At 52.0% G+C, this 141579-nt stretch overlaps 7 protein-coding genes across 7 annotated transcripts; 4 read left to right on the top strand and 3 right to left on the bottom strand.

The window, feature by feature from the left end:
- The first annotated feature begins 46881 nt into the window (after positions 1–46881).
- On the top strand, positions 46882–51445 carry Sema5c (Semaphorin 5c). Its single transcript, XM_003745688.1, has 4 exons — positions 46882–46963; positions 48244–49054; positions 49216–50011; positions 50195–51445. The coding sequence occupies exons 1-4, from the start codon at positions 46882–46884 to the stop codon at positions 51443–51445; spliced, it is 2940 nt and encodes a 979-aa protein (XP_003745736.1).
- Positions 51446–57397: 5952 nt separating this feature from the next.
- LOC100904625 (elongation of very long chain fatty acids protein 5-like) lies at positions 57398–58198 on the top strand. The gene has a single exon (XM_003745687.1). The coding sequence runs from the start codon at positions 57398–57400 to the stop codon at positions 58196–58198; it is 801 nt and encodes a 266-aa protein (XP_003745735.1).
- A 1305-nt stretch (positions 58199–59503) lies between these two features.
- Positions 59504–60187, bottom strand: LOC114828345 (protein C8orf37 homolog). The gene is made up of 2 exons (XM_029112120.1): positions 59959–60187; positions 59504–59715 (listed from the first exon to the last, which is right to left on the bottom strand). The coding sequence occupies exons 1-2, from the start codon at positions 60185–60187 to the stop codon at positions 59504–59506; spliced, it is 441 nt and encodes a 146-aa protein (XP_028967953.1).
- Positions 60188–60705: 518 nt separating this feature from the next.
- On the top strand, positions 60706–63601 carry LOC100898215 (A-kinase anchor protein 17A). Its single transcript, XM_003745561.2, has 10 exons — positions 60706–61237; positions 61326–61485; positions 61597–61756; positions 61900–62022; positions 62128–62228; positions 62309–62408; positions 62490–62588; positions 62813–62924; positions 63067–63231; positions 63370–63601. Exons 1-10 carry the CDS (start codon positions 61079–61081, stop codon positions 63397–63399), a joined length of 1209 nt encoding a protein of 402 aa, XP_003745609.1. The 5' UTR covers positions 60706–61078; the 3' UTR covers positions 63400–63601.
- Positions 63602–64420: 819 nt separating this feature from the next.
- Positions 64421–66366, bottom strand: LOC114828344 (uncharacterized). Its single transcript, XM_029112119.1, has 6 exons — positions 65935–66366; positions 65516–65750; positions 65176–65412; positions 64899–65089; positions 64678–64784; positions 64421–64550 (listed from the first exon to the last, which is right to left on the bottom strand). Exons 1-6 carry the CDS (start codon positions 66364–66366, stop codon positions 64421–64423), a joined length of 1332 nt encoding a protein of 443 aa, XP_028967952.1.
- Positions 66367–86691: 20325 nt separating this feature from the next.
- On the top strand, positions 86692–98281 carry LOC100904479 (uncharacterized). The gene is made up of 8 exons (XM_003745686.2): positions 86692–86989; positions 92599–92717; positions 92814–92918; positions 93018–93150; positions 97023–97156; positions 97442–97644; positions 97768–97954; positions 98084–98281. Exons 1-8 carry the CDS (start codon positions 86929–86931, stop codon positions 98279–98281), a joined length of 1140 nt encoding a protein of 379 aa, XP_003745734.2. The 5' UTR covers positions 86692–86928.
- A 37372-nt stretch (positions 98282–135653) lies between these two features.
- On the bottom strand, positions 135654–139887 carry LOC108864538 (uncharacterized). Its single transcript, XM_029112118.1, has 8 exons — positions 139845–139887; positions 139494–139702; positions 138887–139019; positions 136769–136905; positions 136416–136635; positions 136164–136300; positions 135833–136037; positions 135654–135739 (listed from the first exon to the last, which is right to left on the bottom strand). Exons 1-8 carry the CDS (start codon positions 139885–139887, stop codon positions 135654–135656), a joined length of 1170 nt encoding a protein of 389 aa, XP_028967951.1.
- Between the last annotated feature and the right edge of the window lie 1692 nt (positions 139888–141579).

Below are 141579 nucleotides of genomic sequence, written 5' to 3'. Positions count from 1 at the left end.
GGTAGTCTTTGAGGGAATCGTTGACCGCCAGATCGAGACTTATCGTAAGCAGATACCTGGTCATGCCCACGGTACTCATGATTTTATCAAATACGCATGTATGGTATGTATGGTGTACATATGTGCATCGACGAAGCTCGCGTTTCATCGATGTTTACGCTTCCTAAGCGGCACGATACCGGGAATGCTTCCATCGGAACCCCGTATCGAGCACGTTCCTTCGGCACAAGAGCTGATTTTCAGGCAAAGTCTTATTCTAAGCAAAACCGAATATCTAGGTAGGGTTTATTACCGAGGGGAGCTTCATATTCGAAGAAACACGGTAAATCCGTAGCATCTGAGTACAACATGATCCAGGAACGATTGGCTTCCGTTCTGGTCACGGTTCCTCTTGATATCATGCGCGCTCATTAGCATCATTATCACTTATTTTAGGCCCGCGATACGATATCGCGTCAGAAGCCGAGTCCACGACGTGACCTCCTATTCGGAATTTCGGGGCGTTCCCCGAGATTCTCATGAAGGAAGAGCTGTGTCACATTACTGTCGAGTACACTTCTGTGATCTAGAGTGACGTTCTCTAATGGTGGGAGGGGGCTTTTCGCAGGTCAACGATTCTGCACCGATCATAGGGTCGCCCGTCCAGCGAAGGACGGCAATTATGAGTAACGACATCCATGAATCGAGCATGTACCGGACAGGCGATGTTTACCCTCCAATCAGTTGGAAATCGATAGAGCCCCAAATCGATGGGGTCCTATCACTACGGCAGACGTCCTTCACACCAATGAGAAACCACCATGAGCTAATTACTAGGCTCTAGAGAGGGAGTAGGTTGAATCTAGATAAAGCTCCGCGATGATTGCTTGCTCTGCTCCTTTGTTCCGAAATTCCGCATGCTCGATTTTCGGTGTATGACCACTTTTCTGTATAGCTGCTCAGCGACTGAACATGCACGTCAAGGCGGAATTCCGGCAAAATGAAAATTATCTCCATCATCTAAACGGAACACCGATTGATCGCGAATCCCCGCTCGGCAATACCGCTGTATAGAGCAATAAGGTTCTGCTGGAAACTGCAGCGATTGGTGGGCGTTGGTTAGCGGTCATAGGGAACTGCTGTGTTTTTCTTGTTCGTTTTTTTCCGCGGCGTTTCTGAGTCTTCCTGTGCCTCTACTGCGGCGGCTATTGTTTATAACGACTATAGCAGTGCTTTACACATTACGAGACAGCCAGCGCGCCCGTTTTCTACCCGGTGAATTTTGTGGCTCCGGAGGAACGACCGCAGACACCGCAGTGAGCGAAGCTCGATAATTTCACCAGATATAGGCGATCGAAGCTCAATCGAGCAAGGCCGAAGAATGTGGCTACCGCCAAGGGGCGGCGTTGATGAATTCGATACAGGGAGCGTGGTGTTCTCAATGAAGAATGGGTCGTTCCGTCGTTCGAGCTCAGAGCTCGGACTTCAGCGTTTGATCTGTTTACGGGCCGCTGCGCTTCTGGGCGAGATGAATACTTATTCCGTGCCGCGATTGAATGCTCATTGGAAGGATACGAAGAGAGCGAATACCACTGAGGAGACAATATCGAATCTTCTGGGTTGGGGGGGGGCACACGATGACTGCGGCCCCGAAAACTTGGGTTCCAGAAGGCGACAGAGGTAGTATGATACAAACATTTTTGGGACGGGCATTGGCCCCCGATGCCCCCCCTCTGAATGCGCGCCTGGTGCTGCACTTCCAGAAGGTGCGCGGGAGACGCGTGGATCATTTTGAGACTCCGACTTGTAGAAGGCAGGAAATTCATTCGGGAAGGATTTCCGGCGCTTCCGTTGCGAGCTCCGTCGCTAAGCTAGAGGATATAATCAGATTGCAGAATCTTGCGGGAACGAGAGAATAGCGGGTGGACAGCACCGTTTGACATTCGGCATCGAAGTCAGTTCGAAGTGATCATTACCTGAACTAGTCCCTAGGTCAACAGCGACAAACGATCCAAGTACGAGTCGCCTCTCGGCGACTTCCTACTGATTCCCTCTGTTCCTGGGCGGCTAGCTTCTCTCGGAATTCTCATCTTCTAGCGATCTAATTCTCTATTAATGAAACCAAGATTAGTCCCTGGGTCATCCGAGAGAGTCGCGCTCTCAGCGTTCGGTCCAGGTGTCCGACCAGCCTCGTGTTGTATTCATGGTCAGCTCTACCCTCGAGACATGTGTCTACCTCTCCCTCCCTCCCTACGAGTTCTAGACGTGTGGGACGCTCCGCTTGGACGTTTCTCCAAACCCTGATGAGCAAGTCAGCTAAATCTGCGGACAAATATTTAGCAAGGGGACCTCTTTGACAACTGATCTTGTCTGAAACTTATTCTGAGCGATGCTTAGTGCCTATGATGATTGTTATTTTCGTGCTCCTGGAAAAGATCGCCACGTGTTGTCGAACCCCCTCCCGGGAGTATCGGGCTTGTCGTGTGGAGCACATGCTTGTATCACCCTCTCGAGTGCCTCAAGACAAGCCGATCGCTCCTCGAAGGACTTCTTGGGACCGACTGATTGTCTGCCTGTCTACCCGCCTGCCTGACGGACCGACCTGGACACCCAGAACCTTGTTCCAGTGTCCGAGTGTGTTCCGGCACGTGCAGACGTGATGGGGTAAATATTCAGATCCAATTGTCTGACTTGAGGTGGGAGCGCTACGTAATCACGGGGGCAGGAAGGGGCGACTCTGCTCGTACCCCACGGCAAAGCGGATCTGCATAATATTTTTGAGTTCGACCCGAAGCTCCGAATTCCGGCGTAGAGTTCGAGACCGCCCGACGCAACCTTGAACTCTTTTCACGACAGGCGCAACGTAGGGAACTGCTCTTGGGGCTTGATCCCCTTGAATGAATTCCTCACATACCCGCCCGAATTAGTTGTAGCCTTCCGGGCATCTTCTAGTCGGGAGGCTCGTCGTTCGAGTACTAAATAAACCGCCTGGAAATCGTCAATCTGCTTTCTGCTCGAAGTGGGTCTCACGAGCGGTCGGTCGAAGCTCTCCGCTTCCGCTCCGAGGAAAATGACCTCCCCGACATGCTTCCTGATACATCAACCTTTCCGACTATGGGCATCGAGGGAAAATGGAACGACTCTCTGAGCTCGATGCTCTTCTCTGGTCCGGAGAAGCCGCAAATGTAAACTAACGTCGACTTGATATTAACTAGCAGCAGCGGGGAAATCGAATCCTCATAACACTCTCGGCGGCTTTCCTCAAGCTCGTTCCATGCTCTTCCTGTGGGTCAGAGCCACAGACCATGCGTCGAATAGAACAGCATCACAAATGATCTCCGAGCTCGACGACTGTGGTCCGAAGTGATCGACGGCGACGGGTATGAGAGAGCAATCACCGGGGTCAAGCGGATATGAATATTTCCCGAGGGATTCGAGGGATAGCTCGTTCTGAGCATTGATTCGAGAACTCGGTGGGAGAACTCTGACAAACATCCCTTCAACACTTTACACGTAGTCTCAAGAACGTCAGGGCTCCCAAATAATGATGAACACTGAGCACAGCGACCCAGAAAAAATCGTAGGGGATACGGTGCGGTGTGAGGGAGGATGATGTCTTCTCAGGAGTCTGTGGCTCTCGTTCGGCACTGTGATGATCACGGAGCGCGATCGGGATTTCATCTCTCATCGAAACGCCCACGATCCCCGGAAAATCAGAGCCTGCTCAAAACTGGATGAATATTTCTCGAGACAGGCTTAGCACTCATAGTAGAGTGATCCTGGCTTACAGGCCGGTCGACTGCGCGCCCCAGACAGTCTCGGAAGAGATTCAACGAGCTGATCCGAAACAAAGAAAAATTCAAGTCGCTCTGAAAATAACAACAACACCTTCTCTAGGAGCCTGCTCTCGCTCCTCTGACTGTTTATATTAGAGCGGTTAGAAACAGCGATGGAGTCGAAGATCCACGAAGATGGAGTATCGACGAGCAAGAACCTACCAAGCAGACACGAGAATTGCATGATGTTCAGAAAGATGAGGGTTAGTATTCGATCCAGCGGAAGAGTTCTCGACTCTCTCTGACTGTCGACCCAATCTGCGATTTGCTTCTTACAAAGTGGCTCGCGCTCCGCCCAGTCTATCGGATGGAATAATCCCAATGAATCCGATGAATAATGAAACACATGCTGCGTAATTATCTCCCGCGTAAGAACGCATGACAGCCATGGATTTCGAGATTTGTTTCGTGTCAAAGGAGACCACCCATGAAGAGCTCTAGCTGTCCTTGAAAAGTCGGTCTTCTGAAGAAATCCCCTCTTTCCAGCTCGTGCATGCGTGTACACAAGAGCTTGTGTAATTTACGTTCTGAAAGCCAGGTGTCCGTCATTGCAGCGAATCCTAACCAACCGCAACAGAATTTCTTTTGACAATTCACACCGATCATGCATCGCATCCGTGAGTGTACGCGTCGCGATATGCCTGCTGCCGTGAGTTCTTCGAGCAAAACCTCGCGGTGCGAAAGTCGAACTCGACAGGGTCAGGATTAGCGGGATTCAGGCTGATTGGAGGAGCCGTCGCTCCTCACAATCTCCGATGGACGTTCGCGGGGGCGAACTCCCCGTGTGCGTCTGACGCGCGGTGGACCAGGGTGGATTTCACTCGAAAGCTCCACGCCAGTGCACGGGAAAGTCGAGGACCGTTCCAACGAGCCAGAGTCGTTCGATGTACGTGTGTCAAACATTCAAAAGCGAGAAAAGTCGAAGTTGGATACGGAGCGAGCATCGAAAAGCGGCCGTGTGACCGAGTTGTGGCTTAGCAGGCCCGTCGACGGTTAAAGTGCATACTGTGTTTGAGTCGGCTCGCCTCCGCATCTGTTGTTGCTTGCTTGCCCGGTCGATCGTAGCGGGGCACGGACGGCTCGAGAACTATCCCCGACCGACGCACGTTTCATTCGAATAAGGAAAACTTTACAACGGACAGTACCGGCGGCGGTGGCGTCGTCGATGACGATCCGGGATGCGTCGTAAGCACAAGCTAGACGAGAACTGTCGAGAGCGGCGCGAGCGTCGAGAGCGGCGCGAGCGTCGAGACTTCGACGCTGTGAGTCGCATGACAAGCTCTTGCGTGTCGTTCGATTGGCCACAGCAAGCTTTACTTCATCTGGATCAAGATTTACGCAGTCAATGTGATGAACAGTCGCGGATATATTTCGACTGCTCATCGTCGTGCTTGCAGCTGCTCCATGGGATCGGGTGAGATTTCCATTCTTCCGACATTATCCGCACAGTACGACCGGAGGAATCGGAGAGGAAATTCGTGGACGAAATTCTTGGCGTAGTACTCTTGGGGTTCGGAGTTCTTAGGGTCTGTACCGTGCCCAAGACGGTCTTAGACTCGGCCCGCTCAGTCGTTCCTTTATGGTACTGTACAACTTGTTCCGGATGTGACAGAACGGCGCTGCATGGGACATGCGTTCGAATATCAGAAGGAGTGTTCATGTCAATCCTTTATACCGGAGCTGTCGTAATGCTCCACTCGGACATTTATTTACAATGCGCAAATGGCTCGTGCTGATCACCACGGGCTACGCCGACGACAATGAACTGGAAAGTGAAGACTCGCTCAGGGTCTTTTTCTAATGCACGTTCCGGATCCGACAGCTAAACAAATTAGATAGCTTTGTTGCCATCGGTTGCTTCCTGATGTTTCCGCTGTTTGATTGATTTCTTCCTCGATTCAGAGAACAAACCCATCCGTTCGGGTCCGGAGCGATGCCCATTTCGATGTTTGTTTTGAAGGGAGAGCTATAATTTGCATGATTCCGAATTTCGATAGACTGTGATAGTTTTTGGAAAGTGGCTAGGGGACGCCATCTATTGTGTATACATACATACAAACATTCATTCCTACGCTCTGCGAAACTGGAATTCGGTTTCTACTTGTATAGTAGCGCTAGCCGTGAACGCGATCAGAAGCAGACTTCGCTGTCATTATGCCGTCGTGCGGACCCGAACTATGGAACAATACGGAACCCCTGGGAATCGGAGTGAGAAGTATCTTCACGGGGAAAGCGTACTATTCTCGTCTGAGGAAGGAATTGGCGAGCAGGCAGGGCTTCAGAAGATGCCGATTCGGACCATCTTCATTTTATTCATTCAAATACCCTCGTTGTGAAGACAAGATTGAGGCGACCGGGGAATATATTGAATCATTCTCCGGGGCTCCGGCTAGGATTTCGTTCACGAAATTACACTCAAAATTTTCCAAGTAATCGTTCATCACATCGTACAAATATACCTCTTATCACTGGGCGGACTCGGGACTCCGAAATTATTCTGTTCATTCACCGACACGCTTCGTCGCGAGCCCTTATCGTTCAGCCTCGAAGATGTTTGGGCTCTGATGATTCATGACCGAGGATTTGGACAAATGCGCGTTCGATCCGAAGTCTCGATTTTTCGGACGACGTTCATCCCTAATTGATTATTTCCCAGTTTCGAAGTGATCCGACGGGACGGCGTCGCAACATATCTACAAACCGAATCTATACCGACTAGTGACTACGAGCTCCTCCGAATTGAGGATTGAGGAAGCTTCGTGGATGACGTGCGCGATTCGGGCACGATTGCCGCACAATCTGTCACATCATTGTTATACGGCGATAGTAAACAAGCTCCTTTGACGCAGCATTCCGCCACCTTGCAGTACTGTCCAAGCGCGAGACGCGGCCGCAGACCGACGTCTTGATAAGGTCACTCCCTGAGAGAAAGAAGTTTCGAATCCGAGTCTCCGGCGAGATTTTCCTAGATACCGTTGTCTCTTGTTTATGATACATTTGGGTTCGGGATTCTCTCTGTCGGACTTTCTGAGGTTTAGACGCTTATAAACCGATTCGGGAGCGGAAGTTCCGGAATTTCGTGAGGTCAGACTCGCCTCACACCGGCGGCAGAAGTCCGAGGTTTTTGGGACCAAGCGCCGTGTCTTTGAGCCCAGAGTGGAGACCAGAAATTCCAATTCGTCGACTCGTTTTGGCTGCTCCGGCTAGTTTCCGGGATCGCGGTTTCCACTGACTGTCTGCAAAGATCTGTCGCGGTCTACGATCGATATCCGCGTAGACGAGGAGAGAACAGTCGATCAATTGAGTTGGAGAATGGATCGAACAATTCACCGCTTAGGAATTTTTCTGCAATCATCACGTCGCATTCGACTCTCCCTCAACGGTAGGGGCTCCACAGAGGATTTCTATCACGTCGAGGATGTGGATTCTCGCGGGAACCTAGACTTGAGTCAAATCGTCTGCGGGGAATGTGTCATCAGTCATCAGATAAGCCGTTCGCATGTTCTCGGAATTCCGGGCACGTATACGAATAAACCGACGATGGACCCGTCCCAGAGACCAATATTCACATTCTGCGTTGGGTCTCTTGAGCTGAACGGCTCGTTCGGAAAAAATATCCGTTCCCTTAGAAATTCAAGAGTCTCCACATCCGAGGTTTTGAGCCTCAATAACAACAGCTAACGATAAGAGAAGAGTATTCGGAAAAGATTCCTCAGAACTTCCTTTCTCGCCTTGACGGAGGCGGTTCATGGTTTCATAGCAATCAAATAATCAGCTCCGAAATCTTCGATCTACACCGAGCGACTTCCTCATGAGGTTCCGAGATATGCACTCCGAGCTCGAAATCGAGAAGAGTGTTCGGGAGGTTGGATCGTCATCCTGTGATTCAATACTATTGTGAGCTAAGGCCATTGGGAAAGCGCCAAATGAATCTGAAAGACTACCATGAACTCCGAGGAGTTGAGCACGTCGTTCGATTAGTTTTCGTCTGAACGAAGCGACTTCATCGCTGAGTTCCGTAATCAATCCGTGAAGCGGATTCAGAACTACCAGATCTCTCGCTTGTGGTCGACATCCAAGTCGGGAACCCAAGCGCTTTTCCACCGCCCCCCCTCCCAGATATTCCCCATCAGCCGTAGCGCGCTACGATAATCGTTCGGTATGGTAGCGCTAGACGGATTTTCGTAGCTAAAACGCAAGAATAGTTCAAGGAGTTCAAACGAATGAACGAGTTAGCCTTATGTAAGCCTCGCGTTGCGCGAAAATGTTGACATCTTCCCACCGGTCAGCGTAACGGAATCCGTCGTTTCTGCGAGCGTCGCGTAGTTTGGGCGGATACATCGTGACATAGGAGTCACGTCAGAAAACGAGTCGGGTTCAGAAAGGTCAGAGCTGGAAGAAAATCCCTTGTACTCCCGATGAAACCATTTTCGGAGCGCCGACACGTGAAAAGACGATCTTTGCAGACGAGGCTGTCCATAGTGAGTGTTGTATTGAGACTTCGGTGGACACTGACCCGGATGACGCACTGCAAGGTGCAATGCGTCTCAGAATGCGTCTTTCCCGATGCCGTCATGGCTTTCGATGGAGGAACGTCCGATTCCTCATGATCATTTCCGTAGCACGGCGAATATTTCGGTGTAGCCGGTTGCGTCGTCCTCAACAGCATGCGCTGTTTCATTGACCAGGATACTTATCGAGCAGCGATTCCCGCAGCGGAGTTCCTCGAAGCGGAGTAGGTCTCATGGGCAGGAGACTCCACGGAAGCGCCGGTGCTGATCTGTATTCACTCGCTGGGGCACGGAACGAGCTGTCTCTTGGACAGGGTAGACGACGGAGCGGATAGCCGGGAATCATCAGCGAACCCTCCCGGCGGGCGAAGATTGTGAGCTCTTCGGGCTTTATCAGCTGGTATCAGACCGGCAGGTCGTTTCTCGCGTCGTCGACAATAAACTTCTCTGAGGTTTCTCTCTGCTGCGAGCCCCCTTCCATTGATAAATCCTAACGGATAGGCGAATCTCGGGATCAGTAATGCTCTCCGAGCGAGCATCTGACTTCGATTCGCGGTAAGCCTGCGCGGTCAGAAAAAGCAGCCGATCGGATCCGGCTCAATCATTGAATTGTTCGACGACGGCCTCAGCCGCTTGTCCACTATTTGTTGCCGTTCGGAGACTAGATTACGAATCCCCATAATGGAAGAGGAAATTTTCTCGAATCTCGATAATCTACGAGTCGGTTTGCCGCGACGGAGAGAGATTGATATCGATACTCGGAAGTTCCAATCCACGGAGGAGGAATCTCGACGTCGAAGCCTCTCGATATTTTCTCCAGGAGCTCCATCCCGATCAGTTTCTTCCCGACGGTCCCCGATATCCATCGAGAGGCAAGCATCGAATCAAACTTCCAAGAGATCAAAGGCGTTTTGGGATCTGATTCTATCCTCGATAGTCCGCTCCCGAGCTTCCCTGCGTTATCGCTGCTCAGGTTCAACGTTGTACGCTCTGAGCGAATTTGTCAAGGAGCCCCGGAGTCTCTCGACGATGAACTGAGTGAGACTTTCCGGCAGGGCTCTAGTCCGCGATAAAGCTCTACGAGCTCGACTGGGAAGTTTTGGGGAAGTTACAGGGGTCGACTTCGGAACCATCGACCTGTAGGAGGGGAGTACTCCGGGAAGTGATCCCTGATCATCTCAAGATCTCCGGGAAGCCCAATCGGGGCTCAGAACTTACGGAGGAATTTCTTCTCCTTGGGGAGGCTGCACTTATTAGCGGGATTCTTGCATGAACTGGCTGAGCTTTGGCATTTCCGTCCGGAGAGGAGAGACATCCAATGGTGCTTAATTTAGAAATTCGGCTCGCCGTCTGTTTTCGTCTGTCGGGATTGTCCGCGAAGGAATCAATTTTGCTCAGAGTACCGGACTTCCATCCATTTTCCCTTCGTTGATGTCGTGGAGATGTCCTTGATTTTCCGGAGGATGAGAATCACGTGACAAGAACAAAAGCGTCATCGCTGAAGTTAGCCCATTTCAGAAGTTCTCTCGACCGTATTCACCGCATCTTCAGTACCAAATGATAGCGTGAGCTGCGAAACGACGTCTCGTAACTTCAAAGACCGCGGTCGATCAGTCTCCATTTTTCATGGCTCTATCAGGAGCCGCAGCAAGGAGCGATTATTATTGCCCGCTCGTAAGAATGATTTGCCGCTGTGCCGATAGTAAAGCACGTCACACGTGTCTCGAGTGGTTCCCGGTGGTTTTCGCTGAGTTAGTTCAAGCTGGCGACGGCGATAGAGCAGCGACGCCAAGCAGTCTGGTCGAGTCTTAGTGAGTAGCGGGCCGCCACCTTTTTCTTTCTTTTCTGGTGACACGGCATTTACGAACGCTCGCTCGCAGCGGTCTAGCCAACTACTGCTGCCCGTGCATCGGACCAGTGACGTTACTTGGAGTAAAGAGCGCGGGCACACCCTGAGGAGACTTCGACAACGGACGCTGCACGCGCACCGTCGAAAACGTCCAAGAGCCTCAACGACGAGTCGGCGACTCTACGCCGTCCATCGACGGTCTTAGCCGACGTCTGCGCGTATAGGACGGAGGGCTGGTCGCTCGCCTGAGAGAGTCTTCCGCTCGGTTTCTGTAATCTGTTTTTCTGTGCCGATCAGGACCCATACTGTTGGCTGGCTGGCTGGTTGGTTGGTGGGTAGTCCGGTCGTCTCTTTGCCAAGTGCCAAAATCTTCGTCCAGCTACCACTAGACGGCGCTCTGAGAGAGAAGTGGACGACAACACCAACGACGAGCTGTTGCTGGTGGTTCGCCGGCAGCGGCCACGACGACGAGGATAGGGAAAGGAGGTCTCGCGGGGGCCCACACAACAAGACAGTCGCTGCAGCAGCAACCAAACCGAGCAACGCTAAAGGACTGCTGACTACCAGCGACGCGGAGTCGGCGCAGCTCTGAGCGCTTATCGTCGTGTTTTTCTCCGGTTCAAAACACTTCTTGAAGAACTGTTCGAGAGAAGCCTGCTTCGGAGAATCTTCTCTCAACTCGGGTCTGGAACTTCTCCATAGACCAGCCCAAGGGAGAGTCTAGGATCACGGAGGGGATTCTCAGTGGAGTGAAAGTTTAGAGGAGCCGGTGAGCCTCGCGGATTTCCTCCAAGTGTGAGACGTTCAGTCGGTGTAAACAATCGAACGAGATCGTTCAGGTGCGCGAAAGAGGGCTGAAGAAAAGGATTGACTCTCTCGGTGACAGCCCCAATACCCCAATTCACCGAACGGATTACGTCGTGGTTTTTCTTGAAGCTCAGCACATCCCTCACCTGTTCTCGACACGGAGGTGAGTTCGGAGTATTCGGTCTTGGGCCGAGGCTCTAGGAAGGAGGGTCGAGCCGTGCCATCACTATCCAGATGAGAGCAGAACTTTTCGTCCGTGTGGGAATCTCTCGATTCCGAGGTTCGTCTCCAGAAGATTAGATCCAGTCGGATGGTAGAGGCGTCTTCCCTAGGTGGGATGGGTGGACAGCCGTGGAGGAGCAACGGAAAAACGCCGTGGCAGAAATCGAAGACAGATGTACAACTTCGTTCACTTTCGCCCGGAGGAAAATCGGCACGGTCGAATGCGCATTAGATGTGCGACCGCAGAAACGGTGATCGAAGATTCGATCGAGGATATCTTTCGAACGAAGAGAGATGAAACCGCTCCGAGTTTGGGGCAGAAATCGAGGTCTGCCAGGATTCGGGGCGATCCGGGACCACATAAATGCTTATTCTGTGTGAGCGAACGTGGATTTTAGACAGAAGATGTTGCTGGTAGGCTGCGGGAAGGAAGAGGTTCTAATGACTTTTTCTTGAAAAAGACAGGTGCTGATCACTTTGAAAAGTGCGTTCACATTGATAAGAGTCAGCGAAGGGTCCGTGCGAGTGATACTTTCATTTCTGTAGTTGCTACTACGAGATGCTACGTCGCGTTACGGGTCGCTGATTCTTTTTTCCTTTGGTTTTTTTTCATTGTTTTGGGCGTTCCGTGTCATTCTCAGCGTGCACGCCGACGAGAAAGCACATTAGCTGTCGAAGCTGATGGTGGTGGTTTGTGCCGCTGAGCTAGAAAGTGCCTCTTCCGCACGTATACGCAAAACGCGGTAGATGTTCCTTACCGTCGTTGTTCTCTATTTTTTCGTGTTCCTTCAGTCTCCGAGCCTCCTCCTCGCGTGTGTGTTGGTAGCCCTGCTCTTTGTTTATGTGATTTGACGTACTTCGACTGCGATCGCCGTGATCTTGCTCGGTGGGACGGACGATCGATCGATTAAGTATGCCCGGCGCGGGAGGAACCGTTGCCATCACCAACCCGCTCCATTGTATGAGCTTGGCATTCGGGTCCTCTGTGAGCGAGCGAATCCTCATGTCACTGGCAGTGCTGTGGTTTTCTTCTTCTTCTCTTCTTTTTAGTGGGTGATTGAACGGCATCAGGCCAGCAGACGTTGCTCGGATTGTGTAGAAGGCCTCTTCGCTCGCTCGCTCGCTCTGAGCGGGAAGCAACAGCCAGAGCTCGATCCTCTGCCCGATACTAGCCCCCAGCAGCATTTAGTCTGACTGCGATAACGGTCGCCGTCCGATCGACGGGGCACCGCTGCTGAGTGTATATATGAGTCTTACTCCAGCAATCTTCCCATTGAGTCACGCAGCCACCTAATCATAACGATGAAGATTGAACATTGGAAGGCAACGCTTGCCATCGCTCGCTCTCTCGCTCAGGCGAACGGAGGGGTGAGCTGACTCGTTGTTGTAGTACGGTGACATCTAACATCCCGTCTCGACCAATTTGTTCGGCGAGCAGTAATCGATTTGAATGAGTGCAGAGAGCGACTCTCGTGAGATTGCCATCATGATTTACGGGTTCCTTCCTTCGGTTAGGGACCGAGGGACCAGGCACGGCCCTGGGGATTCTTCATCTGAAAATATTGACCTAGCATCGGTGCTTCTCAGCGATGTCAATAGTTCCTCGAGAGCGGCGGCAACGACGACGACCGCTCCTCCGACCACAGCCCCTCCCTCGGCGTTAATGGTTCTTGTCGTTTTCAAGCTTCTCTAGAGTGAGCTCTTTGCTGGCGGGACTGGAAAACACGGTTTGGAAGGAGCACGAGACTAAAGACGGGAGGAAAAATGCCAACAGATGTCATAAAGTGAAGATGAAATGATGGCGGTCATAAGAAACGCGGCCCGGTCATGCTCCGGTGTTCCTCGGGGCCTCTCCCTCGGAACGAGCTAGAGAACGGCAGACTTGAACGGAGTCGTCATCAACATCATGCCTTGAGCCTTGTTGTCTGCTCTGAATTTACTTTCGTACCTCGTCAGTATCTCATTCAGAACTAGTGTCGGGCTTGTGGAAATTTAATTTTCTTGACACGATGCAATCAACTCGTGAGCGACAAGCGACTCGATCAGAGCCTGAAGCGTCTGGACTCCCTCGAGCGAAGTACGTACTGCGTGAAATAGTGACCTTGCGGGCTAGATACTGCTCGAATCGCTCCCGCCGCTCCCCTCGAGCACCGGAGGTTCTCGTGAGGTCATGAGTGGTTAACACCGAGCTGATCTCGTAATATCCCATTGACAGAAGTCTCGGATAGGACACTCTGATCTATCGATCGATCGGTCGCTCGTTCGTTCGATCGATTGACTGATGACTGACCAAGCGGCCGGCCGGTCTCCCGACCCACTAGGCGACCGATCCGTCGGTCGGCCGACGGTGCGGACGAAGATGCAAGCGATGCTAACGATCGTCCTTTCGGAATTGGACGCTCCTCGTTCGGAACGACTTCTACGTCGGCTCGGCGACACGCGCTAAACTGTATCACGAAATCATTTCGAATTCTGCGAGCGCGTAGCAGGCAATTAAACTCTTCCAGCTTTCATGAGACCAAATAAAATGTTATTCCCATGCATAGACGGCCACCGAAAGACTTCGAATGATGCGTGAAATATTCGCGTCTGCATTTTGTTATTCGGGGTTTCGAAATTAGCGCGTCGTAGCGAAGACGCTGTGTTGAACTTACACTTTTTTCTCGTCTTGCTAACTGCATCAATACCATGAGGTCACGAAATCTCGTTCGGAAATGTTCGCTTCCCGTTAATCACAATGGTTACTTATGGTCATTATCGGGAACCTTAATCCCTTTCTCATTTCTCGGTTCATTTTATCGGCAGAATTATATCTATTATTATTGTTATCAAGGTCCCCTATGCGAAATCAAAACGGTTTCGTTAGATGTCTCAATTTCGGTGAGAACTGCTTTCTCGTTGAGTTTTTCCCCTCCCTCAGCTCATTGTGCTTCTGTTCCCATCAGCTCCGCCGTCGGCATCGAAGATTTCTGTGCGTGAGAGATTCTCCCACGGGGTTACCGCACCATCGACGTCTCAAGCGTATAGAGAAAAAAAACGGTCTAGTTGAAACCGAGAGAATTCTTTCCCCGGCGACCGCTATTCCGAATTCGAATCTCACTTAGTGTCGATGCAGACGCGTGAGGGAATCGCGAACTCGTCGGGAACTCGTATTGCGCAGTCGACACGCGGGATGGCTTCAGATTCCAGCTGGCGGAAGGCAGTGTGTTTATTTGTTCTCATCGACAAAGATCATCATTGTCGATAAATTGGCATAGGCTGAGCTTGCGAGTTCTGTCGAGTCATATTAATCGACACTGAGCACGTTCTCGGCGAGCGAGATTCGGTTATCTTCTCGTCTATCCTTCTGACGATCTCGAATCGTTTAGTCGAGCTTCACATTCTAGAATCGAACCTGATCACGAATCATCATCATGGAAGAGGTGGATCAGATCTTCTCCGATTATCCTCACGACGGAACTCGCGGCAGCCGCGAAATTCATCAAGCAATAGCGATCATCATGCTCCTGGTTTTGGGCGTTCTGACATCTTTGTCCTCTTGGCTTGCCGGTGCACGATGGTGGGCGTCCCAAGGAAGATATATTCGCTAATTACCAAGGAAGATAATTCTTTTAGCGCGAACATTCCTTTGAAACACGTCGATTCTTATCGGAGCGATGAAACGATTCTCGGCTGCGCGGCCGACAGCTCGAAACATCGGAATCTCGTCGGTCTCAGTGTCCTTCGGAAGCAAAAAAGTAAGGTCCCGTGTCCCAAAATGAGACGGTCTCCTGCAAGCAGACCGTCTCCATGTGCGAGTCCAAGACAATGGTGGCAATGAGAGGGTCTATCACTTCTCGAGCCGAACACACTGTCCACTCAAACGTTCGAGTAAGAGTCCTCGAGTAAAGTGGGTTAGCAAGCAATCACGGTTTTGTTGTCATATTTATTTCTCCTCCTCGAGCCGGAGCAAGCTAGGCGGGAAGAGAACGCAGCCCAATCGAGCATCGTAATTCAGGCTGGTAAAGTCTTCCTAGACAGAATGCAACAGCCTGAATGGAATCGAGACATTGGATGGAACACTAAATGAGGATGAATATATCTTTCGTGATACTATCAATTCGCACCAATCAGTGACTTTTCGCTCGAGGGATTTCCTGATCGCGAGCAGGGGAGCCAGCGAGCGGGCAGAAAGCGTCCGTCTGAGCGTCATTTGCTCGTTCGGTCGGGCCGCGTACGTGTGTTCGGCTGTGGTGGTCTTATCACCGACGTTATCGTCATGATCCTCATCATCATCATCATGACTGCAATCATCATCAACGCGATCACCAGTGTTGGTTTCAGTGATGGAATATAATTGCTGCCGCCGCTGCTGCTGCCGTGACGTCTAGCGATCATATGATATTCAGAGGTTTTTTGTTTCGATTCTCCGTGTACGTCGTCGCTCGCGTATCGGTTACGCTCTACCGTTCCCATTCGGTTCATCATTCAAGGCTGCGCCGTGGACCATCGATCATGTTCTTTTTTTCAAATCGTTTTCCGAATCCTCGAAACCCACGCTAGGATCCGGTCGAACGCTTTTCAGTTCTATCTGGTCGCCGATCGTTCTGATTCTACCCGAGTATTCTATCAATCATCGATAATAATTGATTTCGACTGCCATCATCCAAGTTTTATCCATCATCCGTTTATCGTTGATTCCTTGATGAGATTATCTGCCAGTCGAAACTAGCGATTGTTTCGGCATGGCCATGCGAAACTTGAACGATTTATCTGGTCGCTCTCCGCGCAGCTGCTTCCTCTCGAGGTCGCATTTAGAGAGTCCGAACGCTTAACTGGGGTCTTTCTCTCGCTCCCCGTCGCTCTCGAGATCAGAGGTCACAGAGAAAGATTATCAGACATCTTCTGGCCCGTAGACAACGGCCCTCTTGTAACCGGGCGAATACTAAACAAAAAAACAGCTCTCGTCAGAGATCGCTCTTACGCGCCATGCGTTTCTCGGCGGCAGCCACGAGGGGGATGTGTTCGCTATTTCCTCTGTGAGAGTGTTCAAGAAAGATTAGAGTCAGCGTAGGAAGAGCTCAGACTTGGAACCGGAGGGTTTCAAGTGTCGAGCATCATTCCTGCGTGATAGGAAGTCTGGGTATACATTAATTCCCAATTTTCGGTTGAGAAATCTTCAGTCGTGTGCATCCCGTTTCCCTGAGACGAAAAAACCAAAATCCTTCCGAAGGTATCACGAACGACGCGTAAGGAAGAAAATCATGTTCGACTGTAGCACTCGCTTACAGTCAGTCCGAAACGCTAGAAGCAATGAGTTCATTTGTCAATCGAAGCTCCTGCTCCTGCACAATAGGATTGATAGATTAGCTGAAAAAGAATAGGAAAAAGACAATACAGAACAGAATCAATAAATCTAACCGCGTGGAGCCCTTAGCGGAGAAATCCGAGCGAGTGTACATGGGGGAGCGAATTTCTTTCTTTTTTGTTTCGTTCCTTTCTTCGGACCAGTCTATTCTTAGCTGGACGAGCCTCGCTGGCCTTAAGCAGTCGCGGGTTCGCGTCTCGAGCTGACAGAGGCACAGCTGGCTGTCTTCCCCGGACAGCCCTCTCTCGAAACCGTTTGCACACCCCACAGGTCACAGTCACCTCGAGAGAATGCGCGCGATCGACCTGCTGCTTCCTTGAGCAACACATGGCTCTCTACTGACAGAGCGTCATATACCTGGCGGAGCAGTGACGAAACTGGCGTCGGCTCTGAGCTCCGACCCTGCATCTGATCTCAACAATAGAATCGATCACTAGGGCATGAAGCAAAATCCCGGAGTCATGGAACACTGTAATCGACGATCTCGGGCTTCAGCTTGAATTTCGGCGGAAAAGAACGACGCTCCACTTTTTCGCTTCCCATGGCTGAATTTCTGACATTGATTCTGTTCTCTGATGATTCGATTCTGAACCTCCGATTCAATAGATACGCCGACCTATTGAACGTCGTTACGTGATGCTTTACCCTCGTGGTCATGTGGAGTGGTGCTCGTCGAGCCCCGGGTAGGAACTTCGGGTCGGTAAACCCTGAATCATCTGTTTTTTTCCCTCTCAATGGCATTTCCTGTTGATGAGTTGGCGAATGAGTTGAGCGACGGGACTTGAGTGATGTGGAGCAGGCGTCCGACTCTTCGATCCTGCGTGCTCGAGAATCGATGAAGTTCGGCATAGTACCTACTTTCCCCTGGTTCTCCAAGCGAGGGACGCGTCGAATTTCCTTTTGTTTGTGATTCGATACTGCCGTCCGATTCTCCGTTTGTTTTCACACCGGAACGCTTGTGTATGCATTGTAGCTGTGGACTGGCGTCGGAACTTCCCCCATTCATTTTGGAGGGAATTGATCTCAATCAATGTCCGTCGATCGGTCCTGTAGTGCGGCGGCTCGTCGGCGTCCGGTGGACGGGAGGCTTTAGCGGTGTCGCCGGGCGGCGTTTTTTTCACGCGGTCGTCAACGAACGCGCCGCATCGTCGCCAAAACCTGTTCGTCTGCGGTTCTGAGCAGACGATGTCCGCTGTACAAACGTAGCGGCTCCGCTCCGTGGCGCGGGCCCGACGGGCAACCGACAAGAACTTCATTGGAGCCGCCCAAGCGCTGCTGCTGCTGTACGAACCGCGATGACGGAGCGAAGAAGCTGTTTTCGACTCTAGTTCTGTTCCCTGTATATCTTCTGTTTTCTTCTTTTCTCCGTTTTCTCGCTTCGCTTGAGAATCCCTGAGTTTTCTGGCTTGGAAGCGACGGGAAAATTTTATTTCTCTTCTGATTCGTCGGCTGACCGTTCAGTTCGCTAACCATAGCGGTGAGTAAGTTGGCGCCCAGTTCTCGAAAAAGGTTCTTCCCAAGAGTGAATCCCATCCATCGTAAATGGTACAAGGGAAATCTCGAGTCATTGAACGCTTGGAAAACGAGGTAATATGTCGGAAAACTCGCCGAACTTTAGCATTTTCAATGGGAACCACGAGAAAGAACAGCTGGACCTTCGCCGTGTTCCAGACCGAACGTTCCGGCTCAATGTAGCTCCACATCTCCCTTCTGTTCGTGTTATCGTGTCGCCGGTGACAAACTTGGAGTCGTCTGTGGTGGACTTGAGATGCTCGATCGGGCGTTTCAGTCGCAAAGTGTTTCCCACGTAGCATCACTGCAGTCTGTCACGCAAAGCACTAAGTGAGCAGCGACCAACTAAACGAAGAAAATATCAGATGACGACAGACGAAACCGCAAAGGAAGACGTCCTCCGCCCAGTCGAAAGCTCGCTCGCTTCCATCAAGCGAAGCCCGCCAGGAACCTCGCCGACCCCGCAGGGCAGCCAACGCAGACGGTTTCGCAAACTGTCAGTGTTGTACAATGATGATAATTTCAACCTTTTAGCGAGAACACCCGACGCACCGACCAACAGAAAAATAAGCACCGAAGCAACGCACAGATCTTCACAATGTCGGACCTCGTTGAACTCGCGACTAAACTAGAAGCGACTACCCGCGGATGGACGGAGCTTCTAACGACCGTATTCGGACTCGGTCGGAACCGACGAGCGGCGTCGGTCGTTACGAGTAGTGTGTCACTTCGTCGAAGTTCGTCTCTGGTCGGGGTTATCGCAAAGCCACCACATGGGATGAGCCGCCGCAGGAAAAGAAAGTCGTTCTTCCTCTTCTTCTAAATGGCACTAAGCCGTCTCGATGCCATCTGTCCCATAAACCGCAGAAGACAACATCCAGTCCGGCAGCGGCGACCGCGGCGACGACGTTCGAACGACGTCATGCGCCGTCAACAGAGTTGCCAATGGGTTCTCTGACTGAGTTTCGTCTTCCCTTTCCGATCGTAGGTAACGGAACATTCGAATTGGACGCGGTCACCGACGCTGTTGTGGCGTAGTCTTTCTCCTCGACGTGACCTTTCTCTCTCGTGTCATCGTCTCCTCGAAAGGACACCGGCGCGTCGTCCGGAATCGATCCGACGAAATGATTCCATTCGTGTCGATCGGCACTCGGTCTTGTGGAAGATGAACCCAGTGCCATGATTGTGGAGCACTACGTCCGATTATTATCGCCAGATCCCGCGGCATTCAGTCCCGCTTGACATTGTTCTTCGCCCGAGCAACGGGAGCTCGCTCGCAAAGGAGAGCACTACTGTGCCTGCTCGAAATAACTAATTGATTCTGCATAAAAAAGAAAAAGAGTGCATGATAAGTAGTCTTCACGGATGCGGCTCGACAGCTCCGAGAATAAAAAGGTTTGACATTCGACTGCAGATGACTGCTTCGAGCAAAAATCGATACCCGATCCGTGTTCCGGCTCCGTCCCAGACCGGCTCAGCAGGAGCTGCACTGCTCGATATCGAAACATTTCCCCTCTTCCTCTTGTCTGCTCTCGCAATCGGACTGAACGGGAGGTTCCTGGGGAGGAATTAGTTTTGATGTTATTGCGTCCGCTAAGAATTTGAGAAACCTCCGATTTCCAGCCGAGTCGCGTCGTCGTCGGGGTCATTCCGAAAGCGGCCCGGCGGATCGACAGCGAAGAAAACATACGAATCGACTGCAATCGGCTGGAATATCGAAATTCATTCTCAAAGCAAGAAATGCATTGTGGAAGCAGATACGCCAGAATCTAGCCGCCAGATGTCCGTTTCTGTCCCATCAGATATAATCACGTAGGAGACTGATTGAAAATTGTTTCGGACGTCGCACCGTCGAGACCAGGGAGAGACCCTCGCTCCGCCAACAGGGTCGTCTCCGGAGACGTTCTCAGGCGTTCCGTCGCTCGCCGCCGAAACAATCTGCATGGGCTACTTTATCATGCTCCCTCCGCGGCTTCGATCGCTGGTGCGCTGGCTAGCTAGATGGATGCTGGTCAACTTGTCAATGTTTGAGATAACGGCCAACGGTAGACGCTCTTTCCTTTTGCTCGGAGGCTGCTGAGAAAACAAAACGTTGTTTATTGAACACCCTCCGGGCGTAATCAGCTGAGTCTATCGTCGACGGTCCCGATGGACGGGCCCGGAGTTGACGGAGCGCTGGATAGGAGGAAGATCCCTCGCGTCGACCGATAGGATTCGTTGCGCTGGCTTCCCTTCGTGTAATAGTCGAGCTCAATCGTCACCCTAACCCGTCGGGCAGCGATTCATAAGATCTGTTGATGAAGAAGATGAGTTCGCTAATACCATCTTCGAGTGTATCGAGGGACGTGTGTTTCGAGTTGTGGAGTATCTTTCCTTTCTGCTCGTCCGATATCTTCGTTGCCGTTCCCATCCTCCTGTCCCGCTTCGCTTCGGACGTCCGGAGTTCCTCTTCGATTAGTCTCGATAGGTAATTCGAATCGCATAAGTCAATCGACGGCTAGGGATTTGGCGGAACACCGTAGCCAACTTTTGGGAGAGATTCGACGCGAGAGCTGAAGGTTGCTCGGGGTGAGGAAGACCAGTTTTGGCTTCGACAGCTGTGGATATGCATGTAGATGTTGGAGTTTCTCCGACTTCGGTCGGCTTTTCCGAACTTCGTCATGCCCTAGACATCGATACACCCCGATACGTTCACCGCCGCCGCTGCTGCTGCTACCCGAGCGGGTAATTGCAGCTAAGTGCAGTCCACTCCCTTTTGTTGTTTCTGTTCGAGAGAAACTCAAGTGCTCACAGAAGGAAGAAATCAGCGAGTCACACCTGTAGCGTGGTCTGATGGCCGGCCGTTAGAACCAGATGTCCGCCGTTACGGAACACGGTCGAACTTCAAGATCGTGCGGGAAATATTGGACACATCATACAGTTAGTAGCAGAAACTCCGTATCGACTCGGTACGTGATTTCACAAAAAAACTGTGATGAAACCCTCGCTGGGCCCGGTTTTCAGGGGGGTAGGTAGATCATTCCTTGCGGTTCACGGAGTGCCGTCACGTCAGCGCGTGAACGTCAGGAATCAAGAGAGGATTCGTCGAAAATTGTCATTATCCAGCTCGTTTGCCGTAGGTGACTTGAGACAGCTGACTGAGCAATTAGGGTTTTCGTTCGCGCTGTCCATGTCAACGCTGTCAACTGGATGACGGATCATGTCGAGCGGCGTAGCTTAACGGCAATTATTCAGAAGAAACACCTAGAGCTCGAGGCTACAAATCTTCGTCGATCCCCTCCAATTAATTTGTGGTTTCGCTACCTCCACGATGTCGATGATGACGACGATGGAAGAGACGGAATGTCGGGCGCACGTATCCGTACACCTTCGCGGGTTTCCCGAAAAACATCATCGTCATCATCATCATGATAATAATGATTGGTTGCCCAATATTTGGCTATCGACTTCCGAACAGAGCCGGCTCGATTCCCTAAATTGATCGGTCGGTCGACAACAATGAACAATCGAATCGAGCACGATCCCAGCGAATTATCGATTCTGTCCTGCTACTGACGCGCGAGGCAACTTTTCATTCGAGCATCGAGATTGGCATCTCCGGAAATACGCCAGACCGGACTCGTCCATCGGAATCCACCGAATATCGAATGTCTTCATTCTTCCTTCAAGGGAGAAGAAATTCTCATGGGGCTCGATTCGGCGATTCGCTCACTGATTGAAGGCCACGGCGATCCATTCTGATGATGACCCCGTGTCTCATTCGACTCCAGTCTCTTCGTTTTTTCAAACATTAGCATTCTCCCTCGCACCGTCGGCCCTTGCTGATTTTCCCGCCGAGGTTCCCGCACAGTGTGCGAATGTCCATCGGCCGGAAGAGGATTTCATTTCCGTACGTTGTTCCTACTCCGACGGAGACGCAGGGAGCGAAACCTGTCGCGATACCAGAGGCTCCGAGCGTCGTCCCCGTCCGAAGAACAAGACGACAATTTTTTTCCCTCGCCGGATCGATTACGTCCGGTCCCAAAATCAACGTTACGTTGCGTTTGTTTCGGTCCGCTGGCTTCGTTACCGATATCCGCCGAAACCTACCCGAAAAGCCTTATCAAAAACCATTCGTATAAACTGTACGTCCGAGAACTGGTCTTTGAGCATCGATCCAGTCGAAAGTCAGGTGGGAAGGGGTTTCGCGGTTGTATTGCGGAGAAAATATATCTATCCCGCGCAGCGAGATATCCCACATGGCCTACGCGGCCGAGAAAGCGGTGGTGAAGAAACACCTGAATTCCGCTAGCAGAGCGGTGCCGCGCCGATCACCGAGCCGATGTTACCATGGTCATTTAGGAAAGTTCATTTCGCGTCGTGTCGAGTCCCCAAAAGAAAGTAATTGTCAGCTCTTGCGGTTCTCTTTTCCGAAACCCGTGGGATGGAAAAATGAATTTTCCCATTGCATGTGTGGAAATTTTGAGAGTCTCCCCTAAACCTGGCCATCGGACGTAACGTCCAAAATCCGTCAGATTCGATATTGCGAGTAATTCATCTCCAGTGAACCGCGCGTGAGAACAACGATATCATGCAGCCCGTCCCGCTGAAGAAACTTCGGAATCCGGCGTGTATGCCGAGACAATATGTACATTTCAAAAGTCAGAGTGCCGAAAGCAGATTAGGAATTCTAGAAGCGGCCCCCCTCAGATTTCTGGCTCTTCTCTCCCGCTTGAGTGAGTCGGAAAATACTGAAGCGATAACATCTCCTTGGTGTGGGCCTTCATAATAATCAACAGAGGTTGTCGTCGACGAGCCATTCGAAATAACCCAGATTTGATGATACTCTGGCGATTTGTTCGACATCATTAGCCTCGGCTCGATTCTAATGAAAATCAACGACTCCAGAATGATGGTGTTTCGCTTGGTCGGTCGGTCAGTAAGTCACTCACTCGGTTGGTCGTGGCGGTAACATTTGAGACATCGCAGTCAGACCAGTGGTGATGGATGCTGCAGCTGATTTTTCGGTGGAGTCCCTCGGGTACGTGTGAGGGTCAGAACTCTTTCCAGCTACCGGATTCGGGATATCAGAGCCTTTCTGGGACCGAGAACGAAATTCCGAAAAGAAACACAGATCCAACGACACATCAGCCCAGGAACCATGCATTGTCAACAGAAAAGAATACCTCCGGGTACAAGGACGTCTCAAACCAGTTGTTGAACTTATCCTAGCGCCGAAAGCTTATCAAATCGAGCTGAACGCGCATGATCGAATTATCCGAAAGTCCTCAGCATGAAGGGGAATAAAGTCGGATTCAGAACCGAAAAAGCTGGCCGCGACCGTAGATAAAGTCGACGCGGCGTTTGAAGTTATCAATGACAAATGTCATTACAAAGGTTTCTGTTCTCGGCATTCTTTGAATGCACGCTTGTTTATGCTCGCAGTCCAGCATCCAGCTTTCAGCACTCTGAATTTTTCGGTCTTTTGTCTCACTTTCGAGCCCCCTTCTGCTCAGCTGAGATTGATTCCGATGTCTATGCAACGGTCCCTCCGCCAAAGGCGGCGTGTGTCAGCAAAAATCCTTTGAAAAAATCCCCGGGGTGCCCGAGTCAGGGACTCAGGCGGTATGTGGGCGTAGAACTACGTGAACACGGAACACGTAGTTCCGTGAGTTCGAAGATCTACGAAAGATTTTCAATACTACCCTCCGGTCGACGAAGGGTATCACGAGATTTCCTCTGGCCGTTGTTCAAAAGGCGCTTTTTTAGTTTGAGGAAAACGAGATCAAAGAACTCAACTGCGGGAACGGGATTCGGTCGGTAGCAACCTTCGAAGACTTCGGCAAATTCTCTTAACTCAGAAATGTTGACGAATGACATCAAAATCTACTTATTACTCAACCGACAAACTTCAATCGGATATACATACGTTCCGATATCTGCTCCGAGTGCGGCGTCGTTTTCCGCTTGGCAACCTGCAATTCGGACGGCAACCGGTACGTGACCGAGTGCCACACTTCCTCGTGGAGGATATAAGGATTAAAGAACATCGCGACTATGCGCATGAAAGGTACATTAGATTCCATGGCCATGTCCGCCTAGGAGAAACTCTGCTACATGATCTGCTCTCTCGATGAGATCTCATATTGCCGATCTCAAGGAACAATCATTGCATGTCCGATGGAGGATTTTTCGAGTATCGCGAGGCCGCGCATCCGCATCTAGACCAGAGGTTCCCAACCGGGGTTCCACGGAACCCTTGGGTTCCGTGGCGGATTGCGCGGAACCCCAAAGTCTACCTGCGGAACCCCTGCGGAACCCCTGGAGGTACCGTGGAAGAAAAAGGTTGGGAACCACTGATCTAGACGATGATGTGGATGAATTAGTTGAAGACTAATAAAATGAGGTTCTTAATGGAATGTCGAAACCTTAGAATGATCATGATTCGGCATTGTAAGGATGGCTTCCCTTATCCTCCTTTTCGATTCCATCACTGGGCGGCGGCACTCAGAAAAGAGAGCTCTTCATTCTGGAATGATTTGTCCCAACGCGATAGACACACGTTCATTCATTCAAAATGCTGCGACAGGGCGACAGCACCGTCTAAAAAGTTTATCGTTGGGTGAACCTTTCCCTCCCAATCGTCCGCTAAGCCGTACGGCCCGCCGTGGCTAGATTCTCTTAGCACCACGTTGCGTCCTGCCTGATAGGTGATTTCCCGAGGACCACTTCGGTTGAACTGAACTACGACTTCTCGCCCTTGTTTGTTACGGGAATCTGCTTCGTATCGCTTGTCTGAACACTGTTCGTTTTCTTATGTCGGGATTATGGCCGACGGTGTATTAGGCGCAACTCGTTCTTTTTTCTTCACGGAGTCCGGCATCCTTATCTTGCTGGTCAGAAGGTTCTCCGCCGGTGTCCTTCCACGGCCATTGACATCGACCAATGAGGAAAGGAAACGCATGAATTTAGTAGCCAAGGCTAGAATGAACGACGAGAGTCCATATGAAATGGAGAACGCGCGCACATCGTTTTCCGCAGTCATTATACAACCTCAACCGTAGGTTTTATCTGTCTTCAACATCGTCGCAGGGTGGAGGGAGAAATTGAGGAAAGTTTCAACGATTAATTTAGCAAAAACTGAGGCGATCCTGAAGAAATAGATCCATCCCTAGCGGAGGAGAGATTCTCCGCCAAATATATGTTTAAAATTAGAAAGAGGGAATTTCTGGGTCCATCAATCGACATAGCGTTTCCAGGACAGTTGATTAGGACTAATCAAGGTATGCTGAGGGTTTCTTGCCCTCAGTTTTTTTAGCCTCCGAGTCTTCGTTACGACGTTCTGCGAGAACGAGCCTACTTCTTGGCCTGTATTTTATGAAATAATCAAGATAAGGGGCAAATTTAGTAGCATGAACGGTGCCTCATTCTCAGCCGGACATATTCAGCCATCACCATTTTCATTGTCAAACGCTCTGTTTCAGAGAAATAAGCTCGACAAGTTTGTTACACAGATGACTCGCATAGAAAAAGTGCGTAAGCCTCTGGCAGACGACGCCAGCACATACGCATGCTATCTCCGAGATTCGAATTTTTTCGAGCTTTGGCCCCCCAATACTCCCCATTGAAGTTGGTGCCCGTTACCGGGGGCTATAGCGTAGTTCTACGCTAAAATGATCCAGACACATGGAAGGCGAAGAATTTGCCAGTCTGTCACCGAGCTGGCGAGCCTAGCATCTTACGGACGACCGATCGACCGGCAGGTTGCTAGGCGGTCGACTTTCAGGCGAAGGAAGCGCCACGCGCTCAGCCCAGATCCTGGATGATACGCTACGTCTGAAGATTCGCGAGTCGATGTCGCCGCCGTGTTAGAATCCCGACTCGAGCTCATCGAAATCTGATGATGACTTATCGGAGCTCGTTCTGAGCTCGGCAGGATCACTCCGTTATTGGCAAGCTGAGAACAGTCTACCTTCCGGCCAGCGGTAGTCGATTATGTGGGTGGAGAGGAAAACGTCTTCCTGCGCTTCTCCGCTCATACGACGATGGGGCCGAAATCCGGCTGTAGAACTATATTTAGCAGATGAAATCCTCATCTGCGCCTGTCCGCACCCCTTGTTGCTGCTAATGCCAAGATTGGAGGCCCATGCCTAACACCACCCCCACAACATCCGTGACCGCCGCCGCCGCTGCTGCTGCTTGAACCGACCGACGCCACCACAGCGTCGACGGCGGACAGTCTAGCTTTAGGTATTCTCAGAAGGAGGACGCTCGAGCGAACGCTTCATCAACATGATCATCTCTCGGTTATAAACAAGAGCTCGAGAGATCGCGACTAGAAACTACAATCCGCTGCCTGATAAAACGACAAAGTGAAAGCGTTTCTTTCTGTCGTATCTATTTGTGAAGACGGTCGATCCGGCAAGCACGTCCCTTGAAAGGTTGCTGAGAGTGCCTAAAAACATGAGCTGCGTTCGAACGTCTCCGAACGAGCCATCCGTCAGGGCTCTCTCAGGCGTTTTTCGCGTAGCGTAGGATGGGGAAAAAGGAAATGAGCAAGGATCTATGGAGAAGCCTACCAGGACATCGCCGGATATCTTAGTGCGTCCTTCCCATCCAGATCCAGACATTTAATATCATGCGTTTTGATAGTGAGGCGACGTCTGTTTTTCCTTTTTTTTTTCTCTGAATGTGAATGTCCCCTCGATAGCAAAGCGGGCCGTCGTCATAATCGTGGTGAAAAGAGACGCAAACGGAGCGGAAACATAAGGAAGTCACAGAATTCGAGCCGTTCGCTCGTACTTCGAGATATTTCCGTCTATGCCCCGCTCATGCGGACAGAGGCTGCTCGCGATAAGTCCACTTTTCCGATCGCCATTACTCCAGGCTCTTGATCTTCATAACCCCGGACTCTTGATATTCAGACCGTGGATATACCCGTGAATAGGCGTCCACTCTCCGGCGGCGTTAATGTCCATCCGGTGACGTCTGGAACGGTGGCGGGTAAGTGGGTGGGTCGGTCGGTCTTCTCATCGCTCGGTCGGTCGAGCGAGTGATCGGTCGGTAGCGCTGACACTTCCAGATCCCCTATTATCTCTGGAAAAAAAACTCGACGATGGCGGGGTGTTGGGGTTCCGACGAATCGAACTGTTGTGTACGAAATGAGTCCGACAACAAGCTACTTCTTCCATCAACGGCAACTACAGGAGTTCCTCGTACGGACAACGGGAAAACCGACCCGGGGCGACGTCGAGTGTTCGCGTACATTGAAGTGTTCAGTGCCGACGAACTGCCGGAAGCGAACTCCTTCCCGAGTTGCGATCGGCTAATTGAATCAGGACGCTATTCGCGTGCGCCCACGTCAACGACGTCGGACGTTCCGCTTGACAGAAAACGGGTTTTGTCAAATCATAGGTGTGACTTCCGATGTATCCGTTTTCGACTGCCCGATCCTTCAACGCGAGCTGCTTGATTGGGCGCAGTCCCCCCATGGTGCGGATCCCGTTTTTCCTTCTCCTGTTGGGAGTCGACCAAGATCCGATATCTTGTCTTTATGGTCTCTCGTAGATCGGTATTCAAATACCCAGCGAAGCTCAGCGTGTGATCATGATTCCTGTCCGATTCAGGGATCAGGATTCACCCCGACTTCAGTGATTTCCAATCTTCCGGACCCCACTGCCAATCTGTCCCCCAATCGATATTGTCCTGGGCAGCGGTCCTTCCTCCCAGATCTGTCTGCCCAGAAGATAATCTTCCACAGCAGACGCTGCGAAATTATTGTCGTATCGCATCTTAGCATCGGTTGTAGCTCTTCCTGCGAGAGTTGTGGTGTTAGTGGCTCCTCACGTGGGTTCTGTTTGTCTCGTTTTCTGTGATCGCGGAAAAAGCGTTCAGGCGACCGACACCTCTCCCACTCTCACGCTCGTTCATACCGCGCGGCTAGCGAAAATTATTCCATGGTGCGAAATGTATTCAAAGCTCCACGAAATTGAAGCGGGACGCACCAGGCGTCTCGGGAGGCCGTGGTTCCTGATGGAGCGTCTTCGCTCACTCGCTGGCTTGTTCGCCTCGCTGTTTTCCCTCGTGTGTACAGAAAGAAGAATGAAGACGCCGACGGCTTCCGCTAGCGAGCGCGACCGTGCAAGTTCCCCCGTGTTGACCCTACCAGCTTTTCTTTGCTCGCCTTCGATCGATCGCCGAGTGCCTCTGTCAGTTTCACAGAGAGCCCAACCCATGAACCAGGATTTGTTTGTGACTTCTTGATCATGATACAAGATGACGATTAGTCGCGTCTTTCGGAGATCACCTTCACGAGACGTTTCGCAATCCACATAAGAATGGAATGATTCATAAATCCGTCTGGAATGCCTGTTGACTCTCCGCATACGAGCCTAGAGTTTCCGAAATCAAACTATGATGTCATCGATGGGGACTGACAATGAGTATTGTCACGGCGATCCCCCCGTCTCGAGCTTGTTCGCTCAGTCGGAAGCGACAGCGATTGCCATATCCCATCCATCGTGCGTTCTCGATCGGCAGAGACTGTCGTTCGCTGAAAGCTCTCTGAGATTTTCGAACTTCTTCTCTCAAAGCTACGTTTTTCCCGTATTCGTCGCCGTCAATAATTCTCTCTCAAGAGCTCACTCCTGTCAGAAAGCATGTGTCTTGCGCTCGGAGCGATCTCTGCTGTCTGAGACTGTATCCACCACCGCGGAAGTCTCTTGCTGGGTGTGGTGCCGACGTGCTCTGCCATGCGAATTTCGCTCTCGGTGTCTGACTCGAATTAATACTCGGGGCTGAGTCGAGAGGAAACCGCGTCGCTTTTCCCCAATGGAGCGGTTTCTCGATCTGATCCGGCAGTTCAGGAGAATCAGATATGTTGATCTGATTACATTCGTACTCCGCTCATCGATAGCTAATAGCGGAATGGGAGCTCGATGCCGTGTCTTGAAATCTCGTTCGGATCGTACATTCCAATCGTGTGAGAGATTCTGAATCGATCTCCGCCGCAGGCCGACTCGCTTCTGCTTTGGATTCGCTCGGTTCGAAAGGTACTTCACGCCGGGATCCCTCCATGCGATTCGGGATCTCGACTGGACCTCGACGACTCCGTCTCAGATAAACCAGAACGGTATCCGAAACTGCGCTCCCTTTCTCCATCGGGATCCAACGCTCCCCTCTTCTCGCCAGGGAGGGGTGGTCAACGGCATTTGTAATTCGAAGCAAGCAATCATCGAAGGGTGGAGTTTCGGGTGTTTCTTCTGCTGACAAATCAAAGGAGTCTTCGCTTCAAAACTCAGTTCCACGACTGATCGGTTTTTCTATCGGTCGCTTGCTTAGACAGACTGTCGTTCCCCCGAGTCGAACCTGTGGCATGGATGCTTCCTTGATAGACTTGCGGCGAAAAGAACGGCGGCCGCTACGATTAAGGCGACGGCGCGCTCCACGACGAGGGAGAAGCATCGACTGTAAATCTGGTTAAGATTATTTCCTTGGGTTTTCGGAAGAAGAACGTCATCTAACGGCTCCGTAGACTTTTTGCACGTCGAAGTCCCCGACAAATCCGAGCCTCAGGGTGGGAATCGGGCGACGTCAGCTACTATCGTCGAATAGCGCCGGATTGGCATTGTTCCTCCGCCAACACTTCTGGGGTCGTCGTAGCTCGCGAACAGAGATTCGGAGCTCAAAAACGCTCGGATGCGTTACGCCGTGTCTGGGTAAGCCGTTACATCAAGCGTTCTGTCGGACCGCTGCGTCGACAAAATCGCGTCGATCCAGGGAAAATACCGCGAAGGGGGTTATCGATCCTCGGAGCGTCGTTCGACGAAGTTCGGCCCGCAGAGACGGACCGACGTTACTGGGAGAGCGTCTCGACGCAGAGAAACCGTGCGTGTCCATTGACATAACTGTAAACGCTGCAGAAGATACGCGACCGCCGCGCCGACGCTAAGTTCGATTTACGTTCGATTTTCGGTGCCCTGTGTAAGGGTATTGTGACCGGCTCGGAGATGCTTGAAATCGAAGGTACCGAGCTCAGCGGCGGTTTTCCACTGAAGTGTTCTATCCGTTGGTCCATTCGTCCGTCCGTTCGTCCGTACGGAAGATCATGCAGACTTACTTTCTGAATGCGGCGGACATTGAAGCGAGGGACCGGGCGACCGCATGAGCTTAAGGGGCCCTGCCTTCATAAGAACAGATCGCTATCTGACCGCCCTCTCGCGACACAAAATATATTTTGAGTCTTTGCTGCGACTGCTGAATGTACTTCTGTATCTGTGAGCGAGTGAGGAGGTCATTCGGCTCTTGACTCAATGTAGGACGACATAAAGCGGATTTCTGTTTCCATTTCCTTGGCTCTGCGGGTGTTCGACCGAGATCAGAGCCCCTGTGGACTTTGCCGACGCCCCCGTGATTCGGGTATTCAAATTCCCCCGAATCACATGCACACGTCTGAATTCTGAACACGTTTCGGGTCCCTTGGATCCTCCCCGATTTTGAGACGTCCAGCTTACGATTGGTGAGTCTGAGTTCGGACCGAAGAAAGCGGATCGAGATCGCCTATGCATTTTCCCCGAAGATTTCTTGCTCGCATTACTCGAGAACGACTAGAAGAGAACGCATGAGAGAAACGGCAAACTCCTCCTCGGGGAGACACGACGACCGTGTATCGTTATTTCCGTCAATCAATCATACGTGCTCGCTCCGGAGGAGGCGAGCAGAGTCGATCAGAAGAAAAATATGAGGCTCATTCAAAATTTCGCTCGGCGCCGTCGGAATCGTTCGAATGAAAAAGTACATACTCGACTCCGCATCGAGAGGTTTTGAGAAAGCGCCGTACTCCTTCGACGGTTCAGAAGTGCGTTCAATTCATCCGTTCGCTCGTGAGTTCCATTGACGATCGGCCGCTCGGTAGCGTCTTTTCTTCGATTGATCAATTGCAGGATCTTCGTGGACGATGTCTACTAGGAGAGTATTATTTCGAATCAATGATGGAGGAAACGCCGGGAAAACTCGTCTATCGTCCATTTTCCCTCGTCGGTGAATTCCTCACGATGGGCCTTACGATATTGCGACGACAACAGAATCTCTGTCAGATTCTCGATAGACACCGCCAGAAGTGAATAGAGGATTCGCCGGAATCGGAAGTGCTCCTCGAGCGATGGAGATCGGAAACCGCTGAGTAATCACTCCGCTTCGGGTGCATCCGAGAAATTACTCATCAGCGGAAAGAATTTCATGTACATGCGAGAAATCCGAAAGCGTATGAATCACCCATTGAGAAGCGAGCTAGGAGATATTCGTCATCACCGCGATACGAAGATTTCTCTCACACAGAAAACACGATTTCAAGTTTTCTGTGCTCTGCTCAATTTCCATGTCCGCTAGTGGATTCCTTCTTACTCCGCAAACGCCCTGCTCGTCCGGGCTATTGTCATTTCCATCACGCTGTTTACCTGAACAGAGCACTATGGGCACCAGTAAACTAAACGTCTGTCAGAAAAGGCACTGTAAACATAACAGAAACGCCGAGTGCTTGTCTGTCGGTAAACAGAAACTCCGAAAAGGCAAGGAAACGAAGTCACTGAAAAGCCTGTTCTAAGATGATTGAGATCGCCCATGCGGCCGAATTCGAGAAAGGTCGACTGAGTGAGTCTCACTCGAGACTCTGTGTTATCGCTGACCGGAGGAATCGGGGACGAACATCTGTCCGTCCCCGGACGAATAGCTGGAGGGAATTGATCCTCATTCCGGAGTCTTCCTCTCGTCGGCCACCGACTAGGCGACGCGTCCTGCGAGCACGGGGCCTGACTTCATTTTATCGCGAGATTTTTGCTTGTGGAGCTAATGAGCGGTTTTTAGATGATAGTAATCGTTGCGGTTCGCGTTTTTCTTAGTCACTCATTTTCTCGCCGCGGAAAATGTCGGAAGTCAGACAAAAACGAGCGATGATAAAGATAGTCAGCCATTTGACGACACCAGCGAGACGACAGCTCCTCCCTTATTGTGTCTTCTAGTGTTGCTAGTTGTTATTTAGTTCCAGATTGTGACAGATTAGGAGCAACACCTCGCCGTTTGTCCATTCAACGGTGCTACAGTGGCGCGTCCGAAAGCGTACGTTTGACAAAACGTCCTTCCGGCAATATGCTCGCGTTTGCGTATAATAATCGTGTAGACGCATGCAGATCCTCGTCATTTACGCGCTCTGAACGCACGGCCTGGCGGTTGTTTCCAACCAGTCACTGACCTTTGAAATGATCACGTTCTGGCAGCGTGTTGGCGGATGGCTCAAATGATTTTCGCCCCTTCGATCAAAATGACCTCGACAAGAACAAAAACAACGGTGACAACAATAACTCCGAACGCGAGTTTAATCAAACCACGACTTGAACTAAAACATCGGGGGCAACGAATACAGAGGCGGCGTTGTGGGCGCGTTGTTGTGGAATCGTTTCCCCCGCTTAAGATCCGTCAGGGGGGCTCGCGTCTCGAAAGCAGAGTGTATCGGCGTCTGCGGCGGCGCCTTCGACGTCGTCAGAACAGAAAGAAGAAGCAACTTGGGTAATCTGTGCCTGTCGTAGAGAAAGTAACACAATCGAACGTACAGCCGCCGCTCGGATGAATATATCATTTTCGATCGGCAGCTCCCCTTCAAAGAAACACGACCGATGAAACGAGTGCTGACACCGCCGAACGGCACCAATGACCAACCCACATCACCCGATTACATCTGATAAGGTTCGGATTGTTCCCGTCTCGTCCCATTTTATGTTTTCTCTGCCTCTCCTGGTATCTGCTGCTGCTGCTTCTGCGATTCCGACGATCGATGTGAAGAACATCTCCGAGAAAAACGGCGGAACGACTCTTTTCCTGGCATGGGAGTCCATCATATTCCATGCGGAGCTCGGAGTTTCTGCGCCGGACGAATGTCAGGGGAGCGTCCGCATAATCGCTAGAGACGCCGCCTGACTGATTTGCTCTCGTCGGCGGGCGACGAGCGAAAAGTTTATTTCTCTGTGGAGAATCGCTTATGCGTCGAATTGTGACCCGTATCGTTGCGTTTAAAAAAGAGAAGGAAAAATATAACGTTTTGGAAAGACGTTCAGTTCGGGCCGAACTACGCCGTCAGAAAGCCCAAAACGGTCCTCGAGCATTTCGCGTGTCCCGATACATCCACTGACGTCGTAGACGGTCAACCACGACAGGGATGTCGACGACCGATGGACAGTTCTGACTCTGAATGTTGAAACCGTAATTATCCGTTTGTTGAAGACTAGTCGGAGCCGATATTCGTAAAGTTTTTCTGGGTTTTCAAGGAGTTCGAATTCTTAGAGAGTTTTCGTTGATTTGCGCTCTTTCGTGTCTCGCAATACCGAAAGCTCGAACATGTCACGCTGTGAAAGTCCGGATCACGATTCCTGCATCGGCCAGTCGGTCGGCTCTATACGCCAATGAGCACGAGAAGGGTATCGAGTCGAAACAAAGCTGACACACCCCTTGCCCGGCGCGTTGGAAGTTCGTCGGGCGTTCGTCAACGATGAAGACAGAGGGATCATCGGACCGTCAGTCGTCAGGAGCGTCGACGACCACTGTAGGGGACAAATACCGCTCAGAAGCTCATTGGAATCGTGGAGGCATTATTTAGCAGTATGTAGGACAGTCACACTTTTTCATTGACTGAAAAGGGAGACATGGAAACCGAGCTAGGCCTCGGACATGGAAAGCGACCGCCGTCGTCGGCGTCCGTACCACGTGAGGGTGTCACCGTTCGCGTGGACAATGCTGACTCTGACCCTTCTTCAATCAACAGAAAGGAGCAACGCTCGAGCAAACTACTCGACTGACCCACTCTCGCCGAATAATTTGCTAATGCCCAAACAAACGGTCGGTCGGCCGGCCGGCCTGCCGGACTGAGCTTCGTCCCTCCGGTTTCCCGTCATCGCGACAACGGAACGTGAAACTTTTTTCTTCCGGTAGCCGTCGACGAGAGCCGCCGCTGCAGGTGATCTGAGAGTGGATTTGTTTTCCGAGACGATCCGCGCGACGACGCTATGCTCTTGATGGAGTCCCCTGGAATTTATTCTCTTGCCCGACGTCTTCTGCCGATTACCTAAGATCGTATCCGGTGCTTAGAACGCGACTAAAAATATACACGTAAGCATTCGACTCACGGCGGATGATCCGGATTCGGTTTCCTTGGTTGAGCCAATCGATCCGTTATCGGCCGGAAATCGATGGGATTATTCAGAAATTGAGCCTATGTGGATTTGTTCGCTAACTCGGAACCAAAAAAGTGGTTCTGATTTCTTGACTAGAGCTCTCTCTCGACGTTCCCTCGTGTCGTCTCACAGTCTCAAGTCCCGAGATTTGGGGAAGACCTGAATCCGATAGTTATCTGTAGACACAAGGTCCTATGTATAACCACAAGGTGCTCGACGTGTTCCCTCCAATTTTCCTGCATTACCGGAGCTGTGTGTATGTTCTGAGTGAAATTGTCCGTCTGGGCGTGCGTTTCGAGCCTCCCAAGCCCTGCTTCTCCAGCGAAGGCAAAGCGTGATTCGTATGTTGGACACGTATTCTAGGCGGAGGTCTGCGGCAACGGCAGCAACGCCGTCGTCGATAGGTCAACTTGGGATTCTGGGGCGAGGAGATCTACGTGACGTCTATTTTCTCCGAAGTTGTGGACATGAGAAATTGCCGAGAAGGGCCCAGCTACGGGTCTGAACCCGCTATCGCGGAAATGTGCGCGCGCGCATTACAGGCGCGACTCAGTACGGCTCGCCGTTCCGCTCCGGGTTCGGAACAAGTCGTCAATGCCGAGTCGAAGATACTGGCTCCGGGACGAAATCGAATAAAGGTTATCGTCGAGGGATCGATCGCAGCCCTTACTCAAGGCACGCGCGATACCTTTCCGTGCCGAACACTGGACGCTTGATCTATCGGAACGGGATTTTCTGTCAGGACCGATGTCAAAGTCCCTGACGAATCTCCGGGAACTTCTCGGATCTACAATCTAGATACTCGTTGCGATCGCGATCTCTAGAAGAAGTTTGATCGATATCGCAGAGGGGAAAAAATTCGGTACCGAGGCTTGAGTGCCTGTCCGTTGGGATCGAAGTGACCTATGGCCTCGCGGTGCTTCCCGTCGTGGTTGTTGCTCTCCTTCCCATATGAATTACCATACCAACGGCGCTGTGCTCCATAAATTTCACATCGGGAGCGATGGTGTGCTCGCTCCGGAGCTTCAGTTGTGTGTGCGCTGAGTTTCAGATACCCATCGGCAGAAAGATGACCAGATGCCGCATGAACTGCCCGACTATTCGAATCGCTACTCGCGACCATTGTCTCTCGAACAAATGCGGTCGAATACCTTCCTTGCTTGCTTCTGTCGAAGAGCCCGGACAAATATTTTCCGTGTCCCGGCCTCGCGGTGCTCCCTCACCAATTTCTCCGACGGGCGCTACCGAATGAAGAATGGCCGGCCGGCTGGCTGGCTTGCTGGCTCGCTAGCTCTCTCTCTCCAAAGATGGTGGAAGAGATTCTTAACTCGGCATCAAGCGTCCATATGCATCTTCCGTCTCGAGAAGCATCGAGCGAATTATCGAGACAGTCCTGACACTTATTTTCGAGATAGCTCGGTTTCTGTCGGGAGGGAATGTTCTTCTGCTAAATGATAGTTTTTCTGCTTTCAGACGGAATCATAGTCCCTTATCCGAGGCAAAACGAAGACGACTTCAGATGACTTTGTGAACTTCGATTCTTATCGATCTCAACAAATCGTTCCTTCTGCCACAATCGCCACGGTCAGGAATGCTGGTAAGACTTCGGAGTTCTCCCAGTGTCAAATGTCTCGTCGCTCCCCCCCCTCAGCTTGGAAGTCCCGAGCGTGGCGACGAGTGAGATCTTCGACATTTCAAGGGGAATTCCGCTGAAAAACATCGGAACAAAGTATCTGATTCGGTTGAAAAAAAAGCGTTTGTATATGCGTTGCGTGTCGATCGACGGCTTGCTGGGTTGGCTGGTCTGCCCGTCTGTCAGTCCAACCTCCGTCTGTCTGTCTATCGGATGTCTCGATCGTGTCTGTGAAAGATGTTTCCACTCGTGGGTCAGTCACGTTTTCCGAAATCCAGCGCAGCTGCGAAGGCAATCTCTTTTTGTGGAGTCTTCACTTGTGTGGACCACGAAGCTACGTCCACGGCAAGACTGTGGACGTGCTTCGAGACTGCCCGCGCTAACGAACGGACAGACGGACGGACGGACGGATATATCTGTCTCGAGCACAACCTCCGCCGAAAATCGCTTGATCTCTTATTCATGGTCGGGGGAATTCGGTCTGCGATGGGAGCTCCGCGGATTTTTCGGAGCCCCGCAGGAAGGTCCCCCACCCCTCCCAATCATGATGTACGCTCCTCATGACTAAATGGAACGGAAAGGGACGTGAGCTGGTCTTCACATCGTCTCTCTCTTTTTATACCAGTTGGAACCATTAGTTTTTTCTTTCCTCGTGTTGGGGAAACAAACAAACAAGCGAGCGGGCGAGCGCGGAAACAATGAAGCACGGATGTGTCTTCGAAGCAAAGGCCGCTATAGTGTTTTGACAGCGTTGCACGTCCGTCGACCGCGATTTGAGTGCAAGCTGGAAGTTTTGCTCAACTTTCACGTCCGAATAATCCTCAGCTGCCAGATGGTGTTTGCATGTCGCTCAGTCTACGACCGAAGCCGTGGCGAGTGGCGAGGTTAACTTCGGATGAGAGCAGGAATTGTTTCAGATTACAGTTTTGAAACCCCAAAATCTGCGGGAGGAATCGGTGTGAATCTTCGCGACAAACTTGCAGCCGCGACAACGAAATGCCGCCATCAAGGTGTGGCGCTCAGCCAACACATCAGTCACCAGAAGCTACCGCTGCGCACGTTCCTCGGTTTGACCGAGAGAGCAGGTTAGCAAGCAGCAGGTTAAGTCGTGAGCCAACACGGCCGCGGACCAGCTGAGACAATAACGCCGCCGTTCGACCGACTGAAGATTCGGGCATTCAGATCGGCCGCTGCACCTTTGAACGAATGCATCGTTGGTGGATGGCCCATCGCCGTTGTCTTTGACTTCGACGCGAGCCGTCGCGCGGTCGCAGTCGTCGTCTAGAGATGTACGGAGGAGCGATAGAGGGAGGGAGGGAGTGAGTTAGGGACGCAGGAGGATCGTTCTTTTCAGCCGAAGACGTCGACGACGACAAATCCGATCCGCTCTGGCCACTGTCTTTGGCGCGCCAAAGAAGAACGAAGACTCTTTTTCTTCAGCGTCGCATTGCCTCACAAAAAGCTCCGGCTTCGGTCTCTGCAGCCACGGAGACCACGGCGACCGATAGCTTTGACCAAACCCAGCATCTGGTTTCAGTCGTCCATGACACCTTCTATTCTCCCGTTTGTCTGAGGAGTCCGTTTCTCAAACAGAAGCTCCCTCGCTTTGAATACGTGGGGAATCGACCTTTGTTGAAATCTTGTTTTCTCCGAATGCAAACATCGAATGATTCAATCGGTCGTTGTTGCCACTGTCATTGTTACTTCTACTGCTGCTGGCATGTAGGAAATTCGCTCAATTGCCAGTCAATTCGTCCGTTTGACTGTCGAGCGGACGATCTTCCCATCCATCCGTCGTCGTCGTCATCATCGACGTTAGATGTCCGTAGACTGAAATTTTGTTCATGGTGTTTTATGAACTTTCTTCACCGTTTCCCGCTGCGAACACGAATCGCTCATTTACCCGATAAATTGGATCACCGTTGCGGAATGTCTGTCGCCGAAGCGTTGGCATCAGCCACAGAGAGGGCTCTGTGTGAAGGGCAATAATTAGCACGAATCTCTCATATTCCTTTCCGTAGCCCGCATGTACCATATAGTATACGAATCCTGATGAAGAGCTTCCGGGGGTGCTTGCGCCGACTCGATAGAAAATGCGTTCTTCTCCCCCGGGGAGTCCCAATGAATACGATGATTTCTGCTTGACTGATTTTCAGTCGGGTTCGAAGTAAATTAGCGGACGTTCCTCGATGAAGATCTGGCTCCTGTTCGGAGAAGATTCGCCCAATCAGTGAAGTCGTCGTCGACATATGTATTGCGATCGTTCTGTACTGATCGGCGGCATATCTCTCATATCTATTTTTGTTGTCATCATCCGACAGAAAGAGATGAGGGTTTCGCCGTCAGTTCACGGCGACAAACCGAAGACCGTCCGACCAAGCGACCGAACGGCCGACCCACCGATCGTGGTAATAGCGGTCATGATGATTATGGTGATGAAAATGGAGACGAGCTGGAAGTTGTCGCGGAACGGTGACAATCCCGAGCCGCCGCTATTCCTTCCTGTATGGGAACGACGGTGACGTGGACGGTAGCGGATGGATGCCATGGGCTTTTTCTGTATGTACTAGGATCCGTCGGTGTATTAATGAGGACATTTGGAGTGATCGTTGCAGCTGTAGGCAGTAGCGATATCGGTCCGACGTCTGCGACGCGTCTGCCGGCCGCCGATCGATGCTGTTCATCAACTTCAGTAGACCGAGATGATGATGAAGATGATGGTGGTCATGATCTAGTGCCGGAGCTTGCATCCGACGCCTCCGGCTGGCGGACGCACTTCGAAAGGAGACAGACCGGTAGCGAGACGGCACGTGCAATGCGACACTGTGTCTGAAGACCAGCTAGCGATGCTTCGGACTTCTGTTACGATCTGCTATGCCTTCGGAGTTTTCTTATTTTCTCCACTTCGGATCTGACTTTGCGTTTTCTTCCCTTCGTTGGCTCGTCCTGTCCCGTCAGCTGTCGATAGAATTCAGGGTTTGGCTCTGCACGTGTGTGGACGTCGCGATTTCGAATCAGTTGGCGTAACGATGACTTTTTGCTGCGTCTGAATTTATTCTTTGCTGTGACAAGTGCGTGGCAGTGAAAGAAGCTTCTGCACGCAGTATCAATGGAAAAATAGCGCGCGCTCAACAGCTCCTGTCGAAGATCTCCGCTACGGCGGAACCACGCTGACAGCTGGTGATCCTTGGGGTGTAGTTAGCATCGGCTTCTCTTCTTCCCGATTTCTCTCTGCCTCGTTCTGCATCTGACCGCTACGGCTGTGATTGAGATTTTTGTCGCGCTCCATTCTTCGAACTCCACGGAGATAGCGGGAAGGAACGGCCGATGGTTCTGAACGGCCACGAAAAGCGTGACCCGAGATCAACGAACGGACGGGCTTTGGAGAATCGGAGCAGGGACCGTAGGCGATCCGAAAGGTCCTCGATCGAGCCGAAAAGTCCAAATCGCGTATCGTTCCACCGGAAGAAAAAGAGACTAATGAGATTAGCTCACACCACTTCTTTGATTACGATTCTTCCCCGCTTGGAACCGCGGTCTCCGCTCAGGAAAGCAGAGCGGAAGGCAACCGTTGCGTCGCGGTCTTACTTATCGACTTCGGCTTCTTAGCTCTTCCACGGTCGCTTCGATTGATCCGAGCTGGCAGACGAGTGACCGATCCGGCGCGACCCGACGCCGCTCCTGTGTCAGCTTAGGGAGAAGCATTGCTCAAGTTGCTGAGCTTTTAATGAACTGACGAAATATCCAATGGCGACGAGCCTTTCTCATCGACAGGTCTAGCGGATGTGGACGCTCGGTCGATCTATTCACCAGGTTCGGCTCGAGGCTGATTTTGCCTTCAGCAGAGCGACAGCTTGGCAAAGACCTGCGAAATTTCCACGAGCGACGAGACGTTCGACCAAAAGAACAAGTTTACGATCCGAAGGACGAACAGAAAAACACTCGCGGTGGGAACGGTGCTCTGCACAAATTCTCAATCTGATTGTCGGCGCAATGTTGAACACCGCGTAGTAAAAGTATCAGATGAATCAGTGACTGCTTCAAGTCGGGTACGAGAACAGAGAGACGATATTGTCACCGGGCATTGTCTTTGGAAGCGTCTTCTGCGTTTCTTTTTTCTTCTCACCGCAAGACCCCGAGCTGGAACACTACCAATCGTTCGGATCTGTGAGTGCCGTGATCAGGGGCGTAGGTAACCATCGACGAAGCTGAATCCCCTTGGGAGGGCATTTCCTGTATCATTGGAAAAATTATATTCCTCACACAGGTGGCTCAAACGACTCGAATCACTCGGCGACTTTTCCGCATCGACCCCATGGCGGCACAACGCGCAGTGGGGTCCCACACAAAAAAAAAATCTGTTTGGACTCGATTCTAATCCCCGAATTTAGTTTCTGGATCAAAATGTCCGATCAAGTATTTAATGCTTGTTTCGCGCTGCCAGGGGCCAGAAGAGTGAGTTTGACGCGCACGTCGACGACTCTTGTGATTGGCAGTATTTTCTGACGATTTCTGTCGATCTTGTGGTCGAAGCTTGAGCCCATTATAAAATTGACTGTTGGGCTTGATGCCAATATAGCGGCCGCACTGGTAGGAACTCCACACCCTTACGCGCCACTGAACGTGTCGGGACATTTCGCGCCTTTCCTGAACAGAAATTCGGCTCCGTTTTCATTGCTCTGCTCAGACAAAATCCGTCTCAATAGATAGTGTCACCGCTTTCGGTATTGTAGATTGTACACAAGCTGGATATGGCTTGGCGGATCCATCTCACGTCGTACGCTTGGTACGCCGCGTACGTGAGACGTGAAATTTCCCCAGAGAAGGAAAAAGCTGGGTGAAACACGTCGCTTCGTCATGGCGGATTCGGTCGGTGTGTTCGAGAAGCGAGTGAAGTTTTGGAATTGAGAGGAAGAAACACGAAAAATACGGCGACCGTGTCTCACTCAAACCACGTGGGAGTCTGGCGCTTGTTTGGCTGGCTCGGGCTTAGGGACGACAATTTATTTCGACGGCCGAGGCTCAATTCTGGAGTCTTTTCGTTCATGAGCTCGGAATTTCTCCGAACGACTTCACTAAAGAAGGAGACTTTCCGCGGAAAACCTCTGTCGGAAAGCAGTGTTCTCGAAGAAGATTCTGATTTATATACGGGAGAAAGGAATGAAGGCGATGAGCATCGTCGCGTTGTTCGCTTGCGACATGATAGGATTCGATCGGATCCAGGGGAATTTATATGATGTTCCGAATCGAGAATGTCTATTTCGGCACCCGAAAGGCTTCGTGAAAGGGGTGACGTGCTACAGTTTTTTGGAACAATTGTGGCAGATCTAAGTCCCCTGCTGGGTCCCAGAGCAGAATCGAGAAGCCCTCTGCGTTCCGGGTGCCTGTGAGATCCGCGTGATCAGCCATCAACTCAGAATCCCCCCTCGAAGTACAAAATCTTAAGGGGGTTTGGAATAATTGTTCGTCAGAGAGGAGGTATCGACGTTAGCCGCGGTCGACGCGTGTTATGGGAATCGAATCACGGCTCGAGGGTATCGGCGCTTCGTGAGCGTCGAATGGAAAACGAGGTGGACGCTGCTGTTGAATAGCGATTCGAGGAGACCGTGATCCGAATCTCGGGTGAAAACTCGCGGCTCTCTTGAAAAATCCGTTCGCAGTCGATTCTTTATTCCTCCCATGGCTTTCTGCGCCGGAACGAAGCAAGTTCGCAGTCGAGAGCTGTCCCGGCCGCCACCCTTGGAGCACCTTTTCTCAGGGCAACATCTTTCACGGACCGTGTGCTACCACAGCCTAATGTTATATTCATGATTTTCTCTTCGACCATGTTAAACAAATTCAAAATGCGCTGTTTTGGCGCAATTTCGCTCGATCCTGAAGAGCGTAAAAGTACACGGACGCATTTATATATCTCTCGTCCACGGCGAGCAGGTTGTCGGAGGCAGACGACGCTGCGACGCGACGCGCCCAGTGGGCCGGCTGGCTCCAGCGTAGAAAAAACGTTTCGCGTTCCGGAAAACTGGACACGTTCCTTCCCGTCCACAGGATTTTTTGCGCTTCATCCGATTTGATGTCCAACCTAGTTCATGCTTGTCGAAAAAAAAGGAGAACGGTGGCGGAGCAGAAGCCACATCGGCTCGATCAATCAGATAGCTTCTTACTTAGACACTTCTGACGAAATTTGTCAAAGCGCCTGGAATCTTTCATGGCTCGTCGAATGCATCCGGACGGTATAGACGGATCGACCAGTCGATCTGAACCGCTACCATTTCGGGTGTTGACTATCCACAGGGGCTCTGAACACTTCATTTCTGAGTGTTCAAAAGCCACTTCCAGCTTTCCTCACTGGATGAGCCTAACCGTTGTTTCTTCGAAATTCCGAAGATTCGAGCTGCGATTAAATCTCTTCGAAAAATCAATGATCGGCTCGAAGCGCGGATGGAGCGGATTCCGAGAGTCGCGCGTCTCAGTTGGCCGGTGATCCATCGCAGCCACAATAACAGAGGCTCGGGTCGTATTTTTTGCTGACAGCGAACACGCGACTCATCGACTGGGTGGCCTATTTTTGCGGTCAAATAGATATTTGTTAACAGAACCTCGTGGGGGGAGCGCTGTTGACTCAGTCCGGCTCTCGTTCCGGGAATTCGCGCTTGGGGTTGATTTTCGATCCCTGATGCCCCATTTTGGAGTCTTCGATTGCTGGTGCGTCACAACATCCAAGCATTGTCTATTAATAAGGACCGATGACGGCGATCGACCCTTACAGTCCCCGATGGTGCGCTCGCCAGAGCATCGGTGTCCCCCGAGGGGCAAGCCTTTCCTAAAATCCAAATATTTGATTCGAACCGCCATGATATTTCCAACGAGTACCCTGTCGTGTCCCGAGAAACATTCACGCCCGCTGTCGACAAAGTCTTCGCTGCTTATCGCGCTCGGGGAATGGACTGTCTTCTCTGCCGGGCGTGTCTCGTTATCGACGGTGTTCCTTCTTCGACCCGGCGAGGAACACCTTTGAAATATAGTCATAATCGAAATGTTGTAAAACACTCACGAATGGGAAAAGTTCGTCGTGCCGAAATGAAATAGAAAGGGTCTTCCCGATGATGAATTCAATTTCATTTGGATACCGTGTACGTTGATAGCGACGGTGCACTTGTGCGTTACCCCATCGTGTCGAGCTGGAAACATTTGTGTGTGCACCCACAGTCGCCGTTGGGAATGTTTCTTCCCCTGTCGGGTCACTCCGCATCCGCTGCTGTTGAGCCGAGCCTTGGCTCGGAGCAAAAGGTTCCATGGTTGGGGTCGCCGGTACTGATAAGCGACGGCGAAGACCCACTGCATTTGACTCGGAGGAGATAAGAGCGTTCGAATTTATATCGGTCGCTACAGAGGATACCCTATCGCGACCAGGAAGGTTAATCGTCCCGTTGGTCTTCAATCTCCTACCTTGCCCCCGAATGCCCGAAACCGAACCTCTGAAATCAGAAGCGAAACCACCGAGAAACGACAACGCGTATTTAATGCTCATCTCAATCTGTTGATGCATTCCTTGTGGTCTGCCCCGGAGGTTGTGACCTGGAATTGCGTCGCACGCGGTCCAATTAGATATCTGCTCTGCATTGGAGGCTATCCCCAATTTCGCCGCCAGGCTCGGTTTTGGGTCGCCGTTCTAGCCGGGGCGGCCATCCCATAATCGAAGCTGGTCGGTGCTGCGGTCTGCTGCTGATTTGCTGTTTGTGAGAGATCTCCGACAGCATTGCATCAAAGACAATTTCCCGAACTCGCGGTTGTCGGACAGACTACTGAGCTCGATTGAATACTCGGCGAAAATGTCGTGAACGCAAATGTTCCGAACAGGGAGCGCCGCGCGGAGCTCTGACGTTGGCCGGCTTGAGCCTCGAGAGGTATCTTTGGGGAGTTATTTTTTTACTGGGGGTCTGAATTTATGATCGCTCAATGCCACTCGATGTTTGGACCCTAGACCTTTCGTCGGTCACCGATGCCGCCTCTTCCTCAGCGCTCGATACACGTTGCGAGATAGGAAGGAAAAATATTTCATCTCATATTTGAAGATGGGTCTATTCCGAAGATTCTGTGGCTGTGCCTCGTTGAAACGTGGGCGGAGCCGATAAGTCAAGTGTTATCGAACGTCGATAAAAAAATAAATAAAGAACCGGGACGACGCTCAAAATGAGGAACTATAAATGATGACCGTCTGCCGGTCTACGTCGTCTACGACGAGCCAGCGGAAGATGCTCCCGTCTTGAGAGCTGCCGTTCTGCGGATGAGTTGAGATCGAAGACCGTCCGAGTTTCCACGTAACGCCGCGAACAGGTGGCTCTTCGGATGAACGAGGCTTTTTATTTCTCTGCTTCCCACAGTGGATCGAGGACTTCGGTCGGTCCGGTCTCGGGCTCTGAGCTCCGACGTTGGAGCTCACTCAGCTCGGTGACCATTGTGAGCCCCGCATTGTGTTCCTGTGGACCGACGAGTTGGTCCGACGCTACAGGACGGTCGTTCAATCGACCGACCGAACGGAGACACGAGTCTGGAGTTGGTTTATTCTCTTCGGCAGTCAGTCGTGAATCTTGAGGAGATTGATATCTGCTTAGGAGAGGAATCGCCTGGAGTCACTCGCGACCCACCGTCCGATCGAGAGCCCTCGAACTGACGCCAAGACTCCAGCCGTGACGAAGAATGATGATGATCAGCATCATCATCATTCCCGGCACAACGCTCTTCGAAAATCGCGACATTGTAGAGCAGGAGCTCTTCGTCTTAAGAGACAGACGACCGACTATGTATGTCCGCCGTAGTCGTGCAGATCGCCCTCCCTATCCGTACGGTCTGCTCGTAAGCCATGTTGTAGTAAGTCCCCGGCACTGAGACAGCCGTGAAGCAGGCATACGAACCGGAAACAATAGAGGTCCGAACCTGCCGACGGAAGTGGTCATCGCAGCGGCGCTAAGGTCCACTTCGAACGAGACGCTAGACGCCTACAACGGATGTGTGGTGCGGGTGGTCTGCGACGTGACTTTTTCATTCACGCATCTCTCATTTTCCTCTCGTCTCGTTGAAAACTATTGGTACAGGCTGCGATGTTTTTTTTTATTATTTGGTGTAGCTTTCTATGAGGTTTATGGACCTGGCGGCTTCGAATACGGTACGGACAGACCTCCGCTGAGATGAGCTTCGTCGAGAGAACTTGGCATGTGTGCGAAGTTCTCACGAGAAGACAAAAACCTTTGCTGTCTCCTGTTACTTCGGTTCATCTCACGAATCTGCGCTTCCCACCAAGCCAGGAAAAATCAGGACTCCGAGAAAAGAAGGTGATCGACGATAATTTTTGAGATACGGTCCTTTCTCGGGATATCGCGCTCAAAATGACTCTGTCGTTTTCTCTCACTCCGCTGATTTCGTCCTCTCGTCCGTGCCCGCTTGGCCCATGGAGAACAATGTGCCGTATGTTGGAGCGATGTACAATTGCTAAAGCACAAAGCTCGGAGGTAACAGTGCAAGAGCAGCCATCGAGTTCGCAATGCGTATCCAATCTGTCAGCAGCGTGCGGCACATTGTCTGTTTGGCCCCAACTGATGCATGCCTGTTAGCTTTCTTGGCGGTTTCTTCCCTCTGGCTCCTTCTCGACTGGCTCGCTCGACGATGCCGACGGGCCGCTGGGCTTCTGCCCGGTTTTCTTCTCGGCTTGTGGGAGGACGAACGGGCGGCGTCCTGGCGCTCGCTGGTGCACAAGCCAGTCCCGGAGCGAGCGTTGGTTCGATGCCTCGTCGGCTCGCTCGCTCGCTTGCTGAGTGCCCCATAGGGTGACCCCCAAAATCCCCCAGAGCCTACTTCCCCAGCAGCCCCGACCCCGTGGTACAATCAGCCCGGCATGGAGTGCCCTCACCATTCGGCGGCCGCCGAAGCAGCCAGTCGGAGAGCCAGCTCCGATCCGCTCAACCGAACCTTAAACGAACGCTCGAAGCGCGTCTGTATTCAGTTCTCATCTGGCCTCTAGCGGACTACCTTAGTGGTCGGTAGAACGGACTGCTTCCCAAAACGTCTGTGGGACTGTTAATGGTGTTTGTGTTGTTCAGAGCAGCTGTTATTGTTGTTTTCGTTTGTGTTGTCATCAATGCTCAAGCAGCGTTTCTCGTCCGACAGTGAGATGTGTTTATATTATTGAGTGGTAGGTGTCAAACGCTCGAGGATCTTACCTTCAGGGAGCTTGGATTTATAGTGAATCGTCGAGTTCAGTTTCCTCCATGGCCCGTGCAGGACCGGATCGAGACCAAGAGTATTGAAGAGACTTTCCCCGCGCTTTCCCCTTTTGTGGTTTTCTCGGTGTCGAAGCTCGACGAGTCGTGAGGGATAAAATTCAACGAAGCAAAGAGCTCCGCTCACTTCCCGATCGATCCGAATCCAGATTCTGTACACTTCGATGGAGAGATTGCTCACTTGCGGCCTGGCGAGCGAATTCGTCACGATAGGGAAAATCTCTCGTTTTCGCGGGAACGACATCGAATTTGCGCAAACCTAGACGGTTATCGAGTGCGATTTCGCGCAGGGTCTTTTCTTGGAGTTGAGCTAACGACCGTTCGCGCCAACGGTTCGCTCAGTCGCTTCTTCTTCTTCTCTCTCTCCCTCTTTCTATGTCCTATCTTCCTTATGTTTCTTGTTCTATCGACGACGTGCATCCAAGCCGGCTGTTCAGCCGGCCGGCCTACAAGCCAGCTAGCTTGTTGACTATTCCACTGACCAGGCTCGCGTTTCATGCGGGCGCTTCACGGAGTCGTTTCTTCGCGACTCGTCGGTCCTATGAAGCTCCTGATAACTCGAGTACATGTACCCCGTACCCCGGCGTTCGGTGATGCCGACTCCGATTCCAGGGGGGAAGCTTCCGCCTCACAGGGTTGAGACTTAAACGCGCTTTCTTCCAACTTTCAGGTGTGAAGAGGGTCATCTACCGGGAGAAAACCCTCCTCCGTCGGAATGTCGTGCTTATTAGGAGTCGTTGCGGGCCTTGCGTTTCTTCAAACCCTGGCAGGGGCTAGTCATCTCGTTAATCAAGATTGTGAGTTTCTGCGTATACGTGTCACGAGGCAGCGCTGTTTTTAAAGTAGAGATAAGACCAGGCTACGAGCTCGAAGTAACAAATCGAAATGGATCCGCTGTCAATCACGACGGATAATATTTTTCTGTCACCGACCTCCCACATGACAGCGATCGCTGCGGTTCGGAGGTGTTTTCCGACAAAAAAAATGGCATTCTTTTCTGCTCGCGAACCTTATGCAAATTCATTGGACCGGTACATGAACCGTCGTTCAGAACGTCATTGTCGGACCAGTCGGACCATTTCGCGATTGGACAAGGTGAAAGACAGATTCTTCTTCTCGCTTCGAATCGTTCTCGCGTGAGTTCCGGCGAGAACCTTGAGTTGAAATTCAATTTCTCGACCAGATTGATGGGAACTTGATTCGCGTCTCCATTTTTTTCGCTCGATTTTTTTTTTCTCTTTCCGTTGTTGGCGTCTCCCGGCGTCAATTATTGGCGACAGAAGATTTTTCGCCGTTCACACCAATCGTGTGGGCCAAAACGTAATAATTCTCTGCATGCATAGAAAATATAACGCTTCACGTCGTAAAATCAAAACTGTGGCGGGGTGTGGGCGACTGACGACTGTATCGTTTCCAGAATCGTATTCTTGCCTATGTCGTTCGAAGACGGCGCAGCGTCGTCGCAGAGAATTTATTAGAGCTGTATTCGATGGCGACTCCAGCGTCTGTCGATTACACGAGTAGTCCGACGACGTGCCAATAACGAGTTCACCGGAGAATTCGTATCGTTTCGCAATTTTCGGTACCAACCAGATCACACGGAGTCGCTGAAGGACTGATTGGCGCTTCCAATATTTCTCTGATCGGCGTGGAATCTTCTACGAAATTGAAATGAAGCTGCTCGAGATCTCCCTTGTCCTGATCAGACTTTCCGTCACTGATGCCTCGTGTCTAGATCGGCGCTTGAAGATTCTTGCACATGAAGCTTTCCCGTCGCTCAGAGATTTTGCATTCCGAACATTGGCTCCGAATCCGGAGACACTGCAACAGAAATCCAACCGGAAGACATGTCCGCAGGAAATTTCCTGCTTTGAGACGATCCTTAACACGGCCATAAACATCGCTTATAATCCTCGCCGACCGAAAGAATCAAGACGATCTGACCCAATTGCGTTTCTCCGCCGCTATGATCGTCGTTCGGTGGACATTTCCTGTCTGCCCCTCCTCCCGCGTAGTACGGACGAGAGTCATCTTGATTAACGTGCTGCTCGAAGTGACATTCTCGCTCGCTTTTCAGATGTCGACAAACAGCAACTTCGGTTCTCTCAACGCGATGTGGAGAATTTCACCCAGCTGTTGGTGGATTCCGATCGAGGGCAGCTTATAGTCGGAGCTAGAGACCACATCTTCCGATTGGATCTCGAAACTCTTGCTCTGAGAGACTTCACCGAATGGTCTCCGTCCGAGGCCGATATCACGTCATGCCTTCGGAAAGGTCAAGCCGCTGAAGACTGCCGGAACTACATCACGGTGCTGCACGAGAACAACGGCACCATTTACATCTGCGGTACGAATGCGTTCGCTCCTGTCTGCCGAAAATATTCAAGCGACAACATTAATGAAATTCTGGACGAAGAAAACGGGAGGCTCAAGTCCCCGTTCTCGCCTCGAATGAACGTGACGTCGCTCATGACGTCGCAGGGTGAGCTCTTCGTGGGTTCGCGAATCGATTTCGGTGGAGCCGATCCGGCTTTCATCCGGAGCGGCGTTCGGAGCCACAGCGTTCTGAGGACACCGCAATACAACCCAGAGTACTTGAGCAACCCGCAATTCGTAAATTCGTTCGAGGTCGGCGATTTCGTCTATTTCTTCTTCCGCGAGAACGCAATCGAATACAGCAGCTGCGGCAAGAACATATTCTCTCGTATCGGTCGTGTGTGCAAGAACGATCAGGGCAGTCCGTACAATTCAAAAAGCTGGACCACGTTCCTCAAAGGAAGACTGAATTGCTCTTTGCCCGGCGCGATTCCTTTCTACTTCAACGAGATGCAGAGCGTTGACTACATCAAGCGCCAAGAAATGTTCTACATCACTTTCACCACCGGAGAGTGAGTACCGATGATCCGCTATGATCATCAGTTCTTCCGTTCTAAATTATTCTGTATCATCGTACATTCGAGATATGAGTTTCCAATCCGGAGTTCTCATGATTCCGTGATATTTCGTTGCGATGCATCAACAATGACTCATGACTCTTTCTTACTTCCAGGAATAGCATCTACGGTTCGGCCGTGTGCTCCTACTCGCTCGACGAGATCAATCGGGCATTCAACGGTCCGCTGACCGGGAAACTGCACAACTTCGCGAAAGGAAAAATCTCGACGGACCGATTCCAGTGCCGAAAGTCACACGACATGATGACGCATGAGGAGGATCTAGACGTTAAGATGTACCAGCAGACCTTTGAAGCTGTCCAGTCACACTCGAAGCCCTTATACAATTCGGAGCTGGAACGTCTGACTCACATACAAGTGGACACTGTGCTCATGGATCAGACGCAAAGCGTCGAAGTGATGTTCGTGGCGTCGCTTGAGGGTGTCCTCAAGAAGATCGTTCATCGACCTAACACCAATACGCGTTGCGTCGTCGATGAAGTGAAACCGTTCCGTGACGGCGAGGTCCTGACCAAACTCACGTTGATTAAAGAGAAACAAGTGCTGATCGCGCTCACGACGATGGGCGTCGTACAGCTTCCTCTGAGCTACTGCGAACAATACCGGACCAAGAAGACGTGTCTCAGCGCTGGTGACCCTTACTGTGGTTGGAACCTCGCGCAAGGCAAGTGCACAAGCGCGCCGGGCGGGAACGTTCTCGAGCCGCAGTGGGAACAAGGTGCTCCGTGTGTAGTGGATGAGTCGATCGTCGACGGTGGATGGGGCCGTTGGTCCGAGTGGAACCTGTGTGGACTTTACGAAGGCCTCGAAGGCGACGGCTGCATGTGTCGACAGAGACGTTGCGACTCCCCGGTCCCGCAGAACGGGGGAAGTGCTTGCTACGGTGCTGACGTGAGTATTTCCCAGAAATGTCGACGAATAATAATTTCCTTCATCGATCACGGCAATCAAAATTCAATTATTATCGACACTCGATTCCGTACGATGCAGAACCCACCGACGTCCGTAATTCTGGGACCCAGTCGTCCTCGTTATCAGATGGAATAATTCTAATCGATGTCGCTTTCTGATCAGGTTCAAGTTGCCAACTGCACCAAACACGGCGGCTGGACAGACTGGAGCGAATGGTCCGCGTGTAGCTCACCTTGTGGACCGGGATACCAGCATCGATCACGCTCGTGCACCAACCCCAGACCGGCTTTCGGGGGTCAGACCTGTATCGGAAACGAGCGCGAGGAACGAGGTTGTCCCAACACCCCGAGCTGTCTCCCGACGGCTCCCGTCGTCAACACCAAGACCATCTGGGGCCATTGGGGCGAATGGTCGCTGTGCAGCGCACCGTGCGGCGGAGGCTTCCAAGTCCGTCAACGCGAATGCACCCTGCTCGACAAGAAGGACTGCGAGCTCGGCTGCTCGAAGGAATACCGCGAGTGTAACACTTGGGAATGTCCCGAAGTCAAGGGCCGATCCGAGTGGACCAAGTGGCTGATCGTCAATCAAACCAACGACGGCTACTACGAGCAGAGATACCGTTACCAGTGCGTGGCCAGAGTGCCCCACGTCAAAATGGATCTCATAACCAAAGTGGACGAGCGTTTCTGTCGTGACAAAAGTGACTGTCACGACTCGGCATCGAACGTGATCCAGCAGAACGCCACATGGTCACCGTGGTCGGAGTGGGGTCCGTGCAGCGCCACCTGTGGGGGTGGCTTCCGTCGACGACAACGGATGTGCGAAAGCTCACGGCCCGAGATCGACTGCCACGGCTTGTCGATAGAGGAGAGCCAATGCAACACTCAGATGTGCCCCGCCGAAGGCTGGTCGGAATGGACTCAATGGTCGGATTGCGATTCGAACGGTGAACAGCATCGCAAGCGACACTGCATCGCCAAAGACGATTATCAGCGACGCTGTCTGGCCGGCGTGCACACGAAAGAATCTCGCATCTGCTTGCACCTCGGAGCCAAGCTCGCCGGCACCGGCCTGCAGTGCGCCGGCGCGGGAGGACTCGCCGTAACGATGGCTGTTGTGATCTCGTACATTTTCGGCCTCGCCACGATGATATTCGTCGTCCGTCTGTACAACAAGAGAAACCGGGCGAACGCAATGTTGAGCGCGTCTTCTATCTCAACCAGTCTCCAGACGATTCCCATTCCGAAGAGACTCGGATCGTTGCCTCTGGTTCCGGTGGAGAGCAACACCTACGTGCCGACGTCTCAGTTCAAAGGACAGTTCAACACATTGCAGTCGACGCCGGTGAAAGCTGCCACGATAAAACGGAGCAATACGTTCCGCGCACAGTTAGGCGACGATCAGAATTTCTGAGGCCGCGGCCCACTCTCCGAGGCGGATCGTAAGATGAAAGCTCAGCCCTATCGAAAGCGGTACGGACAGTTCCCTGCCAAACCAAAACACAACGAGTTTCCCATCCGATTAGCCATACATCATTGTAAATATTCCCATCGATGAGCTCGCAATTCGAGGGAGCTCTCAGGCATCTCCCGATTCACCCGATTGCTGGCTGTAGATAGGGGTCCAACCGTTGATCTGTAGACGTAGTATATTTAGATACAATATACTGTCGCAATATTAGTATGAGTTGTGATTCTGGCTCGTGGACGATCTCCAAGGGTGAAGCGACTCGTCCAGAGTGAGCTGCTGAATGCGGAAAGTCGGGTCGTTTCTAGAACGAGAGTGTGAAACACAACGAAGCAACGAACGAACGAACACATCACGGGCGTCGGGAGCCAACTCAGCTGCTATAGGATGACGAGGTATGACATTGGAAGCAGCGCGCACAAAACTATATCGAAACTCGCTAGATTATGCGACCGATTAGATTGCGAGATTCATATTTTGATTGGATTTTAAAATACTGCTCCGAAGGACATCAAACGCCATCTACTCCCTCGCTGCTGGAAAGCCGGCGGCGGAACTCTCAAGCTCAAAGCCGACGAGGACAGCCGATGTCGAGGGCCGCTCATGAGGTGGTTGTTAGGACGAACCTTCGCTCTCTAAATGGGGGACTTTGTCCATGGTTGACTCGTTGTAATTTTGTGGATTACAAAGATGAAATCGTTCGGCGTGCATTTCGCTGCATGGAGAATGCTTTTAAAAGAACTCTGTAAATAAGACTATTTTTATGGAATTACGCAGCTCTCCGAGAGAGCGAGAACGATGTAGAGAAAGCCACTCTGTTTGAGAATGATTGGATAGGATGACAGAATAAATGGGTGGATGTATGGATGGATGAACGTACTGCTCAGCCGGACACCGCATGCGAAACGAGAGGAACAGGTGATCTTGGTGTCCGGTCATTGCAGAGATCTTCGACCCGAGTCGGATGAAAACAGGCTTAGGAAGTGTATATACAGTATCAATGTTCAAATCGTTCAGTATTTATCGCGAAAAGAAAAAGCTCGTTTCCGGAACAAAAATCGTCAATTGTGTAAAGGAATGCTGAAAGCGAGTGAGCGAGGGTGTTTCGTGGCGGGAATCCATTGTTTGGAAGGAATTACTAGGCCGTCGCGTCGTTGCGAAAATGATTTCAAGCAGAGCATACATGCTCAAGATCATCATTGAGAAAAAATCAGTGGAAGACATCATGTATTTTCGTACTTCGACAGACTCGAGTCTACAATAAAAGTATACTCCGAAGAATGCACTGACTATTCTTCCCTGAACCTGCCTTCTTATGGTCGGATGGAAATCGATGGTCGAGTCCGTAAGGGAGAGATCTTGTCGCTTTCTTTGAGCATCGACGGCAACGAAGCTAACGTGGTGTCTCTTGAGTCGCGCGCGGTAATAGACTCGGATCGAGCTCGAGATGAAAAAAAAGAGCGCCCGATAAAGGTTCAGAGCTCGGCTCGGATCGATGACACGTACAGTGAGAACCCGGACTTGGCATCCGTGGATGAAAGAGTACTTTCCGAATGGCGCAGGTATTTCCGGAGTAGAGCTCAGGCCGCACAGATCGATCGGCTCCACAAAAAATCATCTCAAACTGAGAAAGTTCTGCCGACGTGGTTCTCCCTAGTGCTCTCTCTGTTAATATTTTGTGGTCTCATTTTGTATACCTACATGTTGAATGAATGGGCCGAGAAGATCATCCGCTACCAAGCTATATGGTGATTATTCAACATCAGAGCATCCTTTCACGAGGCGTCTCCGGAGTTAGGTGAAGTTCTCGAGAAGACTGGCTGATGGAATCGGAATACATTATATGCTAACTTCCCGCAAGATATGGAGTTTTTATCTCTGTAGAATCACCAAGGAATCCGAGTTCGAACCGATTCAACGCGCGAGACAGAATGTGACAGGGGCATTTCGACACGCGACCGAGCTATCGTCGCGGCGAACGGGGTGATTGCTTGGAGGATTGCCGAATGGCCTTGCGTATTCTAATTCATCGAAACAAAATCAGAAAATTTGGGTAGAGCACCGAGAAGGCACGTCATGCGATCATCGAGGAAAAATGCGTCCAATAAGTACCCTCCCTCGGCATGTTGGAGGAAGTAGTCTACCGTCAGGAATGATGCCTAACAATGCGCCTTAGACTTTCCCGGAAAGGAAAACCTTCTTAACAGAGGGACAAAGTGGCAGTCATTTGGAACGCTCTATCGATTCGTCTCCACGGTTTGAAATCACTCGCTCAAAGTTCGGAAGGCAAAGTTCTGACTTTATTCCAACAAGACAAATTCATGAGTGAGCTTTATGCCCTGTCGCTGGTATCGGGCTCATCCTCATATGTGTGTCATACCTTGCTGAGCTACCCTCTGACATTTAATCGGCTGATCGGAGCTTATCACGGAACTACTCGACAGATCGCGCCTCTAATTCACGTGATTCAGTAGGACATTCCCAAAATGATGTCATCTCGGACAAGGTGACGTCCCGCTCGCTCGGTCAACGTACCCTAGAGTTTCTGGCTCGAACATCCGCCGGATCCGTAGGAGCAGTATTTCCTCCTGAATTATGTCGTCATGCGTGGAAAGGCTCGGAGAGAGCCCGACATCATAGTCGAGACAGTTCAAGCTGGGACAGAGCACTTAAATTTGATTCCGCGTCCGCCACGCTGAAAGGGTTTTCCGCGAGGCTTCCGTGAGGGAGGTTTCACCCGTCTGCCGGCGGAAACGTTTCCGTCTTAATCCATCAGAGATGACTTCGCTTCCAAACAACTCCATGTGATAGAAACTCCTTCCTGAGTCTTCCACGTAGCTCAGTAGCTCTTTTCGTATCTTCCCAGGTGGATATTTCGCCCTTAGGTTTCGGGCTTCGGAATCGAATCGCCATGCGGGAAGACCAGATCATCCGGGGATCCGAGCTCACGAAGTGCATCAGAGGAGTCCCCGCTTTTCCGGGAGATCTAGGCTATAGCCGATGGTGATGCTCGCGCTCGGCAGGTGGACGAGGATTCCGCCTAGGATTCGGCGTGGTGAAATCTCTTCAGAGAGGCGTTCCTCCGGAACGAATTCACTTCTCCGAACACCTCCCATGTCCATCGCCGAAGCGACCCGCGGCTTGATTTTCGCAGCTTCTGCGGCCAACCAGAGAAGTTGCAGCGGGAGCTTCGATGCGTGGGCGCGACCCGAGCCTTCGCATCGCCATCGACGTTACTCCCACTGACCTGTGCTCTTACTAGTCAGATCTAGAAGGATTTATGCGACAGCTCACAATAAGTCGTATCAGCTGATCGCTGTGAATTATCGTGCGAGGTTATTGCTCGGATCGCGGTCGAAGCTGAGGGCCAGGCTACTTACTTTCAAGCTACGCGTTTATTCAGTCGAATTCTGATCAAATTCAATTCAAGCTCAAGATCGCTTTTACGGGGGGATCCCCTACGAATCGGTTGAGCATGACGGGTCTGAACGGCTTTCGAGATGGAAGCCCCACACGCCTCATCTGTTCGCGATCGAGGCATGGTGTGATGCTTCTTCCGCATCGAATCTCGGGCTCCATAGCCGAAGAAGAAGCGACATTTCTCCGCCGTATCGATGAGCTAATAATTACACCTGCATAACGCAACACGCGTCTTCTCGGCACAGAAGGGTCTCAGACTTGACGAAGAGAGAATCGAGCGAGAAAGCTGCCGCTAGAGGAGGCCGAGCAAATTTATTGCTGCTCACAGCATCTCCTCGGGAAAAAATCGCCGAGATTTTTTTCTGGAAAATTTCCCCCGGTCGGCATGCCGTCCTTAATTACCTTCAATGAAATGCAGGTTAGTTTTCAACGATACCAAGAGCGGAGAGAAGCTCCGCGAGGCGCAGACAGATGCTTCCTTGCCCTCCTCCCGCGGAGGGATCGGCGAGAAACCTCAACTGCTCGCTGACGAGACAAAGCAACGGTTGTGGTCTCGAATCATTGAAATTTCAAAATGAGATCGTTCGACTTTTTTGTTTCGCGGACCAGATAGATCCGCATTACCGATAATTCCACGGGAAATACACTCGTTTAGGGCAAGGATTCGTGCTAAGCAATCGAATGCACCTTGGGCGTCCGACCGCTGTCGCCATCGATGCAGCGAGCCGACTGACCATGACTCGCTCGAGCACATCCGAGCGATAAGAAAGGATAGAGAAGCCCCCTCCCGCCCACCTGCTTGAAAGTGGACTGAGAGATCCTATGGCTCGAATCCCGCATCCTCGATCTCGCGTAGTCAGCGATGCGCGTGCGATGTCGTTGCTCTCTTCAAGTCTGATAGCATCGACTCTCATCAGTCCGCTAACGATTGTCGTGATACTTGAACCTCCCGGAAGGGGCCGAAAAGGTGTCGGAGCTTCCACCAGTGAAGTCGCCGCTGCTAACGGCTAGCTGCAGACTGCATAGTTCGTCGCGTCCGACGACGTGTCATCGAAAGAAAGGACGTAGGTGCATAGGATACGTAATCTGGAGTTGAATTCTTCGGTTACGTCAATGATAATGTCGGAGTATGAGACAGAGGAGAATTACGCGACTCGATGTCTGCGGCGGAGTTTCCTGATGCGCGGGTCGAACCCCCGATTCGGCTTCTTTCTCATGCGCGCCCGCAACTTCCGAAAGGAGCTTTGATTTTGCTCCGGAGTCACCCACGAAACAGATGCTTCAGCTTTCCCATAGGGATCTTCGATCCGTCTCTCTGCGACCCGCTGAGTGATTTCAGCCAGGAGTTCCCTGAGCTCCGTCTCTCCGGCATGGGTTCCGTAATGCTAGTCGCAACGTTACGATTCACGGTTCACGGCTCGAAATCGCTGGCAGTACGCGTAATCCTTGAAGGGAATCAATGCCCACCCGATTCGGGGAGCCCACGTGCAAGCGCGGGGACAGCCGTCGGATGCTCATGATCTCATCCGTTCCCATCGCACCATGATGCTCAGGCTCGGGTATTCGGAGGCTCGGAATCGACAATAATTAATGTCTCAAACGGGTTAATTGATTCTCGGAATTCTCACAAAGTAATTTAGCGAGCAGACCTCCGAGAGAGTTTTTTGGGTAGTTCTCACCGTCTCAGCCGTCGGAGGGGGCTCTGGAATCCCGCCGAGCGAAGACTTCGGCTCCGAGAGTGTTTCTTCCGCCCACCCGTGGGTGAACGCAAGAGACCGGCGGTGGACCTGAATGCTATGCGAGTCGCTCATGGGGTGCGGAGCTTTGGTGTCGACCGAAAAAGGATTTGATCGAAGTCTGTGATAAGAATCATGGAAAACGTTTCCAAGTGGAAGAGGAAAATCTTCGACGGTGGATTGGCCCACAGACAGACGTGTCCGTCGTGCTCCTGTCCGCTTCGGGTTCGTCCATGCTGAAGATCCCCGAGCATAAAAGTGCTAGGACCTAGGACCCTGAGAAGCGTTGAGCGTAGGGCTCAAAGCACGATCAATTCAGCTCAGATCGATCGCCGCTGTGCTTGAGAAGTTCCAATGTTCCTCTGTGATCCGACGACCATTGGTCCCACAGCACCCTCGGAGCGGGACTGGCCCCTCTCGTCTAATTTCAGCATCCGAAAAGAACAAACTCAACGCTCCAAGGTCGGGCTTCACGGAGGCTCTTCTGCGATTTCTTCGGTGGAGGCGAGACTCTCATGTGCCTTCAAGAAGACTGTGAGGGATGCGGCGCGAGCCCTCTCTCAAGTCTTCTAGTATATTTAGCTATGGTCCTGGTAGGAGTTTCCGCCTACGACTTTCGCACTTTCTTAGCTTAAGAACCCTTCAGCAGAAAATTTCAATCGAGTCAGAAGTCTTTCTACACACATCGAGCGCTCAGGACTTTCTGCCACCGTCGACTAGTGAAAGTTTTCGTGAACCAAACATGCAGCTGCTTCCCATGCGTGATCCCCGAACCATGAGCTGGTTCGGTGCTGGGGATTGGATTCTACTCATCTACATCCTCGGTCTTTACGTGGGCATAGTGAAAGTAATCCTGCCCAAGTATATGGCCAAGCGGAAAGAGTTCGATCTGCTCGGCTACATACGATGCTATAATCTGCTCCTCGTCGCCATCAACGCTGTTTTCGCCTACAAGATCGCGAGACGGTCCTATTTCGGCGGAGGGTACAGCTGGTTTTGCCAAGGTTTGGATCTTGGAGGAAAGGACACCACCCTGCTTCAACTGAACTATCTCTACATGTTCGTTCGAATTTTCGAGTTCTCGGATACGGTTTTCTTCGTGCTCCGAAAGAAGTTCAACCAAGCCACTTTCCTGAACATTTCCCACCATTGCATCGCTGTCGGTCTGCCGTGGTATGGAGTTGCGTACGGGATCGACGGTCAGATCTGCCTGATGGTTCTGTTCAACATGGTCGTGCACGTGATTATGTACTCGTATTATTTTCTGGCCTCGTTCCAATCCATGGTCCCCTACCTTGGCTGGAAGAAACACTTGACGAAGTTGCAGATCCTGCAGTTCGCCGTGGTTCTCGTGCACATGTCGATTCCGATATACCACGACTGCGGATATCCGCCGCAGAACTCTATTCTTGTCATCTCGATGTACGCCTATTTTCTCGTCATGTTCACTAAGTTCTACGGAAGTACGTACAGCGACGCCAAGAAAAGCCTTCCCGAGACTAACGGTAGCATAGCCCGGGCAAATACGCACAAAATCAAGTAGACGTAGAGTGACCGCCGCTGGAAACTTGGCTGACCTGTAGATGAACTGCTATCGATGAAAATGAAAATCGCACCTCCAGGTCCGAAGCTAAACTAGAGTCTCACTGTTTGTAAATTACCGATTTATCCCTCGTAGATTATTACATTGTTGATCGACTTCGGTCGTTGATGGGCAATAAAACAAGCTCGCACTGAAGTGAACAAAGCCAGTATCCTGCTCATTCCCTCCGAATCGAATTCTACATGTCTGAAATCAACTCAGAACCCTCTGGATTATTGCACGACAATTGGTGCAGTGCGACCATTGCGCTTTGAGGTGCTTCACGACCGTTGCGGGAAGCTTTGCGGCGATAATAATCGAAGAGTCATTCGGAGTCCATGACCGTGACCGGAGTTCATTACTTCTCGACTTCATCCGAGACGGCTGAGCTTATCCTACTACGTGAAACTGACCCATCTTCTGGCAGATGAGCTCTGAAGTGGCAATCGGCGAGAAAGCCCGAATAGACTCGACGATAGACAACATTTAGTGAATTGAAGAGCTGTGCTCGTGCCGTTACGTCATCTCTGTGCAGACGGGTCACTCAGGATATATGACGTCGGCGAGGTGTCGTGAACCAGCTACCATTGTCATTCTGAAGGAGGAAACATTTCGTTCCTCTGCAATTATTAGACCAGAGAGCCCATAATCCGAAGAGGTCGCTCTGCTTTCGCGATTCTTAGCTGAGAGCTACCCAGAAAATGGATTTCCGAGCGAGAACATCCCGCCCTGAAAAAGATAGTCGGGAGAGTCTCACAGCCTGACGGCCCCCGGAAGAAGTCGTTCCAAATCAAGAGACCCTTGTGCGGAGTGGCGTGAGCAGGAATAGGCGGGAGCGGGCACGTGGCTCGGGCGCACTTGCCGGGTTACGCGATTTCCGACGACGACATTGAAAACACGGGAATCCTTCGACGATTGCAGGGAGTCAAATCTTTTCAGCGAGGACGGTCAATGCTTCAGAAAGGGATGCTTTCATGAGGTCTCTTCGGGTACGGACAGGGTATGGACAGTTTTAAAACGCGAGAAGGGAACTATCGCCCCCGCCCCTCGAACCCTCCTTCGCTGCGACTCAGAACGCTAGAAGCTCGATTATGAGCACCTTCGACCTTTAATGTAGGGATTTCCATGTTTCGATGATATTCACATTCGCATATTCATCGTATCGTAACTCACAGGCTCCTCTTTGTCCAATCGACGGAGGAAGTACGTATGAGAGGACCCACGAGCGGCTCGGAGCCATCGTCACATAGATTTCACGCAAATACGTCAGAGAGGTCTGCTGTGGTCGCCCCCGATACAGAACCATCGGAGACCCAGAGCAGACACAGTTTTGGACTCGTTTCTTCGCACAGATACGCAACGACATTGACAAGCGAAAGCTCTGCCTCCGGCTTCCGACGCCAATTGAGACTTCAAGTTTCCATCCGGGACGTGATTGCGGAGGAAAAGATGATCCGTGTTAGCCAGCCAGCGTTTACCTTGAAATTGAGGATTTATTGATGGTAGAAATATATACCTTGCCATACTAGTCGCTGAGGATAGCAGAAGCGGATCTCCCTATCAGCACATTAATTGAATAAGTCCGCTGGGAAATTGCTCAGTCAGCAATTTAAGCTTAAGGGATCATTTAAGCTTCGATCCGTGATGACGCCCTGAGTGTCCAGGGAAGCATTGATTCGCTCTCCGTATCGATCCAAAATCCAACCATATCATTGCCTCACCATGAAAGACGACGACACCGAAGTCACAAGATGCGCACCGCAGTCTCGTACAGCACCTGGGGCTCTTTGGAGTTGAAACTCCGCACGCGAGAGACATTCCCGCCAATAGGACTGGCGCACATCTTCCGCGATCAGCATGTGTCGGTTCTATTTGAGTAGATTTCTGATTGCTCTGATTCTCCTGCTCTAAGAGATCGTTCACAAGGTCCTCGATTTCATCCTCAAGCATGACTAGGAATCTCGGAACGAAGCGAAACTAGGTGGTAGTATTTCTGTCTCCATGACGACGGGCCTCCTCGGATTCTATCTTCACTTCCGGAATCCTTTCTCGTTACATCGAATCTCGCGCGATGAAGACCGTTTGAAGAGGGAAAAATTCGAGATACTCCGATGGAGATATCCACTCATCATTGCGTGATACGGCATCTGTCTGATCAGAACGGGGATCTTACGATGTCACGACGTTCGGGATAGCATCCTCGCATAAGGAAAGACGCCGCATCAGGACCCTCGGAAGCCTTGTTCCGGGATGAGCGATAGTGATAAGCGGGACGCTCATCAGCTACGGTACGTTCCCAGGATAGATCGAATCCTATCGAGTCCGCGCCCCCCGCATCGAAATCTCATTCCTTCGGCGGCTTTCGCGCCATAATTCAAAACAAGTAAACACGGTTAGGACGACCGACGACAACGCTCCCCGACATCGATACGGAATGAACTACGGCTGCACAGCAGGCACACACCGTGTGTCGGATGATTCCCTCATTACAGTGCCGACTTTCTTAGATAGTTTCGCGGGAAGTTGTGAGATGCTCGTGTTGCCGTTCTTCGCGTTTATCTCAGATTAGATAGCTATCGCCCTTCCTTGGTCGAGGAGTTGCCACGATAGCGCCAAGCAGGGATCGAGGCGATTTTTTTTGGTTCATAACGGAATAGGCTTTCTCTAGGAATAGTTCGTGGTAGTTTGGGGAGGACGCACACGCATTTCCAGTCTGCATCGTCCTCCTGGAATTGGGAGTCTCTCATTGGTTGCGCAAGTCTGCTCTCGATCCTGGTCGGCATACCCACCGCGTGAGAGCAAAGAAAGAATCAAAAATTACCGTCCACTGCCAACGGCGAAATGTCATCGATAAGTCCTTGCTCGGATGTGTCTGACATGACAGAGCTCAACAAAAGCTTTGGGCTCTACCTGAAACCGATTTGCAGATCCAGCATAACTCTCCTGCTGCCGGCGTCTTTAGCAAAACAGAGCATCTCGATTTCCAATTGGGATGTCCAGGTCGGTTCGAACTCGAGTCAGAATCCGAACGAGCCGTCTGATCGAATAATTGAGGGCGAAACTCAAGCAGGAAACTATATTTCTCTAGGAGAAATTACATCAAGTCGCCAAACCGGTGGAGTTCGACTCGATTAAAGCTGTGAAGACGACGCTCGATACGCTGAAATTCGAAGTCGAATTGACGAACAGAAAAGATCTCAAACGACTCATCAAACAAATGACATCTGTCGGTTCCATCAAAATCCAAGGTATGGGATACCGCCGATCGATGCCAATGAAGGGAGGCGTATTCGGTCCGTTTCCCCTTCGCCGTTTCCGGAGAAAATTCTATCCCTAACTGAGGCACTCGCTGATTCCAGGATGGCCGGAGCCCGCTCGATTACAGTGCTGCGAGGCTAAAATTCCGCATCCCGTCAAGCACGACTGGCAATCCTTTTTCAGGGATGCCAAGGGCTTAGACGAAATGAAGCCGGGTCAGAGACCGGATACTCTATACGTCAAGGGGCTCCCCATCAGATGGTAAGACCACCGCTCATATTCGAATCGAGATGAGTTCGAGGATTCTTCGGTCCGGAGAGTAGCCGAAACTTGATCTCTCAGCGAGGAAGGAAATCGAGGTCTCACGATCTCGGAGGAACTCAATTTTCTCTCGTCCAACTCAGGTTCAGAGATGAGGAGACTCCGACCGAGAACCCGCAGCCCAGTCTCACGAAGGTCCATCAAGTTTTCAAAGCGTTCGGCGATGTACGAATCGTGAACATACCCATGCTCGATGAGCTCAATATGTGAGTCGATGCTTACGTCTGGGTACTTCATTAGTTGAGAACTCTTCGTTTTCGAAAGCTGAATTCGTTCTGAGCCATGGCTTAGATAATGTTTCATGTTTTCAGGGAGTCTCATGAGGGCGGATCAGCTTTCGGCAAAATGTCGGCTTCGGAGTTGGTATTCGACGCTTACATCCAATACAGAGAATATGTCGGTTTCGTGAAAGGTACCAAAGCTGATCTCTCTCGATACTAGAGATACAACGACCGGTAATCGATGTAGATTAATTTTACCCCATATCTCCAGCCATGGATTCTTTGAGAGCTCAGAAACTCGTCTACAAGCCAGGAGATGCTTCATCCAAGGACTCTATGTACAGCGCGAACATCGTCGTGGACTTCGACAGGTAGGATGCCGATTGAGTCGAATATATCCACGTAATATATTTCGAGTGCCTTCCGGAGCTCAGACATATTCCGATTCACAGAACTCAACATCTTTCCGAAGCAAAAATCCAGAGGCGTGCGCTGGAACTTCGGAGGGCTAGAGAGATAGCTTCGAGGAAGAAACGAGAGAATCTCAAGAGGTTCGTAGTGATCATTCCAGCCAGTTTGATTGTTCTCCCGGATGCTGACGATGGATAAACAGGGAAGATTCTCAGCGCGGGCTTCTCGGTATCCGGAAAAAGCGAGAGCTGTTATCTATCTGACCTTGCCCCGATGTTGATGTCGCTAGGATTCTCGCGGTTCTCGAGTCTCGATCGCCCAGAAAGAGTTCCGCCGTCCATGACACCGAGCGTGTTCTTTCCAGAAAAATGCAGGAAGAGAGGGAAGCTCTGAAAGCCGCACATCGAGAATCCAACAAGAGGAACGTGCAGGACGAAGCTCGTCGACTCTGCCGAAATCTGATAGATCTCGTTGCTGTAAGCATCATCAAAACCGGAGCAACATCTGCCCCCTAAAAGACGCGGCGTCCCCCTGACCCCTCGGTCACGGCGCGGCTAAGTCTGAAAGCTACCGAGCGAGAACCCAGAGTGCGAGTCACTAACTTGCTATGGATTCCAGAAAGATGTGGAGGGAGAGCGGAAAAGAAAAGACAAGAAGAAAACGGAACCTCCGGAGAAGCCCCATGATTTACTCAAAATTCAGGCTGAGCATAGGAAGGAATTACTTCTGGTTCAAGAGCAGCTGTTACGAGAACGTCTGCTAAGAAGATTACAGGAAAAGAAGGTAGTGTAATCAGACGCGATCCTACTGATGGGAACGACGAATTCACGATTCCCTGCAAATCTCTGCACCGCTCCAAACCTTTCGTAATGAATACGCGGCTTCCCACTACATTCTCTTGACTGACGACTTTCATTTCAGTTGCGATCATCATCGTCGAATAATCGCTGACCTCACGGAGCATATGCTTTTTACGTGGCGCACAAATGTACGAGTCGATTCAGGTCTCGGTTCCCGCAGCTGCTTGGGTTCTGAGATCTCTGAAGTTGCGAGTCCCTAAGGTCGACCCGTGAGAAACCAATTGAGAAACCAAGGAAGAGAGAGGCGATACCCGAACGTCTGCCATCGTCATGGCTTGAAAAGTTGAATGAATAAAGGTGAAGAAGGATAGTAAATCATCGAATATCATTCATTCTTCCTTGTTGCATCGCTCGTACGCGTTGTGAAAACCGGACGTATAGATGAACATGCTTTAGGGCATTAAATCGAGTACCAGAAACTTCGCTCGTCGCTGATGCGAATCCGGCTAGATGGATGCTGGTACTTTATTTTGGTTTCATTCTCCCGACTTTTCAACAAAACATTATACAGCAGTGTGCGTCTGGCTGTCCGACGGATGGAAACTGTAATAATCGGAAACCACATCATCGTTTCCGTGAAAAAGTCCGCATCATTTCTTTCTCCTCATGGGTTAATTTATCCGCTCTTTCTTAACATTCATAGGTTTCATTAGAGTTGATTTCCCCGATCGGGAACGAGCTATCCGGATCCCACATCATATCTCTAGCGTTGTCGAATCGTGTTCGACGATAAGTTGGCCGAGCCGCTAGAAATGCATAGCGAGATCGCGTGAGCTCTTCACCATCAGAAATAACAAGCACGTTCAATGCCGCGGTAGGGAACGGAATCGAGTGAATCCTCACAGCTTTCAGTCCCTCGTGAAATGCGGCAAGAATAATTTAAACAGTAACATTCCGAGTATAGAGACGGAAGTTGCTCGCAGAATCACAATGGAGTCGGTGCTGTACGCACAAAATTGAGTTGAGGTCCTCCAAAGGTATATGAATGAATATTTCAAGGTTTGATGAACTTAAGGTCGACGTTCCGCCGCCTCTAACTAGAATCTCTCAAAGCCAAGCCAGCTGACTTCTTCCTCAGTAGCACTCCTGGAATGCTGGTCCTTTGTAATCTTCTATATAGAATTCGACTCGGCGGGCCGCTCGTCATTCTTCGGTGAGCATCTGAACATATCGCAGTTCTTCGTGGCGATCGCTTTCACCAGAGGTTTGAGCCCTAGCGGTTCCGCCCATGCTGTATCATAGCTGAGGGAAAGGGAAAAGCCTGTCAGAAAGCCTTCCAAGGAACTACGCCTCGAACCTCGTTTAGATTTCAACCTTCGAACGCAGGACCGTTTTCCGGGCGGTCCATCCCCGACGGACCAATAATTACCTTCTGGCGAGCATCTGCATCCAGGTCTGCGCCGAAAAAGTTTCACAAGTGAGTTTCTGGACGCAAGAAGGGTTCTCTAGTCCTTGGAATCCGTACTGATGAAAGGCCTATCATCAGAGTGGTAGGAGAGAGATTGAGTTGAGAGAATAAGGATACGCGAGTGCCGAGTCGATCGAGGAGCATCGAGTTGAAATGAAAATCCTTCGGAGGAAAAAACCTACTTTGATGACGGGGTTCGTTTCAAGGACATTCGCAAAGGCGTTCAAAGTATTCAATCCAGACGTCAGAGGATCGACGGGGTTCGCGAACTTCGGTTTATCGGGAGCATCCTGGATGGTGACGTCACGGCGGCGTCGACCGACTACTTGGGGCGGGGCGATGTTTTGCACCGGGATTCCGCCTTGAGGAAACGCTGAATTCAGATCAAAATCACACTTAGGGAAGAGGAAAAATTTCTTACTTCTGACCTGCTCCTCGAATCGAGCGAGGGTCTCTCACCTGCGAAAGGTATGCTGTACAGGGAGGGGACTATGCTCGCGAACAATAGTCCGAGCGGCAGAAGTCCTAGAAGCAGCGCCAGGGGACCCTTACTGCTTCTGTGATGATGACGATAAGGAGGTGAATGATGATAGCCCCCGTGATAACCACCTCCTCCGTAGAAATCATCGTATCCCGCCACCCCTCCGTAAGATGCTCCCCCGCCGTATCCTCCGTAGTACTCGGACGCAGATGCTTCTACAAAGTTTTCCTCTAGATTATCAATCCATTCAGCTGGCCATCGAGTGAATATTTTGAGAGAATCTTCGGTCGAAAGAAACTAAATCATAATTACGCTCACTAATGTGCTCCCCGTTTACGATTTTCCCCTTATGGATGGGTCTAGCGGAAACTTTTGGGGGAGGGCCGGAAGCCTGGGTGTCCGGCGGAGGCGCGGTTTGTTGTTGGGTGCTGCTGGCTTCGGCCTGATAGTATCCATGAGGATCCTCGTAATCTTGCTCGTAATAGGCTTCGTAAGGTCTCCTGTTCCTCGATGGTGAGGACCCTGCCGTCGCATGGTAGTCTTGACCATAATCCTGCGAATCAAGAAAAATGAAACGAACTCCCCAAAGTAGAGAACCGTGGCCAGCGGTGGGAGAGTCTACTAATCTTCCGGGAGCGGTATCCATGCGAGAACTTCACTTATTCGAGAGCAACGCTCGGAAGTTCCCGGGACTGCCGCTCGAGTCCCCAGTTATCGGAGCGGACTTCAACTCTCACCTTATGGTCGGTATAGGCATATTTGTGTTTGACGGGCTGGGCATAGTAACTTTTGGCAGGTGGACTTTCATCTTCGTCGGCGTATCCATAGTCGGCGTACATCGACGGGCTCGCGGTACTCGTCGGCTTTGGTTTCTTGTGTTTCTTCTTCGGCACTGGCGTCGGCATGCCGTATTGGCCATCGAATTTAGGAATCGACGCCGTCGATGGGCCCCCGGGAATATCCTTGTCCTTCTTGGCTTGCTGCGACGTCAATTGGGCCAAATAGTCCTGATAGGCGGATTCCTGTGTACGTGAGCCCAGATAAACCGGTGCGGGAGCCCCGTCCGGGGCATGGTTTTGCAGAAGATCACTCGCGTTATTCGGTGAAGCTCCGAGACAGGCTGTGATTGTCACCGCTAAAACGACGAAGGGTAACGATATCCAATGCATGCTCCCCTAGGAACGTGGGATTGTTCGAAGGGCGATTTGGGGCGATCTTTCCTGCGATTTCACTGAACGGCAGCGACAAGCAACACTCAGAACGGTCTAAGAGCTTGGCTGAGGATGTTTGCTTTAAATGCTCAGAGGGAAAACGGTTTCGGAGAGAGGTCCGACCGGAGGCAAACCTTCGGCAAGAGGGGGGAATATCTGTCGCTCCTCCCCATGAGAATGGATGATGACAACTAGCAGCTACGAATTACAGGGGCGAACACGGCTGGCGAAATAGGCCAGGCACGCGAGATGATTCGGTCCACTATGAAGAACAGAATGAAGACCTAGCGGTGTGTGAAGATCCCGTCACTACGAAGAGCACTGGAGCAGTGCTCACCAGCAGGATATAGAACTGTGCTATTGAATTAATTTATTGTAATATAGGCACACTTCACTGTTGTTAGCTTCGTCGCTGGCTGTTCGCAGCGCCGGCGGCTGTCGCAGTTGAACATAATTTGTGGCCTCAGTTGGAAGAGCTATTAATGATTCACTTCCCCGATTTTGCTCATCGCGTCAGATATTGGCGGCCGGCTCGAACGCCTTTCTAGTCGACACAAGAGCTACTGGCGGAGCGACCGAGCAGATACTCAGAGCAGAGGCTTTTCACTTGAAGCGCTGGAGAACAAACCAGCCAACCAACGAGTCAGCCAGCCCGAAAACCCGATCCGCAAAGTGAAGGACTCGCGTTTCCGCTTCCGAATGACGATCTCTGAACCCGTTCCAATGTGCTTGGAGCACCATTGACTTCAAAAATCTTCAGAAGAAGACCAGCCGGGGATGATCTGCTCAATAGAAGCGGAGAACACAAAAGCTACTCTCATAATGTGATCTGTAAACGGTGTGGTCCCAGCAATGATATCACTGATATGTCCGATATGAGCGACTCGTTGGCTCGACTACCCTGGCTAAGATGTTTGCTCGAGTGCGCAGATTGAATCGGTTGCGAGTCGTCATCGGCGATTTTCATAGCTGGCCACGTTCGTTTATTGCTCATCGGAGCTTCCGACGGAAGCGGCCTATCATAGACGCTGTCTCTCGACGCGCTCCGGCGTCTACAGCGTGAGTGAATAGCTCCTTGCTTGAGCGAGGAGATCAGGGAGCACCGAATACTCGATCATGTCAAAGCTGGCTCGAGTCCTCAGGATACCAATCTTTCCCCGTGCGGCAAACGAGTCCATCAAGAGAAGGATCGAGTCGGACATGGTCTCCTCTAACACAACTCTCATTAACCTCACATGATTCACATGCTGAACTCCCGATGAGCTCGAGCTCGAAATCCGAAATCAGGGAAGTTCACCCTCCGATTGGATATTTTTCCCGCGAGGAGAAGTCTTCCCTGACGCCGTTCGGCAGGTTGGTTGTCATTCCGGACTGTCCGTGTTCCTCGGAGATGGCGAAATTCCGAATTTTCACCAATCGTCCGGTGTAACTCCAAGCTCTCCACCAATTCGACCTGAAGAACTGAAGTTCTAGAGCGAGGCGAAAAAATTATTATCGAGAAGCTAATAGTTAACTTTACTCTCTGAATTGTGCAAATCAAGGGATACCGGCAGTGAGCTCGATCGATACTCGCGATTGTCAATTAATCATCCTCCTCACGTGAATCCCATAGTTCTAGGATTCGTTTTTCAGTGAGCCGTTTTTTTCCAAAGTCGTCCCTCGCACGGAGTCGGGGCTCTGGAATGCTGGCTATTGGCGAGAGAAAAACTGTCAAGCGACTAATGTCTCGAAACTCGCATGTTCATGCATTGGCTCCGTTGTTTGAGAATCTTGGACGAAAAAGACGGTCATATTGTCTCCTGAATAGCGGCTGCTGCGGCGAGACACAGCCGCAGGGAGATCCCGTTTCGAACACTATGAAATATGACACCGTAAAGCGGTTTCCTAATGGTCTGCTAACGTTCGGCGACGGCGACAACGACGACGACTTCGACTCCGGAGACGACGACAACTACGACAAGGAGCAGCGAGTGCAGCACCCTTAGTTCCGAAACGGCTCCGAAAGAAGAGTGTCACGGCCAAGCGACGAAATGCGAGGAGATTTCAACTCAAGAATAGAAGACGACGTCATTGCAAGCCAGCGAGAAGGAGGTACTTGATGCGTGAAGCCGGCTGACCGCACCCTTTGGGCGAACATCCGTTTCTTACGTCATTCCGTCGGGAAGCTCGTCCGGCCGACGCCACTACCACCATTTACCTGCCCGATCTCCCAGTGATTCACTAACTTTCTCGGTCATTCACTTACCTCCATCTCATTTGCTTACTGGCCAGCCAGCAGCGAAGCAACTCGAATCACTTACAAGTAGGTGTATCCATGCGAGAAAATCGCAACACAACAGTCACTATCACACACACTATGCTCCTCACCCTTTCGTAAGAAAGGCGCCGAAAAAATATCAGGATGTGTGATTTCGGAGAACGATACGAAATGAGAATATGCAGACTCCGCGGTGTCGTCGAGGCGACCACGGGCGAAATCTTCCCTGATCCGAACACTTAACGCGGGGAAGAGAAATAAATGTCGACCCATTGAAAATATTATGAATGTAAATCTCCCTGAAGGTTCTCATCAACCAGTTCATCTCCCGGAAAATAATAATCGGAAATTTTGACACAGAAACTTCCGATTTCTCTCCGCGGCCTGCCGGAAGCTCAATCACACACGGGATCGATTCCTGATGATCGGATAGAATTGGGATACCCGTTCCTCATTTATTCCGCGTTATGTCAAGGAATGCCAAGTTGCATGAGCCGCAGTCTGATTGGCAAAGGACGAAGCTCCGAACCTCGTCTTGTTTGTGGACGACCGATATGAGTCTCAAGAAAACTCGCTGGAAAGCTCATCTCAAAACTCGACGAGAAGGACGAAGTAGCGAGCGCACGGCACACTTCGAGGCGGGGGACGAGTGATTGGAAGTTGGCTCTATCAGTCTCGTTGCGTTTTTTTCTCGGCCTAGCGTATTCTCACCCGGAAATGATTTTCCTCTCGGCGTTCCGAACATGTCGGGCTCCTACGGGGCTCCAGCCTCAATCCGAGAGGGTCAGGCTAAACGCGAATGATGGCGGGCTGTCGGAAGGTCGATAGCTTTACGCGTCTCGAAGCTTGCGTCGTGAGCGCGGATAGGGATTTCCACCTCAGTTTTTGGAATTTCGCTCATAAAAGGACGCTACTAACTGCCGACGAACGCCCTGATTCGCGGCTACGATCTTTCTCAGAATCACTCGCATTCCGAATGCTTCAAAATGCTTGAATCAGACGCTAGATCTCAAAGAACCTATGGGCGTCCTTGCCCTCCATCCCAGGGTGTCGAAGGACAACGGGAATCTGGCTGAAAAGACCCTGCTATTAGAAGTAGCACAAAAGAAATTTGGAGAAAGCTGTGGAAGTCTCTACTCCCCGCAGCAGAGCTCCGCAGGTGGATGAGTGTACGATCGGGAATCTCTAGGTGATCGCAAAAGTTCGTCGAGGAAACGCCGAAGTCGAGTCAAAAGCGTCCAGAGTCTCGATAGAGCGCAGATCGAACCTCCCGTCGATCCTTCTCGCTGCCGTGAGGCATGTTCCAGCGCAAATATCCGGACGAGATGAGTTTTCCCGGAATGAGAACGAACTGGAGCACAAGGTGTTGACAGAGGGCTTGTTTTTACCCCTAGAATAAAATAAGGCAAAAAAAGAGCGAAAAGGATCCGGAAAACAGTAATTGGGACATGCAAACGTCGCTAAACACTGGACAGTGAGAGACAGTCTTCCGTGAAATAAGTCAACGCGTCGTCGACTGATCCCCAGTGAGACAGATTTCGCTCGAAGCTGGAACGGCCCACCGTTCGTTACCGTTTCAGATGCTGAATCACGGGGATCGTGCGATGAATTCTTTCTTCCCACCCGGTGGATTTCCTCAATTCCTCCGAGCTCGGGACATTAAGATCAGCATTGTTACAAGATCGGATTTCCCTTGCGTGGTGTCGTCTTGAGAAGAATGCTCTGTGAGATCAATAACTGACCGAATGCTCCCTCACCTGCTCTCTCCGTTGATATTTTTCGAAGGCTCTATGCCTCCCTGAAAATTGTTTCCCCGTAGATATGATGGAGAGAATTTTTGGTGCTCCGGTGCGATCGGATGCATTGGAGTGATGAGGGGCTCTTGCACGAGATTTTTTTTTCCAGCGGACGGCACGCATACAGCCGACCCATTAGGTAGAGGAATTTCGTGGATCACACTCGGATCGAATCACCGATCTATGATCACCGATATCGGAGTTCCTCAATCGAAAACCCTCGTGAGAAAATAAGGGCTGTTGTAATTGAGGAGCACCAAATAACTTCTCTGTAGTGTGAGCGCAACCACGAAAATGCTCAATGATCGACGAAAACACTAAAGATTCATGGAGGCGTCTATTCTCACTGTATGAATATGCACAATGACGGTATCTGAACCGTGAGCTCCGGGTTGCGGTGCCACACGTGATGTTCACGTCGTATTCATATGTCACATGCGAACCTTTGACAATAATCTCCGTCGTGCTTGTTCTTCCGCCGCGCGGAGGAAAACAGAACGGACGGTCGTACGTCCCCCCGCTCAGTTGCCTGCCTGCTCGCTCGTTGCCGCCACCGCCGCCATTGTGGAGCCCGCCAGGACGCGGTGCGCTTGCTGTGTCCTTATCACCGTCGTCCGGAACAAAGCAGAGAACGCGAAGCATCAGCATGAATCCCCCGTCCCTACACCACCCCATCATATCTGCCTGTCATGTCCTTGATGCTGGCCCCCTCACTGTCCATCTTGGAGACAATGGCTACGAATCGTCGGGACAGTGCTCGGAGCGGGCCGGGGGCGAGAGCGTAGCGGGAGCAGAGCGCAAACGGCATATAAATAGATGAGTGTTCTGTACTCTTTGTCTGTGCTTTTGTAAGTTCGACTGAATAACGTTTTTAGCGTCGCCGTCGCGAACTTTGTGCAGGCGACGCTTGGCAACGTTTCGGGAGGGTACCCCCGAAACTGAGCGAGTCTCTGACGTCACGAGCGTACCGCAACCTCTACGGCGCAGATTTCCCGTCTCAGAGCTCGGGCCTGACCATTTTTCTTCTGGCACAAGTTCCTCTTGAAGAGGGACCGTGACATCGACATACGATACCTCCTCTCCGATCTGCCCACAGAAAGTTCGACTCAGCCTGCGTGGGTGTGAGTTGGGGTGATCAAGAAAAAGCTCGTTCCTTTTTCTTGCCTCTGCTTGGCGAGCCAAAACGAGGGTAATGGCGCAGAAGGCACCGCACGACCTCGCCGTTGGTATCTCTATTAAATTTGTCAAGCGTTGCCCTCGTTAGCGACTCGGGAAATGGAGAGGAGTCGCTCGGCATGGATGTGACCGTCGCGGTCGACCGTATGTTTGTTATTCCCGACGATGTCCATAACGGACCGACCGCCATAGATGCTCTACCAGCTCCCCGTGTACGTACATTGCAATCAGGGGCTCTGAGCAACAGAGTTATTGCTGCGGGAACGTCTCATCTGCTGCGCGAAGTAACGATCTCTGAGTGTTCGGCTTCTCGGAATTATTGCCGCTGTATCAGATATCGTGGCGGAACGGAGTTCTGGTATAACTTTTGAATTGAGTTCTCGGAGTATCTCGGGTAGAACACCGAAGGAGGATCCAATGAGCTCGAGCCATCATTGTCGAACCGCGGGACCTGGATTGGAAACGTTGGAAAAATTGTTTGACGCTTCGAGGGATATTCTCAACGCGTAGAACATTCTATCGATGCGTTCCCATAATGTTCGAATGCGACGCAGACGCAGACTTTGACGGAGGGGCCTGGCTAAATAATTTCAATGCCGGAGGGAAATATAGGAGCCTTCCGATTTTTGAGCTCACCGTTATCGTTGAGCGCTGACTGAGCGTCACTTCCACGAGGTGTTAACTTTGCTCCGGGTGTTCGTCTGATCCCCATTCATTTTCTCACACGACTAAGTCGTAGCCCCCAAGCGGCCGGACCGTCGGACGGCCCGCCGGCGGCATGGGGAGCCTCCTCGGGGACCCGATGAGTGACACCGAGGACCCATTGTCCATTGCGAGCCGATGGGCCGTGACGCCCTCTTGACGTCGACGCTCCTGTTCTTGCCTGCTGCTGAGACAACACATTACCCCTCTCGGTCACCTCGATGGCCCCGGAAGACTCTGTCGACCTAGTGAGCCATCCTCCCGTGCACCTTGCTGCTCTCATGAGCAGACGTTGCTTCCCCTCTTCACCACGGAACACATTCGTCCGTTCCAAGCGCCGTGAGGCCACGAGCGGTACACTGCCACTGACTGAGATATCGATCCTAGCTGGTTGAATATGCAGAATCATATGACGAATTGATCTGCTTGGATTCATTAGTGTGGCGGGTCCCACTTCACACAGTCAGACACCCTCAGCGGGTCTTTTTTGCAGCATTTGGCAAATCTCCTTGATACGTCCGGTACAAATTCGTATGATTGGTAAATAGTGCCAATAAAACAATTTCAAATGCCGGAACGGAGCATATCGTAGACTTCGCGACGGGAAGGACCAACCCTCAATCGGGTTTGAAGTCGGGACATCTTCCCGTGAATATTAAGCTCGGGAATGGCATTGCCGCACAATTCTCGGTGCCGTTGTCTTCATTCACCTGTTTCGTGCGCCATTTGCTGAAATTCTCAATAATTGAACGTACTCGCCGCATCGAGCAAAAACACGCTCAGTCTCGTCGGCAGGGGGAGTTTGCTCCGGGAATACCATATATTTCCTCGCACATTACCAGGCACAGAACGTTTCCGGATGTCCAATCGACTTCCGGAGCGACTTACGAAGCGAACACGGGTGGGACGGACGGATTATTGCTTCAAGCACACTTCTTCATCGTTCGAATCGCGCCGTTCAAGTGCAGCCGAACCTGGACTCACAGCCGAAGTGCTTCTCGGGTTTTTAGTCGTTGCAGCCGACAGCGGTCATGCCATGGAGCACATTCCTTATCGCAAATATCAGACCGAGGAAAACTGCAGACGCGAGCTGTCTCCGGACTCTTCCATAATAAATAGCGTAAAGTCGCCGCAAAACAACGAGCTACCCGGGCTCTTCTCTGTTAGCTTTCGCAGAAGCTCTGCTAATCCGAGAAGCAACCTTGGAAACATCGAAGTCATGATCGTTAGTGTCGGAAATACATCCAGCATTCCATCATTGAATTCATAATTATTATGTAAACGAGTCGCTGATCATTTATAGAAATTAGCGCAAATGCTTATCGAATACAATATCCCGAGAAAGAACAATGGAGCAATGAATTGAATCAAGTAGAATTGAACGTAAATAAATTCTGCCAACATTCGAGCGTTTCGCTTGAAGGGAAGAAGTATCGGATGGCTCGACGGATCGGATGGAGGGACGATGGCGCGAGCTAATCGCATTACAGCCGCAGATGTATCGCTGTTTTCCGACTCCGAATGTCTGCCTAGGCTTGTGTTGCAAATTATAATTGAATGTCCAGTTACGACAGGTTCTGTTGTCACGTATGTTGCTAATGTTGTCGCGCGCCATTCGGAGTTGAGGTCGGGTGAAAAGTGAGTCCAGAGGGGGGGTATAGAGGTGGAGAGCAGAAACGAGCGAAGCTATGACATGGCGGAGTCAGAGTCGTCACGTGTAGCTCCGACTAGGACAGCGGAGAGACGTCACAGCGGTGTCACAATGAGTGGCGCTCCGCTTCCAAACGTTGACATTAGCGTAACTATCGACTTTCATCGGCCTTGAGTCGGGTTTGTGCGCAATGGGAGAGACGCTCGTCTTCTTTTATGGACTCTGAGGAGCTATGTATACGAACGGAGTGAGCTGCTTCGGCATTTGACAACCATTACGTTTAGGAAGCGAACCGTGAGCAGTGACGTCTCCTACTAATTAGCGAGACGCAACGCAGCCGCAATCTCACCGACACGGAGGCAATATTTCCTTTTGAAGCAATTTCATTTGTACACGGGTTCGGAACCCCTCTCGCTCCGCCAAACAAGCCATTCTGCCATTTTCGTCGTGCACAACTTCTCCTTCGATAAAATCCGGAGCAGGTTCCGTCGATGAGCAGCGTTCCCGGGGCTTCCACAGGCATGAGAGCCCCGCCGAAAAAATGTTCCCGTGAAGTCAAGTTACGGTGAGCGCCAGGTGTGGATCGTTCTCGACTGCGCGAGTTGTAGGCGATGTGAATTGTAGTGGAGTGCTCCCTATACGGCCGTCAATGAACGGGGCGTTATGAGGGGAATGTAGGGGTGCACGCGTACGGGAATCAGTGATAATTTTGTAGCTAACTGCTCCCGGTGGGTCGATGGACAACGCGCCCCGGGCGGATTCCGGCCGGCCGAACTGTGGCCCCTTTGACTTCGACTGTGGCCCCCGACGACTGAAACCCCATTTGGTGCCTTTCTCATCCGCAGTAAATAGTAATCATTACAGTCATCACCCTGAGCATCACCGCCGCCGCGCGGTGCACCGGCGGCACCATCTCTCTAATAAATAACCTCGACGTGCCCCTCCCGTTCGGCCATCAATCTCGCTGGAGCCCCGCACGCCTACGGAGAGATCTGCAAATCGCACTACGACGATTCACATAAATGCAGAGGTGTCCGATTGTTTCGAAATCCCGGTGATTCGACAGGGATTAGGTATCCATAATATTAATCAACCCATGCCCGCTAATAATGAACTAATTATTATTGTTATCGATAGACGCGAACAATTGGTTCGTCAGCGAAGAATAATGTCGATCATGATACCATGGAGGCCAGGTCTACGACAGCGACTTCCTCGATGGAGCATTGTACGTGGAGTGCACTCGCTGATTCACGGTTAAACACGAATGCACTGGAATGCGTGAATAATATTCTTGGATTTCCGTCGAGCGGAAAACGACTTGGTTCGCTCCGCCGGTCGCGTCCATTTCAATCAGGTCTCGTCATGGAGTCTGCCATGGGACTCCTCGGTGTATTCGCCCGCTTCCTTAAACATTGCGGATTTAGAGTCCCGCTCTTTTGTTCTCCGAAGGCCGATCGCTGCTGAATAATGCCTGAACGAAAAAGAATGACAAACGTTCTCAGCCGGCGAGCCCGCCGACTTTCCCCATCAGTACAAGTCGTAGCCGGAGGGCTCTGTTCGGGACCGCGACGATCGACGGTCAGTAAAGAAAGCAGGACCGCCGTCGGAACCCCGAGCGTTTATCAAGCTTCCGAAGTCTCTACTATTTATTGCGAGAGCATGTGCGAGAAAATCAGTATCGATGCCGCGACAGAAATCATCAGCAACCACGGCGTTCTTATCAGGGCTCTGGACACCCGGGGATTTCGGACTCGCCGCGGAGACTCGGACCGTCGTCGGCAAGGAACGGAGGAAGTAGGAGCTATGTCAGGTGATGTAATCGACAGAAAGGAACGATTTTCTCACGCTGATTTTCGCGGAATCTTCAAACCTTGGTTGCAGCGGATAACGGATCTCTCGCTGCCGGAGTCCGCTGTCACCACGAGCGAATTATTATTGGAGTCGCTCTCGAGAGCAGACCCCCTGAATCTTCGGATTCCAAATCCACGTGCGAGACTCGGGGCTAGCGCACAGCGCTCCAGACGAAAACGCCCGGGTCTGCTATAGAGCCTCGTTCTCTCTTGTGTCCTTCATCGTAGTCGTTGGCGATGTCGCTGTATTATTCGCCCAGGCCCAGACCGTTGTTTCGGAGAGCACGCTCGAGCTCATGGAACCCTACCATTAAGCATTAATTGGTTGCTTCTTCCTCTGCCTCTCCGCTGAATATGATAGCCGTTATCCCCTATGCTTACTGTTTAAGCCCTATGCGAGTACGGAGACGTATGATCGGAAACAAAGAGGAGCTCATTCGCGGGAAACAAATTTCGCTAAGCGATCCGAATAGCCGGCCACATTGAGCTCGACTCTCCTTCCAGGAGGTGAGCACTTATGCTCCAGCAACAACTGACCGTCGGAGTGACCTGCCTCGCAAGCTGGGAGAAATGGATTGCACTCCCAGTCCGACTTACCGCGAGATGTTCCCTTCAGTGATGGTGCACGTAGAAACGATTCTCAAGGGCGTTGTTGCATTAAGCTGCTTTGTTGCTCTGGGCTATTTGTTAGCACAGACGGGTCAGAGAGTTGAGGTAGTAGACTCCGAAAGCAGTCTTCCACGTTATTCAATTCACGGCGGAAATCGGTGTCCCGAGGGTCCGCGCGAGAAGGAGCCGAAGCGGTGCGAATAGTACACGCCTGTGGTCCTGGGGCTGTCGGCCCGAACCGTGGTTTGCTGCCCTCGCGTCTACATAGATACTATATTTGACTCCTGCTTGCTTGCTCGCCCGCTTGTTTGTTGGTTCGTTTGTTTGTTCGTCTGTCCGTATGCTCGGTCGTTATACGTGTGTTAGCCATGTATTGTTTAGCTCGCCCCATCCGTCAGGAGTAAGAAACACTAGAGCAATGATTATGTGAAGGACCCCCATGCCGAAGACACGCCTATAGGTACTTTCGACGAAACGACATGACGGTGCTAGACAATCTGACTCGTTCTTGAGCACACAAACTTTTGAATATACGTAGGCGGTACCCGCTCAGCTCCGACGAGCATCCGACAATCAATCGGCAGTCCGCCGGAAACTGGAGTCCATGTGGGCCTGTACAACGGCGCGAGGAGACTTGCAGAGCTCTGCTCTTCCGACTTCCGGCGTGTCGATGCTCAGATTTTCACCGTTCCAGGTGTAACTTCCAACCGAGACTGGAGCATGATCCCTATTGGAGCTTCCAGACTACGACGAGTGGCGTGTATTCGATTCCCAACCCCATTTGATGGTCGCCGAGACGCCATGATGGTAACTTTGCATAGCCGTGGCTCACAGAGGCGTGCAGGATCGATGGTTCAATTATTCCTTATCGGATTCTGGGGACGCCGAATGCATGTACGCTCATGGTCAAGGGAAGGACCTCCCTCCCGTCGGTCCGTCGCCTTTGCCTCACGGAATCGCTTCTGAAGGCAGCGATACCTGCGAGCATTCGCGAGTCGGCTTGCTCTTGAGTAAAACGGAGACCACAGCGAATCATCCGTTTACTGGCGGGGGCGCCCGAACCTCAGTCGAAATAGAATCGATCAACAAGCAGCGGGGCGACGCGAGTTTGTCCGGGATAATTCATCAATGGCCGTGTGCGGATCGAGTTCCTCCGTAATCATGAAAATGATTTTCTTTCAATGGGGTCCCTGGAAAGACACGAAACTTCCACTTGAGATTCGCGGAATCGTCCCGGGAATGGCCCTGCGGCTTTCGAAAATTCTCGATTTTCGGGTGTTCGCGAATTGCCAGACTTCGCGCGATTCCCCTCTAGAATATATTCGCTGGATGAATCCATTTAGAGTATGTTATCTATACCCCAAAACGGATCCTCTTGCAGCCATAATAAGAACCCAAGGGTCTCCAAAAAGAATGATTCGTTTAGGATCGAGTCAACTCACGTTCTGAAGCCTCTCAAAAGCACACATGCATCTTCCCCTGTATCAAATATTCTCCGCGTCGCGATCCGGCACCGAGAAGGCGTAGACGAGCATTCGCATAAATCCTCGGGATATGAATCCTATCAATCCTTTTTTAGCCTCACCCGTTTCCGTCTGCCTATATTGGGTCTCTCGCAAGATATCTCATTTCGATGACATTGGCACTCGCAACAACGGATGCACTGAGGCGTTACGTTGCGCGGGCTCCGCGAAAAACCCACTCTTGGGTGCCATGCCCATTAGAATCGCCGCATCCTTTCTTCTCTCGAACACGAGACACTACGCGATTTCGGAGAGTTCGCTGATCAAATTGATCAGGTCGGAGCCTATTGACGCGGTCCATCTAACCACCTGAGTAAGTCAAACGTAGGGCTAGGCTTCAGCGTATGTACCAATTTCTCCCCGCAGCTGTAGTCCCGGCTCAGATTCAGACCGGTCCTTCTTGCTCAGCTCCTTGTTTCTCAGCAGCTCTCTGCGGGACGCGCAAGCTTGCCTTCGAAGTCCTACGAACGAGTGAGCAAGCTCCGTTGCATACCTAATTCAGAACCGGCGGCGGCGATTGGAAAGCACGTACACAGCCTCCCATAAATAAAGGCCTGAGAATTTCTCGAAAATTGAACGGAAAATACATAGATCTGGCTCGCTCTGTGCGCCTGACCAGAGATTACGATTTCCGTTCCCTGCGGGGGAACCATTCGCCGGAGGGACCCGCTCTGTCGACATTCAAAAAAGAATCAGAAAGAATAGCGGAGCCAGTGTACATTCTTCGAGGTAAAGTAATTCTGCATCTGCTTTCATTTAATCGATGCTTTCAAGAAAGTAAGCGACAATCAGATTCTGTGCGCTGAACTTCCCTCTTGAAGTGAATGGCCGGCCTCATCCACTACAAATCGAGAAGGGAAACAACTCCCGCGACCCACAGGGTCGGGAACGGAGCCGTTCCGGAATTATTCCCTTCCGGAGGACTCCCCGTATGCCAAATCGGGCAGCCGGACGCGTAAACTACTCTTCGTAGAGTACTGGGGAAACAACACGAGAGTACATGCACTCCCTAGCTGTCTACCTGGATGAATTTTGAAGGTTGGCGCCTCGGAAAATTGCCGTGGGAAATTGTGCACTCGTTCCGGTCGGAGACGTCGTCATCTCCTCTTTCAATTATTTCTCCCATCAGGCGAATAGCGTAATGCAGGTCGAGTGCGGGAGTTCGTACGCTCCGAGTAAGGAAGAGGAGACACAGTTGCCGACGTGGGGGAAGCCGGCAGAGTCTCTTCGGCTCGCCGCAGAATCCCCAAGTTCTGATCGAGGATTGAGTTCATTCATCGGATAAGAAGAACCCGACATGCATTGATCCCGAAAATACTGCCAAGCTCAGCGAGGAGGTCTCGATGTTCTATGCTGCTCAAAGTTCACGGCCGCGAAAAAAAATTTCCGCGAGGAAACCCGCTGTGTATATGTTTTTTGTTACGAAGAGACGAGAAACAAGAGGCGCAGAGTTCTGGTCGCTTTACTCGAGGTTCAAGTGTGTGCACGAATCGCCCCCGTCAGAAAACCTCTCCGACCCCACAAATCAATACGAGAGGTTCTTTGAAATCGCACTGCAGAGTGAGCCGGGCGGAACGAGGGATGCGCGAGAAGTCGAATCGACGCCACGGGGGAAGCCCCGCGACGAACAACCTTCCCCACCCGGAATATGGTGGTTTTAGTACGGCCTCCAAAACGCGGCCTGTTGAAGGCTGATGCCAAAACAGATATGTTCGATGACGAGAAGCTAAGACGGACGACTTGTATTATAGCTCTGGTTGTCTGGTGTCCCGCAAGACGCGGAAAAGCGACGAGGGGAGAGCGACTTCTCTCTTGGTGTTGATGGCGAGTCTGTCAGCGTCCGAGTCCTGATCAAGGATTGAGCCTTAGCGGAACAGCCGCTATGGGAGCGCTCGCCTCCAAACTGCGGGATTCCCAACAGAAGAGAATCTTTACACTTTCTCCGCTGCCGCTTGTCATATTAGGATCGCATGAGCATCACGAACGGGGATAAGCGGGAAGAGGGATAGCGATCTGTTGATTCGGGAAATTCGTATACGGCGAAGCAGCAGAACGAATAACGAAGCACAACGTACGAACGGCAGCGGTTTCAACTAGGTGGAACATGCGATTCGCAACGGAAGGTCGGTTTGTCGACGTTTGGCCGTGAGATTTCCCTCCCATCAGCTTTTCTTCCCGCGATGTTCACTCGTATCGCTCACTGGCTTGCAAGAAGGAATTGAAAGAAATATTGTTACAGGAAGAAAAGAGAGAGGCTTTCAAATGGCCGCGGATTTGTCGCAAAGGGTTGTCTTCTGCGGACCTCCCGCAGCGACTCCTGAATGCCCCCGGCGGCCGCCGCAGTGAACATGGGATATTGCTGACATACGATGTTCGTTGTACGTATGTAGTCATTGAGAGGCCCAGAATCCTCCGTCGCGCTTTTGTGAGGACAAGAAAGCTGACTGCGTCGTCGACGCCGTTCGGTGCAGGAGCTTCTCCCTCGCTCGCTAAGGAAAGTCGCGATGCGGTTAGAATCGCTCGGGCACTCATCGAATCAATCAAAGTTGTTCTTGCTGTCGCTCCCGTTCTCTACTCCTTCGCAGCCGGATCCGAAGAACTGAGTGTGGTTTGCGGAATACGTTCAGTATAACGCCAAGAACCTTGACGTTGAGCACAATGTGGATCCGCGGTTTGGGACGGTCCTATTATTCAAAACGATCTTTTAATACAAGCGAGTTGTCTTTCCGTTTCTTCGTAGGCGAAGAAAAGAACGACGAATAATTTCGGGCAAGGGAACAAACTCGCTCCAAACGAGACCAGTCGGATATCGTTGGGAGAAGCTTCTCAGAGTTTCTCATTCGATGAAAGAATCCCATGAGCGAGAGCTATTTTGAGGGTTGTACCACAATGGCCAGGATGGTTGCCTCTCATTCCTCTGGCATTTTTATTTTTATGAGAAACTAGGTTTCGAGTTGCTGCAATTACACACGCCGGAGTCCTGAGACGAGATAATGAAGAATGTTTTATAACGGTTGTGACGAGTCCGGGGACGATATCTCGGTCTCAGTATGATTGGTGTACGGTTGGGGGAGATGGTAGGGCGAGTGAGCGGACGCTGGACGGAACCTCTGTACGGAAGATTGGACCTGAGGGCTCCCGACAGGCGGGAAACGGTCGGGTGCTAAGAAGTCGATATCCAGTTTGTTCGCCGCGGCGTTCGAACCATCTGCGTACGCTCAATCTAAAAGTGACCCTCATCCTGGCGGTGAGGAATACGACGTCACTAATGTGTTTGTTCTCGAACGGCTCCGTTTCTGTCGTTCGGGTTCGATTTTCTCGCTTTTGTAGCCGAGCTCTCGGTTCAGATGAAGCGGAACACGCGAACCCCAACCCCCCCACCGGTGGCCCATGAAGACTTATCCGAACTTCGATGCGTGGGAAGAGCCCCGATGCATATGCGTTGCTTCGGAATTTAGACTATTTTCGGGATCTCCGTCGAGACAAAATTCATCCTTGGTGTAGAGATGCTCTAAGTCTGAGAAAGTTGCGGGTAGGGATCGTCTCCGATCCGGAAGGACGGGATTCGCAGCCGATTTCTCTGGCTGGCAGGAGGACTTTCTATGCGGGCGATTTCTTATCCACGGTGATTGGCAACCAGCGATTTCCTCTTTCGTTAGGATGCAATAATCGCTGATAGATTCTGCAGCGGCGGCAGGATTCCCTCAGCGTTGGAAAAACTAGATAAAAATATTTCGCAGTATTCTCCCGTCTGCTTGGCATAAGCGCGAAGCACCGGTGAATTCAAAAATAAGTGTAAACATGAGCCGGTAGTCTGCCGTCGCGACGCCTAACAAAGCACCTCGGGGATTTCGGAACGGAGTCATTAAATCAATACCAACACCCACCAAGTTGGGAAGGCCCGCAAACTTCATGGTAAATTATGAATCTCCTGTTTGGCGGTAAGGCACTCCTGCCCGACAGGGCGGCTGGCTGGTTGGCTGGATTGCTGGCCAGGAAGTGCGTTCTTGCCACCGAACGCTCATACACACCCGGACATACACCTCATACGAGGCGATACATCTAAGCGTCTGAGCTATCGGCTCCCAATAGTGAAATATTCATGCTGGAAGAGTTTTGTTATTACAACGATTCGCAGCTCTTGCGCCTTCGCTCGGACCCTCACTCACTCATTCGCGCGAGCTCACTTAAGACATGGCATGTTTCTTCTCCTTTGCATCCTATTGACTCGCCTCTACCGCTGCCGATGCTCCAGCTCGCGAAATGTCGTAATGCGTTGAGCATCGAGTTCCCTCTTGTTCCGGAGATTCTGGAATCGCTCGTTCGCGAACACCAACTCAAGGGTTCTCGATTCGAGAGCGTTGTAGACGATCGCTTCATTGGTTATCGCAAAGCTCATTTTCCGAGAATTCCGCCTGTGCTGCCGGTCGACTCGAGCGAATCTCCGATTACAGTACAGCTGCAATCAAAACAGGAGTATCTGACGTCCCGAACAGTTGCCCGGCATCCTCGCACAAGAATGCTTTAGTATTAAGATGTTCCGCTGCCGGTGCTGTTGCCGCTGTGAGCTCGCTCCCGTGTGTTGCATTTGCTATTAATATTTAGATGAGAGGAACACGGGCAAGTTCCTCCAGGGAGCGCTCTAAAAGAATCCGAGATTACCCATCCACTGATCGAGATGTAAGAGAGAACGCCTGAGCCCACGCAGAACTTCTCCAGTCGTCCAGAGAAGCGATACCGACGAATTACTCGCACTAGGAATAACACGGAGCGCCGAATCGGCGCGAGACACGCACAGCTCCAACGACTTCTTTCAAAATCAGCTCTGATTTTTCCGACGTGAGCGAGTCTCAAACATTCGGTTCTCGGGCTCCCCGACCGAAAGCGTGGACGAAATACCATGGAAATTTTCCACGTCGAGCCGAACGGAAGGAAAACGTGTGTGGATCGGTTCGACGCACGGGTTGCACATACTTAAGCCTGCCTGACAACTTCTCACGAGTTGGAGAGTCTTCAAGAGCTTGAGCGCGATCGAGATAATTTCGCACTGGTGATTCAGGGAAACCGCGGGAAACTCTTTCCATTCGGCGGTGGAGCCGTGTGTTCGGCGGAGCGCTACCACTCTGTGCTACTGAAGTCTCTCGGATACCTCGAATCAGGTAATTTCTTTCTCTTAGGCTCAGGAATTAGAGTTTGAGACCTCTTTCCAACCCCTCAAAAGGTCCTCGACGATTGTGCATGATTTGAACAGGCAATAACATTGGATAATTTCATAATTCCATTTGAGGACTTCTGCGAAAAATGATCTTCCGGGCGCTGCTGCTCGTTTGTGCGTTTGGTCTGGTTCACGGCGGTCTCCAGGAGAAATGCTGCGATCTAACAACATCGGTGAAACAATTTGCGTCCGAGCCAAGCTGCGCGCTTGTGCTGGGAATAAGTGGAACAACGACTGTGATTGCTTCTCCGTGGCTTCTCGGCCCGGCAGTGTTCGGTTTCGGATTCCTTATCGGGAGTTGGAAATGCGGAGGATTCCAAAATGCCGAAACGATCGTGCGAACTCTCTGCTGCACAACTATTTCATGCGGCAATTCGGCGTCACCCAGCCCGGCGCGATGGATTTCCTAGGAATTCCGCTTCATCTTGAGTCTGGAGCGACGAAGCAAACTTAGAATGATTTTAATCAGAACGGAAATAGAATAAATATCAATATTTTCATCGTCGGTAGCCGCGTAGCTCAACTTTGTTCGGAAATTCTCGGCTCCCTAAATATTCTGAATATGTGTCTACATTGACGGTAGGGTCAATCATCCCTCTCCCCGAAGTCGAGAAGCCTCAACTCGGGCCAGACCGTTGTAAAATCTGAGAACAGCGACAAGGTCCTCTCCATGGCTGTTTCCTTATCTTTGGAGACGTTTACCATCTCACGCTCGGTTAACGCTAGAAAGACGTCGGAGGTACAATCTTTGATAAGTGCTTATGCTCCTCCTCTGAGAATCAGCCTGATACACGGCTGACCTCTCAGGACACAGGCCCAACGCGACCACGACTTATTTAAAACCGGAGCTAGAAAAAAAGACCCGCTGCAGATTGATTGAGCATTGAGCAGACCAAATAACTGATATCTGTCGAGTTCGACGAAGCTCCGACTTACCAACAGCGATACGAAGATTCTATCAATATTTGATCCCCATTCGCGGCTTGCCGAACTTCCTCTGCTAGAATCGAAATTTCCGAGGCACCTGGTAGAGCGACGAGACAGTTTAGCGCTGGAGACGTCAAGCTGTCTGAGCAGCGAAAAAACTGAAATCAGAGGCCTTCGGAAGAGTTCGGGCTGATCAGGAGGCCCCTGGGATCGCCAATACACTGTACCCCAGGATGTCAACACTTTCGGGAAAGCGGGAAGAGCATGAACCGGTGGGGCTTTACTATTACTCTCACTGGACGCTATTTCAAGCACCCGAAACCCATCACTCGGTATGTAGGGGGATCGGTACAAGCTCGTCGTCTCCTCTCCAGGAGAAGAAATTGAAGCTCCTCGTGTTAATTTGCAATTTAAATGTTTTTGCCTGTCTGCCAACTGAAAATTTTCCGCATGCGTCTCCCCGAAAGAATCAGCGACTCCCGTCGCCCCGAACCAGGAAAAGTTGTCGAGCACCATTCGCTGCCTCACTCCTCGGTGTCCAGCGACGACGGACTTTCGTAATCGTGATTTAGCTGTCATCTTGTCTCCGACGACCTCTCCACGCTTTCGACACTCGAAACATTGCCCGATTCGTAATAAGGTGCCTGAGTGAGTGTTCTGAAAGAAACGGACGAAAGAAGAGCAGGAGAGACGGAGGTTGACTACGCGGGAACCCGAGAGCGCCGCACTAGCAGAGTCCGAGGAGAAAAAGCTCCGAAATAAGACGCAGCTGTTTTCGGATTCCTACGCATCGGAATCTGGTTCTCTCCTTCGTTCTCCCTCTTGGAATGCTCCGTCGTCGCACACCTCTCGATGCGCCGTGACACTGGTCCCGGCAGACTCGGGATCCGAAGCCTGTTTGTGTGACGGAATGCGAACGACGGCAAGGGGCAGGCGGTGGCAATGCGCACAGCAAATAAGTTCCTAATTGTACCTAGCGTCCGTCGGTCGCCTTAATGTGCGATAATGAAAAGCATCATACGGGCAAGCAGACTCACCAGCGGAGGGACCTTCGCATCCCAGGCTCGTCGTCATACGCCAGGAGCCGGTGGGCCCAGTTAGATACGAACGGCACAAAGTATCCACAGTCAGATAATCACCAATCACGGAAATTAGTCGCCATCGGCCCTTTCGGTGCTCAGGGAGCATCTTGAGACAGGAGCGGGCATTTATCAGACTTCGCTGTGTCCCGCCTTGCTCCCGCGATAGACGCATCCCAGTTAAGCATTGATACGTTTCGTAGGATGGATGCCGATTCCGGGATTGCCGAACGCTTGTCTAAGACTTCTGCGGGAAACGTCATCTCGGAACTCGCTTTCGACGTTCACGGCAACTTTCGTACCGCCCTCGCCCGGTTGTGAGACCTTGACTCGAGAGGCATCGATTGTTTGTGCTGCCTCTAAACTTCATGAAATGGAAGCGGATGCATCCTAGGATGGAAGACGGGCAATGCAAAGATCGAACCCAGAATCGGAGGCAACGAAACACCGAGACCCCCCTAATTCATTGAGTTCGAGGACACGGTTCATCGGATGGAGTAGCGGAGGGAGTCCCGCAGCAGGGGAAGCGTACCGATTTTGGGCCATGTACCTATCTGTTAGGGACCTAGGGCGCCTATGGTTATAAGATAGTGGTCCATAAGTTGTCATAGGGGTGGCCCCGTCGACTTTTATGGATGGCGCATACCTGGTCTCCTCAAGATCAGGCAGTCCCCCCATGTTATTCCCCTCGAGTGGTCCGAAACCAGTACGCTTCCCCTATCCAAGGGGAAACAAGGCAAGTGGAGAAATGTTCCTCCACTCTGGAAAAGGAGCGATTTTCGAACTGTGGTATCATATCCTGTTCGATTTTGCTTTCGCTTCAATAACTGCAGCGCAATCAGAAGTGATTACACATGAGACCGGAGATCAGGGAGTGCAGAATCCAGACCGTCTCTTGGTTTGGCCTCCTTTTCCACTTTCCAAACGGCAAAGGAGACGACTTTTCCGTCGACGGCGCGGCGGCGCGAATCGATGACAATGGCAATTCACCGATGTACATATGAAGTCGGGGTGACAACATGAGGGAACGGATAATTCATAGGATTCGGGTTTCCCGTTGCTCGGGGAAAATTCTGTCGGTGTCGAGACTGAAATCTACAGGCACTGATGGCACCTCTGGTAAGCTCCTCCAGGAAGTGAATTGAGGGTTGAGACTAACCCGGACAATCCAGCCCAGTCCACCCGCTTCCTCATAGAAACGGCCTCATAGAATCGGCAAATCGGGGGCATCGCATCACCGATGCGCATCTCCCGCTGATCTTTCCAGTACGGATCTCTCCCATGAGAGCCCTCCCGTCTCCTTCAATTTCGATGACGACAAACCTCCAGGAATCGAATTTCCAGTGCATTTCTCAGCCAGCAAGAAAGTTGTACGGTGTGCTGTGGGCTCAAAATGCCGTTCTTTTTACGCAGAGTCCATCCTTTATATTTGGGAGCCGGAAGCCCCGCCCACAGCAGTGAGGAAGGGAACCGCGCCGAGTCCGGGGCCAACTTCAGTTCGGTCCTCAAGCTCGAGGGAGAGGTAGATTTCGTCAGAGAAGGATGCGGTGATTTTTCATTGGGAAAAAAAATCGTTGTCCCCTTCGTAGTTCGGTCGAAACGGACACTTAAACAGTGCTATAAGCCTCGTGCGTGGACGTCATTCGTCAAGGATCTTTTGACACCGAGAAGCCGGACATCGCCGATCCGCTCCAGAGTTTAGAGCGGAAGCTTCGGAGCAAGGACTGTGAGGATGCGAATGGAACTCTCAAGGACACTCGTCGTCCTCGCGAGCTGTCTCCAGGCTGTCGTCGGTGAGTCAACAATTTAGCACTTCTACAAATCGTGATCGATGGAGGAGTTCCCTACACGTGACGTCTTGCGGGGAGACACGTGTGAGCGCGAACTCGTCGGTCCATCGTCTCGTTCAATCGTGTCGCACCCGCGCCGAGACGATAGGTTTCACTCGCGCTATCCCAAGCTGTGTCTGAATTCCCCCATCGATCCGATGACTTCCGGGGGTCGATCGGGAGCTATACCGCTGCAAGGTTCCCATTTCCCGGACCGGTCGGCTCGGGGCCGGGCTCCACGATTCTTCCCGGTAGCGGGAAGTCGATCAGCTCACGAAAATGAGTCGAATCCTTCGAGGAGATTCGGGCAGCCTCGTCGAAGGGCTGGAGCTCAAGTACCAGGTGTGGGGAGAGAGGGGGGGGAATTATTATGGCCCAATCATAAACCAAACTATACCACAGAGAAAACTGCCAGCCCTTCACCGCCGTTTCCAGAACCCATGGATGTATCTGTAGACCCTCACTGCAGAGCTGGCGAATTCGGACCTTTCATCAATCCTTGGTTCGCCTATCCGCTATCTGATTCCTTCCGAGAATCTCGCCTGCTCGACCCGGGAAGGAGTTATTGATTCGATCTCGACAAGCAATTATTTTCTCTGCGGGGTGCGATGGTCACCCGCGCTCGGGGCTTCAGATGCAAGAACTGTGAGAGGAGCAAGCCTGCCCACCAGCGGAGATGGAACGTGATAGTTTTAATATGTGCATAGTAAATCCGCAGTCACCATTAACAAGCTCCGGTGAACCTTGAGTCTCTACGTAGACGAATCTCAAGCGCCCAACCGGTCATCATGGCTGACCAGCTGGTGGTCAGTCCGCCGATCCAGCCTGGAGACTCGACGTCGCCGACCCGAGCCCAGTCAGCGGATAAGATCAGAGTCGATCTTGAAAGCCGATGAAGATTAAGCTTTTATGTGCTTTCAGAATTTAAGACTCCTTGCCGAGATAATTCTAATCTGCTTTACCAGCTGCGGACTCAGATCACGCCGTGACAAGACGTTCGTCGGTCGGTCGAGACAAATCTCTAACTGCGAAGTCCTAGGAATACCGTTGTATCCACCGGGCCGCGGGTCGATGAACACTCGGGAGACTCGACTCGGAAGGATGGAAGACTGTTTTCTGGGTGGCTTCCGATTTTCTCACGCTGCCCTTGGTGTGATATTTTTTTCTATCTATCTATATTGTGTCGTCGCCCTCGCGGCGGAGACGTTCGATGTTTATGTAGTGCAGCGGGCTGAAACGTGCTCGCACGTGTCCAGGTAACTTTCCCTCAACCACACCCTGCGACGTGAGCAAGTCCTCAATGAAGCCGCAAACATCTCCACTCTCCAAGCTAGTCGATCGGTGGCCCTGTTGACTTCAGCGAAGCCTCGATCCAAAGAAGTAGGTATTCGGGGAATTCCTAGAGAGCCATCCGAAACATCGTTTCTCGACTTTCCTAACCGCCGCCGGACAATTTATCCGCTCTTGGTCGAGATGAATATTTCATCAGTTTGGATTCTTTTGTTGTCACGGCACAATGGAGACGTGTTTGTGAAATGAGCTGTACAATCGACTCCGTCGATTAGTTCGAGATAATTGAATACGGCTCGACTGCTTAATTGATTCGATCATTGGGTTTCAACGTCGTTATGTTAATCGGCCGGACACGGCACGGGGAAACCCACCGCTGCGAGACAGTAAAGTGTGAGCTTGCGTCTTCCCAGCGATCGTCAAGGGGAACTCCCAGAGAAACCACCTCCGACCTCTGCAATGCGAGAGGATTCTTGCTTAGCGCTCGGATGAATGGAGGAAGAGGAAAAAATACATGCGAAAGTCAAATGTGTTCGCCCGCCGCGGAATGGCGCCGTCGATATGAATACCGAACCCCTGAATACGATCTGCTTTGAGGCGTGCGCGCGCGAAAGCTCGACTCGATCATTGATTTTTGGAAAGGAATTCGACGCGGGGCTCTGTTGTTGTCCCGGTCATGGTTGTTGTTGTTGTTGTCGTATGCACGACAGAGCCGTCTCGTCGTTCGTTGGTTCTTTCGTATGTGTGGGCTGAGATGAATGGTGAAGGGCTGTCAGGACCAGCTGGTTCTTTATTGCGACCGGGCGCGGCTCTGGATACGAGACTACTCGCGCGACCAAGATCGGCTGCCGCCACCACCGCCACCCACGGGCCGCGTTCCTCCGGAAGATCGGGAGGGGGGCGGGGAGCTAGAGGGGAGGGGGGAGGGAAATCCCCATCTCTCTACATTTATGATCCGTGAACAGAGATCTGAGAACCGCAAACCGAGCGCGCGGGAGAGCGAGGGAGAAAGAGCGGCAAAACGACCTACCTTGCCCCTAGTCGGTCGCTAAGCCGTGACATAGAATTCACTCGACGAAGTGCTACTCATGGCTCAGAGGCTCACCTTGATGTTGAGGTGATGTTGCGTTCAACAAGAACAATGACCGAGAAGCCTTGGAACCATTTACAATCTTTCTGACGTTCCTCGAGGAGCCTTCATCATGCTTAAACCTCTCGAGTTTTTATTCGACACGCTCGGTTCGCGCCGAGACTTTCAAGGAGTCAAAGCAGAGTCTGAAGTCTGGCGCAACATGAACACAAGGTCGATGGGGAACCTCCTCGGATTCAGCGTTTGTCCCGTACGGGAGAGAAGGGGGAAAGGGGGAAGCCAAGCCGTGAGTCCCGTACAGCTTTCAGGAAAAGGTGCTGGGAGCGGGTAATCCGCTCTCCGCGGGTACTAAGCGGCCCACCACAAACAAACCAACTTAGAGATGCTCGCAAATAAATTCAGAGCTCACACAAGCGAATGAGATAATTTCGTATCGGATGAGCTTAATGACTGCCGCCGCTCGGGGCCCCCAGCCATAGGTACTTACTAATTGAACGCGGGAAGGACCGGGATCCGACGGGACCGCTTCGGATGAACAGGTAGTCTGACTCACAGTCATCATCGTCGTCGGAGTTGACGAATGACCGCCAGACGAAGCATCAGCCAGATGGACGGACCAAACGAACGGGCATGGCCAGACAGATCGAGGAGGCACTCGGGAGCGAATACAGAGGACAAGCATTTATTCGAGTAAAACTACCGCAGTCGGACCGACGATTGGATGGCTCACCTCATCCGGTCAACAGGCTAACTTTCATTCCGACTCCAATCAACTTGTGTCGGCACGTTCGCTCAGCTGAAGACGACGTATTTCCCTCACCTCGCAAAACTCCGCCATGCTTCTGCATACGCTACTGCAATCGCATACGTTGCCCCATGCGTCGTCGTGGACGGCAGATACGCAAAACTCGTAGCCCAGCGATATGGCAGCGGGCAGTTCTAGCTCAGACCATCTCTCTGTCTGTCCTTCGGCCTGTCTGCATGTACATGCCGCGTACCTGAACAAATAAATGGAGACAGCTGGACAGCTAGCTTTATTCGTGTAGCCAATGTATGCAGCCAAAGAGAGGTTCCGGCATCCCATCATCGTGGATCTTGTCCCAGCTTTCCTCCCATTAAGCCGAGCTACCGGTCGGACAGTAGCTCGTCTCTTTTCAACGGCATCTACGTCTACACGTCGGTCGCCGTATTCCGATGTTCAGTACTGCGACTCTCCCGGAGTTTCCCACCAGGCTCCCCTGATATTCCTCACGGACGCGAACCCAGATTCCGAGGCGTTCCGCTTCCCGTCCAGGATTTGGACTCTTCACCGCTCTTTCCCCGGAAAAATCTGGAGCCTCGTGATTCCTTCGGAATTACTTCCCTTATGATCGGAACGATAGATTTCTACCGACGAAATATCTAGTCAAGAAGTTCCTAGAAGGCTCCGCTCACTTTCCCCGTAGATATGCTGCTGACGTGTCGCATGGGAACTTGCGAACGAGGATGTCGAGCGGATCATATTGGTTCCCGGCCCGTGGACTTAACGACGATCAGCTCGAAACTCGATCGCGCGCCAAGTTCATGGATGGTCGAAGAGAACCAGTGATTTTTCTTCTGATGATTCGAAAGGATTTTCTTCCTTCCCATCATCGGGTTTCATTAGCCTTCAGTCAACAAGCAACCGACGAGAAACGGACACCAATTATTACTCGATAATATCTCTGCGTGTAACCCCCCCATGAGCGAGGAAAACGCGCCCGCACGAGTTGCGTCTCCGGAGGACGTCTCGCCACCGTCAAGAAGAAAAAAATTGATGGACGCCGGCTGCTGACGGCAGAGTTCCCGCCGTCGTCTCCTGTGCGAAGCGTTTAAGATTGCTTCGATTCAACCAGGAAGTCAGCTCGCCCTAATTCTGCGCGACCGCAATTGAAGGCTTGGCGCGAACGTGGCCGAGATAGAGAGCCTTTCAAGGCTTTTCTATCATTCCAATGGCCCTGGGGCGATGGGGAGCTCGTTCGAGATTCGGAGTCAGCCACCACCTCGCTCGTGGGTGGTGGTAGTTGCGCCCTGGGGAACGACGCACGGTGACGACGTCAACAGAGTTAGCTGTTGTCAGTGAAGGGGTGAATACGAACGCCGGAGAAGAACACGGAACTACAACATGTTGGGCTCTGGCAGCAACGACGCGACGTCGAAGGCGGAGGTGGCAGCTTGAATTATTGATGAACGAGCACTCGCGTAAATTACCGAGGGGTTTCGTTGATCGCAACCTGAGAATCGTCATATCGAGAGAGCGTGGGATTAGGGATACGAGCAAGATGTGTAAGTCTGCCACGATCTCCTTCCTGAGAGTGTCGGCAACTCTCAATCAGTTGACCGTGGGCACGACATTCGGTTGTGGCGTGAAACGACGGCACTCCTCCTCCCTCACGCACGAGGCGATCGCATTGCTCATCTGATTGCGTTCGTGCAAGGGACGCATCGTGGGAAGTGGTCAAACTCTCGACGGACCTCTCTCGCTCTATTGTCTTTTGAGGATTATTTGGTCTCAGACAATGAGCAGAATCCTTATTCGATCGCTCTCTGGTTGCGAGTAATGCTCGGTCCGCTCATGCCGGGGAACCGCTCTGCGTTCGAGCCGATGATGTGACTTCTACACTCGAGGGGAACAGGTCAGAGGTTGAGCTTCGAGAACCAAAGGCAATTCTACGGAAGGGCGAAATCATGTAGAGTAGAAGGCTTTTGAGGTTCATCAGGAAGCATCAGTCGAAGGAGCCCTCCTTGCGGCTGTTGGCTCCCCCGAGAGTTCCCTCGTTTAGCGCCGTGTCAGCGAGGGCCGGTAAACAAGTCGAGGGCGAGCGAATTGATCTCGCTCTTGACAGTGTCTATGCGTTCGTCTTGTTTCTCCTTGATCAGGAGCCGTCGCATGATTGGGGCACTTCGATTAATTTTGATTTGGATCAATTTTGAATGACTTCGAAGGATTCCTGGGCTGGAGATCCCTGCCGTATTCTGAAATTCGGGGGCGGATGCTCTCGAGTAACGCTATAGGAAGTAATAGACGGAGCCATTTTGGGCTCTAGACAGAACGATGCACCCTGAGCAATAATGTACGGAAGCCTTCTGCGGGGCGCATGGATCGAGTTGACTTATTAGTTCTAGAATCATACGTCTGGTGCGAATTCTAAAATGATTTTGCTCTCCGCCGCAGGACTCCGGATCACAACGCTGGACGTTCCGTCACTGTTGAGACTCGGTCAACCTACCCAACTGAATTGCTCATACAGCCTCGAAAAGAATGAACGTGTCTACTCGATCAAGTGGTACAAGGTCAGAGTTCATCCGAAGGGGGGGAGGCTCCGTGAAGTCTTCTGACCTCACGAATCATCGAAGCGTCGAATTTCCCTCAAAGCCGATTTCTTCTAGGGAAAGACGGAAATCTACGCATACCTGCCCGACGCTTCGCCTCCGGTCAAGGTCTTCCGTGAGAATGGAGTAGACATAGACGAAGACGCCGCTCTCAACGGGAAGGTGAGGAGAGTTTCTCTCGACGATGCCTCGCATCCGGAAAACGTCGTAGGGCGCGATGGAAACGGCAACTCATCTATATTTCTCCGATGATTTTTTCAGCCGCTACAAACGTATCGGAGCAATCTGGTTCTTCGTTCGACCAATGCCGATTCCGAAGGCCGGTATCGGTGCGAAGTTTCTCTCGAAGGTTCATTCACCACAGAGAAAGCGGAGAAGGTCATGATTGTCTACGGTAGGTCGTTTCCACCTTCGAGCTTTCTCGAGAACTCTCCCTCTGCCTCAGAACTCTCGCAAACGCCACCTTCAGGTCCAGTTCGCCTGGGTGGGAGAAAATTCGTCTGAGGGGACGGGATTCCATCCACGTGCATTAGGTCCCATCTCTACAAGAACTCATCTGAAGCCCCCGCTCTCGAGGGCCGGCAGCTGCCGTTGTCGTCGGCGGCATGTCTGTCTCCCCCTTATTCCTCTCGACCTCCTCTCCGATGATTGTCTGTCTGACTCACTTTGGAGGCGAACAGGGAGAAGTACGTAGGAAAAGGCAAAAGCGCGGGAAAATCGCGTCGAGTAGCGCGCCCCTCCGGACGGTCGCTTGGTCGGTTCTCCAGGCTGCTTCTCCATAAACACAGCGGTCGTAAACTTCATCTTGACGCTGGCTCGCTCACTCCGTCCCTCCGTCCGTTCGTCTCCCTCCCTCCCTCCCTTCTTTTCTCCTGTTCTATCTCCGACTTTCGCCCCTCTTCTCCTTCTTGTGCTTGAAGCAGCTTTTGCTTCTTGCGATTCCATTCAGTATTCCCCAGTCGTGTTCTACTTGTTTAGTACACAGTTGCTCGTCCACAGCCCCTTCTTGCCTCAACGCTACTTCTGCGTTCAGTCGCCGTCGTCGACGTTCTCAACAACAAAAAGTGTTTTAGCCCGGAGGGTAGTCCTGGACGAAAAACGCCTCTGTCGAAAAACGTGCCCTCCGTCACAAGCCACGGATCGGAGCTCCGAGGGCTCGCTCCGAATAGGACCACAGCGCGAACGAACTACCGGCAAATTTTCGACCCACTACGCGCGCGGTTTTCATTCTTCGAGAGTTCGCTCTGTCGTCCCCCTCATGGGCTCCCTATTCTGGTCGTAGACTTGGTTTGATCTTCGGATCGACGGGAGAGCAAACCACTCCCGACTGCCGTAGATCGGGAGCCCACAATTTCTTCACGGTCTCATTAAACGGTCGACCACGGTCCGTTCCGAACGTCGCGTCGGCGTGATCTGCTGAAGGGGCTGTGGAAGGGAAATCGCTTCCCATCTCCATAGTGACTCAATAAATAGTTGCGATGGATCAGTTCTGCGTCAATACTGCGGAACAATGATTCGTAAACGATACTGCCAGCAATGAGCCTCCATGTCGATCGACGGAGTGGGAAAGGTCCTGACGAGGACACTTAGATGACCCTAATTGGCGAAATAAGAGTTGTGCGGCCTCGAACGAGGGGAGCAATTTCAATATCTCGATGGAGTTTTCGAGGGAGTCGATATGGCCCGCTCGACAGCGACTATGTCGACGACCACGACGAATGTAGTGGGGAACTTTATGGCGAAATATAAGTTGGACTCTTCTCTTTATTCCGCCCCCGCCCCCTCCCCCCGCGTTTTCTCCCCGCTCGTCCCCAATCTTGACACTTCATCTCCTCCGTGTCTTCGAGAGATGAGCTGCGGACGACCGCGAAGTCGGCGACAACGACGGAATTCACCGGACGGATTCGACTGTTCGGCTCTTGATCCAATAGCAATTGGGGTGTAACGTGATGACCCTCAGATAGCGGGATGCACTCGATCGACTCCCGAAAAGAACTGTGAACCGATTTGATGATTCGATTTCTTTTTCGTTGTGCAAATATATGCCTTCGTGTCGGGCTCTCGTTCCACAGATGGCGCGAGCCTCGAGCGAAGCGTTTCGCGTAATGTCGATCCCTCGTCCCCCTCCCACCGAGCGTGTTCCATCAATCTTCCGATCGATGGGATGCCCAGACCGGTCGTCCCGAACGCTGGAGTCTATTTCGCGAAACAATGTGTCCGAAACGTACATAGCCGGTCCGCGCGGATTTTCGAAATTCTGTGTCCGAACAGAAGAGACAGTTTCGGAGAAGCGGACGCTGCAAACTCGATGCATGTTCCGAATACCTGCTCCGAGTACGTTGCCGGGTCTCCAAGGCGAGGCTGAAACCGGAGGCGCCGCGGCCCTCGTCGAGGGCGACGGGACGATTGTTTTCCGACTTCCCGAGAGATAAATCTCGTCGGTGGACGAGGGGCCGATGTCTGGGAGTTCGCGCTCGGGACTCGAACGCTGATTGAGATAGAAGCGTCTTTAGCGACTGAGATAGTGGATAGAGGCAACTTCTTCTGGGTCCTCCGCATCTACATCGAAAAGCCCCTTTGAAGAAACGAAACTTCTTGTCCAGATCGTAGCCCTCTGAATTGACAGGCAGACGAAGCGATGAGTGAAAAAAAGCTCGACAGTCGAGTGCCGGCGATGAGGAACGGCCACGAAAATAAGGAAAGCAGTCGTGAAGGAGTCGTTCTTCAGAAGTCAGCGGTGACGGAAGTTTATCTCCGCTTCATGAGACATCGCTGAAGAAACGTCTTCACCAATAGAATCTCTCCCGAATCTTTCCCGACTTTATTCCCGAGCTCCGTTCTCTGGTTTTCTTCTGCGAAAATCGACCATCCTATCGGTACACCTGAGAATCCAGAATCCTACGGTTCCTCCAGTTTAGACTCATCTGCTTTCAATCTGCACATTTGACTTCTAACGATTCCCATATCCCACCGCCACGACATGGGGACCGACAAGAGCGAAGAACGCTGGTCGACGGACGGTCAGTCTCCCGGTCCGAGAACGATTGACAGCGTGAGACGCGGGAGACAGCCAGGAAGATAGCGTGAGAGTGAAAGATAGCACACCCTAAAAACGGAAAAGACACTTTTTGATAAATGAACATCCACCGACGTCGCTCCACTGTTGTTTTTCGTCTTTGTTCACCGACTGCACGGTGGAAGAAGGGGGACGGAAGGACAGAGGAGACAACTCAACGGTCAGGGAACAGCACTTACATCAGATGGGGCTTGGTGGTAGTTCCGAGGATGAGATGAGAGAAAAAACCCGCAGTTCACTCCACTCTCATCCCTCAGCCCCTTTTCCTCCCCTTCCCCCTGGGGAGCACCTTGTTTCTGATCTCATCCTCCGTGTCAGATCAAGCATCTGTGTCATTCAATGGTCTTTGTGTGCCTGCCGTCGTCGACAGCGCAGCCCTCATTGTCGTTCAAGTGCAGCGAAAGTTTTATACTCGAGAGTCTAACGTCGAAAAAGAGATACTCCGTCCCATTAGATTAGGTGGCGGTGTCGGGAAACGAAAACGCACACTGGGTCCACCATCTATCAGAAATGGCCGCAGCGAGGAGGAGCCAAACGAGGCAATGCTTATGGGCTTCGGAGGGCCGAGAGGAAGAACGAGACTCTACCTCGGAGCTTTGAACGATGGACTGTTCGCTCCTTGAGACCGTCTGTTTCACATCGAACGCTCGCGCCCATCTTATCCCGCTTCTGATCGGATGTATTTGACTGAAGCACCTCACGAAATTTATACCGAGGCTCCAAAAAATATGATTGTCTTCCGAGAGTCGCTGCGAGACAAGATCTTCCCGGCTTCCGTCTGGAACTCCCTCCTTTTCCCGGAGCATCCGAGCATTGCTGTCGAGGGGAGCTACATGTAGGAGTCCAAGAACCGTCGAAGCGCATATCGCGATCCTGCGCTCGAAAATGGATCTCGATTTCCGATTTTAAAATATTAGAAATTATATCCCCCCTCCCCCCTGGGATGACTTTCGCATCCAAGACTCGAGCTGTGGAGTGAAATCCGTGGAGGACCTTCGGAGCGTGTTCCGCAGATGGAGGACGATCAGAGTCGAACCAAAGCAGCGTGATAACGTTCGACGTACAGAGGGGCTAGTCAGGCGAAGCGAGCTGCGATGTTTGAAATGTCCCGATAAATAGGTAGATACATACACGGCGCTCGAGAGGTGTTACGTGTTGTGTTCTAAACCCACCGTTGCATGCCTGCCCAGATGTTCCTGCCGATGGACCGACCATATCGAACTTGAAGTCCGGCTACGGATCTCGAGACCTTGTGCGCGCAACCTGTTCGTATGGACCCTCCCGGCCCGACGCCACCCTTGAGTGGCACATCAACCATATGGCGGTAAGTCACGCAGCGAAGGCTCTCAAGTAACTCTCGGGCGGCATTTCGCTTCCCTTTCTTGATTTCGGCAGGAGCAGCATCTCTATTCCGCTCAATTGTTGTACGGTGGGTGGGGATCCTTACCTCGACTTGGGTCATTTTCACCCAATCTCCCATTTGATTGACGTTTCCCGGAGCTTGAATGAAGCCAATTCACCTCAGAGGAAAATTTGGGGAATCGCAGATGGTGCTGTCGAGAGGTGGCGCTGTCGCAATAAATTCACTAGTCCACTCGACTACATTCAGGTGATTCCCGGCCAGAAGGGACGTCGGCTCGAGGAGAACACCGAAATGTTTTCCGATGGTCGCTCGAGAGTTCAGACCGAGCTGAGCTTCAATACTTCGCAAACGGATTTTATCGGAACAAACAACTCTCTCAAGCTGTCGTGCACCTCCCGCCTGAATATCGCGTACAACATCTCGAGCGAAGAAATCGTCGTCCGGAGAAGGTATGTGGGTGGCAAGAGAGCTCTCTCTCCAGTCCGAACCGAGGTCGAGTCAGACTCGCGACCGGGAATGCCTCTCGGTCTTTCAATCCCTCGGATTATTTGAAACTCGGGAGTCGGTTACAGTTTCAACCGGAGCTTCTCATTCGGCGTTCATCGAGCCGGTCCTCGGAAAGCATCGTCGTCAATTGGCCCGAAGGTGGAGTCGAAACCTAACAAGGGAAATCTGAACGAAAACAACAAGCTCACACTCACCTGCTGGTCGGAGGGTGGCGCAGTGCAGAGTCTCAAGTGGTATCGCAACGACAAAGAGGTTCGTGTTCCCTTTTCTCAGCAGAGGCTCGCGATTGCATCGATACAGACAAAAGCTTGCAGTACGGCTCATGATGACAGCCTTGCTCCTCGCGTCCGCTCATTCGATTGCTTGAATCCATGCTCTCAGGTGGATCCCAAGTACATTTTGGATTTGAGTAATGCTGAGAAACCCCACGCGGAAACCGTTATGAACATCCGGATGACAGAAGAGATCATTCAAACGAAAACGGAGACCCGTTTCAAGTGCGTCGCCACTTACCTGTCACAGCAAGAGAACACGACCACGGTCGAGCTGCCTCTGATAGCCAGTCTATACTGTGAGTAGATTCCTGTCTCCTCCCGCACCTCCGTCTGATCCTCTCCTCTGTTGTGGAGGGCCGAACACGGCATGTGGATGCGTGTGATTCTCGAGCGAAGAATCGCTCGGCCCAAACCGAAGTCTTCTGCTCGGAGTCGGATACGGTCGGAAGCGACTTCGAGCTGTCGCGTCGATTTTCTAACCCGATAAAAACTTCCAGCACGAGGATTCCACGTGTTTTCTTCGTCGCTAAGCACCCAAATATCATCGCTGACGGTTGCTCACTACGGATTCCAGCTGCTTCTCATTCGATCCTTATGGCAGATCTTCTCGAATTGATATCTCACTGCCGATCATAGATTTTGATCGGAGGGCTGCTTTCTGTCAAATCTATCGTCTTCGATTCGCGTTGGCGCCGAAGAACGATCCTGTGACGAGGAAATTATTATTTTTCCCGTATCAGCCCATGGCCGGCTGAGCGAGCGTCAGTAAGAGCGAGGAACGTGAACAACGCGGGTGTGTTATCGAAGGAGGGGCGAAGAAGCACATTCGATATTCGAACAAAAGTGTCAAAGATTTCGTCGCAAAAGATCTTGGAGAATCTCGTACCGGAAACAACACCGACTACCGACCTGCTGGTCCGCGCTCGGAGAGTCCTCCGGAGTTCATCGGCAGCAGCGAAGAGCAGCAGGAGAGAATTGCCATCGACTGTTAAGTGCGGTTCCAGTTGCGAGCTACGAAGCGCACAGGTTTACACGGTGGTCGATCAGACAAAGTTATCGGAAATATTTTCCCTTGTTTTTTCTTTCGATGTCCTACGACGTTCCGGCCTCGGAGTGCCGAGTGCGAAGCTGCACTTGAGCGCTGGGGAAAATTCCGGGGAAGCATAGGAGAAAGCAGAATCGAGAGGAACTCCTGCTAAGGTTCAGTGAGAACTGCCTCCGAATCAAGTGGAAGTCGGAAAGCTGTTTCGGTGAATCAAAGCTTCTTTTCCTATGACCAGCATCGAATGGTAGGTATTTGGCTGCATTCGTAATGAGCCCTGTTTCCGAACAAAGTCAAGCTTAATCAGACGTCATCGGGTGCGGATCCGAAATTTCGCATCGGGGGTAGAGGTGGAACGGGTCTCGGGAACGATTCCACAGGAAGAAACGTACCATTCCGGGGTCTTTACCTACTAATGAGATGATCGAGGTTCGCTAGAAGAGGAGTATCTCCCGAGAGCTGGATTCGCCGCTGAAATCTATATCCCCTCGGAGGGGAACGGAGTCGGGGAAAAGTCAGGAATCAGACCTTCGGAGGGAATGGCCCTTCCATGGATAGAATGAAAATTAATGAAAAGTTACCACATTCTCAGCGATATACTTCCTGAGTTTTGTTCGCATTCATAGCCAGTGAGCTGTCCGCTCGAGAGCGCGTATCATGTAAATACGGTGTATTATACCTTTGAATGTTTTATCGCAAGCCGGTCGTGTAGCGCTTTTGAATATTGAGCCGTGTTTCTGCAAGGACTTCTGAGCCGATCGGTCGCTCCTTGCGGAGGTCGTTCGGACGGTTCGTATCCAGCGAATGTCTCACTACGAGCGATTTCAGAATAAAAGTGTGGAGCAACGTCCGCTTCGAATATATCCGTCTCGTGTCATCCTTCTCCTCCGTGGTCTTCCAACCGATTGAATTGTTCGGGAAAATACATCTGATTCCCATCCTATAGATTCTCCATTTGCTTCCGGTATTTAAATTATCTGTCTGCTCCATCACCTTTGTAGTGGACGGCTCGTTTACTACCTGTGCCTAAGAAGCATCTGTGCGACGAGGACGAAAAATGATGGGATACGACGTCGCGAGAAGCGTCCACTCTTTCCCAAAAAACGAAAACGGCTACAAGGCCTGCTCTCAGCGAGCTATACCAGCGTGTCGAGCCTGACGTCCCGTATGAGAGCTTACGGATGTTGAAGCGAGCTAGCCACAGGGATTACCTGTGATGGGAGAGCAGCTCGAATACCCGGGTTTCGGGGGATCGTCGAGATCCGCAATTGACCCAGAGCTCCTCGATTGACGCGAAAATAAACAATTCGACGCTATATCCGCCCTGGGATGTTCGCCTTATCTCCGTTCAGAGATTCGAGTCACAGCCAGGGGTCGATTGTTGCACTCGCAAGTGTTTCCGTAAGCGAGCGAGGTACGTCCCGTGTTCGCAAATTAATCCCGCAATAGAACGCAGGAGTTTTTCCCGGACTCGTGAACACAGAAAAAGCGCAGGTGTTTTCGATTCGAGAACTTATGCTTTTGGAAAGAAATACCGGACTTTCCTCCCCAGCGTTCTCGAAGCGCTCGCCCACGTCCGCTGATCGATTTCGTCTCGACCAAGCCTCGTCGTTGCGTCGACGAGCAAGAAGAAAACGTTTACGCCTAATTGTTTGAAGCGATTTATTTCAATGGAGGTGATTGCACTCATTTGACTTCATGAAGAGCCAAAGTGAACACTCGACGGCGACGACGAGCACGACGTCTCTTCCCGTGGTCCTTGGCGCGGTGCAAATGGGGAGAAGCGGGGAGACGACCCCATTCAAGTGAGCGGGAGCCGAGCAGCGAAAGCCGGCAGCGGAGGAGATGTTGGTTGAACAACACCAACATTACACTGGGGAACCGGCGCCTAAACTCGCTTACTGCCGGCCGACCCCGTCCACTCCCCCCCCCCCCTCCCTAGTCTGGGGCGGACTCCATGGCAGGCCCACGAAGACGGCTCCTCTCAACACAAACACAGATGGCTTTGCGGGCGAGCAAGCGCTCGAACAAGCTCAGACTGCGGACGGCGCGACGGGCCTTCCGCTTCTTCTCTTCTGTCCTCTCGGCTGCTGCTATTACGGATGATACCGAGAGAGTGCGCGAGAAAATCTTCCCCCCGTTGGGCTTTGAGAGAGTTGACTCCATTCAAAACGTCTCACTCACTTACTTACAAATGGAGAACATCGTGTCGGCGGCGGCGACGTCTCCGAGCCTCCCCGTGGTAGACATGCATTGCGTTGCCGTCGCAAACGAAAGAATGGAAGGCATCACCAAACACGACAACAACCAAACAACTTCCCTTAGCGAGTCCCGCTGCGATCGAATGGGTATATGAACATACCGGGTCGTAAATTCGACCGATGACGTCCTCTCCATTCTGATACCGATCTTTCCGGCCCTTCGATCAAGGATCGTCATGAGCTAAACACGTCATGAGTTGAGCGGAGAGACTCACCGAATACCGCAGGGTGATCCAAGATCCCTGTTCTGTGCAGTCAACGGTGAACGTCTGGAAGGATCGAACGGTGAATCTGAATCGGGATTCTCCTGTCGAGTCGCATTACTTCTCAAGTTTCTGACCTCCTCCCGTCGCCGTTTGTGTGGGGCGAGAAGTATGCTCCGACTCCGGGGAGACTGGAAGCGTGAAATGATTGTCAGCAAGGGTGACGGCAACGGCGGCGGCCTCCCTCGATTCCCTCGTTTCGTCTTTCGTCTAATATTTTCTATCCGGCTGAAATCGAAAGAATTCGCCAAAACGGAAATAAAGCGTTCTGAAGCCGAGTATTTTTCCTCCTCAACGGCCCGATGCGTAACTCTTATTTCCTATCAGGAGTCTTCGTTGTTCTGTGAGGGGCGGGAAAATCTTTGGCCACCTCAAGTTCTTTTCCCCTCTCCGTTCTCCGATTTCGTAGACCAGTGTTCGTTCGACGAGCTCCGAAGTGAGCGCTTTTCGGCGAAGAGGTTAGCGAGCGAACGCCTCACTTCAAAAAGCAGGAAAAGAACGGAAAAGCTACGAGGCGGATCAACATTGGAAATCGACCTCGCCAACGTTGAGAACGTTCTCCCGTACTTTTCGGCGGGAGTCGGTAGTCGAAGTGTCGTGAGGATTCCTCCCCGATTCAGAGAGCGAATCACCACGAGGACTACGTGAGAATCTCTCCAAATCAATGTGCGAATTGATGGAAGGGAATTCCTTTCGCTCGGACAGAATAATTTTCTTTATGGACGCAGGCCCCCAGATGGAAATCCCGAAGTTGTCTCCGCGAGAAGGCTCGCTGATCCCTACATCCGTGGCCCGTTTCATTCGCTTGAAATTCGCCCAGGGGACGGCGATACGATGGCCGTTGATCCCTCGGACGTACCCATCGCGGAAGGCCGGACTCAGGACTGTGAGCTCTGAAAACTCTTCACTGAGGAGATTTTTTGAGGCAAACGATTGTGAATCAAGGTGGACTTCGTCTGCGCGTCTCGATCGGCAAGGGTGCCGGTGGTGGGGTGGCCGCGAGAGATTTTTTCCGCTTTATCGATAAGACCCGCTTCCGCAGACCGACTCCAACCCCTCATTACTCCACAGATATCCTTTCCGTTCTCATTCTCGATCGCGCGACTCTGATGCTCGTGCGAGCCGCCAGTGCGCGAGGGCTGCGGAGACGAGCCCGATCCAAGTTCCTACGATTACATGCAGGAGGACAATGTCCCGATAACGATGAACTTGCTATTCTTGGGTGTGGAATCGCTATACGCACAATGTTTGAGGAAATTCCACCGGCCTTGTGCTCCTTTGATTATATCTTCATCCACGTGTTTGCGGGGAATTAATTTGAGATTGAACTCTCCTCCAGCACGTGGCCTGAGAACGTGACTGCGGTCTGCGCGAACGGAGAAGCTCTCAAACCAAATTAAAATCAAAATTTCGTAACTCAATTCTGAATGGGGAGGCTAGCCTAACAATAAATTATCTACACGCTTCCGGATATAGCGCGATGGGACAGGAACGCATGGAAGAAGGGGCAAATTCTCGAAGCGTTATCAGCACTGGAATAAAATGAGAGATGGTGACCCAGTCATGCCTATTCCGAATACGCATCATAATGGAAGGAAACGACACTGTTTGACAGACAAATTTTTCGGGCTGAACCACACAGCCAAGGTTTAACGTGCCGGGTACTGTTATTCACATTGCTTCCGAGGACGGATCCATAGTGCAAATGTACCCAGGAGGATCAAGGCCGAGTACCTGCGTTTCCGTAAGGAATATTTTTCCGGCAGCAGGGATCGAACCCACACCGCCTCCCGCGCGAGCGGCGTCCTTGCGGCATTTCACGAAGTGAAACGCACCTTTGCACGAGTAGTGACAAACGCGCTAAGCACTCGACCACCCGTCGGTACTGTTTGACGGACAGGGAGAATCTTTTGATCTAACGAGCCGCAAAGTCTCTGGGAGCGGCGCAGAGGAATCAGGAAGGACTCTCCGAATGTATGTTGCTTCAAAGCGGGAAACGAGGTTGGGCATCCCTCTGCGCTTGTCGTCGTTGCCGTCTGATCCTCATGCGGTCCGTGTTAGAGGTGAGGGAGGTTGGCTCCCCCCTTTTTCCCTGATCTAGTTCAACAGAATCTTCGGTTAGGCAATCAGTGAAACACTGCGCGAGAGTTTTGATAGATAGAAAGATTGAGTGAGCGAGCTGCGGATGGCGACGAACCAGGGCTGCTAGTCGACGTGCCGCGCGGAAGGCGGAACCAGTTCATGAAACGACGGAGGAGTTCTCCGTCGTATTGGAATCAGAGAGAAATCGGCAAACGCGGCGCTCGAGAAACTCGTTTGTATTGATCTTTGCGTTAGAAGGTCTTTCGTTGTTCCTTCGACTTGGCGAGCAAGCTTGAGAAGGCTCTCCTTGGTCGACGTCGTCCTCGTCGCTGCTGACTGACTGACTGGCTAGCTCGACCGACCGGTCGTCGGTCTGTCGTTCCACCCGCTATCCAGCTCCCATCTAAGTTGCGTGGTCCCTCCGATTCCTCCGCCGCGCCCGCTTCTGATCGGACCGGGCAAGGGTCCACTTGGTAGAAATCGATGAAAATCGCCGAGGTCGACGAGGATGGGCCGGCCGACCGGCGGAGCGACCCGCCAGCCGTCGGGGAACGGGCACTCAATTCATATGTACGCCGGGAAGGCGTCGCTCCAGACCGAAACACGCGGCTCAATTCCTCGCTGTTTGGGCTCGATTCTGGGTCGCGCAAGAGGCCTCGACCCTCCATTTCGGCGACAGTTGCGTGTATGCTGGAGCAATCGGAATCATCACTCGGAGAGTGGGAGGTTCTCTGGTCGAGCTCGCCCGTTAAGACGACTTGCCTGTCTGCATCCGACAGATTTTTTTCGCGCTTTCCCTTTTCCCGTCCCATCCCACGCAGGAGAGCCTACGCAGGAAGTCCCGGCGCTCCGCCGGCCTCTGCTCCTCCTCGGCAGGAAATTCAATTTAAAGACGTATTCTCCGGTTTGGCTGTCTGACTGACTGACTGGTGAGTGCGCAAGAAAGCCTTCTCACTGAAGGAGGCATAAGATCCGCGAATCGTTTGCTGAAGTTCGCTCACTCGCTTTCGGTGTCACGGCTCAATCTCAATAGCCGGAGCCTCCACGTACCGTGCCGCAGTCACAATACGCTTCATTTGAGTCTGACTCGCTTCATTGCTACTCCGCTCGGCGTCATTGCTTGCTAGAACAAATTCATCTTGTCCTCTCAGAGCTCCTAACATTCAAGTATTCTCGTCTCGGAGAGAAAAACCGAGAGGCGAGGGGCTCGGAAAACGGTGATGAGGATCTGCAGGGAAAAGTGGCCGGAATCTTCGGAGAGCTGAATATCGCACTGCGCAACAAAAGTGGCCTCGGATGGCTCGGAAAGCGAAGAAGAAAGCCCGGAAGATGCTCTTTCTCTATCGAAACTTCTTTTACTACATATTATGATACGTATCCATCCTACCTGGCTGACGTAACCCTCGCTCTTGCCGCGTGAGTGAACGACCAGAAGAGTGTAAATATCGCTCTGAAAGTCTGCGCGATCTTCTTCCGCCGGCGTCGTTCTCGAGGACTTCGCCAGCGGGTAAATTCCTCCGCTGGCTGAGATCGGAATCACAGGTTCTGCGACAGAAAGGCGGAATCAGAAGAAAACAGCTGGAGCCCCGAGCAAGGAAAGATCTATTCGCCAAGACTAGGTACTAGGTATTTCGATTGTCGGCCGGAGAAGGAAAACTCTTAGGACCCGACGAGAATCTCAGATTATGCAAAAGAGGATGACAACGGAGCTAGAATAACAACTCCTCTAATGACGGATGACACTTCGCTCGTGGAGCAAGTTGAACAGCGAGTTCCGATGATAAATGAATGAAGGCTTCACCCTCTATTGGACCATTTTCTGTCGGTCCCGTGGGTCCGCTCGCTACTGGTACATTGTACTCGTTCCATCATTGGCCTGAAGATTTAATAGTTGGACTGAGACAGCGGGCTTACACCCTCGCAGGAACACGCTTCCGAGCCGTCTGCGAGCACCGTGGAGCCGCACGAGTCCCGCGATTGATTTACACGATTCAGTGGGAGAAAAATTCCAAAGGAAGGTCTCCCGTGCGAGAGGGGACGCGAGGAAGTCTATTTTGGCTATGGAAGCCTGTCTTCGACGTATGCAACTTCCCGCGAAGGGAAGGTGCTACTCCTCGGCGGATTGAGGTGAACATTAACACGGGAGGAACCTTGCGACCTCCGCCGATACAACTGCAACCAATGGGATTACACGACGGATCAGCTTCGGATGAGGACGCGCAGGGATAAGGCGGAGGGCGCATTGCACGGTCAAGCTAAATTGACTTGAGCTGACAGCGATGCTGTGCCAAGTCGCCCGAGTTCGACGCGGACGCTTTGAGGTCACGGTTTTTACTTCTCCTCGAGCTTCATTGGGCTACCCGATGATCGCTCTCTATCGTCTCGATCCTCTGCGACGCCAAAGCGACCGTACCGTCGGGAAGGAAATATATTCTGAGGCCTTGAGCTCACCGAGCTGAACGCGCTCGGACACGTGTGGGATGGATGCTCTGCGAATTAGGATAGACAACAAGAGAACATCTAACGCAAGGTTGGGGAAACATTATCCCACGCAACGAGGAGCATGCGAGTAATTGATTGCATCTGACGTCGATACGCGGAGGGCGTTTTTTTACGTAGTAGTTGTTCCCCATTCCAATCGACACCTTGAAGAGGGGCGTAAACTCGTTCGAAGCGTTGCAGCAGCGTTTGTCCGATCGCTCGAGTGAGTTCGGAGCGGAATTTCCTCGTCGGGATTGACTCCTGATCTGGCGGCTTTGTTTTGTGCTCCCAGCTGTGGAGCGAACGAGCCTCTCGCGAGATTCTCCGGAGTTTTCTCCTCGTCCAGTTTCCGATGAGGTGAACAAATAGAATTAAAAAGGGCGATGCCACGTTCGAGTTTATCGGTGCTCGCTCATCAGTCCTGAATGGTCGGTCCTATCTTCGGAAGGAAAATTCGACTTCAGACGCGAAATCGAAGCTTTGCGGCTCGGGGAAATCCTCGGGGCCGAAGAGACTCGCTCGAAAAAGGCTGCTACTTGTACGAGAAAGAGCGGACAGTATGTCGGGGATCTCTGTGTGTCCGAGGAGGAGACGGGGCAGTGAAGACGGGGGTTTGTTTAAGATGGGTTCCCTTCGCGCATCATTGGGTCGGCTCCTGTTACCGCAAACAGATGGGTCTTTCCCCGAGGTCTCAGACCCATACACACAGCCAAACAAGCGAGCGACCGTCTGGTTGGCTAGCTCACGGTTAACCCGAGCCGAACACACAAACGAAGAAAAACAAGAGGTGAGCCCCACCGCAAGCGAAGTCCGGTTCTGTCGAGATTTTCTCGAGATCCACGAAATCGCAGAGCCGATAGACAGGTCTCATTATCTAACGTCCCGTGTCGTGACGGATCTGCGGTCCTGAGAGGCGGACGGGGTGAGTTGACAGAGCCTCCGAGGAGATTGAACGGAAAACATAAATAGCCGCAATGCAGCAACGGATGTTTATTCTCTCGGCGACAATGTCCGAGTTTTATTGAATTTCATAATGCGGCCGAAGATGCTCCCGAGCGTCGTTAGCGGTGCGGTCAGGCTTGAGTGCACTCTTCATTGTTCTGATGATGGTTCTATATTGGAACGCTTCGTAGCGAATAATGCCCGCAGGCGTTTGGTCCCGCGCGGATTGCTGAAGCCACAGCTCTGCGGATTTCACTGGTCGGTTCGGGACCCGCGTCGCTGACGACGATCCATCAAGAATGTTGAACATGCCACGATTAATCCTTTGAAGTTTTTCCCAGTGCACGACAGCTCGCTCGCTCAGTGCGTACCGATTCACAGGGAAAGAGAACGGGTAGACCTATTTTGATCCCAGTGCCCTGCCGTCGCATGCCCGATAGGAAATGGCTCGGGTACATCATGCCCACCATCCGGAGCGACGATCACAGCGAGGCTCAAACGTAAACGCCTCTGTTCACATGGTCCCCTCATCGTCGGGTAAAAGCATTCTGGTGCCGAGAGGACTCGCTAAGAAGTTCGAGAGTTTACTCCGGGTCGACCCCGAGGGTGCGCTGCATCGTGGTGGTCTTAGATTGGGATTTATTTGTTGCCTTCTTTTGCTCTCACGCAGGAGCAGATGCGAAAACACACAACAAAGACACAGCGGCGCTTCTCGAGGGACAGTTTGGGCGGTACGACTTCCGAGCCGAGTGTTCCATAACCGGATCTTGATTCCGTCGCTGCGTGCGCTGCTGGTATCAGTCGGAGGGATCACGCTCTCAGTGCTGCTGCCGCAGTCGTTCGGCTAAATGAACAGGCGCGAATCATCGTATTAAGATTCCTCTAGGTCCTTGAGGACCCAGTTCACAAGAAGATTCGGAGCTCGAGGGCATTCCGGGATTGTCGTCTATCTGCCTGGCTGAGGTCCTCAAGTCGCGCCGACCAATGATCGGTTATTCGCTTTCGTCGCGTCGGCCCTCATCGTCAGGAGACACATTCGAAGGTGTCCGGAGCTATCAGGTCGCTTTCGCAATCCAGGACCGAAGAGCGTCGGAATCGGTGGAGGGTTCAAACTCCGGCCGTTCCTTGTGAGCGAGCTCGTTGAGTTTTTGCCTAAATTCCCGTGACGTGTACAGCATTCCCGCCTCGCGGAAAGCTGCGCTCCCGTTGTCGGCGTTGATGTTGCAAAGTCGCTTACAAATCATCGCCGTGGCTGTTCGTCTCGGAAAAGCTTTTAAAACTATTCGAACATCCCCTCGGCAAGTGGAGGGTCTCTCTCGCGCATGCGGGGCACGCTCCTACAACTCGAAGATACGGAGGGGGATTGAATATTATACCGGGGACAATAATAATTATCGAGGTGTCCCGCGGAGCGCAGCCCAATGTCGGAGCTTCAGCCGATCGCTTCCTTCCATGGATGTCGCAGTCAGATTCCGATCATGGATTACAAGGTTTACTCCGTCCCTCGTTGTCCCTCTGGAGGATTCGTTTTGTCGATTCCATCCTGGAACTTTGGAATGTGAACAAAACCTCGAAAGGAGGAGTAAACGGGGCCCCGGAGAGATCTCAACCCACAAGGCCGCTTCGAAAATTGCAAAAATATTCATAAAATCCACACGATGGAATCTCCTGCAACACACCGTCATTATTTGCTCTGATATGGTGTCGAAGGGTAGAGTATAGTATACCCATGTGTCGCCCTCGGCGGATTCCGCCATGAAGCAGTCGTCCAGCGCCTCACAATCCGCTTGGTTTTCGTAGCTCCCGCTGTCTGGACTCCAGACGTTTCGTCGTTCGCCTAGCGACCAGCTGCATGCGGGCATGCGAGCAAGATATCGGAGGTGAGCGAAGCGGGCGAGCTGCGCGTTTCCCAAGGAGAACGAGTGCGCCGTAATACCTCAAAGTAGTCGGAGCTGGTTACTTCAAAGAAATTCACAGTCCTTATTAGAAGGGCCAGACGCGGCAATTTTCGAATAAGTCGCTCCCTCATTCTTCTCTATGGTCATTAAAACGGTTTTAGGCTCGACGGGGATACATGTTTCTCGGCTGTGGAACCAATCAAAGGTTTCCAAGTCTGCTCAAAGGTTCACAAATCGCGTTCACCGGTCTTCTCGCTGGCCTTCAGCTCTGAACGGCGACCGTCCTCATAGCCGACGATTTTACACCCGAAAAACTCTCGATTACGAGGACGGGCTCTGGTTCCGTCAGGATCACTTTATTCCCGGTGTCGTTGTGATTCCGTCGTGTCCGCACTTTTCGGGAGCGAGTGATGTGGATGAGGTTCCGACCGCGACCAACCGCGGGGAGAGGGGTCGCGCAGGATAACGACGAGGCAGGTTCGGATGGAGGAACAAGGGGGAGACAGGGATGGGTATCAGGATTCTCGTCTTCTCCTTAACTCGGGAAGATGGCACAAGAAGAAATACAATAAGTAACAAAACCGGAAGTTTGCTTTCCGAGTCCGCTCTTCTTGGGCTTCAGCACTCCTGCTCCTCCGCTCTCCCTCAGTGCGCATTGTCCTGTTTCCGGCTGTGACGACCGACCAATACGAACGCCCTGGAGCGGCAGAAGCGATAAAAACGACACAATATCGTTTGATTCAATTGTACGTCGCCTTCCCATATGTCCCCTACAGTCCACGCGCCCCTACTCCTATCCTCACCGTCGCTCCTCCTTGTGCCCCTCCGGTCGTTCCGTCCGATCTTTACCCCTGACCCGCGATCGGGGCGGCGGGACTTTTTTCCCACACGCTTGCTGTCCACTCGCTCGCTGACTAGTCGACGTAGTGTCCGAGGGTTGCCGCCGACGTACGCGCTGGACATTCCCGCCGCGGACACACACACCGCACGGCTCCAGTCACAACAAGGGTCGCCGCAACGCACAAGAGGGCGAGGAACGAGAGGAAGAAAGGAACAGGAACAGCTCATTTTTATGGTTGCTGCTGGAGGGCATCCACCTTTGCCCGTCACCCGTGGAGAAACAGGGAGAGATGAGGGGAGCAAGAACGGCGAGAAGACGGGAAAAGCGAGGAAATCATCAGCGCATCGACAAGAACATACAACAGCGACAACAATGTCAAACAATGCCAAGGACTTCTGAGAGTCTATCGTCGATGTCTGAGGTTGAGCGTCTACTGCTCCCTCCGAGGCATCGTTGCCAAGTCCGACAATTTTGATTTTGTCCATGATTCCGGTCGGTCCTGATGTGGAACGTCCTCGAGTTCGCAATGTTAAGCCTCTTTCCAGTGGCGGACTCAGAAGTTTCTTGGGGGAGGGAAGGCATGCATGGATCTGATATACGATATGTGACTGAGGCAGAATCGATTCTGCCGCTTCGCTTTCCCTTTTAATTATAAATCATCCATTGGAAAAGATGGGCAGCGTTTTTTCATTGACCATTGTCTCTTCTGAAATTCCGGCTTCCTCGAAATCCCATTTCGGACGCGAAACTTGAGTCTGTCGTCGATCGAGGGCGTTGAATACCGGAAGATGATCGGACGCACGAGCGGAGTAACCTGTTGCGGAGGCCTCCGGCGGAGAGCGAGCCACTCATGGAAGCCTTAAGTAGGTCCTCTAATTCTCGGAGCCAATTCCACTAAGCCTGCTTGTAGTCGCTCGCAGATTGGCCTGCAGCCGCCTACATTATCCGGGCCGCGTCCCCACGCATTGTCTATCAGTACGGAGCTTGTGTTTTCTCCGGTCGTCGCACTTAGGGCCGCTGGTTCGTTTTTGTCCTCATTGAAGCTTTCCCACGAATGATTGGCGTTCAGTAGTCTCTGGGCTAGGAATCGCGGCGCGCCAGCACCAGCAGCCTAACTGGCTCGCCGGGAGCTCTAGATGTCGAATCTCCGGCCGACGGGAAAGGATTGAAATATATAAACAGGAAACATCTGTTCACTTCTGACGACGTGGTCCGGGACAAGCAACTCGGTGTCACGGAGAGACACTCGACTGTTATAAGTTTGTCTCTCTTCCGCAGTTCGCTTGGCTGTTGGGGTTGGAAAATCAGTGAAAGTTCGACGAACACCTCAAGGTGTCCAGGGCTTCGTGTGCTCGGAATCTCAAAGACCTATTAGGCTGCTTGGGCTGTCCCCGTACCCTGCTGGGACTAAAATAGGAAGAAACTACGCGGAACCCCCGAGAAACTCGATCTCCGTCCCCTCTCCACACTCCGACAAGTGACTCGCGGAGCTCCGAGGGGAATTTCCGTCGAATCGTTTCGGAGCGATTTGGAAGAATGTATAACAAACGAGGGCCTATGGAGAGGGGTCAAAATGAGTATCTGAGTGAGATGAGGTAGTAAGAAACACCCCGCTTATACGAATGCGCATTATAGATGTGGTCAGCGAGTTGTTTATTTTTGTAATAAGTAACAGGCATCCCTGAGTGGGAGTGGTGCTTCCTGGACCGCTCACGCCCGGGAATATCGCGGAATTTCCGCCGAAACACGAGCGAACGTGTGCGGATTCCGCTACTCTAGATCTTTCCCTGCGACCAGTACCCTCGGAGCTCTACCCTCCGGACGAATCAGGCAGGCTCACAGATTATGCGGCAGGGAAAAATCGCAGGTCTCTTGGAGAATCACGCTCCTCGACCTTCAAAGAGAATAGCTCTTCGATGAGGCACCTGTATATAAGAGCGCAGTCATCGTTCCCTTCTAAATTCCCCCGACCAACTCACTCACTTCTCTGGGATGAGAGATGGGGACTCAGCCCCGCCCCCTTCCCCTTATCCCATCTCTCCCGCCTGCAGCTCCTCAACACCGAGAGGAATCTCCTGAGAATTTCGTCCGGTGCTTCTATCGGAGTGCCTTGAAGGAATCGGATACTCACCTAGCAAGCGAGCCGTATCCGCGTTCTCAGAGCTTCCTAGGTGTCCCTCTTCCCCGTCGCCGTCCTACTCACCGCCCGTGCGTTCCACGCTTCTTGAAAGCGGCGCTTAAAATTTCTCTTGCGACGTGGACTCCATACGTGAGAGGTACGCAGCGGTTTCGCTCTACTCCGAGTTAGGTGTTTGTAGGATTCAATTGACTCTCTTTTTTCGCACCCATCATCGAGACCTCTGACAGAGGGCTGGACGGTTCCCTCAAGTCCTGGACGTCGTTCGAGCACTTCATCGAGATCTAAAAACGGAGAAACCGAAAAATACGGAATCATCCTCTCCGCCGAACTCTTGTCGCGAACGGCTGAGCCCAGACAGTCAAATGGGAGGCACTGTCCACAGCTCGCGTATTATCAGCTCACACATTTCCCTCTATTTTCTAATTTTTCCCGCCAAGAGGTCCGCGACCCGAGCGGGGAGCGTGGCGGCGGCTGCTCGTGATGATGTCGATACTCACGCAATGCGAGTAGAGAGCCAACCGGTTGGGGGTGAAACATCATCAGTGTTTAACCCTTCGTCCATTCAATATCTGTTTCCGATATTATTTCTTTGTTGTCATCAGCGATGAAGCCTCCCTGTCTTCGGTGCTGCATACCCGCCCGCGAGCTCGTCCCTCACTACGTTATTACAGACAGCTATGCCGCAACGGGGGCAAATGACGATCGGCGGCAGCGACATTTCGCGATACGACGACGCTCACTGGTGTACCTCCACCGGACGCTGCGGCGCTCTACTTTGCGGCGGCAGCTTCAATCCGAGCAATCGGAGCTCCCAGGAACTCAAGGCCTGGACCCTGTCCTGCTTGGGATCCCGAGTTGACTCCGGAGTGGTTTCGGTACTATAGGAAACTCGCGGCTCTGAATGCCATCCTCTCCCGAAGTTCTTCCGGAATGGGTCCGAGCTAGCGAAAACAGGTCGCAAGGAGAGATTCCAGGAAGCGTTTCTCCGAGCCTGGCGGTTTCTGCATTGACAAAAGACGCGGCACCGTTGCCGAATGCTTATTGGTAAACTAGTGGCGCGGCATCGGCGGCAAAATCGACGGCACTTTTTCCGGTCGGGTGGTGATCAATCTCTTCAGAAACGAACAACACAACATGCTCGCAGAGAGGGCGATGCGGGGGTAAGTGAGGTATTTGCCTCTCTCACCCAGTCGCCAGCTTTCGCGGGGTCCGTCGGTCGGTCGGTCGCCCGGTCGGTCGCTCGTTCGCTCGCTCGCTTTGCCGGTCGCTGTTCTTTCTTTTGCTTGATGTAGTGAGCTCATGAAGACGAATGGCTTAGTTCGTGGTTGTCTGGCTTATGAAGAGCTCTGATGGATCGTGGCACAGATCAGCAAAAGTCTCCTTCGCAATCCAGTCCCAGCAAATTGCGGTTTTGGCCATCGCTTGCCAGCATCTCAGTCGGCGCACCCGTCTCCCACCAACCGAGAGAGTTCCTCCAAACAGCGTCTCTCGCACAAAGTGCGGCATTCGGAGTCGATTTTCAGATCCTCCTGGTCACCGTGAATTCTGGAGAGAGAGAAAACGAGCTGTCCGCGAGATCGTCGCCGGAGACCTCTTCTGGAAGGTCGGTGGTATCAATCGCTTGTCAGGATCCCTCTAATTTGACGCGAGCTAGGAGACTCGTCTTTACACACGAGTCCCCGGACCTGATTTTGTCTCCGCGCGATGCGACGCAAGCATGCACAGGCAGCGAATTGTATTCCGGGAAAATCTGTGTGGTATCGAGAGGAGTCGACACAACAAGATGGAGTCTCTCGCGGAGATTGAACAGGAATAAGAGAAATGGATAGACCGGAGGAGCTTGATCCAGTCGGCCGGTGAGGCATCGACTCCGCAGAGTGGCCGAGGAACTCTAAGAGCGGATTCGTGTCGAATGCGTACCTCCCCAAGGGTTTCTGCCCGGATCGCATATCATACAGCGTGGCTTCGTGGGATCCGCTACATCTCGCTGCCTACCCATGTGTTTTTTCGTCGCTACCCAAATTCGTCCCGTCTGCGGGCGGCGGCTTCGAGCGAGCCGAGCAACGTGGTGAATTCGCACTGCCGCGCCGCTAAGGTCTCTCACGCATTTCGCGCATCGACATTATTTATCATCCTTCAGCTCTGATTTCCATTCATCCTAGAGATTACCGTTTTCGGACGCTCGACTCATTTCGAGAAATACCGGTGCCTACTTTGCCGTCCTCGGCGGCTTCCGTGAAGCTAAGAAGACTCCGCTGCGCTCGCACGATTTTCGCGTTTTGTTTTGCCTCAAGGCGGGTAAGGCACTCCGAAATCGTGCATTATTTTCACCAGATGAAGATCTACACGGCATCTTCCGAAGGAATGGAATCTGTTCTCTCCTGTTTCTTTTTGTCTGTCGGATCGACGGAACAGAATGCCGAACATTCGAGGATCAATGCTCTCCGCGCGATGCAGTTCTGCTTCTACTGCATAATCATACGCTTTGTATTCTCCGTCCACGTTCTCCCGAGCCGAGCATCGCTCGCCGCCAGTCTATTCGGGGCTCTATTCCTCGGTTCATCATTCAGTCCGAACGCAAGCTCGGCGCTCGATTTGAATGTGTTCTCCTCAATCTGTTCAGTTATGCGGCACGAGAACGAGGGACCCCGACTTTTAATGTGATAGATGCGCGTAGCTACGTGGAGCCAGCCTAATGCAAACGAAGCCAAGCCATAGCTCAAGATCATCGAGAACATCATGTCGGGGCGTCAATCTCTCGTTCGCTGGGCATTGTTGCGTACTTGTGCCGACTCGGTGTTGCCCGACCGATCCAGCTCGACCCGGTCACCTCCCGTTTCTTTGATTCTTCTCTCGGCCGATTGTCGCTAGGTATCCGCCGCCATTGGACCGATGCGAAGAAGACAGCGAGAAAAAGCTGTCGTACCGTTAACGGATCCTATCGTCGTCTCCATGAAACATGAGTCGGTCCGTCTCCACGTAAGGCCGGAAATTATGTGCGTGTAATCACGGTCATCAGGCTCCTCGGGTGCTTCCGTCGTCGTAGGAGTCGTTGTATGAGTGGGGCCGTGTTTCGCGACGTCGGCCGGAGGCAGAGGGCTCCGCCAGCAGCTATTGAAGTGTCCATCGTCATTGTTTGCCTGTGCAGATGTCGTCTTCGAGCTAATATATTCAAACGCATGGAATCTGTCGTCAGCAACAGAACTTCTCATTGATATGAGCGATTATCCCTGCGTCGTGGCGGATACACGAACATCCAGTGGGGATCCGCCGTCTCTTAATCAGACAGTCGGCAGAACTCCTTCGCCACGGAGTGAGATCCCTTCTCATGGAATCAAGAGGAACGATTCCATGATAGTTCGGCGCTGTCAGAAATTACGCCGCTGATTAATATTCTTCGTAGGTTCGCAGCGACAATTATTGTTCCCTCTGGATAAGATCATTCCGAGCGGCATCGAGCCGTAAAACGGACGCTACGTCTTCACACGTTTCTCTTGGCTAAATCATCCGCCGGAAACAACACTTCAATATTGTATGAACTATTCCGTGGGCGAAAAGCTCAACAGCTCGAACCCGTCGCAGCCCACGGAGCAGGAGAAGAGCAAGAGAGAGAGAGTGACCAACAGATGGCGGCGGCGGCGGTGCTGGAGGAATAGGGAAACTCAGCTGCGTGGCGGCAGACCCAGCCGATGAAGCATCCGATTTCCGATCTCAAAAAGTTTTCGCTCGTTTGATTAGTGGAGTTCCTCTTCTCCGTTCCGAATATAGGTTTCTTTTGAACTTTCCTCTTCCAGCGGGTCGGCTATCCGATTCTCCGATCGAACCTCAGGATGTCTCTCGAAGGAATAGATCCCCAGAGATTTATTCAGAGAATACCTCACCGACTTCGTACCCCAGCCAGCCGGAGTAGACGGAAAAGGCGTTCCTCTCAATCTGGCGATTGATTCGAGCACGATCAGCGAGGATATTCGGCAGATTTTCAGATGGACATAAAATACCCTATCGGTGACGATCGACGACATACGGAACAGGGAATAACCAGAGTCAGGAGCCGAGAACACGAGAAGCGACCTTACCGGCTCGCTATTGAGCGGGGGAACAGACTTCAGATAGACGAGAGGAGAAGAAGCGGCGGCGTTCGCGCGAGAACAGGAAGGCGACCGAGTTGGGAGGAATAAATTAAATATGTTGTTATTGATATGACCAACCGAGAGTTCCCTCCGGGGAACGACTGGCAACGGATGCTTTCCTTCGTCCTCCTTTCGGCTGCCGCTGGCTATCGTCCATCAAAATCAAATTTTGACACCCCACTTTCGTCAATCCTGGAGAAGAGGTTGGTAAGTTTGGGATGGGGGCACACCGAGCGCGGGCGGGGGGCACAGGCAGCAAAGGCAGCTGTGGGGGGAAATTTCTTTCAAGGGCTCCAAGTCGCGCTGTCGTCGAAGCATCTCCTCTTCATTTCGGACTCCCTGTGGACCCACGGCTCGCGCTGCCTGCTTGCGTGGCTTGCTGATCTTTTTCGATCTGTGTCACCCTCCATACACTCGGCCGCTCCGGAGCGTCCCCCGCGCCACCCCGTATCGCTCAGGGTAGCTCTCATATGGACATCACGCGCCTCTTTCTCCCGACGCATACGATGACATTTGCGACAAAAATCGCTATTTGAAAGAGAGAGCAAGTGTTGGCAACTCGAACACAATGGAGCAGTTCTCGAAAGCTCTGAGGAAAAGTTAGTTCCCGTATGAAAACTGTATACGGTGCGGCCAGATCACGAAGCTCATGAGAACATCGTTGTCGGGGTTTTCGGCAGCTCAAGCGAAAGTAACAATCTTCGCGAGCTCATGTGCTGGCGGTGCATACGTGTACGTCCACGTGACGTTATTATTGAAATTATCGCAAGCTGCGTGGTAGCTCGCTCCATGCTGGCCATCGCTCGACTGACTGGATGCCCAGCAGACAGCTGGGCTTTTCTCAATTACCCGTTTTTGATGAGCGAGCATGGACCGAGACCATAAGGATGAGCTAGAAGATGAGCAGCAGCAGCAGGGGAAGCGGGAGCTGAACGAGGAGGACAGGCTGGATTCGAGGAAAAGGACTCGGAGAAGAAGCGGAAGAGCCTGCATGGACACCACAGCAGCATCCCTCCGTCCATCCATCAGACGCTCGCTTGGGGACAAACAAGATCAATCCTCGATGAGGCATGGCTTCCTCGAGAAAAGATGCCACCACACGGTCGCTCGGCTGCACACACTTGCTAACCACGTTTTACTCTCTTTCTCTCTCCTTCCGCGACCCTGTTCCCGTTCTCCGTCGAACGATGAGCTCTGGGTCGAGTCGCGACCCGACTGTCTCATGAAATGAGTGTTCCGCTCGCGAGATTCCCCTAGACTCGTTCGTTTGGGACAATGCTCCATTCGACTGACTACCTGCTTGGATTTTTTCTGCGCATTGTCGAAGACCGACAAGAGTTTCGCGGCTTCTCAATGGGGAACACTCATTTGATGAATCGCGGTTCGGGCTCCTGGCGCACTCCGGATACCACTCGCTGCATCGTCTCCATTTTCCGAGGGGATTTCCGCTCCAGCCCGGGAAGCGGCCCCGGTTTTCCGACGGGCCCCGTCCTCTCTCGAAGACGAATAATTTGTTCGTATCAAGCGGACGGACTTAAACGTGCACAGCTAGCGTTCGTCTGCCGAACGTGTCCCGTCCTGACGTGGTTTCGCACCCGCGGATAATCGTACATTCAATTTGGTGGATTTCCGTGGTGATACGTGCTCACATTGAGGAGGCTTGCCGGTAGGTACCTGTTTGAAGCGCGACACCGCAGTAGCGACGGGGTCGAGATTTTCGGACAAACGCTGCACTCTGTTCATAGCTTCATTTCTGCGAGTGAGCCTCGCGAGGGCGGTGTCCTTGCGAAGAGTTCGGACGTTTGAAAAACAACGAGCGGAAGAAGCTTTCAGGCAACCGCCTTGTACGCCGCCCTCTGATTATTCACGGTATTCAGTGGGGCAGATTTCAGCTCGTTACGTCCCGCTGAATTCAGAACGCGACTCTCGACCGTAGTGTTACGAAGACTGCTCGACGAGCTAACCGCTCCCATATTGGATCAGCTCGGAGGATGTCGCCGCGGACCTGACTCGACCGGAACGACGACCCTGTCACGAGACACGTCGAGACATCTTCAGATACCATTACGTGTAGATTAATTCAGGCACACGCGGGAATCAACTCCATCATTATTCATTTCGGGAAAGTCTAAAGGTTAAAAATTACGGATCTTTCGGTTCGTGGTGGGACTTCTCTGCTTTCGGTACTGTTCAAACTAGAAGGAATGAATAAACGGGGTAAATCGCTTCCCATTGCTCCCCTCTCCCAATTCGGTTCCTTTTTCGCTCATTCTTTCTCATTCGTTCGTAGTTCTCGTTCTGATTGCGATCCGCGAAGCGGGGAGCGGGAATCATTGATTCAAATTGGCAATCGGGTTATGCAATACGGTCGCGTAGACGCTCTCATGGTCGTCATCGTCTCCGTCGGAGCTCGTGTTGAGCCGAGACGACACGAATACCGTCCCATCCAGTCGGGCCAATGCCCGATTCTCGAGACATTGCCTGCTTCTGTTCGTATCACAAAGCCTTACGAAACAATCAAACTGCCATGTCTCGGAATATCAGTGCCCAGGAGCGTCTGTCGGAGTGCCTGCCTTCTCGCTCGTTTGTCTATCTGCTCTCGGCTGCTCGCTCTTGATCCCTGAGCCTCATACATTATTAGCAAAGCCTCGCTACTTGCATTCACGAACTGCAAATCGCTTCCGATATGATCCCCGGATCGGGAAGCCATCCTTCTCCATCCGTGAGATTTCTGAAGCCGACGTCAGCTCTCTGAAATCTTCAAGTAGGGAAACATTGGGTATTTTGCACCGTTCTTCCCCACGACCGACGGGGCTCGCGTCCAAACGCGTCGGAGCACCGCGCCATCCCCACGTACAATCTCCGAGTCGACAGCGAGGATACGGTCGATTGATATTCAGATCGGAATTCTTACAAGAATATTTCACTCTCGGAGTGAGCGGGCGAGAAGAGAAAGAGACTCCTTTGCTGGTCGGTTGTATTTGCGGCCGGATGCATGACACACTCTGCATTTCGATGCGCTTCGTCGAGTTGCCGCGCAGCCTTTTATAGAGCGGGCTCATAATTAATTCGGTCTGCTTCTTCCATTTACGCAGGATTGCACTGCCCGGACCGGCACGGAAAAATATCCGTCGATTCACTTGACCAGCGAACGAACTCGTTCAAGAGCGTCATCCAGTGGCGCCCGCTGGCCTAAGTGGATGCGGCTCATCGGCTGATTAAGTCGTTATCGAGCTCAGCTCCGAACCGCGCGTTCATGTGAAGGCTCTGCTCGAAGGCAACATTGTCCCTGTATGTGTTCGATGGCCGATCTTATCGGGAACAGGGATTCCTCTCCAGTGCTCATTTCGCGTTTCTTCGAAAGGGCGTCTTCGTATGTACGATACGCCGAAGTCTGAGACGCTCCAGCCCCGTCTCGTTCGGTTATCCGTGCGCCTCGTCTCCGAGTTGCGGTGCCAGCTTAACCATCATGCTGAATAATTTGTCGGAAAAGTTTTCTAATAGTGTGTATGCGCGGTGCCCATGCGGTGACGCGGTGGGTTTTTCGTCTTCTTATCATTTTTCTTCTTGAAATTAATATTTTTCCTGCTCTCCGCGCACTGCGCTTTGGCTTCAAAAACGCTGAAACTCAGGTCGGCACGACCGTGGTGGTGGCTGGCGGGAGCAGCGGCCCTAGCGGTGTCTGTAGCTCAGGTTGCCCGAGCGGTGGCGGCAGCTTTGAATATGATCGTGAATTAGTTACCAAGCGGGACTTTGACTGGCTCGACGGTTGGTTTGCCTCTTTGCCGGCGAGCGAATTCTTTTAGGTACCTGTTCACCTCTCGAGGTTTCCGCCCGATCTGCGAGCGACGAGAGCTTCAAGAGATATTTCGTTGAGCGTCCTCAGCGAATGAAGGCGACCGCGACAGAATGAAGCGCGTATCCGGTGTCGACTGTCGGAGGGTGCGAGAACAGAAAATTAAAAATAACAAGGCCTTCTCCATCATCTCAGGTTTGTCCCGGAACTCCTTGAGCGCCATTCCACTCCCGCGAGGTCATGTGGATCGGGGATCTCTGGGGGGAGATCCCCGTGATTCTCATCTGTGACTGGGGGAAAAGAAATCGAGAATTCGGGAGATTTTCGGGAAAAATCTGCACCCGCCATGCAGACACGGTGATCAATCGATTGGCTTACACCGCGCGCTTTCCGTATTCTTGTTCAGTTTCGGGAAGCATGCATATGTGCGTATATACTCTCGCACATATTTATGTACACCTCGCTAGGGGTGTGTATCGGATCGATCCCATGTGTTGAGTATACTTTCATACCTACATAAGCCACGGCGTATGAGCTAAGTTTCGAACGACAACCGCGGTCTGAACGAAGGATTGGAAGAGACAATTGGAAGACTCACGCATATCACGTGACCATTGGGGGGTTGGCCGAATGCACGTTACTCACCATGGCAGCTGCCGTGTCGAAAGCAAATCGTTCGCGGCGAAATCTTGAGATTTTATGGATCAGGTCGTCGGAAGCACGCGTCCCGGTTATTATGAACAAAATAAAAATCTTCGATTACTGATACATAATGAATTGATTTAGAAAAGAGCGCGATATCAGAATTCATGGCGTTAAAGGACGGGAACGCTTCCTCGGCACTCGGCAGGCCGTATAGATGGGTGGGCCGCAATTGTGCCGGCGCGGCGTCGGATCCTCCATGGGAGAAGCAAGAAGGCTTCAGCGGCGACGACGGGAAAGAAACAAACAGAAGGGGAGAGTTGTCGATGAAATCGAACTGAGGGCGATGGGTGCCATCTAATGGACACGTTATTGACCCCGAATCGGACGGAGCTGTTCCCCATCCATTCACCCGCAGATATAGACAAACCCCCTCGGGTCGGGAGAGTCGGCAGAGTCGCCAGTCCCACCTCAATCCACCGAATCCGACCGGCCTGAAAGTCCAGCGTTCCCTGTCGCCCGTCTCATGTTGAAACTCTCTGACTGAGTAGAGTAGTGGTAGTTACCTAAACCCTCAGGAAGCAACACCGTCGATCATTTTGACACCGTTCAACAACCCCGAAGACAGCTACGATCGATTCCGATCCCCGCTGAATCGAAGAAAGAAGATGGACCCTAATAACTTAATAATCATCTCGGGACTCGGATTCGATCGGAAGGGAAAAACAATTCAGTGTCGCTGAGATGTTGAGATATTGATTGGCCCTTGCGAGGCGCGTCGATTATGACGTGTCGGAGACTTTCTACTGAAACTTCTCGAGCTCTCCGCGGTTGATAGGAGGGCCGAGGGCGAGTTTTATTCATCGATGGAAGTGGGGTGGGCAATGACCAGAGTCGTTGGGTCGGTTCCGTTGTTCTCAGCTGATTAGGAGTTTGAATAAAAACTCTCCTAGTCGGCTTCCTCCGTTTTTTCTTCTCTGCTCAACGGCCTACTTAAGACTTTGGCCAAAATAGCTTGACTGCTCTCGTCTTGAGCGGCGATGCCTCAAGACCGGGGTCGAGTCATACCCACCGTCGGCGCCGCCGCTGCTGCTGCTCGTACTCCACTTAACTGTCCGCTCGTCCTGAGTTCCCTTTCGGTTATTATGGAGCTTGAAAAAGAATTTTCTTAGATTCGGCTGCACAGATGCGTTCGCTGAGCGACTGCGGGCCGGGCGGCTCGAAATCGTGCGATGGACGTTCTGCTGAAGCCATTTGTATCGTCCTGGATCGTTTCAAGAATCTTACTCGGCACCGACCCCATTCTGAACGATTTTCCGCCAGATACGGACGGAAACGTTCGAGATGAAATTGGAACATTAACAGACCGTTCGGATTACGCCAGATCCGTTGCTCCGTGAGAACTCTGGAGCGAAGGTGAAACATTTCGAGATCGAGCAAAGCTACGAATAGAATCCGGTGGGAAGCTGGGAATGACTTCCGCTCGTCGTCCTAACAAGTGAATGACGTGTTATCGCACAATTACGTGTAGGCAGGCACAGGCGGCTGTGATGGAAGAAATTGTGCTCTTCCTGGAAGACGAGAGCGAATTCGTGAATCCTCCCTCCCTCCTTTTCTCTGGCAGTAGACGCGTATTAATCTGAGCTCAGTTTCGGGGAATTTTTTTTAATGAGCATAACGGCGGGCTGTTGACACGGATTTTCTCCGTAAGCCATTTCGATGATAACTCCGATCACGGAGACTGGACAGGTGATCGAGTAGTCCGTCAGGGCCTTGCCGAAGATTCGCCGCCCAGAGGAAGATGTCTTTTCGATCTCCTCGGCTCATCGCTCCGAGAGCGTTCCCATTGCGAAGACATTATTACGGATGAGCATTTGGTGCGCCGGCTTTTGTTGGCGAAACCCAAGTGATGGTTCTGCCGCGGGTAGCGCTAGTCGTAGTCCTCGCCGTCGGAGTAGCGGTGGTGGTGGCGGTACGAGAGAAGACTGCTATTTGAAATCGATGTCAGAGGAAGATGGAAGACTCAGAGTGTTGGAGCCCTTACTTGGAGATGCCCACCGCAGGAATCGACTGCTTGTTCTCTCTCGGAAAGACTCGCTCCCTCCACAACCGCTAGCCACTTGTAACGATGTCGGTTTTCAGTGTTGCAAGGAATCCCACTCACTCAGAATCTCGCGGGACGCTCAGCTCGTCTCAATCTATCGCATGCGAATACTATGTTTCTTCATGTGAACATCTTGCATCCCACCTAGTCAATTCAGGAGCCATGCAGCCGAACGGGAGCGGCTCTGAGCACTCGGACACGAGCGTGGATAGCCCGCTCGGCATGGAGTAACTTCTCCCCGTGAGGAGACTTGTTTTTCTCTGTCATAATAATAAAAATAATTCATGACACTTCCACAATGCCGTACATTTTGAGATCCGACATCCACAGTTCTTTCCGCTCTTCAATGAGCCTGTCTCCCTCCAAGGAATTCCTCCCGTCTCCCTTCCCTCAAGGGAGGGAAGCTTTCCTCCCTTGAGGAACTATTCTCTATCGCGCGGAATGCGAATAATCGATCGATCGATAGACATGTTGATTGAACGTCGAGATTTCTTTTCACCCGCGAACGAAGTAAGTGTCTTCAATTATCGCCGTTCCGGGAGATTCGCCCGCTCCCTCTCGACCGGTGAGCGCTTAAGGAACCTGCCGCCGGAACCGCTACTCCCCCTCGGTCGTTTATTAGTTTTTGTCATTCAGATTCGGTTGGTTGTCTTCTAATTTGCGAACGCTCTGCCGGCGGGGGCATGGACTAGTCATCAGGTACTCGGTCGACCTCTTATGTCTGCCGACTCATCTGTCGGTCTGTTCGCGCGTCTATCTGTGCCGGTGGGGTCAATTTGCAGCGCTTTGTCGAGGCCATCAGCCTGCCCGCCCGCCTGCCTGACTGCCGGTCGGCCGGCCGGCCGGCCGGACCAGGAGGGAAGCACTGGTTACGCGTCATTAAAGTGTATCTTATTATATTGCGCAGAGCGAGAGGCTCGGTGGTCGAGCCGTACGGTCTGCCAGCTACCCAGTGGTGGGTTAGTCCGGCGACCTGACCGAGTGCTGCCCCGCTGGTCGATGACTGCTTGAAAAGATCTGGAATCCGCGGTGGAAAAAATCTCAGGAACTCGCAAGAAAAAATGTCACCTTTTATCGGCCGGATATTCGTCTCTCATCTCTTTGAATCTTGCGAAAATTATTCCAAGGTATCGGAGCACCCGAAGACTGGGACGAGGAAACCCACCGCGATTGCAATCATGCCCCGATGCTGACGGTTTGCCGTTCTCCTGTCGATAATTCAATGAACTTCAGGAAGAAATCGACGTGCGCATCAGGGGACCCCCGCTGATTGACGGATCCCGCTAGGTGGATTACGCCCAAGCGCTCTCTGATCTTCTTATTTAGGCTATCGTTGAGTTTAGTTGTGTTCTCAACTGCCGTCGCTAATCTCATCCGAGTGGCCGACATTGGAAGATTGTCTCGGAAAACAGCCCAATCGCTATTCATGGCTAATTCGGATATTTTTGGGAACAATGGGACCTATACTTCCCCATGTCTGCCGACGGGGAATGAATTATCGCGCGAAACGGCTCTCATCCTTGTATTTCGGAGTCGTCGTAATCCTCACGAACCGTGGAAGATTCGAGTCGTGAGGCTCAGCAACTGCGTCGACCTCGACGAGGGACAGTCCGCTCCCTCAGCGCACGAGAACGCATCCTGCTTGGAGTGCTAATGGAGCAGAGAAGTTTTCGATCGGAATTATTCCGTTTGAGCCGGTCGGGCCGTCGACCTGTTGTGCGCGTGACTTAATCCGCAATATTTGCGAGTACACAAATGGATTATTTCGTCTTGTGCCGACTGTGGTTCTCTCCGACCTGATCGAGGTCAAAAACTCCCGTTCGAGAGCTTCGTCGCGCATTATCCACAAGATCTTCTCATTGTCTGCAACGTGATCGGCGAGTCATGTAGTCGAATCTTGACTCGCTCGTTTAAGAAGCGTGTCAAGCTTCAGCAACTAAGAGGAATTTCTGAGTGCTTATCTGGAGAGAATTGAGCGTTCTTTGCGGCGCGGCGTTCCCCAGCCGTTGTGGTCTCGCCTTCGGTAGTAAATATAGACATAGAGACATATCTTGTCAAAACGCTGTCTCTCGTTGCAATATCCGATCAACTCCTTCATCAGGGCCTCCTTGATGGCTGCACTGATCGGCTCCAGCCTCGTGGGATCGCGGCGTTTCGAATCCACGTCGGAGACGTTGACATAATTATATTTCCTGCTGTCGACAAACGGAACCCTAGATCGCAGCTCTTCGGAAGACTAAACCGACGCTCCGTCCCAAGGAGGTCTCGGAGGGATTCGCGACTCGAGGATGAATTCCGGAGCGAGAAATTGCTCGCCATGGTCGATATTGATACGGTTACCGCCTCTGGTAGTTCGGGCTGTCGCGAATCGACCTGAGATTCGCTCAAATTGATGCCCGGATCTCATTCACTCGTATGTGCGCGGAAGCCGGCTCCGGTGGCTCCATCAAACGGTATACGATTCCACCAATATCTCCGTGGTTATGATCGCTCCGTGAGATCAGAGCGTGAGATCAGAGCTCCATAACAAAACTCGATGTCCCGGATTCGGTTGATTTTGGAGGATTCGCAAACCTCCCAGTACAGAAATGAGATGACTTTCATAGCATGGAGCACAGGTTCCCACAGAGGAACATTTTCTCCCTCGCACAGAAGTTTCGCTGGAACACCTTCAGAACATGTTCCGGGTGAAGTTGCCGCGAGACTCCTTGGACCGCTCGCTCGGGCGGTTTGAGTTGAGGAGTTGCTCCGAGGCCTCCTGGTCGCTTGTAAAATTTCATTTAAAACTCGTCAGAAACCCGGACCACGTCCTGCCGTCGGCAAGCAGTCGATGTGGAGTGCCTTCGACCCCTTTGAGGTCCCCTCCGGGTTCTCTTTTGGAATTGTGGTCTCCGAAGGCGAAGCCAAATCCTCTCCTCTGGGTTCCGCCGCGAAAACACTTGCCGAGTTTAAGCTCGTGTGTTTTGCAGTCTCGTCGAAGCTTCCTACATGATTGCTCAGCGTGAATTTCCCGCCGGACACCAGAGAACAAAGCGGAATTCAGGAGTTCTAGTTTATGGTAGAGGACTTGGAATCACCGGCGAACGAATCGAATTTTTCCTCGACAATGAATTTCTCTTGTTATCCGTAGTCATCTCCAAATGTCCGGAGAATCGAATCCGGTTTCACCGTTCCATTGAGATGACGAGAAGCCAATTGATTGATCTCGCATGGTTTCCTTCGCAAAGAATTCCGTTGTTGGGATTGTGACCCCGTCGGAGAGTTTCTCGACCCGCGCCAAGTGTCGGACGTCGATCGGCTCTCGGGTCTGCGCGATGACAACACCGAGCACCTCGCAAGTTAAACGGATTCAGAATGCAATCGATGCGTGAGGAAATTTCGTGTGGAGAGCGTCATCATCAGAACGAGAAGTTCGCAACCTTTACCGTCTGATGCGAAGTTTCGCTCCGTCGAGGGCTCCTTGGAAGCCTGACGGCTCGCGAGCGACCCGTTTTCGTTGCGAGCGAGAGCTCCTTCGTCGTTGTCGACGCCTCATTAAGCGTCAGGATGGAGGAGATGACCTGCTACGACGAGCAGACGGAGGGTAGGGAACGAGCGGGGATGGCAGCTGCTGGCACTCGGCCGGGATGCTACAGGATGGCCCGGACAGGACGGATTTAAACTCATGGCTCTTTCAGCCTGATCTACTCGGTCCCTCGAAATCCCTGTTGTTCGTTTCGTTTCCCGCTACGAGACTCGCCGTTGTACCAGGCTACGCAAGTCGCATTTGATTGCACCTGTAAAAAGTTAGGGTCGTTGTAGCAACTTTTAGTGTTGCCTACTTTCGTTCATTGGCTGGAGTCAGCGTGAAAAATTGATGCAGTAAAATAGTTAGCGACCGATATCCGAGACTTCGCTACGATCGGGTCTTCAAAGCCTGACTCGACAAAATTACTAATGAGATGGAGAGTATCTCCTCGGCGGGAAGAAGCCTCGAAAGCTGTTGTCGGAGTTTCTCCTTTTGCCCGCAGGAGCTTCTCCGCACTCTCGCAAATAGGATCCATGCTTCTCGACTCTTTCTAGAGAGACGCCACTTCCGGATTTCCGGTCCGCCGGACTCTTCCTTCCAAATTTTTACCCCGGATTCTTCCCCCGGGTTTTTTGACCCGAATTTTTCCCCGGGTTTTCCGTCCCGAATTTTCCCCAAAATGTTTCGTCCCGATTTTTCCCCGGGGTTTTCCTGTGAAGGTTTTTCCCCTGAACTTTTCCTCCCACATTCTTCCTGCTGGGTTTCCCCACATCGATGTCACCTCTGAAGAGACGAACGAATTCATGAATCAGGATTCCGGGGTTCAGAACCTCACGAGATGCGAAGTCTCTGGATCCGTTGTGCTTCGCTCAAACTCCGAGTGAGCGATCCGTGAGGTAAGTCCCGGCAAACAGTGGGTCGTTGTCGGAAGGGCTCCAACCTGAATCATCTCTTGCTCCGAACGCTCCCCCGATCCCGACCGCTCATTAGTGATAGGTTATCCCACTGATGGTGTCGGCACTAGAGTGCTATCGGCGAGAGACTAAAAAGAGCCGTCGCGAGAGCGAATGGAGACAATTGTTCATCATGGAGACGTTATTCACGCCGTTGTTCGAGCTCCTTCAGCGGTGGATCTCCGAAAGAGTTGAAAGGGCCAGTCGGCTGGGAAGCATTCTTCGACAGAGCGGTAATTCAACTCGACGACCGAATGAGACGACAATGATCCGATTGTTGGAGCGAGAAGGGACAGTCTCGCTGAAGGATACTCTATTGATCTTTTCGACCTGTCGAAGAGGACCTCTGGGGGAGAAAGGACCGATTGTGCCGAACACTTCTCCTGGAATACGAGCCGCTGAGCATTCAGCGCGTGCTTCGAATCAAGATTCCTCTTCTAACGCGAGTCTCGAGTCTTCCGAAAACGACGAGACTGTTCGCGGACTTTCGGAAAGGAGTACGGGGCGGAGCTGTGGTTCCGAAATTTCATCGCATTCCCCGGGCACGCACGCTCACCGACTGACAGAGGCATCGTCGATCCCGCTGATCTCAACTTCGGCTCTCGAGTCGCGCCACCCGAATGTGCAACAGACGCAAGAGGTTAATCGTGAAGCCTCCAGAACTCTAAACAGCCCTCGGCATGCAAAGCGAGCTCGAGACCGAGAAAATTGGAGAAACACCGGGGAAGCGAGTAGAGGAGAAACTAACTGTTTGTCTCTGTTTTTGAAGCCTTGGGAGTGATTAGGCGTGGTCTTTTGAGCGTGAACCGCGCAGAACGCCGCGGGCTTTTCCGACGTTCTGACCGCATGGAGCTTCACAAACTCGTTCCCTCCGCGACAGTTCGCTCATTCTATCGCCGTCTATTCCTTCCTGAGGTCGAACTCGGCAGGAGAGCGGGGCATGCTCAGCCGAGACTCTCAGAGCTGACCGGACTGATCTCTGCTCCTGTACGGAGCGAATTCGGCCGGGACCTGAGATATCTCGCTCAATTCCATTCAAGGAGCAAGAAACGCGATCGAATGTTGCGGCGCTCTCGTTTTTAGATGAGGAGGAGACGCTAGAACTCCTACCTGCTGTACTCAAATGAGATCGCAGCGATTAGGCGTAACCCATCTTCCGGTGCAACCAACGTATCGGCGGAGATGGCGGTAGCACTAGCCGAAGGGTTCAGAGCTTACTCCCAAGAGGATTTCCCTTGTTAGTTGACTCTGCTCCAGCTTCCTCTTTCGTTCGTTTCTACCTATTCATACGCCACGTGATTTTTGGAATTTTCCCCTTCCTCACGCTCGAGCTTCGGGAATGGAGATTTCCGCCGAGAAAGGAAGCAGGAGCCGTTTTCTCCGAAAACTCCGGAGTCGACCGATGACTGTGGCTCTGTGAATCGCAGTCACTTTCTGTGAGACTCCACTGATTGACTCTCCGCAATTGATTATCCTCGGACGCTCTGCAGTCTACCTCGAGGCGAGCATCATCACTACCAGAACTGAGTCTGCGTCGGGGACAGCGGATGCACGTCGGAGGGGGAACAGGCTTCAAATGTTCCGTCCGGGAGTTTTTTTGTCTGCGCGCTCATGGTCGTTTATCACCTGAACGTTGTCAAGAAAGCCAAGTCGAGACGGAGCTCGACGGCGCGACGTCGGACCAAGAGTGAGGTCTTGACCAGGACTTCCTCCAAAGGCCTAGCAAAGACCAGTGCAGCGTCCACCGACAAGGGGACTGCAGACTTTTTTCTGAGCGGCTCCCCCAAAACCATCCTTACCTATTCCTGTTCTTCTCACCCCGGCCGAACGCAACGGACAGCTTAGCGGTGGGCCATCAGCTCTGCAGCTGAGCGAGCGTATCTCGTCCTTCCGTCGCGGCTCTTCACTAAAGAGGTGACTGGTCTAATTTGACAGACCCACCCTCGAGCGCCCCCCTACCCCCGCTCGCCTACCCACATCGCCTCGGTGGTCGTATTTCTCGTGGCAAGGTTTTCCTCTGTCGGCCGGCCGAAAGTGATCACGGGTGTGAAAATTCAACGACGACGAAACTACTCAGTCAGTCGAGTCTTGAGCCTACACAGAGATACACAAATCCGGCCAGCAGGCTTTCAGGGTTACGCTCCCGGTGTTCCCTCCGGCTACCCTATTGTCTCCTCGCTAGCCTCCGCTGGTCCCCGTTAGCTCGCCCTGAGTTTGTTTTACAAAACGACGATTTGATGGCGACAGGGAGGATGTCAAGTATCGTCCGGAGGTCCGCGTACCAGTTTTTCCTCAGTCGCAGCTTGCAGCATCGGGTTCATTTTCTCCGAGACTTGGACGAGCTGAGGGCTTTGAACTGGGGCGCTCCTCGGGAACAGAATCCTCGTCAGAACCACCACGTGAGAACGATTCGAGAAAATGCTGAACGTAGAGCTCTTGGCCGGTCTCGTTAATCTGGGAGAAAGAGAAGGGGTAGGTAGCATATCTCTGTTCTTTCATCGCAGAGCGTTCTTCCTTCTGCCCGGGTGGCGGGTCCCCGAGGAATGAGACGGAAGGGCGAATGGAGATACAAGTGAGTGAGAGTGGAACAACCACTCAAATCTCGACCACAGAGCCGCAAACAAGCGCCGCTTTGCTAATTAGTGCCCTCCGTCGACAGTCAGTGGGGAGCTTGCTCGGGACGGCTGCCGGGATGTGGCCTTTGAAAGGACGAGGACGAAGGAACAAGTACGATCCCAGTTAGAGGACACAGTGAGAGAAGAAGGAACTAAGATGCATCCATTCACTTCAAAGAGGAGTCGAAGTCAAGCTTTGCTCAGTACGCTTGTTGTTTGCTGCCTTCTCAACTCATTCTCCCCGATGGCTGAGTTCGCTGCTTGCTCACTAGAACGTACCTGAGAAACTTCTCTGCGGCGATTCTCGAATGATCTTCCCGATCTCCTTCCTGTGCGCGGAGAGGGAGGATTCCCTGAACTTTCTTCGCTCCTCCACGGCCCCAGCGAGATCAGTACGTCGAGCGTCGGGATTGTGTTCCTTCCTCTGCTCCAACAACGCCGACTCGAAGTTGTCGCAGGATCATTTCCGATTTTTTCCGCCCTCAGCTGGTTGAATTATTGTCGCGTCTCCTGTTCATCCGGGCGCTCCATGCTACTGTCGTCATTGTTGAGTTGATGTTAATATGACTAAGTCTGTTTAGTACCGTCGCTGAGCTCCTCGCAACACCACCCGTCGAGAACAAGAAACGTTTGCGTCTCGAAATTGAATTAAAAATAAGGAACTTTGCCCTGGGCTTACGAACCTGCGAAGAGAAGGAGGCTCACGAGGGAGTATTACGGTGACACTCCATTCTCTGACTGAGCAGTTCAACGACGACGGGGGGTAAAAAACGAGAACAGAAGCTAGGAGATGGATGCAATACCTCATTGGAAACTCTGCGGTAGTCCACTGGGATAAATCCTCCTCTGATGACAGCTGCTGCGGCGGTGGAGCTGCCGGACTGAATATTCGAAAATGGAGGTCCTCGTGTCTCTGGATCCATTTGAGTCGTGCCCTGCATAACGGAGCACTCCCTTAGTTGCATTGCCTGGACTTTCAGCGATTTCACGCTGCGTAATGCGGACCGAGTCTCAGAATAAGGGGATGCGAGTTTCTGAGTCGGAATAACGAAAGGGCAGAGCAGGATACACATCGTGGTACACAGGTCGGGCCGCTGACGCCATGTATCAATGGTTCGGCAGATTCGAAATTTACCCTCCCTCGATCAAAAATGAGAGCTGATCGTGAATTTGACCTCTGCACCCACGGAGGAGGCCCCCCGAACGAAATGCCAAGTTGCGTGATTCTTCATTGGCCGTGAAATGCGAGTTCTCTCTTTCGCTTCCTCTATACGCGGTTGAATCGCTTAGAATATAATCTCCCGGAGTTATTCCCTGGTTTCCTCGCCCAGCCCAGTCGATGAGGTCCAACCGGGGGGTCACACTGTGTGGAAGGAGGAGGGTTCTTGCTTGACCCGGATTGCCCAAGGTGCAAGATCTACCTGAGGTTCTGCGAAAAATCGGGAAGAGAAAATTTTCAAGCTCAAATAATCGTCTGGCGAACGGAGCAGCGAAACGATGCGTCCACGGTTCAGTGAGCTGCTGCTCATCAAGAGAACTGATTTCATTCTACTCTCCCAATCAGGGGTATCGGAATCGAAGCCGATCTCGGATCCCAGTCGTCCGGCGAGCCTTGAACGATACAAAGCGAACCGACTGAGGTAGACCTCGATGTCCGATTCCTTTCAGATTCCACACCACCTGAAAGAGAACGTCGCAGCTCCAAAAAAAGGCCGGAAGTATGTTACGCTCAAATTTTCGTGACCGAAATTGCGTCGCGCGCGACGACGAGAAGGGACGAACAAGAGGCAATCAGCGAATCATTGAACGCTTTTGGAATAAGCGACTTGGGAATAGTTGCGCCGACTCGCTGCCCTCGGGGAAACGGTACCTCCAATGAATGCATACTAGCGGAAGAAAGTCCCCCCTCGTCGGCGCTCCCCTGGAGCCATCAGTGCCGGAGCCAGCGACTGTCATGCTAAATGGCGAGACGGTGGCAGCGACAGACGGAACATCTTGTGATGTGGAAGTATTTCCGTCGCACCCCGCGGTCAGACGAGCCGCAAAGCGAGCCTCTGACGAAACACGATTCCTGCTCGTGATTTCTCCGCGCGGTCACGCCGAAAGTAGCTGCGTAATAATGGTGTTGATCTGTTCGGAAGGGAAACACCGTGAAAGAAACGCCCCCGCTCCGATACGTTTTATCCCGGAGTCCCCCGATGACTATCGGCAGCTTTAGTCCACAGGCAGAAGAAGAGATCGATACGACGGAACGTCTGACCATACGAGCCGCACAAGGGAGTGGGATCATGCTGAATTCACTCCGCAGACATCCACATGAGGGAATGAGCGAGCTCAGGCCCGCAAGGTCCTTGGGACTCGGACAGGAAGCTGCAATCCGCTGTAGAACGGGGGACTACACCATGATGGAATGCTCCAGGTCCAGGTCGGTAGAATGCTTCAGTACCGGCGCGCTCAAATCAGTCGCCGTTAGGGAGGCTGCGAGGGGCCCGTTGGCCGCCCCCTAGCCTTCTTCGCCTTCTGAGATGGGAGGAGGCATTCATTCGTTGTCATGTCGAACATTCCGAAATCACAAGCAACCGATACCGAGCGGAGACTTCTCAAAGGGAATCGTTTCCTGAGGGCGACAGACGAAGTCAGCAACAGGCGCGTTCTAACAATATGACTTTTTCCTACGCAAGCGGATACGCACCAACAAGGCCACAGTAAGCAATATGCACTCTTCATATGCGGGAACGCTTCCGATCCTTCAGGGTTCGCTGAGCACTTCCTCCTCGCCTAAGGTCGCGTTGTGCACGGATCCCTCTATATGCATGTCCCTGGATTCAAGGAAATTCTACGGCTCTTCTCATCCCGAAGGAATCCATCTCCCGCCTGTGGAATTGGGATCGAACGCCCCGCAATAGAATGATAATCATCTCCAATCCCTGGACCTATAAGGCACAGGACCCGCTTTTGACTAAACGTTGGGGAGCCGCGAGGAGCCTCAACCTGTGACCTTTTTCCCGTCGTTTCCGTCGCTCAAGGGCCTGTTTCCGGCTCTCAGTCAGTCACAGTAGACGAGCGAGAAAAACACATTCCTGCACAGCTTTAATGACTCCAATTTTCTCTCCTCGGCCGTTCGCGCCGCCGCAACTTGAGCGAGTTGCGAGTAAACAAAGGAAATATGCAAATTGAAACTTGGAAGAATTATGCAAATCGTGAAAGATGCTACGAAGAGGCTAGCTTGTTAAAACCTGCTCGAAAAAGACAACGGAAAACGTTCAATCTGGGCAAGGAGGTAATCATCGCTTTTTCGGAAGCTTTTTCGCGTCTTCGCGGAGGGCACGCGTCGAGGAACAATCGAAGTTTTCGGAACCATCGACTCTGAAATTTCCCGTAGATGAATGGAATCCGGCCAAACGACGATTAATATTGTTTTCGCTCTTTTCGTTCCCACTGATGTCGCCGTGTTTGGTAACATTTCCACTGATAGGGCGAGCCATTCCGGGTTAGAACAGTGCGATACAATATATCCAGAGGCTCAATATAGATATCGTGCCAGAGCACGAAAGCCAGGCTTGACTAATTAAGCACTTGCACTTCCATAATTCATTGCTGAAGAAAAACGCCCACCAGCAGAAACGAGGTTATTGCCGCCATTACCGTCGTGTCGCCGCCGCTGATCTGGGCCGTTGTAACCCAGACTCCATCAAACACCGATTCGTGACACCAGCACCGATGAGAATCGTCCTCCGGTGAGCCCTATTTTTGCGCGGAATTCATGACGCGCAAATCGGTGAGAGATTCTCGATTGTCGCAGAATCTGCTCAAGAATATATTACGGAGAGTTCGTCCTCCGTGATGCCCGCGCGCTTCCGTATGAGCGCTCATCAGGCAGGAGGAGTTTGTTCGGCACGAAAACATCAGCTGCCTGTGCATCAACCAACCGACAAAAGAATGGCTCTCATCTCTGAGCGGGAGGGCTCGGCTCCTTATGTTATCAAAGGGGGTGATTGTCCTGGATAGTCTCCGATTTGGATATATTCGCTTGCGTGAATCCGTATACATATCATAGATCTCCGAAGTGGAGAGAACATTCAGAATTATGATCCGCTTCGAAGGAATGCGGAGACTTACTTTCTCACACCAGAACTTCCGCTGATCGAGGTTCTCTTGACAAGGCCGGTCTTAGGATCGACGACAGATCCCTTTTGTATTGTCTCGTCCGATTCCCGGCCAAGGAACGACTCGACCGAGGCATCTCGACGTGCTATATTGGGCCGGGTCGGATAGGCTGGACGCTGGTCCAGTGCAAAGGAGTTCGGGGCGGGGAACTTGTGTCGTTCCGATAGCTGGTCTTTTGAGCGTTCCTATTCCGTCCGATCGATGCGACCGGAACTTGGTTTATTGAAGAAATTTTGCGTTGTAGACCCATTCAAAACATTTGTGAGCATATTGGTCATGGTAGCAGCGACGGCAGCAGCAAAATCCACAACGGCTTCGTATCGATCGGACGCGCAAGATCGTTCAGTGTCGATAGGCGTCGTTTTGAGTTCTTCTTTACTTAGGCTCGCTAACGACGTTTAATGTATGGGTAGGTGAATCGCATATATGAGCGGTGCGAGATTCTTATCTATGTTTGCATTGCTCTGAATAAGCGTGGACCGCCGTGAGAGCCGGAAGACGAATGTGATTAAGTCCGAGCGAGAATGATCGGCCTCGCTTCGTGATCGGCTACAATTATTGCTCTGTCCCTGGAAAGAGCCGTCATTTCTGGAAGAGGACTGGCCTCTCGGTGACTAAATCTCGAGCCTCCGGGGGTTCTTGTCCCAAAATTTCTGTACTCTCGGCGTTTTTTTTCGCTTAGAATTCGATACAGATTCCTGCGGGGAAAGAAATAACGAGGAGTATTTAAGGTCCATTGAAAATACTTTCCGTGGAGTTATTTTGTTTTCATGACCGAGTTTTATTGAAAACTTCATAATTCCGACACCTCCTTCCCGACTGATCGTTCCGCATTGAGGGACGTCTCCCTCGACTCACGACTTAAATTGCATCTCGTCGTTTCGATTAAAGTCAGTGTTACTTTCAGAACAATATATACAAAGTGGACTTCCGTCTCCATATTTAAACAATTCATCTTCCATTGCGCCAGCTTCTACACATCTCCGCTCACAGCTACTAATCATATTGATGATATCCGATTCCAACACGACTTCGGAGGTTCACTGAGAATTTTTGGGAAGTCCCTCCGGAACCTGAGCGATGTTAACCTTAATGTTCAGTAAACGGCTCGAGGTGTCGCACTGTCATCGTTCCCCGGTTCTCCGATATATTTTTGGCAAGCATGCGGATTCCAAGGGACTCCGCATTATTCTGGCTCGGGGTAGTCTTCGTCGGTGTCGTGCTTCCTCCCTTGAATTTTGTTGGGGGACCCCGCGAGAACATAACCGCTTAGCTTCCAGGAGGTTGCACCTTGAGCATCGAGTCCGTTCGCGTAGATCACGAGATGATGAAATTAACAAAGACTACACGGAACTAGTCTTGAGAATCGCCATAACAATTCATGAATGTGCGTGTTACAGAATCCCGGAGACGGCACGATGGCTACTCTGCCTTTGATTCCGAGTTCTTTATCCGGCGAGCTATCGAGACGAATTTCGTCGAGCTTAGCCTCGCGGATTCAGTTCCGCCATGTCCGAAAATCGGAGCGGTTCGACTGAGGAATCGCGGATCTCGAATTTTCGGATTCAGTTTCTGACGGAGAAGAAAATCTCGCTCTCACATTCCGACTCCGAGATTTCGTCTGATCGTTCCGGCAACTCCTCATTGAGCACGAATTCCTCTCATCATGCATAGCATGCTCAATCCCCGACCAGCCCACGATCCGATATCGGCCACCGACAGGTTATTTTAAACCAGACGGAGTATTCCTGAGTGGGAGAGAATTCCTCGGTTTCGAAGGCTGTGTTCGGTCCTTAGGGGGGCGGAACGTTCTATACGTGGTATTGAAGTAGTGTTACGAGAGCTACGGCCGCGATCGGCAGGCTGGAGCATAAGCTGGCCGATCGGGAGCTCTGGGCTGAAATTTATACAATGAGTGATCAAGAGTCATTCGACCACGTGGTTTCGTCGCACTTCCGGAAGAAAGCCGTGGACCAACGCCCCGACTCACCCGAGAATCGGTGATACAGAACGTGCGCGGACGCCTCGGCTATCCGAGTGAACCGTTCGCTACGGAGCATTGAGCATCTCAGCCTGAGCTCGCTCCGCTGGAAATTATCCGGAGTGAGGGGCACGCGGAGCTGAAGTTCGGTTTCTCGGACCGAGTTCGAAGAATCGATCTCGACGATAGGGTACGATGAAGTCCATTCAGACGCCTTGATTCGCGGTCAGAAAGAAGCGAGTCTGTATTTTGTTAGGCGGCGCAAGAAATCGTTCAGCGAGAATTCGCGGTTCGATGAAATCGCGAATAGCGCGACCCCGCCCCACGCGACAGTACTCACGTTTCTGTCGTTGACGAACCACGTAAGGTTGTCACGATGTCCCAGGGCGTCGCGCGTTTTGCACGCAACAACAAGACTCTCCTGCTTGCGGTAGTTGCTGTAAAGACCGGCTATTTGCGGTCCACCCATTTCAGTTCCTATCGAATGACATACAAGATCTTGTTAAGATCGTCGCTTTTTGGCCGTCTCGCCCTCAGAATCACTAGGGGAGTTCCCAGAGATCATCGAGATGAGAACTCGTGAGTAGCTTGCCTCGGATGACTTGTAGACGGCTGCTGTTCGCGCGGGCTTTCACACGGACCTCTTCGCTGTTGAGCTGGAAGGTCATCCCGATCTTGCCCCGACATTGAAGTTTTAGCTTTCCCTTTGAATCGACGTGTCGAGGTCGTATGTGAAACAACAAAACCTTGACGAGTGTGACACGGCCGTCGTCATGTGAGATGTCCTTCTGGATTTCCATGTCTTTCCGTACCTGGATCCGAAGGAAGACCGAGCTGAATTCACTTTCCGATAGCTGTCCTCAAAAATGAGCGACGATGTGATGCCATCGCATAGACTGACTCTGTTGTCATTGACTGACAACCACTGACCACAGAGCTATTCACCTTGGTGTCGTTTATGTACCAAGTGAGACCTCTACTTGTTCCTTTGACAGGCCCGAAGCGACACGTGACATTGACCAGCTCGTTCATATGGTATGTGCTCAGGAGATTAGTGAGCACTGGATCGCCGTCTGGGATATCTGCAATATGGAAGTAATTTTAATACATAAGAAGAAAAATTAGGTGCTGGAATCTCGACGAGTCGTGTCGACAAGATCCCAGAAGCAGGACTCTGAGTTGCTCCAATTCGGAATCCGGGATCTTCTCTCCCCTGTTGTGCGTTCTTCCCGCTCATCTTCCTTAGTTAGAGCGCGGAATGGAGATTTTCCGGTCCGTTAACTCTTGCCCCGCCCGGACCCATCGGCTGTTTTCCATGAGCCCCCAGCTTGCCTCGAACTCATCCCGAGTCGAGTTTCTGGGCATGGTCTGTGAAGCCCCCGATCCCTCTCACCGAGTCGGTCGGGTCCAAGCCGCGGCCTGGGTCTACCCGGTCGTCTCGCATGTCTTTTGTCCTTTCTGCCTTGTTCGTACCATGCTTCTGTCAGCAGCCGGGATGATGCTCCGGATAAAAAGCCGAATTGAACCATGACGCCGACGACGGTGGCGGCGGACGAGGCCAACGACAAGATGGGTTTAAAAAAGGGGACGGGGAGCTCGGGAGCTAAATACGACCCACGGGCCAAGACGCTCAGAAGTAAAAAGCTCAGATATAATCCATTAGTCGGGTGGTCGAGTAGGCGGATCTTTTTTCGTTTGTTCTCTCCTTGCGTTCCTGCCTCACTGCTTGCCTGCCTGTTCGCTCGCTCGCCCGCAGGGCTCCTCTCCCTACCTCCTCCTCCTGCCTTGACCCAACAAAGAATCCCCCCCTTACCATTCCCTCCGCCACTCTCGGCCTTCTTGCTGACGTCGCAGAGCTCTCATCAGCTCTCCAAGTAGGAGGCGATCTACCAAGTCATGAAGCGTAAAGGAGATCACCGAAACGAGCGGGGAAAATACGGGACAGTTCTCCCTTCGACGCTATCCGGGACTTTACTCCGAATGACGCCAGATCCACTTTTCCAGGGCGGTCGCGGTCAATTGCTCGGTTCTCGTTCGTCCGTCCTCACTCAGCACCAGGCAAACAGTTCTTCGCACTTTCCATCTTTTCGGCTTTCGATCGAGGTCGAATCCTTTTCAGAAATCAATGCGCGGTCGCTCTGGTCCCGGAGACAGCGGCCGTTCGACCTCAGCTGACTCCGCACAATTAAACCGAGAAGAGAAAATCCCGGCTGGAAAATCTCGAAGTCTCGTTGTATTTCTTCGGCCCTTTCCTCGGAACTCATGTGACGATTGATTCCGGAGTGCCTTTTCGCGCCGCGGCCAATCGTGCTGCAGTTGCCCTTGAGGTATCAGTTCGTCGATGATTCGAGCCGGTGAGGTTTGCTTAGGGGTTTCGAATGCTGGGACTCCGTCACTCTCTCAGTCAGATCGCAGAAGCGTTCTACGGACAGACAGACGGACAGACGCACACTCAGTCAGTCAGTAACTCGAGATGGGGGTAGTGAAAACAGCCCGAACGATGTCGAACGAGTGTCGTGCTTCTCCGCGACCGAGCAGTCAGACCATGCCGCAGACGGGCAGCCACTAAGCTGTGGATCCTAATTTCCCTTGAGGTCGGTTGGTCGCCGCTCGCTCGGTCGGTCGGTCGGTCGGTAAAGCGGTCCTCTGTGGCTTTCAAAAGCGAATTAAAGAAGCTTCCCCACCCACCCATACGCCCACTTACTTCAGGAGGCTGCCGAGCCGCGAGGTGGACTGTCATTTAAGTAAGGCTCGGGACATTTTCTCAGATTTTCTAATAGAATAATTATTTTTCGCCGCAAGGTCTTGGGTATCCCCGGGAAGAATTACGCTCTAAGCTCCCTCTCTCAAACACGTGGCAACGACCCGGCTTACCCACAGTGGCGGATGCAAGGAGGAAAGGGGGATGCCCCCTCCTCAAAATGCTTCAGTTTCCCTATCCGTGCCCCCTCCCTCCTTCCAAATACATTGACCGTCCGACTGTCGATCTCTGACGCTTCGCCCCCTTTCGATACCTGATGAACAAATTCTATGTATATCAGAAGGGGGAATTATGGCACTCACCATAAACGAGGAGATCTTTTTTGGCACGCTCCGTCGTGAAGGAGCCTTCTTGCGAGACCTCGCATCTGTAGCGACCGTCCGACATGGCATCGGTGGAGCGTAAGAACAGGTCGCTCACGGTCGATTGCCCTAGCTGAAACAAAGTCTGGAATACTGAATAATTAAAAGAGAAGAGTTCAACGGTGCTCCTCCGCGTGTTCTGACGCGGAGTTCATGGGAGACCTCTATGTAGTGAGGTCGTCGCAAGATTCTTTCAAGGGCGAGCTTTCTGTTCGTAGGACTCGTCTCAAGCCTGGCTGAAGGGAATCGATGCTCCGAGAGCTTCTCTTATTGTCATGGACGGGGAGCCACGGGACGCATTCACAGCTGCCCTGAAGCACGTCGAGAAGCCATGCATCGATGCGTTCTGCGTTGGGCTCGTCGTCCTTCATATTATATCGGGGGGCGACGCCGCGGAATTAATGAACGCCGAAATTCGGGGAGCGTAGGGCAAAACGACGGGCGCAAAAGAATTCTCGAAAACAGTGATTGAGATCCCATTCTGCGTCGGATTCACAGTCTGAAAAATAAGATCGGAAGCCATGTATGCGGAGACATGAATACTCACGTCGATATCCACACCTGGATGCTGGAAGACCTTGGTCGCCGGGACTTCATCGGGGATGTGGGAATATATTTCAACATTGTCCTTGTACCATTTCACGGAGTATAGCCTTTCGCCTCGATCCAGAGCATACGAACAATTGAGCCAGGTCGGCTCCCCGAACCGAACTAATGAGGGGACCCCGAGTTGAGTCAAACGGAGACCACCACTACCTGAAAAAAAAATCGACTTCTGATCCTACTCCATTCGAATTCTTCAGCTGATAATTCTCCACAGTCAGTCGTATCACGTGCGCACGGATCGGACCCTCCCAGAAGATGGGAATGAAATTAAAGAATCGAAATCAGAACCAACCGATACACAGAAGGCCATTTTTCAAGGTCAAGGTCAAGTTCATTTCCTGCCCATTCCCATCCGTTATCCACCACTTCGCCGGAGCGGAACCGGCCGGGAAGCGCGATGTCTAAGTGAAGGACTGAAAATCCGGGGCGTATTGACCGCGCGGTACGCTGTAGCTATCGTAACAAAGGTAGGGTACAGAGCTCGCACGGCCACACAGATGGATGGGAGAATGCGCAAGCAGACGGGTGGGCAGGCGTACGGACGGACAGACGGATGAACGGATGGATAAACGGCTCAGTTGGCCTCGTTCAGTACTTGATCTCCTCGGCCTGGCGAGGTGTTGCCCGGTATCGTTATCCGAGTGGCTGCGACGGCGGCAGCCGCGGGTGACTGTGGCGGCTCGCTTGGCGGCAGCTCGGCCGCTGCCGCACAGGGCCGGCGGACGGACGAACGAACGAACGAGCGAGCTTTCCTTCGAGTGGAGATCCTTTTATAGCAATATCTAAGCGTTAAGGACCTCGGCTGCGACTCCACCCGACTAAAGCCCGTCCGTGAGAAGCCAAAAGCTTTCTCTATCTGCTGCCCTTCATATCCCTGACACCCCGTAGCTCGGTTCCCAATGCCCGCTCCTTCTGACAGAGAGTACCTTACGAGCGAGCGAACGAGCTATCGACCGACCGACCGACCCACCACTGACGGTGGTTAACAACAGTCCGCGACGGAACGGAGGGAACACCGTCGGGCTGGCTGCTGGATCCCCGGTAGAGTCGTTTCGCGAGCTGGAGCTCGACAGTCTGCAAGATGACCGCTTGGTCTAATCGAGCGTTTCGAGCGGCGTGGCATGCCACACGGATACGCATCTCGAGACGATGGGCCGACGGCTGGAACAACTCCGCAGGAGAGACGGAAGAGATCCGGCGAATTCCGAAGAGAATTCGTAGAGGAATCTCGGCGCAGTCGAGGAGTACCTACATCGTTTACCGGCCGAAGACTCGTCTGCAGCTTCGAATTTCCGACGAAGAAGTCGGGGTAATGAATGATAATCTATTGAATGAGCGGGTGAGCGGAGGGCGGCCACGAATTGATGAGAGCATGAATCTGTGAATGAGCCGCGGATCGCAAGCTCAGCAACCAGATGTTTCCACGGTGGGGAGGCGGCAAGCAGGGAGTATGAAAGCGGTCGCCGCCCAATGATCCGATTCGCGATCAGCACTCATGCCGTCTCTCGATGTTTTGGAATATTTCTCCGTGGAGGATGTGGCCGAAATAATTCCCGGAAGCCTTGATATCGACGTCGCGGTATTTTTCTAGCGTTGGCATCCAGGAAACGATTGCAATCCTGCCAAAATCTTGCATGCGATGACTATTCTACCGCATTGGAAGACAATGGAGCATGAGATGGCCGGTTCGGGTTCATGAGTATTCACACCTTGTTTCTCATCAGGATCTTTCCTTGCAAACGGATTCCTGAATTTGTCACCGGATGTAATTTCCCTACGATTTGCAGTCGTTTTAAGAAATTTCGAAACTCATCTGTCCCAGGACAAAAATTATCCAAGAGCGTCCCATCAGCTTGTGAAGGCTCGATCCCTCTGGTACTGGCAAGGGCAGCGGGAGCCATGGCACCTACTCTGGAATCGTTCATGGGTACCGTCGTGGCCACCGCCGTCGTCACCGTTGGCAATTACGTTAGACCGTAAAACCCCTCCTCGGTGAGGATTTTTCCCTGCCTGATCTTTCCACCGCC

This window comes from Galendromus occidentalis, unplaced genomic scaffold (genome assembly GCF_000255335.2).
Source record: "Galendromus occidentalis unplaced genomic scaffold, Mocc_1.1 scf7180000077484, whole genome shotgun sequence".
Lineage (NCBI taxonomy): Eukaryota > Metazoa > Arthropoda > Arachnida > Mesostigmata > Phytoseiidae > Galendromus > Galendromus occidentalis.
The sequence above is the reverse complement of the archived record's forward strand: the minus strand, read 5'-3'. Positions and strand labels throughout refer to the sequence as shown.

Excerpts from the sequence above, each read along its gene's own strand:
- Sema5c (XM_003745688.1), top strand. The coding sequence starts at position 46,882 with ATGTCGTGCTTATTAGGAGTCGTTGCGGGCCTTGCGTTTCTTCAAACC. Across the intron at positions 46,964-48,243 it reads TCATCTCGTTAATCAAGATT|ATGTCGACAAACAGCAACTT; the intron begins GTGAGTTTCTGC and ends CTCGCTTTTCAG. Across the intron at positions 49,055-49,215 it reads ATCACTTTCACCACCGGAGA|GAATAGCATCTACGGTTCGG; the intron begins GTGAGTACCGAT and ends TCTTACTTCCAG.
- LOC100904625 (XM_003745687.1), top strand. The coding sequence starts at position 57,398 with ATGCAGCTGCTTCCCATGCGTGATCCCCGAACCATGAGCTGGTTCGGT.
- LOC114828345 (XM_029112120.1), bottom strand. The coding sequence starts at position 60,187 with ATGCTTGAGGATGAAATCGAGGACCTTGTGAACGATCTCTTAGAGCAG. Across the intron at positions 59,716-59,958 it reads CGGTGTCGTCGTCTTTCATG|GTAAACGCTGGCTGGCTAAC; the intron begins GTGAGGCAATGA and ends CTCAATTTCAAG.
- LOC100898215 (XM_003745561.2), top strand. The coding sequence starts at position 61,079 with ATGTCATCGATAAGTCCTTGCTCGGATGTGTCTGACATGACAGAGCTC. Across the intron at positions 62,925-63,066 it reads ATCTGATAGATCTCGTTGCT|AAAGATGTGGAGGGAGAGCG; the intron begins GTAAGCATCATC and ends TATGGATTCCAG. Across the intron at positions 63,232-63,369 it reads GAAGATTACAGGAAAAGAAG|TTGCGATCATCATCGTCGAA; the intron begins GTAGTGTAATCA and ends CTTTCATTTCAG.
- LOC114828344 (XM_029112119.1), bottom strand. The coding sequence starts at position 66,366 with ATGCATTGGATATCGTTACCCTTCGTCGTTTTAGCGGTGACAATCACA. Across the intron at positions 65,413-65,515 it reads CGTAAACGGGGAGCACATTA|AAGCATCTGCGTCCGAGTAC; the intron begins GTGAGCGTAATT and ends AAAACTTTGTAG. Across the intron at positions 64,551-64,677 it reads ATGCAGATGCTCGCCAGAAG|CTATGATACAGCATGGGCGG; the intron begins GTAATTATTGGT and ends CCTTTCCCTCAG.
- LOC100904479 (XM_003745686.2), top strand. The coding sequence starts at position 86,929 with ATGCGAATGGAACTCTCAAGGACACTCGTCGTCCTCGCGAGCTGTCTC. Across the intron at positions 93,151-97,022 it reads GAAGGTCATGATTGTCTACG|ATGTTCCTGCCGATGGACCG; the intron begins GTAGGTCGTTTC and ends ATGCCTGCCCAG. Across the intron at positions 97,645-97,767 it reads GAAATCGTCGTCCGGAGAAG|TTTCAACCGGAGCTTCTCAT; the intron begins GTATGTGGGTGG and ends AGTCGGTTACAG.
- LOC108864538 (XM_029112118.1), bottom strand. The coding sequence starts at position 139,887 with ATGAACTTGACCTTGACCTTGAAAAATGGCCTTCTGTGTATCG. Across the intron at positions 136,906-138,886 it reads AAAAGATCTCCTCGTTTATG|ATATCCCAGACGGCGATCCA; the intron begins GTGAGTGCCATA and ends TCCATATTGCAG. Across the intron at positions 135,740-135,832 it reads TCTGTATCACCGATTCTCGG|CCCAGAGCTCCCGATCGGCC; the intron begins GTGAGTCGGGGC and ends TATAAATTTCAG.